Consider the following 144,179-nt stretch of genomic DNA (forward strand, 5'->3'; position numbering starts at 1 on the left):
GTTTGAAGGACAGCAGACTAGAGGGGAAGGGCATAGGTGGGACCAAAGAAGGTCCAGTTCACTTTAGGAAAAGAGTAGCTTTCATTTGCTGAGCCATGCCCCCCATTAGATTGCAAGAGCTTCAGAGCAGGGAATGAGTCAATCTATATTTTCTATAAGGTGCTGAAGTCCATTGTGCTATGCATTAAAAAAAAAGTAGTAAACAACAATAAAAATGATGATAGAATGATAACCTTGCAAGAGAACAGAAGGCAGCTCTGCCACTCAAGTATTGGAAAATTTGAGTGGGTGACATGCTAGTGTAACCCTTCTGCCCATCAGAGTTGGCAGCAACAAGGGCTGGGTTCAATATCTAGGGGATCCATTCCAATAACACAATGCAAACCGGCTCGAGCCCCCACCCAGTGACCTGGGACAAATATATACCACCCCCGCTGGGCGCCTCCAAGAGGCAATACTTCCCCTCTCGCAAGTACATAGTCTGAGGTAGCAAAAAGCCTTTTAATAACAGAGAGAAATAATGTGGCATTATGTTGGGAAAACACCACCAACAGGATTCATAACACAACCCATGAGCAAAAAAAACCCACCCCAAGCAAATTGGGGCATGCCCTTTTCCCTTTGGTTCTTGAGTCCAGCCACCCCAAATCACCCAATGACCCAAAAGTCCAGTGACCCAAAAGTCTCTGCCCCTGGTCAGGGCAGCCCCAGAGTTTGAAAGTTTATCTGCGGAGCTTTACCTCCAACCTGGGTGGAGATGGGACGGGGTAAGAGGCACCTTATATGATCTGAAGCTGACCGCCCCACAGCTCCATAGGCCTTTGCTCCGCCAGCCACCCCACGAACTCCTTTGCTCAGCTCCACTCCGCGGCCCACAAGTAGCTCCCGCCATCCCACGAACTGCTCCACCAGCCTGTCCACAAGTCACTCCAGCTGTCCCACAAACTGCTCCACACTATATCTTCAGGCTCCCCCACTACTTAACACAACACTCAGTGATTTTAGCTCTTAGTCAGTTCAGCTCTTTGGTGAATTCAGCTTGTAGTAGGGGAGCCTCAGTGCTGGTACACTGTTAGCCCAAAGGGAGCTCAGCTCCTGTAACTAGACTTCTAATGAAATCAAAATTAGCTCTGATATTCTACAGTGGAGAGAGGAGGAAGTGCAATTAGCATGCAAGGCCCCCACACCACCAAATATTAATACTTATCCCCAGCCTCTCTCAATTCAGAGTTTTGGAACCCATGACCCTTGCCTAGCGAGTGCCACTTAGTTGATGGTGAGTCCCTCCATCATAACAAAAGGCCAAGTACAGTTCCAAGCACAGTTCCCATAATCAGGGTAGTAACAATTTATTCTTTCTGCCCCAATAACAGAGACACTGGGGATCCCACAGCAGCCAAAGTGACCATTTGGGCAGCTATGGCTTCATTCTAGGCGGGGTAGGTGTGCCTATGCAAATGAGATTGGCCCCTGAAGTTCTTTTCCACAACTTGCCACACCTCACCACCAGATGTCAGGGTGGAGCTCATCCTGACACTGCTTACATCAGCAACAAATCTGCATTTGCAATGGGGTAGATGAAAGCCCTAGATCACTGCTGGAAGTGCTGCTTCTCTCCTTTGCACTTACAGTGCTCGGCTCCAGGGCAGTGCAAGAATTCCAAGGGACTTTACAGTATGAAGAAGTTCACTAATCCCTGTCCAGGAGCTGGGGGATGAGAACTCCACTATGAGTGGCTTTGTCGTTGATAGGGACAGGGAAGCAACTGCAACAGAGGAAGGAGGGAACAAATTGCTCCTTTCCTTGGTGTCTGTGGGACCTTAGCATTTGAGTAGGACTCTGTCAGTTTTTCTCCTTTGGCTGGTGTAGTGTGATCCCTTCCTCATCTGGGTCACACCCAGCCAGTGGGTACCTGCTTGCAGCCTACCTTATGATCATGCCCACCAGCTAAGAAGCACTGTACCATCCAGTAGGTCTTTTCCATCTCTAATTTTTGCAACTCTTTTACAATGTAATATTTGAAGCTTCTAAGGCTATGCAGTGATAATTTCCATAGAATTATAAACTTGTAAATTAGTTCAGCCACAGACATAACTGATCCCCTCTATATTTGTACATTTTGACTGTTTTTCAATATGAAAATCATGTAGCTATTTCAGTTTATGATTTTAGCTGAACATATTGGCTCCACCATCTTCAAAATTCCAAATTCTGGAGTGTAACCAAGATCTTTCTGCTCTGGAATTCAAAGCATGGCTAAATTAAATTTCCTTTACATATGAATTAGGATCAAGAGCAAATAGACACTAGCACAAGCCACAGTGAGCATAAAAATCTTCCCTGTTGGAACATCCACTGGGCTTGTAATAAAAAAGTTTATGGTTAATCTTCAATATTTCACTGTCTGACCAATCATTGCATATCCTCAACTCTTCAGGAGAAATCATCCATATTAAACTGAAGGTTGCTCATTTTTGGAAATTATTGCCCATTACAAGTAAACTATTTTTTAAAAAATCAGTATTTACTAAACAGGTATAACTATATAAGCAAAAGTTAACACCTTGCCCCAGAATTTATTTAGGCATTCAAAGAATAGTCTTTAAAAAAAAAAAAACAGACACAGATCTGAATTTTCTATAAAATATGCTTAAGCCAGGCTATTGTTCAGCATAGTAACTGAAGGCATACTCCCCTCTAGTGGTTTGAACTGGTCCTTTAAATATATTGGTAGAAAAAGATTTTTGCCCCCCCAAAGATTAGAATGTGTTTTCTACCATAATACCCACAGTGAAAGATTAAACCATAGTTGCAGGAATGCATCCATACCACATGAGAAGAATTAGCAAACACGAAAATGATGTGTGTGTGTGTATATATATGTGTGTGTGTGGAGATATATATATATATATATAATGCTAGAGAGACCAAATAATTCAAAGGCAATTTAGAAAATAAAAATCAGGAGTGATGAAGTTTGGTAAATAAAATACTGAGACCTTCATTTACAGCAATGCCTTTCAAACTGTGATTGACTGAGCACTTCCTGCTCACAGTGCTCATTCTCATTTTCAGTTGCTAAAATATTTTAAACTAAAAGTACTTCACTAATATCAGAGTTTGAAGTAAGCAATTATAGCAGTTGTCACAGGAATGTTATTCAATGACTAATGGAAGGGGAAGTGATCTATGAAGGGCGAGTGTGGGACATAGGTGCTGGAACTAAGGATGCTGTGGGTGCTGCAATATTCAGGTTATTCCCAATCCCTGGCTTGAAGCGACTTCCATCATACACAGGATTTACAGTTTGGTTCAATGGCTCTCAGCACCCCCACTATACAAATTGGTCCAGCACTCCTGGTGTGGGATGATTCATGAGACACACTCTCCTTTAAAATATGATTTACTCTGTCAGAATTTTGGTAACACCTTGTGACAGATATGGCAATTTCCTGGAATATACTTGAAAAAACCTTATTGAATTGGGTTTAAGTATCTTGGGAGCCAACCCTATTAAATGCAAAGGGTATATATTGTTGTGAACATAGATGGTATGGAACCTCTCTGCGGGGGAGACGGGATATGAACCTAGGCAAGCAGTATCCTCTCAGGACCACGGCAGTGAGGAGTATCAGCTGCATCAAAGATTGAAGTACCACTCTCCCAAACAGGGCCGGCTCTAGGTTTTTTGCTATCTCAAGCTCAGGTGGGGCTGGGGCTCACAGGCGGCGCTGGAAGCGGAGTTAGTGATGTCATCTCCTCCCAGCCCTTGCAGGGGCTTTACCCCCTTCCCCGCCTGGCTGCGCAGATGAGGGGTGGCACAAGGCAGTGCAGCGGCCAGTGCGCAGATGTGGAGGCACAGCCCCGGCTCCCCGGCAGGACTCGCCCTCTTCTCCCCAGGTGGCAGCTGGGCCCTGGCAGCTCAGCATCCCGGGGCTGGGACCTCCCCTTCCTGCTGTGGCCAGGGCCCCATGGCACCCTCGCCCCGTCTAAGTGGCGTAGCTCCGAGAGCGCAACTGTCTGGAGAAAAAAAAAAGGCTGGCTGGAATGATGCCACCCCCGGAAATGTGCCGTCCCAAGCACGTGCTTGCTTTGCTGGGGCCTAGAGCTGGCCCTGCTCCCAAATTTGGCATCTGAGCTAGCAGCTAAGTCCAGCACATAGTGCTTTAAAAATATAAAAGTGTATTGCGCCGCCTAGCAGCCTCGTAAATTTCAGATATTGGAACATTTTGGAAACTGGCTGAGGATGTTGCCTGGGCTTTGGTGGAGTGAGCCTTAATAGACAAGTTGGAGAAGTACACTCGCCAGCTGGTAGCACAGTCAGATACAATGCATTGTCCATTTTGATCGTCTTTCTGATGAAATAGCCTGGGTCTTGGAGAGGCCAGCTATCCACCCAAATAAGTATGGGAACAGCGTGAAAGATCTGGCCCTGTAGATGTAATATCAAAGAGCTCTGGAGATGCAGAGTGCTTAGCTTCTTCTCCCTTTGTGAAGAATATGGTTCGGGGAAGAACCCAGGTAAATGTAATTGATTAACTTAAGTAGAAGTTGGAAACCACTTTGGGAATGAATTTTGCATGAGGTCTTAGTACCACTTTGTCCTTACGAAACTTATGGACTTGAACATGAGTGCCTGCTCACTCTCCTGGCTGAGGCAATGACCACCAAAAACACCATTTTGAGGGTGAGATGGTGGATGGAGTGAGCCAAGAGAGGCTCTAAAGGGCACTCCATCACAGCTTCAGAAGGACGATATTGAGGTCCCATGCTGGAGCAGTTTCTCTGACAGGTAGATAAGTGTGCGTTAGGCCTTTAAGAAACTTGAAAACTGGTGGATGAGAGCAGTGGCGCTGGAACACTTTATAGCAGGGGTCCTGAAAGCCAGCTAACGAAACTATAAACCATGTGTGTTGAAGACAATGTGAAAAAGCGGGTTTCAGAGTAACAGCCGTGTTGGTCTGTATTCGCAAAAGGAAAAGGAGGACTGGTGGCACCTTAGAGACTAACCCATTTATTTGAGCATAAGCTTTCGTGAGCTCATCCGATGAAGTGAGCTGTAGCCCACGAAAGCTCATGCTCAAATAAATGGGTTAGTCTCTAAGGTGCCACCAGTCCTCCTTTTCTTTTAATGTGAAAAAGCACAATTCCTGCTCACACCACACGGGGGCAGCACAGCTCCTCAATTCTGAAGAAGCGTGAACTAATGCTAGCTTCCTTCTGACAGCACCTGCAAACTTTTCACAGTGCAACCTGGAGGTGCTGCAGCACTTGCTGCTCCCCTAGTTTCCATGCCTATGGATGAGAGAAGATTGAGAGCAACTGCACTGGTGGATGGTGTGCTCGTATTGCTGCTAAGTGGACTTTGAGCAACAGGAAAGGCCAGAGCCGTTTAACTGCAGCAAGAATTGGGGATCTTTTGTACCTGCACCAGATCTAGGTGGTGTTAAGCAGCCCTTATCAAGAATCTTTTCAACTTGGTGGAGTAAGTTGTTGGGTTGTTTTGTTTTTTCTTTTGCCCCCCCGGAGGTTTTCTTGCTTTGTAATAGGATTTCTTGACCAGAGCAGTCCTTCTCCATGGTGCTTCAGCAGCCAACATCAATTGTAGGGACTGTAGGGCTGGGTGGAAAACCTGGCCCTGATCCAGAAAAAATAAGTCTGGCTGGCCTGGAAGCTAGATCAGTGACTATGTGGACATCTGCAAAAGGTCTGTCAGCCAGAACTGTATTGGCCAGTAGGGAACTGTGAGGATGAGTGTGGCCTGGTTTTGGCAGTCACCCTGGGGATTAGTAGCACTGGTTGGAAGGCCTATAGGAGGCCTTAATTCCACTGTAGGCATCTGGCAATGATCCAAGTCTCATGCCACCTCCAGAACTGAAATTTGTACTGGTTCTTGGTGGGAAATAGGCCTATCCATGGCATCCCCCACAGACTTGGTGATGGACCTCAGCAGTGACCATTCATGATTCCTGAGAAGACAGTCTGTCACCAGGTCATTGCAGTCTTCTGGGGGGTGCAGCTATTGGGGTTATGACATCTGGCACCATTTCCACAGCTTGACTGCTTCTCTGCAGCAGGGGGAAGAGCATGCTTGTTTATGTAGGAAGTGGTGCATGGTTCCATGTTCTCCGAAGGAATTTTTGCAGGCAAATTTGGAGAAACCTTCTCAGGGATGAAGACAAAGGTTTAACTCTTGATTTTTCACCCTAGTTGTTCATTAGCAATACTAACTGCTGTCTTGAAAAGGTGAGGCTTGCTTTGGTATCTGTAGTGGGATCCTCACTGACACATACTCAAAGAAACTGTTTTGGCAGATCAAGAAGATCTGTATTTCTGAACTGTTAGGTCTAAGTTGGGCAACCAAGTTTCAATACACCTTGTTTGCTCATTTTTTAGAGTATGTGTGTGTGTGGAGAAATGGAGAAGTCTGGCAGACTTCACTACTGACTTAATAACTCACATTGGTTTTTATTCTTGCTGCTCACATCTGCTGGAGAGAATATATTGACAATCAAGTGAAGAGCCGATGTAAGGATTTGGTTTAGTATAAAAACAGTTACCTACCTTTCTGTAACTCTTGCTCTTTGAGATGTGATACACATGTCCATTCCACTGTAGGGGTGTGTGCACCTCATGCACAGTTGTTGGAGAACTTTTTCCTTCCCGGTACCTGAACAGTGATTGTAGGACAACCCACCCAAAATTGGCATTGTCCATGGACTGACAGGAAATGTATAATGAGATGCAAAAATGTAGACTGATGACCAAGTAACTACTTTACAAATATCTGTGATCAGCATTTGTGCCAAGAAAGCCACCAAATTTGTCTGTGCTTTAGTGGCATGCATCAATACTCTATCTGGCAGGGCTATATTACCCAACTGGTAGCATAAATGAATGCACAAAGAGATCCAGGATGAGATTCTCTGAGTGGAAACTATTTGGCCCTTAGCCCTATTTGCAGCTGAATGCACAAAGAGATCCAGGATGAGATTCTCTGAGTGGAAACTATTTGGCCCTTAGCCCTATTTGCAGCTGCATGGAAGATCTAAAGGACTTAGTATACTCCAGGTAGAAAGCTACAGCTCACCTCATATCCAGTGAATTAAATGTTTCTTGCACCTAGGGTTTTGAGGAGAGCATCAGAAAAGAGAGTGCCTGGTTAACATGCAAATTAGAAACTACCTTCATGAGGCTGGACATACAGTTTTCCATAAGGAAAAAGTTTATAGGGAGGCTCAAATTAGGGCTCACAACTTGCCCATGCTTCTAGCTGAGGTAATGGCAACTAAAAATGCTACCTTCATAAAGAGGTGGAGCAAAAAAAAAACCAAGTTGCAAGGGGTTCAAATGGCTGTCCCATTAACTTTGGTAGGACCAAATTCAGATCTCAAGGAGGGATAGGACTTGCACACGTGGGTACAATCTGATCAAGCCCTTTAGGAATCTGGTAACAATGGGGCTGGAGAAAAGGGATCTACTATCCACCAAGGTATGGAAGGCTGAGATAGCTGCCACATGTACTCTTACAGAGCTAATCTCTGATGTTTTAGGTATAGAAGTTAGTCCTGGGGGGATTGCTCTAGGGATACACCCATATGCCAGGACCAATGGAGAAGCACATCCATTTGGCCAGGAAAGTGCTCCAAGTTGAAAGTTTTCTACTATTCAGAAGCATATCCTGGACATCCTTAGAACAGGATCTCTCAATTGGGTGGGGGAGGCAGAACCCAGGAATGGTGGTACCAGATCATTGGAGGCTTGCCCTTTGATTACATCAAGCATGGGATGTTATGGTACCATGAGTTTCTGACACAGAGGTAAGCACTGCAGGCATCAGTACCAATTGTAGACCACCTTTCACCACTGTGTATAGTAGCACCAAGAGGCTAAGCAGGTCCCTCTAAGCAGGGTGGTTGGGGGTAGAATTGACTGACAACTCTGCTGCAGAGATCTTTCAGGGAATGCCTTTGATGATCTTGGACTTAGGCTCAGGTTTTGGCAATCCCTTCTTCTTAGCTGAAGAGTGCTCCTGCAAAAGACTCTCTCCCAAATGTCTGTCTCTGCTTCTACTCTGTTTGGCACAGACACCCCTGAACATGGAACTGAGTCTGAGGAGGGCCGAAGCCTTTTCTTTCATACAGGTAAACGGGACCGAGAAACTGCAGACATTTCTGGTGTGCTCTGTACCATGGGGGTCGAAGTGTTGCCTGCATGAGCAAATATTTGAGCCTAGCCACTCTTTCTTTGAGCAGGGTTTAATTCCCTTACAAATATGACATTTGTCACTTATTCAGGATTCTCCCAAACATTTCAAAAAGGATGGATGTGGGTCACTGACCGCATAGGTTTAGCGCAAGTGCGGCAGGACTTAAAAGCCGGTGAGTGTGGTATGATTCCAGTACTGATCCCAGTATCCAAAGATGAAAACTAGTCCAAAAAGACCTAAAACTAAAATCTATTGCTAAAGCTAACTTAAACTTAACTAACTACTTCCTAACAATAAGAGGGTTTAGAGACAAAGGCTTGAGAGAAGCTTATGACAAGTCTGAAATTGCTCCAACAACTGTCATTGGAAGTAAGAAGGAAATGAGGAGAGGCAGGGGCATCTTGGCCCTCTTATACCAGCATACTGTGGTGTGTGACAGAGTGCTCGAGTCACTCTGATAGGTATCACTGAGGGAAAAAGTTCTCTGACAACTGTGCACTAGGCGCGTCTGCATCTTCAGTGAAATGGACATATGCAGGCACCCAAAGAAACAGCAGGATTCCCATGGATAAGCCATCTCCTAAGAGGAGAACGAGCCACTCCCCACCCTCTCAATGAGCTTAGACATGAGCACTTGGCACAGATCATGTTTGCTTCCCAGCTTGAACCTGAAGTAGTTCCTGTAAGACACAGACAATGAGTTGTAGAAGCAAGCAACTCAAAGATGAAGAGTTCTGAAGCAATCCTGATGGTTGAAAGAAGGTATTATGGTACCTACCTGGAGACACCAAATGGACTCTGATCCTTTGTATCAGGTGAGTCTTGGAAGACCTAGAATAAGGCAAGGATCCAGGGAGGATAAAGAAATAGCAGGAATAAGTCTCCTTTTTAAGGTCTTTGCTGTATCAAGATGGGCACCCAAGGTTAGTGGACGCTGACAATTTTGGCCTTAACGTCTCTGTGCCTCAGTTCCTCAACTGTAAAATGGGGATATCACTACCACCCCCCCACCTCACAGAGAAGATAAATTCATTAATGTTTGTAAAACACTCAGATGGGGAATACATTATAGGAATACTCATGAGTAAGACTGCAAGTTTGTCACAGAAGTCACTGATTCCGTGACTTTCTGGGACCTCCATGACTTCTGCAGCAGCAGTTGTGGCTCAGGCAGTCCCTGGGACAGCCACACTGGCTGCTGCGGGAAAGTCTCTGGCCACTGTGCCCCCCCTCCCCCAAGCAGCAGCAGAAGTTTAGGTGAGGGGTGGGGGGCAGTGGGTTGGGGCACAGGAGAGGGTGAGGGCCCTGGGCAGCACTTAGTTTGGAGCGGGCTCCCCAGAAGTGGTGACATCCCTCAGCTCCTAGGCAGAGGCGTAGCCAGAGGACTCTGAATGCTGCCTCCACCTGCAGGCACCACCCCCACAGCTCCCATTGGCCTCAGTTCCAGACCAATGGGAGCTGCAGAGACAGCTCTTGGGGCTGAGGCAGTGCACAGAGCTGCCTGGCCATCCCTCTCCCTAGGAGCAGAGGGAGGGGGATGTCGCTGCTTCCAGGGAGGTGCAGAGTGGGGGTCCCAGGCCTTGCACCACCGCCCACCCCCAGGATCCATGGCATGTCCCAGGCCTCACCCATACCCCAAGATTTAGTCAGGAGGTAGATAGTACAAGACAGGTCACAGGCCGTGAAATTTGTTTACTGCCCATGAGCTGTCTATGACTTTTACTAAAAATACCCATGACTAAAACATAGCCTTACTCATGAGAAAATTAATAATTCCGCATTCAGTGCAGAATTTGGATGGTGTGCATTACATAACTCCTAGGGCCAAACACTGAATGATGAGGATAAAAGGGAATACTGAATGGTTACCCTTTCAGTGAGCACTGTCCACCCTAGTAAATGAAGCTGGGGTACATGGGAAAAATAGTCTTTAATTACATGGCCACATATTCTCACAGTGCATACACACAAGGGGGCTGACTTAAGGTTGCACGAACAACTTTAAAATCTGGTATTTCCTAAATTGTGAGTGCTTGAGTTTGCAATCTTAACACATTTTGGCAAATGTTCAGCTTTGTGGTGCAGTAAAGTGCCAACTAGTGAGGTGGTATTGAAAATTCTTTTAAATGCTACAAAACATTGTAGATGGTTTCTTCTGTAACCTTGAATATTTAATATGTACAATGTTCTGAAAGTATTCTATTTGAAATTCACAGGTTATCAGCATATCTATTAATTTTATGACATTACAAGCTTTCGCTGTATGTTAAACCTCTGTTATGAATGCAAAAATAACAATTCATTATTAAAACAGCAAAGTTAAAATTAATAATTTTAATGCATACTGCATCTTTAATTATGGAAGTACTGGATGTTCTTGCAGATCCATAGTTAAGATTGAGTTGAATTCTGCACCTAAAGCAGGGATTCAATCTTTGTTATGTATGAAGAATGCAGTGAATCTTCCTTTTGTACTCAGAATAAATGCAATTTTGAGGAACTCTCTGAAATTTACAAGTAAATCAATTAGCTTGAGTTAAAATTGATGCTTTAAGAAGTTGAGCACCCTGTCTCAGACCCATTTTTGTCCTGAATGATTTTAATAACCAAATAACACATACTTTTCAAACTTTTCCATAAAGTTATAATTTACTGACATCTAGTAGATTGGCCACTCCTGAAGAACTTTGTTAATTAACATTCTTTTTTTGCCATTCTTCATAATGGTAAATTTCTCTCATCAGAAATTAACAAATGTTGTTTTCTCAGAGAACTTCACAAAGAACTGCATTCTTTCAAAATGGTTGCCATCTTCTATGGTTCCCAATGGGAACGAGACTAAAGGCTCCCTTAGCAAAAATAGCTACCTCCTTCCCTTGGCAACAATGAGAGTGAAGCCCAGGTGTGTTAGGGAGAATGATAGCCCCTAGCTGTTTAGAGACCTTAGAACATTCAGCTCCAGTAGTATCTTCTGTATGGCTTTCAGAATTTTCAGCAGTGATGTCTTTGATCAGTGAATAGGTACATCAGAAAATTTGTTACTTGATGACTTAATATCTATGACCACCAACCTACGTTCTCTTCCTAGGAATAGGATCCAAAGATGGCTAAACTTTGTCTAACAACCTTTTGCTTCATTATCTCTTCCAATGGCCACCTCAAATGTTTGTAATGCTGTATAAATAACTTATCAAATTTGATCATCAGTGAAAATTCAACTTTAACTTTACTTTTACTGATAAACTTCTAATGACCACCCACAACAAAATTGCTATTAGTCGATTACATCACTTTTTCTGGGTGGTATGAGCTAGATGTCTGGACTCAGGAAGTGAACTGGTAACATTTTTAATTCTCTGTAAGTGGCAGAGTCCTGTGGCACCTTGTAGACTAACAGATGTATTGGAGCATAAGCTTTCATGGGTGAATACCCACTTCGTTGGATGCATGCATGCAGATCCAGACTAACATGGCTACCCCTCTGATTTTTAATTCTGTTTCTTAACTTGGGAAGTAGCAAAATGCTTTCAGTTTGATTTTTTCCATTACAATGAGGAATATGAAGTGTAGCCTATAAACATCTTCGTGATCTTAAGACTAATGCCTAGACCTTCACAAAGGCAAATTTCACTTTGGAGGTGAAAACAATCTCAAACTATAATAGCTTTGTAATTGGTCAATTCAGAGAAAAGAGAAATGAAGATTTCCTATCCATCTGCTTTCATCTTCTTGCCCCTGAATCCAGGACATGTCTAAAGGCTTCCCAAGAGTGAAACCTATAATCCATTATATCCAACATATCATCCAATATATAAAGTTTCCTCTTTGAACAAAAAGGATGACATACTTGGAATTGAAGACTACACAAGAGCTGATTGGATAGATTGGGATTTCACACATCAACAATTTGACTGAACACAGAGTAGAGGAGGGGCTACAGAGTACTTATTCAAATTCTTGTCGCCCGCAGATGCTGGTGTACACCTGATCAGAGATCTTGCTTCCACTATTAACTAGAGATCGTCTTGATAGAATGTGCTCAAGAGAAATAATATGGTTTTAGAGGAAAGTTTCAGGCTCTCTTTTGCTTCATTGAAATTGTTAGTGGAACAGTCTATTCCCAATCAATTTCCCTCTCTAAAAGGTTTATGATTGACTGGATCCTTACCCTTCAGATTCAGTAACTTGAAAATTGCCTGGGCTGAGTGAGCCCTCAAGACCTCTTGAGGATACACGTAAGTCTCCTATCTTGTTTACTTAGAGTCCCAAGGATAAAAGGGACACAGACCAAGGAGCCCCAAAGAGAATGCCCTCCTCCTTCCAGACATCTTAAATATACTCTTCTAAAATGGACATTTAGGTCAGACCCTGCATCACCAAATTTAATAGGAATTTTGTTCATGTCAGTTGGGCAGGATCACCCCCAAGATTAAAGTTGAAATGAAAGTTCTTCAAGATTGCAGATCTTTTAACGCCTGATCCCTTTTCCTGCTTCTCTATCCTGGGAAGAAAGACAGGCCACACAGTCACTAAATCTAAATTTTTACAAAGAGGGGGTGAAAAAATTAACCACTAAAAATTTCTTGCTCAGATAAACAATTTCCTGACTATGATGATACCAGAACTGAAGAGAACAAGATACACAAATCTACAGGGGGATCCATGTGGGCCAATTCTTGAACTTTCATTTCAACTTTAATCTTTTCAGACAAAGTTTTATTTTATACAATTAGAGATAAGAATGAGAAATCAGACTGATATATAATCTGACATTAGTCTGAAATTTAGGGATGATAAATTCCATGTCACACAATTACCAAACCAGACCTAACTGTTCTGAGGTATTTTATATTACAATTTTATTTTCATTCTATAAAACAAATTATTTAGGGAAAAAGCTTATTTTTCTAGATTTATTCTGTTCCAACAAAGCCAGCTGACAGATTGTGGGTTAAAAATAGAGCAGCTATTTTTTTTTATTTGTTTCAAATGTGAAGTTACATTTCTTTTATTTTTATTTATTTTTATATATATATATATATATATATATAATATAGAGCCAAGATCTTAACTTATTCACTTTGTGTCTAAGTATATTGGATTTTTGTATATACTCATTTTTGTCTGCTAAAATACTAACTGTCATCTTCAGGAAAAAGTTTGGGAAAAAATTCTGCTTGCATACCCTTTTTTCTGTCATTTGTCTTCCACATTTTATTAGGGACATCTGTATAAACATCCAGGATCTTTGAATTTTCTTAAATTGCATCTGCTTATTATCCTTCTGGACTCAACCTCTATTTGTGACATCACAAATAATTACTGTTCAGATGATGATCATAATGTGTAAAACAAAAAAAAAATCCACAAAGACAAATTGTAGGCAGGGATCACAGAACATGAACTAACTAAACAAAAGAGATGCTGACTTAAAAACATATGTCGTAAAAAAACCACCATGGAAAATAAAGACAAATATTATCTAAGCACCCTAAAAATATAATTAGAAGTATTCCATCAAGTCATTGGATTTTTAACCTTATTAAATTATTCCTCCTGACATACATTTTTAAAGTATGATTTTGCTACAATATTCTTAAATTTGATATAATCACTAAAATTAGTATACATTTAAGGGTAGAACATTTTAATAATTAACTTATAAGGAAGGCAACACCATCGGAAAACAGCATCAGAAAACTACAAGAGCCCATATATCCTTTAGTTAAATTTAATTTGTCAGATAGAAGTTATCTATTTACAAGCAGTGTGCATTGTAACAATTTCTATTAATAAAGTCACTCAAATCTTCTAAAATATTAACTGGCTGCATAGCACATTTGACATTATTGCCTATACTGAAGAGGGAAAACAAAATGATTTACAATAAATTTTGGCTGATATGGATTCTGAAGGGTTCATGTGTTGAACTCTCCTTTTAAAACAAATCACCTAAATTTTTTTTCAGAGCCTAATTTAGTTGTATATTTCTCACCATTTCATTACAACAATCACAACACAGACATTTTAATAGAAAAAACAAAACACGTATCGCACACAGTATCAAAAAAACAAAACAAAAAACAGGAGCACTAAATGGAATAAAGTGTTTCCTTTCCCCAGTTTTACATTCTGAACAGTGATTCCATGAAGATATTTTATTCAAAAACGTAATACACTGATTTTGTTCCACACTTGTGACAAGAAGGCCTGAGTTGGTGGGGAAAGGAACAGTCAAAAAAAGCCTGAGAGGGGGAAAAAGCTCATTTAATTAATTTACAATAATTTACAGCTCTTTTTTGTAAAAAGGCATTACAATTGATCACAAACAGGAGAAATCCTGGCTATTTTACAGTTCTCGGTACAGAATTTAAATATTCAAGCTTGTGATGAAAAGCGGCAAGGTGGTCGCAGTGTACAATGTAAACAAGTAGCTTTGGAAAGTGAACAAGGTCTTTGAGAGTTCTTTACTAAGAAAAATAAAACAAAATAAAACCCAAACGCCTCATTCTTTCCTGATACACGATCACAGGTCAGTGTGTAAGAGTTCATTTACAAACATAATTTAAACTGTATTCAGCCTAAAAGCACTTTGACATGAAGAGTATATAGTAAGATCCAGTCTGAATGGGGCAGTGTTGAGGTCCCTGTAAAAGTAAACATCTTCCATTTCTTAAAAAAAGTGCCACAACATTTGCAGCACAGTGCAGCATAAACTTTAAATACAAAAATATTTTTTTCTTCTGTTGGGATAATAGACCTTGCATCCTGGAAAGAAGTAACAATACTGCTACTGATAGAATATCCAGTCCATGTCTTTCAAGTCATGTAAGGCAATTACTGTGTTAGTTTACTGTATATGGCTAAAAGAAGGTCCAGAAAATGTTAGTCTTTGTTATGTTTTCCGGCTACTCCATGTATGTTCAGGTGTACTTTTGTGATCTGCTGAGTGTTCAAAGGGAGATCTGTGTCCTAAGGGAGACCTTGAGCCATAAGGAGACCTCTGATCTAGTGGTGACCTTGGACCACTACTGGAAGCTCTATGGTCCATCTGCCAGTCTGAGTGGTATCTATAGTCCCTGGAAGATTTATGATGGCTGTAGTCTGAACTGGATCGGTGATCTGAGTGTATCCGGTGGTCTGAATGGGAACGGTGATCTGAATGAGACCGACTGTCTTTTAAATTTCCTTCCAGGCTTGACCTGTGATCTCTACTCCTGTGGTCATCCAGCTTTCTATGTTTACTATCACTGTAGTATCTGAAAGATAAGATAAATTGTTATTTTGGTAACAGTAATAAAACCAAAGGTTAAAATGGTGGCAACCTAGCAGAATTACTTTAAGAGCACATTCTTTTAAATTCTGCACTATACACAAAAATGAAGCTTTGGTGCTCAGAAACTTGGCTATTCTTGTGTTTGTCAAAGGGAGCATGGATATAAAAAACACAGATGAGATATATACTTTGTCAAATTCAATTAGAAAAAATGAAAGTGTTATAAAATTAAGAGATTCCAAAGAGCCTGGTAACCATGTTTCGTTCCATGCTCTCATGCCCCATCATCACTGACGGCTTATTTGTCCAGTGTTACTGAAATACGTCTACCTCTTACGATATCAGAATATCAATTTTTTCCTCCCATCCAACACAATTTCCTTCATTTTGATTACCTATTACTTCCTGTCTTATGTTGTCATCTTCTGCTTTTTTTTTAGGGTCAGAATATTCACTTATCAGAACTTTCTATTCCTTGAACTGACCTCAAATCTTACCTTTATTGCTATTTATGATAAGTTTATAGTAGAACATAATGTGCTAGGTATTTGTCCAAAAGAAAAGACGACAAAGTCTTTGAAGAAAGGAGCTCACAATCTAAGACAGAGAGGTATGGGGAAGTAGTACAGAGGGAAAGGATTTGTATATGTAGATGCACAGGGGGATGGAGGTATCCAGTTTACTGGTTTGATCCTGAAATAACTAGTTTCAAAATGCTGCATCTTGGCAAAATAAGGTCAGTCTCTCTCTCTCACTCACACACACACACACACACACACACACACACACACAGTCTTCAAGAGGGATTTAAATGCACAGAGGGTAGATGGTCCTGTAGATGAACTCAGGAGAGGCATTACATTATTGGGTAAGTGTGGAAGAAAGCACATTTTAATTATAGCACAGTATTCTAATCAACTGAATTTGAGTTTCACTAAGTTTCTGAAATCTTTGTATGTGAAAACATGTTGGATAAGTATCTACAATGACCTAACAAACTGGCAACTTGTTTTTGGTATGAACCACCTACTTAACTGAAATACAATTAAAAAAATCCCCAGAAACAATACCACCAACAACAAAACAAAACATCCCTCCCCCAGATTTCTATGGATTAACAATAAAACTCACCTGCTGTCCTGTTTGTAGTGATCCCAATCCCTGTGATCTTTTCCATTGCTGAAGGCAGAATAGGGCCTTTTCCTAGAGTCGCTTTTTTTGTAAGCATCTCCCTGATGTCTGTCTTTGTGATGATCGTGGTATTGTGACAAATGTCTGTCAGAGGAATAACTGTCCCTGCTACTGTCATCATGGTTTGTATTCTCTTTCAGTCTTTCCACATCTGCTTAATAAAATAGATAGCTATGACGAATATGCATTTCTGGTAATTTCATAAACTACAAAACTTCTAGTTGAAAAGTATGAAAGGATTATTGTACAGGACAACACTTCAACTTCTTAGATTTAACTGTGTGAGAGAAATACAATGATTTCTAACAGAAGCTGACAATGGGAGCAAAAATGTGTGAACTGAGAGAAGTGGGGGGTGAATAGGCAGAAACAAGGGTAGAAACGCAGGGTGGAATTTAGAGGTATAGAGATTATGTAGGATTTAGAATGAATTGATGAAAAGTTCAATTTGATTAATTAAAGCACAGGAACCCAAAAAAGTGTTTCAATGAGAGGTCAGTGTGGGTAATGTTGCCTTTACCAGCGGAATGTTGAACAGTAGTAGGGGGAGCAGAGAAAGTTATAGTATTCAAGGTGAGAAATGTCCAAGGCATGGACAAAAGTTTTAGTTGTGCAACTAATGAAACAATGGCATTTTAGTGTAATTCAGAGGAAGTAGTACCATGGCTTCCTGATTGGATGTATATAAGAAAGAGGAAACACAAGAGTCAAATATTGTATTGTGGATGCAAGCTCATGAGAGTGGGAGGATAATGTCACTGTCAATGACAAAAGGCACATATTGCATCCTACACCATAGACTGCTGGTCCCTGCTTTAAATGAAGACCTTAGAATCCATGATAGTGATTACAACAGCAGCAAGAAAACAAAACAAAGAAAAAAACCCCGCTGAAACTAGTCATCAAGTGTTTCTCTCTCTTAACATAATTAAACACAAAAGTGTATTTTCAAACATGTTCTACTAAAAAGGATTGCCAAATAGCAAATTATTGTTAAAAACACTAGCTGCAGTTGGATTTGTGCTTGACTTAGTTTCATCAACAAAAGTATGTATGCTGGGGCTCACTAAGTAAATCTATCCCTCTGTAGGGACAAGTTCACTTAGTGCTAGGAGGAGTTTTAGAAGGTTTCAGAGTTATTGAAGTTTATTTCATTTCAAATACCCTACTCAAAAACATTTCAACACACCACCACGCAGAACATCTTACCTGGATTTCTAATCACATGTGTGTTCACATTGCTGCTGATGTTCTGATCATTGTGTTGCTAAAAGAAATAAATACAACATTGCTAAACATGGCGTTGCTAAATCTCAAAATTACAAATAGTAAGTGCTAAAACATTCCATCTGATCAAAAAGGTGACATTATTAAGACACAAAAATATATCCTCTAAATCAGACATTTTCATTTGTACAAGGTAAATTCAGAGTCCATTAACACTTTATCCTTAAGTTTTAATACTTTTAAAAAAATCTTTTCAGAACGTCTCTAAATATAAAACAATATATTACCTGAGATTCCTGGCGTTTTTTGATTGCGTGTTTATATAGTTTGTGCAGCTTTCTGGCATCAAATTCTGTAAACTTTGACACAAAAATCCACAAATTTCTAGAGAAAGGAAAATTAAAAAAAAAAAAGACAGGTTAGCCTTCCTGCGTGCACTGGTTTTCCTTTATGCTACTTTGTATACAATGGGCCTGATTCACCATTGTGATATTTCAGTGCCACACTGGTGTAACTACATTGAAGTCAATGGAGTTGTACTGCAGTGGTGAATCAGCTCCCATCACATGAGAAGGTAGCATATCTAGCAATACAAGAAATAATTTTGCATAATTCTCGGAAGATATAAAGCACTAATGTACTTAAAGCTACACATGTATTATTAATTCCTCTCTTTTTCTTTACTGCTGTGTAATGTTTATAATAATTAATTTATAATGCAGATATGACCATGAAGATGTAACTGACATCAGTGAAAACTCTGCTAATGAAGGGTAGGATGGACCTGCCTTTACAATAGGAGTTGAGTACTCAATTCTCTTAAGAGAAACAACATGGGTGAGGTAATATCTTTTGATGGATCAATTGTTAGTGTTGGACAAACTTCTGAGTGTTGATCTCTTCTTCAAGGTCAAAAAGCCCCCTCTTTTTTGAAAATCCCCTCTAAAATGGAAACTCAATGGTGTAACTTCCAAGATTTTTCCCCCCAGTGCAAGACTTTTGTGCTACATGCCTAATTTCCTGAAAATAGCAGAGGCAGATAGGATGCATCCATATGATTCCAAGGGTTGGTCATGTATCATCTATTGCCTTGAAACCAGATGAATTTTCACAAATGAGTAATCACAAAGATACTAGTGGAAATGAATCCTAATTCATTTTCTGGAAGTTTGTCCAGACTGGGAGAGGGAACAATTGGTGGGAGGTCCCAGGTGGGGAACAAAGTCCTTGAAATTTCAGGCCCCTATTGATTCAAGAGAGAGTGGGAAAGAGAAATTTCCCTGGTGCTGTCCCCAATTTAACTTTAAAAGCCAGGATTGCAGTATAGAATGTGGACGCTTGAAGTGCCACTTTGATTTTCACGGTTGAAAGAGAAATTTGAAAGAGAGGGTGGAAGTGGCAAGGATAAGCCTGGAACTACTCGGAACTACCTAACACTATTTGGAAGGAAGTAATGAGGTGCAGCCCAAGTTCTTGGGTTGTGGAGAGGCCATTATATTTACTCACACAGTGGCTGTGCAAACTCTGGCTTCTTTTTCGCCATACATAGGGCACTGAGAGACAAACTACACCAATATCCGATTGGACAAACAGCATGCTAAAGACAATTATTCCCTACAGTTCTCAGAGATTCCATGTATGACCAATTATACAAGTGTAATTAAACACAGCTATTGTATATACTTAAATAAAGCTCTTAGGCCAAAGTAGTAATAATAAATCATTTGCCAGGAAAGAGCAAAGTTTAAGTGTACTGAAGAAGTAGTAAACTAAGCACTGAAGATGTGTTTTGAAACCCTATGAGAACATCAATGAATGCTTTGTGGTTTGTTTTCAGCACAACATCAGCAAACTTCACAAGTACAATGTCTTCTCCAGAACTGAGAGTTCGAAACTGACAGAAATCACTCTAGTTCAGTGGTTCCCAAACTTTAACAGCCTGCGAACCCCTTTCACTAAATTGTGAAATCTCATGAACCCCCTCCTAAAAAAGAATATTTCCAGGGATTTAAGTTTAAATTTCCTCTGCACTCCGTGGGGCTCCCACTGCTGGACCCCATTGACTGCCCTGCAACTGGGTCCCACCTGCTACCTCCAATGCCCGGGGTCCTCTGGCCGCCATTAGTGAAATTTTTCTGGTGAACCCCCTGTAACATTCTGCAAACCCCAGTTTGGGAACCACTGCTTTAGTTAATAGAAACAGTGATCGATTTTTCACTTTCATTCATGAAAAATGTAGGATTACTTACTTCCTCCACTGCTTAATTTGTTCCGGATTTGTGTACTCTTTTAGACATTCAGTGATGTGATCCCCAATTTTGATCAGACACTGTCTAGTATGCTCCAGCTGTTCCCTTTCCGAAAGACCTTTTTCTGGTCTATCCAGCTGTTTCAGCGCTGCTTTGACAGGCCTCATTCTTTCTTTGCACTGTAAAGTGGAAAAAGGAATATAAGTCAGGAAGGAGTGGGGGGAAAAAAGCTAAATTCTACAACATGACCCACCTTACTACTGTGATATTTACACAGGCAAAGACAGTGCTACTCTAAGCCAAATGAATCATCAAGCCTCTGGCTCACAGCTCCTAAAATTCTTTTACACTACAGGTTTCCTTTGGAAAAGTAATAATTTAACCCGCTGCGATATTAGCTCCTATATGAAAACATTAGATTGTATTTAAGATTTAAGAAAATACTAATTTACATGGTAAGATTTTCTTAGAAATAGGATATTAGAAACAGATACGATGACTCTAGGTATTATAATTCTAATGTCTTTTTTTTTTTTTTCTGACCTTTCAGCACAAATACACAATACAAGACCTGTGTTACTTTCAAGAAACTTGTATACAAATTCAGTGTCAACCATAAATGACAGTATTCAATAAATTTAGAATACATGAATCCTAAAACAATTGGAGCCTAGAGGCCAAGTGACATTCCACTGGGGAGAGAATCTGCATTCCTTTCCTTCTCTTGTTTGGGAGTGGGTTCCCTACCCTTCAGAAAAATCTCTGCAGCTCTCTCTCAGACAATCTTGCCAGTGGATTGATTCCTCTGAATGAAGCCAAGACTACCAAGGAGATGCTGGTATGGACAGACAGATGAAACTCAGTTCAAGTTTTCCTTGCATGGGGAAGAGTGGAAGAGGCTGGCTCTCCTTGTCTCATATCCAGCCCTCCCAAACACCCATTTCTTCATGAACCAGTGGAAAAAAGGGGCTATTAGGCTCTGCTTGTACCTATCTTGATTCTCTAAGTGAAAAGAGAGAAGGGGGTAGAAGAGGACAGACTGAACTGTAATATCTTATAGTGGAAGTGATGCTTTCAGTAGGTGAATAGGAGAAATTGTCAAAAGCAGGGCCTGATTGGACTTTGTAGATAAGCTCCTGCCTGGTTCACTGATATTAGAAGGTCTTCTGGAGAGACTGCAGCAAAAGTGCTATGATTTCCATCACAACTTTGTCTCTTTCATCAACCTGTTCAGTGTCTTGAGCACTAAAAGCACCTGGACCACTCTCTTATTGTTTTCTTATTATGATGAATATGGGGAAGAGTATATTTTTTAAAAAACTCACACGGCCAGAGCATTCAACAAATACTCTTTATTCAGCCATTTGTAAGCACTGAGAGAATAACAGGATAATAAGCAATAGCCAGCATAGATTTGTCAAGAACAACATTGTGCTGAACCACAATAAGTCCCTTTTTTGACAGGGTTACTGGCCTAGTGAATGGAGGGGAAGCTCATACATGATAAATCTTGTTTTTATAAGGTTTTTGACATATTCCCATATGATATTCCCATAAGATAACTAGGGCAATGTGGTCTACATGAAATTGCTATTAAATTCTGATTGAAAGACTGTACTCAAAGAGTAGTTATCAATGGTTCACTGTCCATCTGGGAGGATGTATTTAGTGGGGCCCCACAAAGATCAGTCCTGGGCTCGTATTACTAATATTTTCATTAATAATTTAGATAACAGAGTTGAGGGTATGCTTATAATATTTGTGGATGACATCAGGCTAGGAAGAATTACATGTACTTTGGAGGACAAGATTAGAATTCAAAACGACCTTGACAAATTGGAGAAATGGTCTGAAATCAACAAGATGAAATTCAATAAAGAGAAGCGTGAAGTACAGTAGATTTCGCTTATCAGCAACCTCTCTGTGGCCAGCAAAAAGTTGCCATTATCTGGCAGTTGCCAATAAGCAGAAGGCAGGTTTACAAGGCTGCAGCTGGAGAAGGAAGTGCTGGGATGTTGCTTCCCTAGCTACAAATCTTCTTGTGGCCAGGGCAGCCAGTGGGAAGAAGGGACTGAAGCCCAGATTCCGGGGCTTTCTATATGAAACGGGGGGTGCTGAGGGATCACAGAGCTGTACACCACCTTTCCCTACACTCTCCAGTGACTGGGGCTCACCATTTCCGAGTGATTTCTTCCCTGCATGCAGTCACCGACAAGGCAGAGCCAGGAGAGTCAGGGAGTGGTCTGACATCCAAGCTACAGCCCTCTCCACATTAGTGCCCTGCCCACAGCCTCCCCTCCGAGCCCACAGCCTTGACCTCATGCAGGTCCCCATGCACAAGTAGGTTTGTGGGGCTGCAGTCCCAAAAAGAAGCACTGAGACATGCTGAGCACTGGTCAAAGGCAGCTTTGTGGGGCTACAGCTGATGCCTCTCTTCCAAAAAATGTTGTTAACCTGTTAATAAGCTGTGTGCTGATGCAAACATCTGAAGCCCCATAATATTAAAGGCAGTGAGAAGGGATTGGTTCCTGGCAACATGTTGCTATTAACTGGAAGTTGTTAATATCCAGGTTGCTATTAAGTGGAATCTCCTGGATTCAATGTACAAGGAAAAAAAAACAAACAAATGCATAAATACACAGTGGGAAATAACTGTCAAGGTGGTAGCACTGTTGAAAAGGATCTGGGGGATTATAATTGATCACAAATTGAGTATGAGCCAACTACATGAAAAAAGCTAATATTCTGGTGTGTATTAATAGAAGGATCATATTTAAGACACAAGCGGTAATTACCCCACACCACTTAGTGTGGTGTCCAGAACACCTGTGCTAAGAAAGATATGACCAAATTAAGGAGAGCAACAAAAATGACAGAAGGTTTAGAAAAACTTACCTGTCAGAAAAGATTGAAAAAACTGGGCATGTTTAGTCTTGAGGAAAAAAAGACCCAAGGGGGGAGTTGATTTTCTTGTTACCTATCTCTCTTATGGTTCTCAACTTTGAGTTAAACCAATCTGGATTCCTTTAGATTCAGTGGGCCCAATTCAACAGGAATGTAAAATTGGTTAGTAAATTGGGTATGGATGTTAGTCAATCAAAGTCTGCACAGGTACAATATATACAGTGAGAGCAAAAAAAAAAAAGATGTAAATCATCTCTGTATCTGACATGTTGTGCTACACCCAGACGGAAAATTCAATTGAGGGAGTCTAGGCAGTCTGAGAACTCCATGTTGCCTAAGGTAATCTGTCACAACCTTCCGCATTAACATTTTCTATTAAGGTAAGATGAGAAACCGAGTGACAGTCAGCATGATAGTCAGTGTTAAGAAATGCTTCTTGAGCATGAACCTGACTGCTGGTTTGAATGAACATGGCATATTGTGTCTCAGTATGCATGTTTTATGGCCAAACAATGGCCCCAGTATATGCATCCCTCTTGAACACAGACAGGCCCATCTTATAGATTGCAGGCCACAGCTCCCTCAGCATAGGCACAACCTCAATGATCAAGACAAGACGAAACAAAAGATGAAATATTACATTCGTACATTCCTCTCACAGACCAACAACAAGGATCCTCACACAGACCTACAACAATCCAAACTAATTCTAACCTATCTTGTCTGTGAAGCACACAGATCTCAGGATTTCACATTTTTAAATGTTATATGTTGTTGGGCATATGCATATCAAATGACCTGTGAAGAGATCAGAGCATTATTTAGGCACCATGATATCACTGGGTGATCATTGTCATAATGTTTTCATAGGACCTCACTAAAAAGGAGAGTGCATATTCAATATGTAACTCAGAAGTGCAAGCACACATCTGAAAAAGAAGCTATTGGGCTTGTGCATAAATTTTGTAATGTTTGTCTGCATGAAGACAGAACTGAACCTTTTATATATATCTCGCCCACACTTTTGGTGCGCTATTCTGAGACCTCACTGACAATGGATCAAGTGCCACAATGGCTAGGCACATTGACATTAACTGAGCACATGGAAGCAATTTTAATTCAGAACGTCATACTTTCTGTGTTAAAAATCAGCATTAAGATAGCAATAAGGAACTTACTACACTGAATGTCTTCTGATCCAGTTCTTCAGATTCTTCAGATATAGGAACTGGGTCACTAATTGCAGTAATATGGACTGGAGTATCTGCTGATGTAGCTTTCTTGGTTTTGTCTTTGTTGTCAGATTTGACTTCATTTATCTATAAATAAAATATTAAAATAGATCTGAAAAGGGAATTGCAGTTTAGGTCTACAATTACACTATCTTACTACACATATTTACCATTCACATATATTTAATTTTTTCTTTCGTTTTTTTGCCTAGGGATGTGGAAAGAGAGGGGGAAAAGGAGTGTGAAAGTTTCTTATCCCACTTGCACTTTCAGCCAGCGAAACTAGGTGGCAGTAACAATAACAGAGCACTACAGTGATCTGAAATGCCTTTCTACCTCAAAATCAACCTGTGCCTTTTTTTTAAAAAAATTGTATTTTATAATATACTGAAGTCTAATTACCTTCTCTTCCTTTGCTTCTTTTTCTTTCTGTGTGGACTCCTTTACTTTGCTTTCTCTCTTTTCTTTCATATCTTTTTCCTTTAATTCTTTCTTATCCTCTTTTTCTTTTTTCTCCCTTTTCAGTTCCCTCTTATTTTCCTTTTCTTTTATTTCTCTCTTTTCTTCTACCTCCTTCTTTATACCAATATCTGGTTCAGATTTTTCATCATTTTCTTTTTCTGCTTTTATTTTTTTATTTGGATGTTTCACTGAAGCGATCTCATCCTGCAATATTTAAGTATAGGCATCACATTGAAAACTCAATTCCTAGCTTTAAAAATTTTACAGTAGTCAGATTAAAAATAATACCATTCTTCCTCTAAGTGTGATTTAATATCTATAAAGTGCAGCTAAATCACACAGTGATAATGTAAAAACCAATTACAATTCTGAAGTTTAATAGGCATGTGCCAGAGAACGTTGAATTGGTCAATGCCAACTTTATGGGAACACAAGGGTATCACATTCTAAAAGTTTTATTGAGAAGGAAATAGAAAAGTCAGTTGGGCAGTCTCGTGGATCCTTTGCTTGGAATGGAGGTGAAGAAGCTTATCTGGGGAGTGGACTGAAGATTCATTATTTAGCTTTAGGATTCCATTGCTCCTCCCAGAAAATAATTTAGCAGGTTAAGCTTCTGAGGCTACGCAATAGCATGACTGTAGTCTAAAATATCAAGGCTGATTGGAGGAGGAGAAAAACAAGCTTTACACATGGTCTTAGTGGTTGTTTATAATCAAAAGGGAATACATACAGGAATTCTTAACTAAAATTAAGTATTGATCCTTATAGTAAAGAAAACCAAGATGATTTACATCCGGTTCCGTTTTTGTTGTTGTATTTGTATGTATTCCTGATCTACACAAGAGAGTTGTACTGGTTTAACAAATTCTTTTTTTAAAACCAGTTTAGTTTAATTTATAGAAACCCGACGTGGATGCTCTTATTTCAGTTTAAAGGTGGCTTATTTTAGTTTAGTTTAAAACAATTCCTAATCTACTGAAGTTAAACGAAAATAAGCCTGACTCAAACCAAAATGACTTGCACCAGTTTATCCCATAAATGCACCAGTTTATCTCAATATTGGTTTAAAAATCACATCTTTAAACATGTGCAAAAAGGCCTTAGACCTTAAATACATTTTATCTTTTTTTATTGCTTTTCATGATACATTAAAAACAAATGGTAGCAAGGAAGCCTGGAGGTAGGGAAGGTATGTGTGAGAGAAGTTACTTAATCTTGCTGTGCCTTGCTTTTTCCAACCAATAAATGGAGAAAGCATTACTCAATATCATTTGAACATTTGACTGAAAATGATTCAAGTGCTAAAACTGGCTGTCTTTGAGGATTTGGTTCAGGCACCGACAAATAACTGTTAAAAAAAAGGTTTCAGAGTAACAGCCGTGTTAGTCTGTATTCGCAAAAAGAAAAGGAGTACTTGTGGCACCTTAGAGACTAACCAATTTATTTGAGCATGAGCTTTCGTGAGCTACAGCTCACTTCACTTCACTTCGTGGAAACCACAGCATGCATCTGATGAAGTGAGCTGTAGCTCACGAAAGCTCATGCTCAAATAAATTGGTTAGTCTCTAAGGTGCCACAAGTACTCCTTTTCTTTTTGTTAAAAAAAAGTTCCACCTGAAGAATCAGTACAGCTAGTAACGATGCCCTAGGCACAAAGCAGTACAGCTTTATCTATAGCTCCAATGCTGGATTAGTATTTCTAGCAAATTTGAAGTCATGGGTGGGAAACCTATGAAATCACAATGTCATTTTCCAGACTATAATCACACTATTATGTAAGAATTCAGAATCCCACACTTTATTATGTAAGAACTTAGAATACTGCCATAGCTGCAGTTTTCTTTATAATTAGGGCCCTACCAAATTCACGGTCAGTTTCATAGTCATAGGGTTTTAAAAATTGTAAATTTCATGATTTCAGCTATTTAAATCTGGTATTTCACAGTGTTGTAATTGTAGGGGCCCTGACCCGAAAAGGAAAAGGGGGGGGGGCAGGGACTACAAAGTTATTGTAGGGAGGGCTGCGGTACTGCTACCCTTACTTCTGTGCTGCTGGTGGCAGCGCTGCCCTCAGAGCTGGGCAGCTGGAGAGCGGCGGCTTCTGGCCAGGAGCCTAGCTCTGAAGGCAGAGCTGCTACCAGCAGCAGCGCAGAAGTAAGGATGGCCTGGTATGGCATTGCCACCCTTACTTCTCCACTACTGCCTGCAGAGCTGGGCCCTCAGTCAGCAGCTGCCGCTCTCTGACCACCCAGCTCTGAATACAGCAGCGCAGAAGTAAGAGTGGCTTGGTAAGGTATTGCCACCCTTCCTTCTGCACTGCTGTTGGCAGGGCGCTGCCTTCAGAACTGGACGCCCGGCCATCAGCTGCTGCTCTCTGGCCACCCAGCTCTGAAGGCAGCGCAGAAGTAATGGTGGCAATACTGCAACCCACCTGAAACTCACTTTTGGGTCAGGACCCCCAATTTGAGAAACGCTGGTCTCCCCTGTGAAATCTGTATAGTTTAGGGTAAAAGCATACAAAAGACCAGATTTCACAAGGGGAGACCAGATTTCATGGTCCATAATGCGTTTATCATGGACGTGAATTTGGTAGGACCCTATTTATTATTAAACTAAAAGGGATTAATCCTCCTCCATAATGTTTAACTAACATAAGATTAACAAGAGTTATCACAGAAAATATGAACAACTCAAAGGTTAAACATGCTTTGCTAGGAGAATGCCATTCTAACTATTTTGTGTAAAAGCAATATTTAAGTGAGATGGAACAAAATGAACTAACAGACAACATTTCAAAAATACCCACCTTGTTATCCTCCTCTTCCTCTTCATCAGATTTTTCTGAGAGCAGTGGAGAAGAATCACTTTTTATCTCCTCTTTAACTTTTGCAAGTTTTACCACTTTATTCTTCTTAGCTCTTGTCTTCCTCCTCTTTGAGTTTCCCTGAATACAAAAACATCATCTTAGTTCTGTCAACTGAAATGCCTCATTGCCATGAGCCATTCAGAAAGATTTATTTCTATATTAGATAGAAGTTGATTTTATTAAATGGTATTGAGATATACAAGTTACCTCGTTAGACCAGAAATAGGAAAGGGATCCAGCCTGACAATAAAGAGCACATACAAACTAAAGACAAAAACCCTACGTAATCTGATTTTATAAATCATTATTTGAGCTAGCCAGACACACTCTGATTAAATGGTCATCAGTGTGACGAACAACTGGCGAGAGCAAGGGTGAGGATCTGCTAACAAGCAGATTACTACTTTATCATATTGTTAAAGATCTGAAATTTCACTTACCGCACCAGAAAGTCTTTGTGCTTCCTTCCTTGCAAGATCTTTATTGAGTAATTTAATGAGGTAGTCTGCTCGGGTCTGCAACTGCTTGGCCTGGGGTTTCTTATCTGGATCATCTGGTAGAATCTGAGAGGAGAATAAAAAACATCAAGTATGAATAACAGTATTTCCAATTTGGAAGATGCCAGAGTGGAAAAGCTGCAGCAGGCTGGAATAGCAGAAATACAGAGGAGAAGAGCACTGGAGGTGGCAAAAAGCCGCATGATTCTGGATCCACTCTGACGCTACACTGTAAATGTGCTAGTGTGCCTGAAGGAGTGGAAAACATCTTGAAACCCACCCTCAACTTTTTGCTCCTTCCCACTATGTACTGTGACAGGGTCAGGCCAGATGGCTACAGGAGACTGATAGAAGGCAGATATATTAGCCCGAGGTTAAGCAGGTCCCTTTTCCCTGGGTAAGGTAACAGGGGAAGGTTCCAGAACAATCAGGAACTTTCTGGAAACAATTAAGGCAGACAGGCTGATTAGAACACCTGCAGCCAATCAAGAAGCTGCCAGAATCAAATAAGACAGGCAGGCTAATCAGGGCACCTGGGTTTAAAAAGGCGCTCACTTCAGTTTGTGGTGTTGTGTCTGAGGAGTTGGGAGCAAGAGGCACTAGGAGCTGAGAGTGAGAAGGTGTACTGCTGGAGGACTGAGGAGTACAAGCATTATCAGACACCAGGAGGAAGGTCCTATGGTGAGGATAAGGAAGGTGTTGGGAGGAGGCCATGGGGAAGTAGCCCACGGAGTTGTAGCTGTCACACAGCTGTTCCAGGAGGCACTCCAGACAGGGCATTCCACAGGGCCCTGGGCTGGAACCCGGAGTAGAGAGCAGGCCCGGGTTCCACCCAAACCTCCCAACTCCTGATCAGACACAGGAGGAGTTCACCTGGACTGTGGGTTCACAAAAACGGCCAAACCGAGGGCAGCTGTGAATCTCTGAGGCGAGCAAATCCGCCAATAAGCGAAAGACCCACCAAGATAGAGGAGGAGCTTTGTCACAGTACACTAATTCGAGAGCCTCAAAAGCAATTCAATGACACAAGAGTTACCAGCCCTGGTTTTGCGTTTCTGCTCTCGTAACACATAATTCAGCTAGGAGAAGCTAGGCTCCTGCACCACATGGACATCAATGGATGGAACTTCCACCTCAAATAGCATACTTGCTTCTAGTGAGTGGGGGAAATGAGTCAGGTGAGCAAACAGGGATAGGGAGCAAAAAACAAGAGTAAAAATGAATGCAAATAGCCAAAAAAGAGAGGGGATGAGAGGTAATAGGAGAGGAGAGTGCTAATGGACTGAAAAAGAAAGATAAACATTGTACCAGGACATGGCACAATGGGGTAAAGATGGCCATGACATCTACCAGTCAACCACAAGAAGGGTTCCAATAAAGCAGAGTTGACGTATACTTTTTGTGAGATTTCAAATTACCATAAAATAAACAGTTTCAATGGCTCTTCCTTACCAACTAAGCAAAATGAATTTAAAATATGCTCACCAGCTGGATGACAGGACATACCTTGTGTGTCAAGCTGAGGTCAGGATCCATTTTTATCATTTCCCAACTACCATACCCATATTCATAGATGCCTATTAAAAGATTGGAGTCATCCTCTTTGCCCCAATCTATATCAAAATGAGCTGCCTTAGTGTGACATGGAATGGCATATCTAGAGGAAAGAAATCAGAAAGACACATATTTTTATTTCTGAAAACTAAAGAGGTTGGAGAAGACTTGCTGAGAAGGTAACTCAGATGTATTTTCTAAGGTTTTCAAAAACATTTCACAACAATTTCGTTTAATTAAATTAATGCTGTGATCTTTGCGCTAAACAGGCCAAGATTACTAAAGAGGCATGATAAGGCCCGTGTCTGGGACCATCATTCCTGAAGTCATGTTACTCATTACAGTCTCAGCACTCATTTTAAAAAGTTTCTAACTCAACATAGCTGCGAATAAAAGCTTGAAAATGTAACTTAAGTGTAGCCAATGCAGTGTCTACAGACAGTCTAAAACTATAGCTATAAGAGTTGTGAATCTCAGTGAGTTAACACAAAAGCCACACACTTTGGGAGGCCCGGCCATTACCATCAGAGCAGAAGCGTCAGCATATGGCTAGAGATAAGTGCCCATCTCAGCCATCCAACTAGATACATTCCAGTAACCAGGGTAAGTACTGCCATACCCCATGCTTCTTCAGTGATGGGAGAGGGAGGAGGGAAAGAGAGGGGCCCCCTGTTGTCACTCCTGGAAGGGAAAAGAAGGGAACTCTCCACCACCATTTTAAATAGAGGAGAAGGAACCACAGGGGAGCTCCCCTCAGGTCCTGGTATGCCTAAGATCCAGATTGCTTTAATTGGGCCTGGGTGCTAAAAATGTTTGCATAGGTCAGTATATAAAGGCATTTAATGTAATAAGTTAACAGAAAATAGCTTATTTTTCATATTAAAAACAATTACTACTACTCACTGTTTTCTTTCTTCTGGATCTGAAGGAATAGACTTGTGCAATGGTGCCAACTCTTCCTCATGAGAGATGACTAGCTTTGCATTCACTTGTACTCCTGATATTCGGAATGTTGGGCCTTTAACTTTTCCAAGTCTGCCCCCTTGAATTAAGAACCATAACAATGTAAAATATATTGTACATAAAATGGATAAATGTTAAGTGTATTTTATCAACTGGCAAGTTTAAAGAAAAAATAAGCCAGATTCTGATCTTATATGTCCACCATGCAGCGGTGCACCTTAACATTTTATTCATCTACTCAAATTAATTTTGGTTAAAACAAAACTCCAGTCAACCCCCAGAATCTCAAGTATTGTCAATTACTGATACCCAGATTTAATTTAAACTTTTGAATAAAGTGAAAATGAACTGTCTACCCTTATAATTCACCCAGAAAAAAACCTTACACACACTGGTATTGATTTCACAATCCACCTATTTGATGTTTTTAGTGTATCTGCAATAGTTAGAATCAGATTAATAACTCTGATATCATACTTAACAACTTAACAAAACTTATTCTTGATAAGTCCTTTTTATTCCATTTTGTTTTGCTCAAACATACTGTACCTGCTCTTTCTTGTCCAGAGGAATTGTCCTTTAAAGCCTTAATGCATCCATTGTGTACCAGTTCCCCCAAGCGCCTAAGGTCTGTCTCAGATTTATCAACTAATTCAGCATCTCTAGCTATAGCATCTAGCCTGTAATAAAACACAAGTTCTTCTTACACCTCTGAAGTTTTGACACTTTGTGAAGGACTCCTTCAAAATACGAAACTAAAGAGGTAATGTCAGTCCTCATTCATCCTACGCATGCACATCTGATATGTTGTGTGAAGTTCTAATCCATATAGTTTAGAAATGCTATAGAAAAACTAGAGAAACTGTAAAAATGTCAGTAAAAGTGATCTAAAGACCAGAAAACAAGACAAACAGGAAAAATAAGGGAGCTAATTTTACTTATACAGTATTGGAGTGTGTACATGGTGGGTGTTTGAGACAGACACACCCCCACTGACAATTGTTGGTAACATGACCCCACAGTTTATAGAAAGAAAGACAGAAAGAAAGACAAATTGCTCACATAACGCAGAGTAACACAGTTTAAGAAGAAAAAGGAGTACTGACATTAGAAAAACATACTTAACAGTAACACTAACTGGGCAACTGGGGCCTGACCATTGTGAGTCTTTTCACACACTTCAATAGGCATTGAACAGGCTTTATGATAGCTTACAAAATGAGGTGGATGAATAGCCATCACTGAAGATGACTTAACACTGTGCTAGTTAAGACAGAACTCTGAAGGACATAATGAAGAGTCCTGCAAAATGCAAAGGGTCAGATTAAATGACTTGAGGTGTCCTTTTGGCATTCAGTATATATATATATAAAAGAAGAAAAATAAAGAATATGAAGATAATTTAATACTATTATTAAGGTAACAGACTAGCACAGTGTTCTCTTTTCAAGATATGGACTCTTGGTATATTGTTTTGATGTTTAATCTTATAAAATTCCAAATTGTTACGTAACTATAATCAAATAGGTTTACCTTTCCAGAGGGCCACCAAATTTCTTGTAACTCTTGATAAACCTAATAACAGAAAATAATTGCACTGTTTAAGTGTAAGATTAACTAATCACAGTTTAAAAACTACAGTGAATAATATGCTTATTGCAATATAAAAACCAAGTGATATGGATAATGCTAAAAAGAAAAATCACTAGGATAGTTTAATGAATCAAGATAATCCACATTTAAACCAAGTGCTTCATTAAGTTTACTAGATAATATAAATAAAACAATAGAAGCTACAATTTATTTCAGAAATTACTTTATTAGTTTCACAAGACAACAGATATTCAAAGCAACTAGATGAGTTTAGTCGTAAGATCAAATGTGGATTTACAGTAAATAGTGAATTCAGAGATATTATCTCTTGTTTAGTTAAGAAGGGGTAATGATTCAAGACAGATTATTTCAATTAGGATTTAAGATACATGGCAGAAAGGAGAAGGAATATTATTGCAATTAAAAGAATCACATGTGGATGGTAGGTTATTAAGAAATATGAAACATCTGGGATAAAGAAGGGAAACAAAGCAGCTCAATTTCCTTTTCGCACATGATCAGAATCCGAGTTACTACTGTAGTCACAAAAGCACCCTTGAAAAAAAAGCAGCAATCCATTAACGTCACTAGATGAAATGGAGAGAGAATGAGGATCTTAAAGTTATTTTTATAACCCAAAATATTCAAGTGTTACAATCGTTTTAATGGAGATAAATTTAAATACTTAAATTATAGAAACAAATCAGCATTTTGAAAAGGTAAGATTAAAGAAAGTAATTATTATTCTCCCTCATGCCAAACATTGTTTCCCGAACCAACTATCTGAAGTGATCATGTCATGTAGTTTACATCAAAAGATCACTTAGCTTAAGTGATTTCTTATGGTTTTAAAAACTTAAAGCATCATGTCACAGGAATTCAATTACAAATGGTGAGAAATTCAAAACAAAACCCACTCAACTTCTTGTAGGTCTCCCTGCAAAGAAGTGCAGGCTCTTTCTCCACCTCTGGTTTATAAATAACTATGAAAAAGAAAATATTTAGCCTACTCATACATCTTTTATAAAAATTTCTCACCATTGTAACAACTGGTTTTTGAAAGTGCAGTATCGGGGGAATGCAGGGATTAGGAGCTGTACATACTATGAAACAAGTCAATCAGGCATCACACTCAACTTTAGTATACCATATTAAAATGGGATCTCACTGTGTACGTATTAAAAGTCCATTATGTCAGCACCATATAAGTACTTAAAGGAAAATACCCAAATGCCTAGAATAAAAATTCTTAATCCAAATTCAGTTAAAATTGACTTTGTTCCATAGTTTTAAACTATAATCTGATGAAATTTCATTTCACAGCTATAACAAAGCATTTCTCCCCCCACATCTTACCGCCTAATCTCTGCATCACTAAATCCTTTAATATTCTCTCGTGGAATAGTGCGTGGTCTTCCTCGTTTTTTGGGTCGTTTTCTTTCAGAGATAGAATCACTATCAGAACCAGAGTATCTTCTGTTCCTACTACGCCTCCCTTCACTTCCATTGAAGCTGATCTGGAATTTTGAAAAGGAGTAAGTCACAAAGTTATGTAACCAAAATTCATAATAAAATGTTTCTCAGTTTATCTAAAATACACTGTAATTAATAAAAGAAAAAGGGGAATGAGAAGGGAAGAAAAGTTTGTAATAACCCAAAGATACCTGTTTTGCACAGTTTCGCATTCTTGGAAGCATATAAATTTCTTCAAGCTCCTTCTGTCTTTCCTCCTCTTCTAATCTTCGCCTGTGGAGCTCTGGAATGATTTCTTCCCAGTTCCTTGAATTTCGTTCAGGCTCCAACCCAATGTCATCTTCATCCATATTGGAAAAATTGGCCACCTGGTAAAGCAGAACACATTTAAGAGCCAATAAGAGTATAGGAATCTACCTCTACACCATCACAAACTATAATATTAGGAAAATAGGTTCATATATTTATGATAGCACATGCTTACTTTTATATTTACAACTCACTCCAATTATGCCTATGTATAATGTATACGTTATGTACTCTTTTTTCACATGTGCATGCATGACACACAACACCTTGCCTTGTAGTGACACTGGGTGGTGGGTAAGAAAAAAATATGGAGTACAAACATTAAAATGCCTTAATCATAGTTAGGACTACGACTTTGACATGGAGGTCAAGGAATCCATGACTTCCAGAGACCTCTGTGACTTGAGCCTCCAGGGCCTAGGAGCTGTAGGGTCCCCACCAGCCCTGGCGGCTGGGAACTGCGGGGCCTGAGCTTCCAGCCACAGAGGGCGGCAAGGGTGCCCCGCAGCTCCCAGCTGCTGCTGGGTTGCTCTGCAGCTCTCTGCTGCTGCGAGCCCCTCCCACAGCTCCTGATCACTGTGGGCAGCGGGGGTAGCCATAGCCAGCCCCAGAGCTCCAAGCCAGAGCCACACAGGAGGTGGGGGTGCCCTAAGCTTGGAGCCACAACTGGTGTGAGGACCTTGCATCTCCGAGACAGGCCCCACTGGGTGGCGTGGGGAACTTGCAGCTCCCCATTTTGTTATGCATATTTTTAGTAAAAGTCACTGATTGGACAGGTCATGGCAATTAAGAAAAATTCATGGAAGCCTGTGACCTATCCATGACTTTTACTAAAAATATGCATGACAAAAATCTTAGCCTTAATCATAGTCATTTGGTCATTTCATGGTATCACTACAAGGTTAAGGTTGTTTTGGTGCCCTAATTGTACATTTCTTATCTTAATATATTTGAACTTTGTTTAAGTGTAACTTTGACTCTGTATTTTTTAGCCTTCTAAGGCTTGATTTGGGGATAATTACAAAATCTCTGTAATGTTTCATACCCTTAAACTACAGATATATTCTCTCAAGCCTATATCCATTTTGATGGAGCTTTTTCCTCAGGAATTATTTTGATACACTGCCAAAATTTTCCTCAGGAATGCAACCAAGACTGGCAAATGGTTATTTTAACCATTTATAATTCAGTTAAACCCAAGTGGAATTTCACGGGACAAAGACAAGATACTTCTCTAGCCCAAGAGCTTTCTCCATGCCAAACTTCAAAGGCCTGCTGCAAGCAATGAAGGTGTTATAGCTTCTCCAGACAAACCACCACAAGAAGCTTTTAAAAATGAACGTATTAAGCAACCTAAATTTGAGGCTGCGACCAGCTCCCACTAGTATGAAAGAGCTTAGACCTGAACACTACCCCGACACCCTTTTAAAATAATGTTAGATGTATATGACAGTCTTGACATGAATAATTTATAGATATCACAGTAAAGTTGCAACTGAACCGACAGCAGGTGAATTACTTGATGTCTTACTAATCAGGCAAAATTATTCAAGTTTAAGGTTTTTTTAAAACCTCATGTTGGAGACAACCACCTTGTGCATGTGAAAAGAGATTTGTGAAAAATAGTTTAATGAATTTCCTTAATTTAATACGGTTGTTACATATGAATAAAGATAAGATGGATATTTCAGGTATTTCTGTAAATTAACAAATATTGTAAAGGAAACTGCCGCTAACAGAAATAAATGAGAGAGCAGTACCTTAAACTGGGAAAGCAACTCGTCTCCTACAGTTAATGGTCCTGGCTCATTTTCCCGTGTTTCAGCCCTCTTCAAGATTTCATCTATATCCATTTCCTGAAAAAATAACATTTCTTGTTACCATTAAAAGACTGAAAACAAGATTAGATTGATGTGTCCAACATATGTAGAAAGTTAGCCCTTTTTACCTGTGGCTCCTGCTCTTCTCCTTCAGGTTCCTTAAAAAGTTCCTCAGCACCAAACTTTAAAATTGCCGACAACTCTTCCTTATTAAAAGGAGTAGAGCTGAAAATACAGAAAACTAAATTTCACTGTCAACTACTTACAGAAAACACCTTAACTTTAGATTAGTATGACAAATTCTTCATCATGATTCAAGCAAGTTTTCTTCTCAGTGCATTGTTAGAAAAAGTTGCATCTAACATGCACTATGAAAAAAAGTTTTTGAAGGTAGCAAAAGTAATTTTGAATCAGAATTAAGAATTCTTTAAATTTTACATATACAAGTTCACTAGATACTTCCTCACTCAACATCTAAAAAAGTAACATTATTTTAATTAGATGTCAATAATATTAAAAAAATATCACCCTTTCTGGATTGTGTATCAATATACCTTGAAGGAGCGGAACCTGTGTGGAGTACAGTCTTCCCTGTAGTGTCCATTCTCTGAATTACTAAATGATCTAACACCATCTTCTTCTTGGCTCTTTCAAGAATATCTTCCTCTACTGATCCCTTTGTGACTAGCCGATAAATATTAACCTATGTACAAAAACATAAAAACTTGACAAACATTTGGAAGTTACACATTAAAACTACATTTAAATTAATCTAACACTAACAAAAAACTTATGCAAAAAGGGGAAGAAAAAATAAAGATGTCAAATCTTTGTTTTCAATGTCCTGATTGTTGTTGATCTGTGTTTCCAGATTTAAATTCAGTTTAGAGACTAAGTCAGCTCTTTCACTCAAGTCTCTCCATAAGCAGTTTCATAACTAGTATAATTCCAGAACTTTTAATTAAACTCCAGTGATGAAGCACATAGATTCAGTTATCTTCTAGAATGACATCCATGCACAATTTATGCTTAAATCATACTACACTTGTGGCAGACCCACAGCTTCCCCCATACTACTTGCAGCTGTCATCTGGTATTCATTGCCATGAAGGAGCAAGTTCCAGCTGTTCAATGAACAAGTCCTATTTTAGTCAATATAAGGCTTAGTTAAGCACTAGCAAAGCAGAAATTTCACATTATATTTGATGTAGGGAGCACAGCAGTATGAATGTACTATTACAAATTTACTAGTGTGACAATGTTGTAGCCAAGTCCGTCCCAAGATACGAGAGAAACAAGGAAAGCTCATCTCTCCATCAACAGAAGTTGATCTAAAAAAAAAAGATATTACCTCACCCACCTTGTCTCTCTAATTGTTCTAATGTGTATTTTACAAAATGAAAATTCTTTAGCAAGTAACATCGTTATTGTTATTAAAGTCAGCATCCTACTTACACAGATTTTATATGTATTATACACAAAAATATACAAACACATTATACTGAGACACCTTAGAGACTAACAAATTTATCTGAGCATAAGCTTTCGTGAGCTACAGCTCACTTCATCGGATGCATCACGGAAGCTTATGCTCAAATAAATTTGTTAGTCTCTAAGGTGCCACAAGTACTCCTTTTCTTTTTGTAGATACAGACTAACACGGCTGCTACTCTGAAACCTGTCATTATACTGAGAGTTATTTATGAACCCAATATTTATTGCTCTAAAAAGATATGCAGACTTTGGCCTCCAATCCTGCAACTGATAGAACCCCATTGCAGGTTTAGGTCTTACAGCTGAAATACATACCTGTTTCTTTTGGCCAATCCTATGAGCTCTAGCCTGTGCCTGCAGATCATTCTGTGGGTTCCAGTCAGAATCAAATATAACTACGGTGTCAGCAGATGCCAAGTTTATACCTAGCCCTCCAGCTCTCGTAGACAGTAAAAAGCAGAAATCCTGAAAGTAGGAAAAAAGAAAGAAATGCATCATAAACACAATATCAAAATCCAGCCAAAAATCAATCTGAACTTAAATGAATTTAGATTGTGTAAGCTCTTCGGGGCAGAACCATCTTTTAGATTGTGTATTTGTACAATGCCTGGTACAGTAGGATCTCAGGTCCATAACTGGAGCTTGTTCCTGCTGCTACCACAATATAATTAATTGACTAATAAGAACTGACATCAAGTGTATTTTTTTTTAGCAAATGTTAAAGTAGATTTTCATGCTGATCGAAGTCCCAAGGATGTGGGGACTCCCTGCTGCAAAAGGTAAAGCTGAACCTATCTTGCTAAATTTAGATGACTCATCTTTTGGTGCAAGTTATCTCCTAATGTTGGATGACAAAAGGAGCCAGAATTCTAGAAGGTAGACACCAACAGAAAGAATAAGTGAAAGTTAAACTATGAAGCGGAGTATTTGTGACCATTTGGATAAAATTAGTTGTAGGTCTCATTTAAACCTAAATAATATGATCATGGGCACTTTATGTATACACAAACGGATGTGAAACAGTAGAAAATTCATAATCCAAATTGTTTTTAACAAATGAATTTTTAACTACATGCCTAGAAATCAAATTAGAATATTGCAATGGACTTTTCTGGACAAAATGTTAGTTCCTTTGTGAGGTGAGGGGAAACAGCTTCCCAAGTACAGACATTGAATTATGATGTACACAGCAAAATCCAATACAGGAAATAAGCTCTATTCAATGTAAGAAAAATCCTATTTTTATAAGAATCATTTTATAGTGTTTTGTTACATAACAAAAGGATAATCCAACTAATATCATTCAGATCTAATCTAAAAATATATACTTTTCTTAAGGTTGAAGAAGGTATTTTACATAAGTAATCAGGATCATACTTTATGTTAAAAGAAGATGCATAGTCTTGTTGCAAAAGCACAGAAATAGAAGTCATACCCCCCACACATGTGAGGTTTAACTCTTTATGTTTGTTAAGTGTTCTGAAATATTTGGATGGAAGGTGCTGGAGAAGTGTGAGGCATTAGGATATGGCCAAAACACTCTAGTGAACTTGTTTTGTCAATGTTTTCAATAATAAGTTCTACCTAGGAGATTTATTGACAGTTGTAAACATTCCAGATAGATAAGGATGACATTTCAATTTTAATACTAAATTTCCTTGGTTTTAAGCCCTGAAATCTTGGCTTTTACTGTAATGGTTTTTATCATAATTATTAATAGCAAGAAGCAAAATATAAATAATTGAAAAAGACATAGCAAATTCCATAACTGAAAATACACAGTAGCCTACCTCTGATCCTTCTGCATTAAAATGATCCAGTGCTTGCTTCCTCAATTCCCCTTTTATTGAGCCATCTAGTCTCTAAAAAGATTGAACGCTCCAATTAAAATACAAGTCTATATAAAGGTTAGTCCTTACAATGTACACTAATTACAGTAAATTTGAATTCTGAATTGACAAAAGTACAGCCATAAAAAAATACAGTAACTTGAAATCTCACCCCCCACCTCAAGTTCCCCCTAAACCCAGCCAGGCAGTTTCAAAATAAGTTTTAGGCTATATTACTAGTCTTAGTCTTCTGTTCATAAGTTCAGTCTTCAAGAAGGGTATACAACACTGCTGATTAATTTTTCTTAAGAAAAAACTGTACAGATCATTTGGCAAGTCATTTTCTGCTAAATAAAGGTGACATTAAGACATTAAATGCTAAAAGAGAATGTAGACTCTTTAGACCAGTACAAGAACAAGAATAAACTCTTACCTGAAAGGGGAATTGACGATACTTCAAATATTCTGCTAGGATGTCCAGCATCCTCACCATCTGAGAGAAAATAAGAACTCTGTTGCCACGCTCCCTTAGGCGAATCAGTAGCTTGTCAAGAAGGATTAGTTTCCCGCTGCTACGGATTAAATGCTGCAGGAATAATAAAAATCTTTACTAATTTATGTGGATTCATTTTGTAATATTCTGTGATCAGAAGAGTACATTTTTTTAATTATATTGTAGTCAGTGTACTGTGTGCATGAATCAAAAGTTGAATCATTAATGAACAAAATAATCAGGATATTATATTCAATTCTACCCCAGTATAACAGAAGAACAGTATGAATTTAGCTTGCCTAAAGCAGGCAAATGTGTGCAGTGAGAGCCATGGTTGTTAGGCAGTTGATGAGAGCTTTCACATCATACATATACTTGTAACTTCTTGATACTTTAAACATTTAATCTAAAATGACTCCTCATTCCCAAAAATATAATTTGCTGGGCTGTCCTAGTCAGTAGCAGCAGTCAGAAGAATGTTCATGCTATTTTAATAGAAAACTTCACCGGAACTTCCAACTAAGGAACTCATTCACCTCGGTATGCTACACATAAGGCCCCTTTAATTTTTTTTAAAAAAACAAACTGATTTTTACCAAAAAATCCCCATGTTTTACAAAGGCTATTCTTTTTTTAAAAACAATTTTCACCTGAATTTTGGACCGCTCAAGTGCATGAAAATATTGATTATGTTAAGAAAACCCAATATTACACGTTAGGTAGATGTGTGTATGTTAATATTAACTTAAGTGTAAATGTGAGGTTGTCTGTAAGGCAGCATAGTGTCAGATACACATATATACACACAAATGGGGTGTGTGTGTACATATGTCAATGCTTGAGTCCTAAAGAAAAGTAGTGCTGGAATTCTCTGGACTTGTCTCCTCACTAAGGAAGGAGAGATGCAGCGCTGATAATCTGATCCATCCTGACCTCGGGGATACAAAGATTCCTCTCTTTTCAGGAAGAAGCATGTACAGTAATATAGTATTATGCAGCTAAATACACTTAATTAAACAAACAACCACAGCATTAACCTTTTTTTCCTTTCAATACTGTTATTTTTCTCTATTTGTTGCTTTTTTCTTGCCTTCCCATCCACCAATATTAAGCCCACTATTTATCCAGAAAACTGGGAAAGCAACATTTGGCACCAATTTTTGCCAGTTTTTAATTTTTTGTAATAAATACTGATATTTTTCCTGGGAGATTTTAAACAAAACAAAAACCAAAAACAAAAGATCTTGACTATACAGAGTTACCTTTGTAACTAAATACAGTTGCTATACAAATATGTTACTACCCTAGGTGATGTTCAGGTAGTAGGGAGGTTATCTGGATATTTTATACCAGGAACATCACTATGGTATCTGAGTGCCTTAAAGGTAAAACTGAAGTAAAACAATGTAATGCCTTAAAAGTGAAACAATATCATTGGGAAACTGGAAACAATATAAAAGTGAGTGGCTTAAAAGTAAAACAATATAATATTTTTCCTCTTACACTTTCTCTTTCCCCTCTCTCCTCACATCCAATCCTTTCCTTCCCTCTACAAAAAATTTTTAAAAATTGCACTATAATTAGTTGGATTTGTTTAATTTTTAGTTTTCTAGCCTGAAGGAATGTTGGGTATTGCAGAGTTCCTGCAAAAAGTGTGTTGTCCCCTAGGTACAGCAGCACATTGAGTTAACCACCATTCTCTTCTGTACATAGTAAACATGCATTCATTAGAAATTAATATTTATATAGTGCAATAGGTGCATGGCACTTTACACATTGGTATGATTAACTAAGGTCTTAATCCTGTAAGAATTTACATACATGCTTAACTGTAAGCATGTGAGCAGCTTCACTGAAATCAATGGGACTACTCAGCTGCAAACACTTAAGCATAAGTACAAGTGTTTGTATCATCAGGGCACAAGAAATATCCTAAGGTAAAATTAAGATGGAAATTACACATCATTTACAGTTTTTCACTAATGCTAACTCATTATCTTATTAAACTGGAGCAGGGAAGCTATCACTTTGAATATGCATCTATTAAAATGATGAATGAAGAAGTATTTCTGACAAATATGGCCCATGATTTATGTATGATTTACACTCAAAATGCCTAATTTTAAGATAACTATCTTTCAGCCTTCTTAAGAACTACTTTAAAATGCAGATTGGGTTGAAATCATGGGCTGTCACTGCAAAATTCAGTACTTCTGCAAAAAATATTTAAAATGAGAAAAGATCCAATGAATAATTTTTCCTCTCTGATCTTCAGAAACATACAAAAAAGGCCCACACTTCTGTCACTACAGTACACCCTTACTATAACGCCCTTCACAATAGCAAACCTTGGGCTATAGCGAACCGGGTCCATGGATCCCACCTCAAGCCCCAGGGCTGCTTTGTGGGACTGAGAACTCCTCTGGCTCTGGGACTGCAAACATGGGGGTGACAGCTCCTCCGGCCCCGGGGCTGCGGCAGAAAATTCCTCCGGACTCATGGCAGAGTGCTCCTGAGGTCCTGCAGCCGGTGGAGCTATCTGTCTCAGAGACAGCCTGTCAGCTCCGCTGTGCAGCTTGAGGTGTCGGCCACAACCCTCATCTGCACGGTAGGACACTTTCCCTTTAATGAACCCCTGGCTAGAACAACCAAATGGCTTGGATCCGCAGGGGTTCGTTATAGCAAGAGTGTACTGTATTAATTGTTTAGAATGCTATATTTGTCATCAGTTATTCTATAGTCTACTTGGCTACAAATTCACATAGGTTTATACTTATACAGCATTAGAGAGCAATCATTACAGAGGCATCTTGGCCTTTTAATTTGTTCTATTTCAGATTGATTTAAAATCTGTCAAGTTTTGCTTTGGTTCAAAATACAGTCCGAAATTCTCAACCCAGTAGACTACTTCCTTTTTAATTTAATCAAATCAGCTCTATTTTTTATTCAGAAATAAAGGATGGATCACACTAGTAACTACGACACAAAATCTATTCAATACATATCTATAATACAGAATGCACATCAGAAGTTCAGGTCTTCACTTTACACAGTATACTTCAATAAGACAGTTGATAAATGCTGTATAAACCACTTGCATGCATATTTCAGAAATAAAACTAAGAGAATAATTTCATTAAAAAAAAAGTGTTTTTTACCTGTAAGGCCTCTTGTTTATTATAGAATTCATTATCATCTGGTGGTTTAATGAGGTAGCAATGGTTACAACACTTCTTGAGTTCCATCATGATGTTCAAAAAGCCTGAGGTACTGCCCTTTGAACCTTTACTCAGGGCTTTGTAATTCCTGGTTAAAATCCACCTATGATATAGAATATGTAGTGTAATTCTTAACCAGATTTTTTTTGGGGGGTGGAGAGAAGGAGCAAAGAGGAGACGAAAGGTGGCAGGCAGCTATTAAAATATGCAGTAACTGCAGGAAAAGAATGAAGCTCCAAACATAAAACTCACAAGTATCCCATATAAGACAAGCTGATTGAAAGGAATTAAATTAATATGAATTACACTAAAACAAATCTTAAAAGCAGAGAGCATATACTAAAGGTGAAATCCAGGATCCATTCAAGTCAATGACAAAAATCACATAGGCTTGAATTAGGCCAGGATTTTACCGAAGCAATTTTTACAAGTCTTTATTACAAGCTGAAAAATATCTGTTTAGCAATTAGCATCATGCAAAGACTCAATAAAATATGACAATCACACTTATATAGGAGGTGGATGTGTTTGTTTTTTTGTTGTTTTTTTTTTGGCTATTTCAAGGTAGCCCACTTACTTGTAATATTGCTTCTGCAATGCACTCATCTCCATTCTCAAAATCTGTTCAACCTTGGCAGGTAGAGATTTTTCTACATCTTTCTTAACCCTCCGTAACAGAAATGGCTCAAGTTCTCTGTGAAGACTTGCATAGCCAAATTCTCTCCCTTTGCCATGCTCCTCTTCAAAATCTTCCCAGGAAGAAAACCTTAAGGTAATATAAAAAATTTTAGTGGTATCAAGTTTTTCTATTCCTCTGCAGAGTTTGAAAAATGAAGCATTGATGCACTGTAGATGACCTGAAAGGAATGTGGACTAGAAAGTCAATATATGGAGAAAAGAAAATGACTAGCCATTAACCAAACTAAGAGCAGATTGGAGCAAAATTCAGATCATCATTCATGTGTGGCGCATGCCTCTCATTTGGGGAGGCTAGCCCGAGGGCTGAAAGCTACCCTGAAGAAGCGGAGTGCAGATGCCCAAGGCATCCATGCTCTGAAAGGCAGGGGTCGGCAGCTGCACCTCAGGGGAGGCTTAGCCTCCCCTGGCCTATTATACCCACCACCTATGATATCCACCAATAAAAAGATGTCAACTTTTCAACATTTGTTTTAATCCTGAATTAGGATGAAAAATTGAAATTTCAAAAATTTTTGTGGAAAGGGAATTCTGATCAGAAAACACAAACATTTCTTTTTGACATATTTGATCAAGAAATGAAACATTTTGATATTCCGGAAACTAAAATGTTTCATTTTGGTTTATTGAACTGACCGAAAATGCTTCATTTTGAGTTAGTTCAATAAATAAACTACATTTGCTCATAGTGGCACACTGCCTCATAGGAACTGTCATATGAGAGCCTGGTGCTCCTAGCTTCCCCTATGGGTCAGGTTCCCTGGCCCACACTATATTTCCTGTACTTCATCCAGTCACATTTCTCCCATAATGCACCATGTAGCTCAGAGGCAAATCCACACTGCATTATGGGAGACGTAAATCCTCTGAGCAGCCCAGCCCATAGTTAAGAATGGGGGTCAGAACTACAACTCCTATTAAGCAATGCACTAAAAGGGAAATGCAGTTTCGTTTGGGTTCAGATCAGTTCAACAAAACATTGATTAATCCAATTTGGGTTAAGATGACCAAAAATGAAATATTTCATTTAGATTTTTCCAAAAGAAAATCAAAATTTTTCAGCAAAACTGAATTTTTCACGGAAGAAAAGTCTGAGTTTGCAGAAACTGCATTTTCCAGGAGAAAACCATTTCAATGAAAAACTCCCAACCAGCTCTGAGAGAAATGCAAATATATTAACAGCACAGTGAAAACCAAATTACTGTTCATTTTTTCATTACTGTTCATTGCATTTTTATGTAAACGTAGTTTTGGGGGCGGGTTTTAGCTAATGATTTTCAATAGCGTTTAGTTTAGTGCAATGGGCCATACAGCATCACTGGTTCTGAATCAATATGGACTTCTTTATAGGAACCAATGACATTGTATTTCCCATTGTATTTTATGGGCAAAAATATGTGACAGAGAGGCATTTGCTATGCAAACATAAATGACATTAACTGATAACCTTATTAGCTGTCTCAAAGACAATGATTGAAAGGATGTTGAGAATTAACTGTACAGAGACTATCCTCCAAAACAAGGTGAGGCATACTGTCAGGGTTGTAACCCATATAAAGGCATTTAGTTTTCAGTACCAATCCATTTATTTTAATGGTTTTCTAAAGCAGAAAAGTTTTAAACTATTTGTCAGATGTGGCATGAAAAATAAGTGCATCTGCTACATGTTTAAATATTATATGATATTTTAAAGTATTTTTCACTGTGAAATTTTCTGTTTAAGAATACTATAACTATGTTAACAAGAGTATGAAAGATCTTATTTACTTTTCTGGCATGATGAAGTGCAGCAAAGACCAGAGCTCTTTGAGGGAGTTTTGCAGAGGAGTTCCAGTGATAAGAAGACGATGGTTTGACTTAAAGTCTATTAGTGTCTTGTATAGAAGGGAATCATCATTTTTTAAACGATGAGCTTCGTCCACTCCTATAAATGCCCAATTTAGACCACCAAGGAAAGACTTAAAAAAAGAAAAGAAAATTATGTAAAAGAAGCATTTGATAGTTAGAATCATGAAGGCCATATACTATTATTTTTCTACAATAAATAAATAAATTAAATAAAATTCAAACCTTAAAAAACTGACTACTAGTTCTGCCAGTCCCTTTTCACACGCCAAACACGAAGCAGAGTAACCAGTAACTGGATATAATGTTCGTTAACAAACCTTTAAATTAATGTTATATGGACACCAGTGTGTTTTAATATTGAACTATGTCTTTTAAGTTGGCTGGGATCAACTGCAGAAAGAGTTCTTCATTGTTAAAATATTATAGTTAGCTGAAGTGTGAGCTATACCAACAAAAACTCAGGCCTCAACACTTCATTAGCTTCCATTAGCTTTCCTTTGGATCCACTAGCTCAGACCTTCAATTAGCTTTCCTCTGGTTCTGAAAGAATTCACAGGACTGCTACCTATCACACATGAGGCAGTACAAAGTACATTACAAAAAGAAATAACTATGGTCCTTCTTCCCAGAATATATAAAACAGAAATGAGGGGAGAGAACACAGCACTTGCTGCTAGAAATAGGGAGAATAAGAAGAGAAAAAACTGTCAGTCAACCACAAAATAATTGTGGCATGATGCTCTGACATGCTTTTGTGATGTTTCTATTGATAATTAAGGTATAAAACAGTTTTTTTGTTTAAAGCTCAACTCTGAAGTTCTAAGTGCTCTGAAGTCCACAAGGTTAACTGGAGTGCCTTCAAACTGATATATGAAAACACTGCATTACTGTTCATCATCATCATCACACATTGACCAAACATGGCACCATATACTGTAATTCAATTGCAGGATCTGTGGTTCCCTGATGTCACTCCTCAAGGTTCAATATCAAAATTGAAAGAGCAGCAGCAGCAGCATAAGTAGCTGGAGAAACAAATCAATGTCTCTCAGAAATTTGAAGAACAACAATCTAAACTGCTATAGAAAATCTATCATATTTATAAAACAAAGTGTGCACATTTCCAGGAGCCAAAATAAATGTAATGGCAAGTACAACTCTATATGTTGTGGTACAGAATAAATGATGATCTCTATTAATGGAAAATAAAAATAATTCAAAATTATGACTTACCTTATCCTTTAGCAAAATTTCATAAGTTGTCAAAAGAATATTAAATTTTAACCGTTTGGTCTGTGGATGCATCCATTCGTGAGTTCTTATCTACAAAGAAAGATTGTAAATTTGTGAGAAATTTAAGATAGAAAGTTGGGATGGTCATTTTCAACCTGATTAACTTTAAATGCTACAGAAGTATGAATGTTAAATAATATACAATAATCTGACTTTTTTTTTCTATTTTGTGCTTGTTTAACATAATCACTAACAGGAAAGAATCAGACTTACAAGTAGGGTAATATATATTTGATAAACACTCAAAAGTAACTTGCTAGATATAGGGGCAATGTCATAAAGTGATCAAAGAAAACCAGGAAGGTAATATGCTCCTCTAAAATGAGAAGGCGCATTTGAAGGAGGAAGGTGAAGAAAGAGTTACTCAACTATTTTCCATTTTGAAGTATATGCCACCTTGGTCTACAAAAACATTTGAGATACATTAGCAATTTATTCCAAAATAATAACCTAGACAAGCTTTAATATCATTTCTGACCATCAAATGATTTTATTTCTCAAATAAACATTCAGTAATCAACTCATAAAATCTGTTCACTGAAATGATACAAATCTATTGTAGTATTTTAAATTAATTTTAAAAGTTATTGTATGTTCATGGTGCATCATTAATCTGTGTCCTAAAGCAAGTTTGTAGCTAAACAATACTTGGCTACTTCATTGTTACTTTAGTAAAATAAGAACTGTTTAAAGCCTCCTTAACTGCAAAGGAGAAAAAGTAACAGGTGATACATGGACCGTGCTTCCTTATAGAATATTCCATGAATTTTTGGGAAGCTAACATGAAAAATTAAAGGTTTTTGATTTTTAAACTTCCATTCTGAAAGAAATTCACAACTCAGAACATTACATCCAGAGGTTGAACTGGAAGAGAAAAAAAAAAAAAATGGTACTCTTCCAAATTCTGGCCACAAATGAAGCTCAGCAATTCTGCGGCTCTACTCACATCAGATCTTATGTAACTGTTGTGACCAGCAATGAAATAGTCAACTATGACATTTAGTTAACAATCCCTTGATGTGAATAGGGGCAGTTAGCACTTTTTAAAGTTGTTGTTTTATGCTTCTCTGCACACCCGGACAGATGTCACTGTATTACTTTATATTCTGTTCACAATTTTAAATTTTATCTTCTCAACCACAAGGGAAAGAGAAAATTTATTTTTAAATGGAAGCTTACATTTTTAAACAAGCTCCCTGAGTGTAGTAAGCAGAGACTAAGAAGGAAATAAAAGAGCATATATAAGTAATTATTTTACACCAAAATCTAAACTTTCAAATTTTCATATTAAATATTGTATTTCAGGCAAATACACGTTTTCTAATTTTTAACCAAACACACAAAAGATGAATAAGAGGCAAATGTTTGAAAGAACCCTTTTTAGCACTGTGTTTTTCATTACTGTTCAAATGTACTCACCATGTTTCTGCTATTGATGTCTCCTAAATAAACCACAGCGTTCATCTGAGGAGCCCACGTCTGAATTTCTCTTTGCCAAGATGTCAAAGTAGAAAGTGGCACTACCAGCAAGAAAGGCCCATACAACTGATGTTCATGAAACAGGTAGTTCAGAAAAGAAATAGTTTGTATTGTTTTACCCAAACCCATTTCATCTGCAAGAATACAACTGTTCCCTCTGCAAAATGAAAGAAATATAAAAAAAATTATATATCATACTGCTAATCACCAGGATAAAAATTACATTCCTTTAAGCATTTATGAACAGAAGTTCATAGATGTTTTGCAAGATTTTTCAAATGTATATCCTATGAGGAAATTTAATTAGCTCACAGATTATGAGGACTATTGCTTATAACTGTATATTCAGCAATAAAACAAAGAATGTTTTCATACTACCAATTCAGAAAAAAATGTTTACAAACTTTTTTGTAATGGTGGTTCCTTGAGATGGATTGCACATGTCCATTCCACTGCAGGTGTCGATGTGCTCCAGTGCACAGTTGTCAGAATTTTCCCCTTAGTGGCACCGATCAGGGCAGCACAAGTGCCCTCTGCTGCCTTATGCACAGGCATAAAGGACGGAGCCACCCAAAACTGCCCTCAGCTCTCTCCTACCGAAAGACTCAGATAGAGATGGGAAGGAGGGCGGATCATGGAATGGACATGTGCAACACACCTTTAAGAACACTCTGAAACCTTTAAGAACAACAGTTATGGAAAAGATAGTAACCATTTTTAGTTCGAGTGACTGCACATGTCCATTCCACTGTAGGTGACTCACAAGCAGGCTCAACTGGAGATGATTTCAGAGTCTATTTGAACAGGGACTGGAGGCCAACTCATCCAAAAAGCATACCTAGATTACTGAAGGATAGAGTAGTGAGAGGCAAATGTGTGACATGATGAACAGGTTACCACTTTGCAAATATCTAATATGGGCATATCAGCCAGAAAAGCCACAGAGGTTGCTTGGGATCTAGTCGAATGAACCAACACACTATCTGACAGCTTCACATTAGCCAACTGGTAACACAGTCGAATACAGCCAAAATCCTTGGTGTGGACATAGGAATGCCCTTCATTCTGTCCGCAAACGTAATGAATAATAGGGAGAAAGACCCGAGAGGTTTAGTCTGTCCCAGATAAAATGCTAAAGCTCTTCTATCATCCAGACAGAGCGCATAGTCTCTCCTCCCCTTTACTACTTACTATCAGTTTTCATATTAACCCAGCAATACTCTTACCCCTTTCAGAAAGAATGTCCCTACAGAAATAGTCTGTCCAAACCCTTTAAAAATCTTTCAGCCATCAGGTTGGAAAAGAAAACGGTTACCCAGAGATGGGTGAAGTGCCAAGATAGATGCTATGTGTACTCTAACTGAGCTAATCACTAATCATTGATGTTTCAGGGACTGAAAGTAGTCCAGTGTGTGCTGAATAGAAGCAAGAACAGGTGGAAACCCCTTTCAGTCTGGAACAGGAGGAAAAGCTCTTCCATTTAGCCAGGTAAGTAATTCTAGCAGATGGTTCCTACTATTCAGCAGCATATTCTGAAATTTTCTAGAGCAGGACTCCTGCCTAAGTTAAACATGAAACCTCCCTGCCGTCAGGTGAAGGGCCTGAAGACTGGGGTGGAAGAGGTCACCACAATTCTGTGAAATCAAATATGCATGGTGTGGGAGAAACAGTGGGGGACTAATTGAGAGGCTTAAGAGCTGTGAAAGCCACACAGTGGCAACCAGTGTAAAATGGGCCTCATCCTGCTTGATCTGGGCAGAAGATGGATTGGGGGTGGAGGAAAACATACAAAAGATCCTCTGACCATGACAGTAAAAAAGCATCCACTAACAAACCTGGACTATGGGCCTCTCAGGAGCAAAACTAATATATTCTGTTGTCTTTTGTTGCAAGCAGATCCACTGGGGATCTCCCAGAGCAGGAAAATTACCCTTGCTATATCTGGGCAAAGGAACAACTTGTGGTAATTGACAAACAACCTGTGCACTCTATTCTGAGCCCCCCCAGGAGGCAGGTCACCTTCAGAATTGCTGATGCAGAAGTCCCAGAGTAGGATTGCTTCCTCACAGTGTAAAGAGGACCACCTCTGCTCCCCATCATATTGGCAGTCAACACTAACACGTTCCTTCTGCTGACGTGAGGAAGGAACAACATGCAAGCTAAGTGGATATCTCAAAACTCCCTGATGTTTATGTCTAGACTGAGATCTGGGATAGACCGAAGACATTGCATCTGCAGGGGTCCCAAGTGAGCCCTTCATCCCAGGTTCGAGGCATCCATGCCTAATGTGGCACTGTATGGAATATGGGTGACCATTTATAATATTATTGATATCAATATTACAAAATCACAATGAATCTTATATAAGCATGTAAGGTTTCAGTGGAAAGGTTATGATTTGTTAAATATGATAAGCTCATTTATATGTACCGTCTCTGTTTTGTGAGTTATACATATGTGTAGTATATTTGTATCTCAAACTTGTGCTGTGTATCTGGGCGACATCCCCAGACAGATTGGCATCAGCATTATCCAGCCTGCTTGATGGCCCATCAAGGACAACCAGCAGTACAATGAACCCATTGAGAGAAGCCAGGGGCTAGCCTATGAGTCAGCAGGACATATAGGAACATGCTTATGGATAGGGGACTCTATGTACTCTTCAGTGCCCATGTGCTGTGAGCGAGCTTATGTTTGGGGCAAAGGATGTACAAGTCACACGGCAAAGGATATAAAAATGCAGCTACATCATCTCCATTTTGTCTTCAATCTTGCATCTCACCTTTGGAGTAGCTTCTCTACAAACTGAAGCTTTGAACAAAGGACTGATGGACCCATTCAAGCTTTGGATGTGTTCCAGAGGGACTTCATAAGCCAGAAAACTCACCAATTCTGCTAAAATGCTGATATATAGACTTGGAAATCATATCTATGTACCTCATTGCTTTGGCCATTTAACAACTCTCTTCTCGTTCTTTTTTTTTTTATAATAAACCTTTAGTATTAGATACTAAAGGACTGACTGGTAGATTGGTATGATCCAAACTAGTATTGCTCTGGTAATGTGGCTGGCCCTTTGGGGATCAGAAGAACATTTTATATAGTGAATAGAGTTTGAAGTAACTTCTCACTATAATGGACCTATTTGCTGATTGGGAGCCAGAGACTGGAATGCAATAAAGGGGACTGTGTGAGTTCTTTTTTTTCAGATTCTTGATAACCAGTGTGGGGAAGCAGGAGCACAGTTTGTGACTGGTTAATGAGTCTAACTACAACCACCAGTTTTGGGGGAATCTGCTCTCCTTTTTCCAGCCTGCCCTGACTTTGGCATTTTCAGTGTGGGCTACTCTTCAGGTACCTCATGTCACACCTACGGTGAAACATTGTTGAGGCAGGCCAAAGGGAACTCCCTTGCAGACATTGGTCAGATCTGTCCACCAATCTAGGGAGGATAAAATCCAATTCCGTATGTGCAGTAACATCTATGTGATGCCTCCTTGGTGAATACACCTCAGCCCATCAACCAGCCTTGAAGGAGTCTGAAACAGCCTGGCATATTGGACTACATAAACGCATGCTGCCTTGTGTGCCAGCAGCCTTGACCAGTTTCTCACCATGATGAGGAGATAAACCTTTAAGTCTAGAATGAAGTTTTGCATTGAATGAAACCTGGCCTGCAATAGTAAGGCCCTGGCCATTGTCAAATCCAGGACCACACCAATAAATTATATTTTTTCAACTGGAAATGGGACTGACTTGTCTGTGTTGATGAGCAGTCTGAGCGCATCGAAGCTGGATCAGATTATATTTATGCTGAACCACCTCACTGTGACCTGGATCAACCTCTTATACCAATCATCAAGGTAAGGAAAGACATCCCCTGACCACCAGGGAAATGCTGCTACCACCACCATACACTTTGTGAATACATGCCAGGCAGACAAGAGACCAAAGGGGAGCACTGGGAATGGATAATGGTGACTGCTGACAGTGAATCTCAGAAATTTTCAGTGGGTCTGATGGATTGTCACATGGAAGTAAATGACCTTTAAGTAGAGAGCAGCATACCAATCCCCTGGCCTCAGTGAAGGGATTATGGAGGCCAGAGTGACTGAAATTTCAATTTTTTTAGGAACTTGTTTAACTCCCTTAGATCTAAAATAACCCGGAGACCCCCTTTTGCTTCCGAAATCAGTAAGTATTGGACATAAAAACCCTTTCCCTTGAACAAAAAAGGGACCTTTTCTATAGGTTCTACAAGGAAAAGTGATTGTATCTCTTGAAGAAACACTGCCTTATGAGAGAGAGGTCCATGAAGAGGGATGGGGAAAGGGAGTCTGTGGAAATAAACTGGAGTGTATATCCACCGTGCTCAGAACCCACCAAATTGTTGTGATGTGGGTCCAAGAATGATGGAAACAGGACAGGCAGTTTGCAAAAACTGGGAAAGAAAAAAATGGCACTCTTTAAACTGGTAAACTGCTCTCGACCCACCCATCGAAACAAGCTCTCGATTTAAAGGACATTTACTTCCATGTGACAATCTTGGAGTCACCATTATCCCAGTTCCCAGTGCTCCCCTTTGGTCTCGTCTGCCTGGTATGTATTTACAAAGTGTATGGCGGTGGTAGCAGCATTTCTCTGGTGGTCAGGGGATGTCTTTCCTTACCTGGATGATTGGCAATAAGAGGTTCATCCACGTCACAGAGAGATTGTTCAGCATAAACATAATGGATGATAAGCTTCAGAGGGGTAGCCATGTTAGTCTGGATCTGTAAAAGCGGCAAAGAGTCCTGTGGCACCTTATAGACTAACAGACGTATTGGAGCATGAGCTTTCGTGGGTGAATACCCACTTCCTTGGATGCATGTAGTGGAAATTTCCAGAGGCAGGTATAAACATACAAGCAAGAATCAGGCTAGGAATAACGAGGTTAGTTCAATCAGGGAGGATGAGGCCCTCTTCTAGCAGCTGAGGTGTGAACACCAAGGGAGGAGAAACTGCTTTTTAGCTGGATAGCCATTCACAGTCTTTGTTTAATCCTGAGCTGATGGTGTCAAATTTGCAAATGAACTGAAGCTCAGCAGTTTCTCTTTGAAGTCTATAATGGATGATGCCATCTGCCTTAATAAACTGGCAGATGTAGATGGTGGCTATGGGTGTCTTTTGTGACCTCCACTTCTTCTCTTTGGCAGATCCTAGGCTCAAGGGGCAAACCCCTGAAAACACTGGGACTGGCGAGGTCAGAACACCCTCTGCTTCACTGCAAGGGTGCAAATGTGCAGGGATTTCAGGATTCCTCTCATCAGTTTTTTGTGATAGGAGGGATGGCCCTTCAAATTGGGGTCCTGGACTGTTGGTTGCACTTCTGGAGGGAGGCCAGAAGAGCATAACCAAGATGAGTGCCTCCTCGTGATGGCAGAGGCCATGGCACGACTGTAGACAGCGTTGGATTAATGCAGGAGCTTTAGGGGCTGCAGCCCAGGGCCCCGGAGTAAGGGGGATCCTGGCGCAGCAGGACTCAGGCAGACTGCCTGCATGCCATGGCCCCTCGCCACTCCCGGAAGTGGCCAGCGCTGACACATTTCTGCGGCCCCTGACAGGGGGCGCAGTGGGGAGGCAGCTCTATGTGCTGCCTATGTTGCAAGCACCATCCCCACAGCTCCCACTGGCTGGGAACCAATGGGAGCAAGCACCGCCCCCTGCACGCCAGGAACCAATGGGAGCTGTGGGGGGCAGCGCTTGCGGGGGTGGGCAGCGCATGAAGACATGCTATCTCCTCCCCCGCCAGGAGCATGCAGAGACATGGCAGCAGCCAGCTGCTTCCAGGAGCAGCATGGGGCTATGGCAGTCAGCCAGCCTGCCTGAGCCCTGCTGCGCCACCGGCCAGGAGCTGCCTACAGTAAGCGCCTCCCTGGTAAGCTGCCTATGGTAAGCGCCACCTTTAGCCCCCTCCATCACCAGCCTGGAGCTCCCTTCTGCACCCAAACTCCCTCCCAGAAAAAAAACTAATACAACAGATGTTCTAAGGTAAGAAGTAGTCTATTTTGAATTAACTTAACTATATTCTACATGTTTTAAGACTGAAATGTAACCACAGAATGGCTTTATGTTAATTGAAAGGCAAGTTTAGTATAGCGTTAATAACCTCGATGCCATAATTGTGATCATTTTGTTTTAAAATTAGGAAAAAGACTTACAGGGGCCACACAAAATCTAATAGCCCCAGGTCTGCAAGAGAGTTAATCTAGCCCTGACTGTAGAGGCTGCTGCATCCTCCTGCAGAGCTGTTCTGGCAACCAATTTGTCTTCCTTGATCAAAGTCTGTAACATCCTGTTTCGCATCATCTGGGCGCTTGTCCTGGAACTTTGGAACTGTATTTCACAGGATGAAATCGTAGTGCCCTAGAAAACTTGCCGGTTTGCAATATGAAGCTGTAATCCACCTGCAGAATAAAACTTCTTCCCAAATAAGTCCAGCTTTTTGGCCTCTTCATTTTTCGGGGTTGATGCCTGATGACCGTATCACTCTCTCTCATTGGCTGTCAACACTACAAGTGAGCCCAGAGGGCAATGACAATAGAGGTGCTTGACCCCCTGACAATGGACACAGCATCTGCTCTCCAGTCTTTTTGTAGTCAGTGACAGGGAAGCTGGGGTCTGCCAAAGAACTTTGGTAGGCTCTATAACAGCATAGGAAAGATATTCTAGCTGAGGTCGCAGATGCCAAAATGTCCAAAGAACTTTGGTAGGCTCTAAAACAGCATAGGACAGATATTCTAGCTGAGGTCGCAGATGACAAAATGAGATTTTTCCTGAATCTCCTCACGGAGAATGTCCAGGGCCACAGACATCCTCCTCACCAATTCCTGATGAGTCTTAAAATCATCAGGAGGCAGAGAGATAGGTTCTACCACAATTGCCTCATCAGGAGATAGAGGGAAAGGATGACAACAATACCAGGGACTGGTCCAGTTTCCACTGCTCTCGTGGATACTCGTGAGAGGTATCCTGAATGTGCTCAGTGCCAGGCTTAGTACCAACACTAGGATGTTTGTGGCATGGATGTTCCTGATTGCCTGTAGATGGAGCCAGCTGAGATGGATGTGGGGACACATTCGATTTGAGGAGAATCCCCATTGGTTCCAAAATGGCCCCTGGTATGGCCCCGATCCCCAAGTGTATTTGGCTCAAGGGTCGTTTCGGTAAGCTCCTAGCTGAAATTGAGGCTGAAACCAGGGAAAACAGGTGGTATTCTCTTGATGGTGAGACTGGCTAGGGACACACAGGATTTCACTGCAGAGCCTGATGAAGAAAAATACTCTTCTTGAGACCATGGTGGGCTTGTATAGTTCGGTACCGGAGAGGACGGTTCAGACCCGGGGAGATCACCTCGATTTCCCTAGACAGTACCATCTTGATTAGTACCCTGATGGCCAAATCAGTTGGATCTGCCCAGTGCAGAGGTGAAGCTGCTAATTCCAGTATCTTGGGCACCAGTGCCAGGCAAGACTTCTGAATTGCCAGTGACAGCAGCACCAAGAGGTTCAACAACGCTCTTACAGCCTCAAATGCCTCAGGAGTAGATGGTTCTGGGAAAGTACTCTCCAGTACTGGGGAGTAAGGTGATCCCAATGATGGTGCTTTGAGAGCCAGTCTCAACAGGCCCATACTGGGCTCTGGAGTCAATGAACTTCCCTGCTTAGAGTCCTTAGCACCCTCCCGAGTCCTTAGATGACCTCAACCTCTTTGCTTCCTTCCAAGATCCTGGTATCAAGTCCAATTTACAGTGCCTCTTCCTTGATAACAGCAACACCGATCTACCGCTCTGTGCTGGTAATGCCGAAAATGCACTACTGGTGCTGAGCAACGACAGTATCTGGATTGAGGTAGATGGTTGTGGTAGAGGACATAGTGCCGATTCCAGCAGCAGATTTCAGTCTAGTTGCCCTGTCCTTTTTGGAGCGGGGCTTAAAGCCCTTACAATCAGCACATCTGTCACTCAAATGAGCCTCCCCCAAGTGCTTAAGGCAGCTGGATAAGGATCACTCTTAGGTATTGCCTTACCACAGGAGTGGCAAAGCTTGAAACCCAGAGAGCACGACATATCTCCTGTACCTTGGCCGGTATCCACACAGGGTGCCAGATCCACACACAAACACAATTTAAAAAAATATATATATATTTACTTACTACTCTATTAAACTATATTAATAATACAGGATTACAACAGGTACTATTTACATGCTTGACTAGAGACTTGCAGAAGGAAAAGGAGCTCTGACAACCAACATGGGCAGCGGGAAGGAACTGAGCGGGGTCAGGGACAGCTCAGCCCTTTATGCCTGAACATGGTGCACGAGACCTCAGAGGGGAAAACTCTCTGACAGCGTGCATTGGAACACAGACACCTACAGTGGAATGGACATGTGCAATCATTCAAAGAAGAATCTTAATTACTATCATTACTGCAGTTTGAAAATCCTTCATTAATCAAATGGTAAAAAGGGACCCAAGATAAATGTTGTTCTATATAAAGCTACTAAATAGTTCCTGTGCATGAATTTTAAAAATAAACTTCCATGTGTGATATTTGAGGGTAACGTAGTTTATTTTGTATTTCACCTACAAACACCAGAGGGAAAAAGGAAAACCAAAGAAGTCTTGCCTGTACAAATCAACTACGTGCTAAACTTGTGTATTTGCAGGTGAAAGCAATCCCTCTCAAATCTTTACTGTACAATTTACTACTCCAATGACAAAATAATCCATTCTGCTAAGGTTTTATGAATTTCTACCATTTACAAGTACTAGAAAAGCATCAGACTTTCAGAACGTACTTACTTGCACCAGGAGTGAGCGAGCCAGTTTAGTCCATTTAACTGATAGTCTCTTAACTCTAAACCTTCATGGCCACCAATATATGATGGTTGCTTCTTCAGTGCAACAAACCTTGGCCTCTGTTTTAAAACCTATCAAAGTGATATTGAACATTAGCCCTACTACTGAATGTTTTAAGATTCTAAATATAATTTTACTGAAGATGCAGGAGAAAACGGAAAATAATTTAAATTATGTTTATATACATTACTATATTAACTTCTAAAAGTTAACATAATTTCACTTTTGAGTGAAAATAATCACAATGGGGACATTTGTCTGCTTAGAACTAATAAGACCACTGACTCAAGTTATATACCTTAACAGTCATTACTAAACTAAACAATTTTAATATTTCATTCTGTGATCTGAAAAACTTTATAATGTATACCATCCCTAATCCAGGAACAAAACAGCCAGCTACAAATATTTTTATTGTCTCAATTCTCAGACGTCTATGAAAATTATCTTAAATCTCACTCACCTTGCAGTCCTTAAAAGGAGTTGTCTTGGATTGATTTCTGCTAAAATACTCATCGATGCATGACTGAAATTTTTTGGCAATGAGAGCACCATCTTCCCAGCTGCACTCTGAGTAAGGGAGACCCTGCCACTTGCAATAATAATCTGGATAACCTGCTGCTGACTTCTGATTTGAATGAGCTGTAGAATACATTTGAAATACTTCATCAATAATTTTGATTTTAATGAGACATTTATTTCATTTTTGTGACACAATAAGTGACAAAGTGCTCAGAATTAAAGAACCCATGATTAACCTCCATCCTAATTTATATCCATATTATTTTAGTTTGAAAGTAAAATAATTAAGAATTCTAATAAATTTATTATCCACAAATATATAATTTGGAGAATTGGGTCTGAATTCAACAAGATGAAATTCAATAAAGACAAGTGCAAAGTACTTCACTTAGTAATTAAAAATCAAATGCACAATTGCAAGATGGGGAATAACTGGCTAGATAGTACTACTACTGACTAGGGTCTGGGGGTTTAGTGGATCACAAATTGAATATGAGTCAACAATGCAGTGCAGCAGCAAAAAAGGCTAATATTCTGGGGTGTATTAACAGGTGTGTCATATTAAGACATGGGAGGTAATTGTCCCAGTCTACTCGACACCGGTGTGGCCTCAGCTTGAGTACGGTTTCCAACTCTGGGTTCCACATTTTAGGAAAGATGGGGACAAACTGGAAAGAGTAACGAGGAGAGCAACAAAAATGATAAAAGGTTTAGAAAGTTTAGACTCATGAGGAAAGGTCAAAACAGCTGGGCATACTCAGTCTTGAGAAAAAAAGACTGAGGGGAGACCTGATAAGTGTTCGAGTATGTTACAGGCCGTTACAAAAAGAACAGCGATCAGTTGTTCTCCATGTCCATTGAAGGTCAGATAAGTAGTAATGGGCTTAATCTAACTCAAGGGAGATTTAGGTTAGATATTAGGAAAAACGCATTAACTACAAGGGTAATTAAGCTCTAGAATAGGCTTCCAAGGGGGGCTGTGGAATCTCCACCATACAGGTTCGACAAACACCTGGGATGGTCTAGGTTTACTTAGTCCTGCCGCAGCACAGGGGGCTGGACTTGATGACTTCTTGAGGTCCCTTCAAGCCCTACATTTTTAAGAATCTATAAAAATAGAAGCAATGACAGTATATTATCCTTATTGTTATTTCCAGTCTCCAATTTGTCACTTACCAATTATTCTCTCCACTATTTGATATTGTTTATGAAGATCATCTGTAAGTTCTTGCTGGCAGTTATAATATTCCACATCTTCTGGAGAAGCATTTTTCAGCCTGGAATGGAAATTATGAAAATAGTAATTACATTGTTTCATTCTAAAACTAAAACAATTTGACAGTCCAAAAGCTTTCAGTGTAAGCACCAAAGGAAAGTTAGAGGGAAAGCTTCTGTGAGAAAGGAACTAAAGGATATCTCAGTGGAGAAAAAACATCTGCTACAAAAAATTCCTTATCTGAATTAGGTGCCCTCCTGACTGGAAGCTGAGAAAAAACTACTGAGAAACTGTACTAGTGTCAGCTACACCTGATAAAAAATAATTAATATAGGTATAATACGGAATGTCCACTCCCAACAGTTAAAGTATTTTATTTTGTAGGACACTTTTTTCACTTAATGAGAACAACACTTGAAGGGGGTTAAATCTAGGGAAATCCATCTCAACCATTCCTAAAAGTAATGGACAAGAACCACCACTTTTCATATAGGACACTGAATAACCCACTGGAAACCAGCGTCAAAAGAAGGCAGTAGAAGGTAAAGATTTTCTCCAAACATTTCGTTCAGGACTTCTAACAACATTGATAAGAGAGTGCTTGTTGATCCAGACAATGGGCAGAAAAATGAGAAAGTAGAACTGGAAAGCCTAGCAAAGTGAATAGAATTAAAACTTCTAAGAAAAAGTAGTAAGTATCACTGTGGAGAATGTAATGAACAGTTCTGTTAAAGTACAATGGTCAAGAAAAGCAAATGGTAGGCCATTTGAGTAAACAGTAAGCAATGCATACTGTTTATTGTGTAAATATTTTATTTATACTATGCATATTATAAACATTTAAGAAAAATAACTTCCAAACAGCTTAGTTATTTATTAAAGGCATGATCCTGCAAGATGCCACACATCATCATTCACTCATGAGTAATGAAGTTGAGGATGCTGTACACCTTGCAGGACCTTAAAATGTCGAGGCGGTTTTAACAATAAAAAGATTATGTATTATCTTCTTGCTGAACACACACTATGGAAATATATTCTCATACGGAGATCAATCCCCTTACAATACTACATAAGCACAAATGCTGGTAAAAAAAAAATCTGTATTATGAAAGATGACTATCGATAACATTCACCATCGTTTTGTTTCCTGATCCTTTTTCTTGTAGTTGTCCAGTTTCTTCATTCCTTTAACATTCTGCTGCTTCAAGGTTTCTTCAGTCTCCCATGTGTTATGGATATGAGACCAGCCTTTCCATTTAATTAGATACTGTGTTTCTCCCGGCTCCTTCGATTTATCAAACCCTGCATTTGGATCACCGTCTGCCTCAACTGCATAGATGGTGGTTGTAGCACCAGTGGCTGAAAAGGAAATCACAAGAGAAGTTTTAATAGAGGATAAGTACCAGTGAATCACCTAACAATGAATTTGATATTAATATAATTCAATTGGTAATTTTTTATAATATGAGCATTTATCAACACATGATCAACTAGTTCTGTAGTTCTCTTCCACCTAGTGTTACTTGCGTAATTCTGCTGCAGAAGTATATGCCAGTCAATAAATAGTCTCAAAGACTTGATTTAATAATAAGACAATGTAACCAATAAAACTGAGCATCTAAATTAACTGAAGGTGAAAGGAGAGTGGATGAAAGAAGGGGTAGACAGCCACCTTACAAATATCTAAAATAAACTGATAGACGAGAACTGACAAGCTTGTCATGACATCTCATGACAGAGAACATCAATCCCAGCACTCAACGGACTTTTTTATGGAACATTAGCTGCTAAGAGGGAGCAATCATCATAACTAACCTATTGCATGCTACCAAAATTCCAGCAACACCACATGCCTAGATATTCTGATGATCCAGGAAGAGATGACAAGGTCAAATTCTGCCAATGCCCACTTGTCTACCGTGACTCTGCAGTGTACGACTACAATTCAATCATAGATGTGACTAGTTGAGATAGGAACACCCATGCTAGCGCTAATTTAGCAAACAAGGCTAAAAATTGCAGTGAAGATGTGATGATGGTGGCTTCAGCATGGGCTGTACATGTTAGCACAGGACCTGTGTACATACTTGCATTGATCACACAACCATTTGCATACAACTTGCTTTGAGAAATGCAAACCACATTGTAGTCATCCACCATCTGAATCTCCACCAATATAGCGTCAGTGAGGTCAGAAATAGGTGGCATGATAATCCTACGGCCAAAAAGTGTTATTGTTAAACAACAAACATTGACAATGGGACTCATGGATATGTTTAATATCTGAAACTACATTTAACGTTTTTGTTAGTTTGTTTTAAGTTGATGAGATTTCATGTTGTTGATGTCGTTTTAAAACCTTGGAGTAATGGGATAATGATGATGATAATGACATGGAGAAAAAATCAGGAACAGAATTTCTTATGGTGAGAGCTGTCAGACCTTGTCTACACTGGTATTTTACTCACTGAGGTGAAATTTAGACTCCACTGAAGTCAATGGAAATTCTGCCATTGGCTTCAATAGGCAAGGATTTCACCTCTAATGTAGGCATAATTTTCACCAATGCAGCAAAATTTGCACCAAGGTAAGATGGACCAATGCAGCTACACTGGTAGATGACATTCCCGAGAAGACAAAGCCCTACTTTCTGGAATACCAGAAGCAATAAAAGCTTCATCGCTTGGGATATCAAGGCCAGGTCTACACCACAAACATTTGTTGGCATAGCTACGTTGCCCAGGGTGCAATGAGGTGCAATTTGCAACCAAGATAGCTGTGCTGGCGAAAGCCACTAGGTCAGTAATACACAGTTATACAATAACACAGTTATACGATCAAAATTGCATTTATTTTGCTTGGAAATGGTGGGGCAGGAGGACTGGAATAAGCAATGCTTGCAAAAGCAGAGTGCCAGCAAAGCACTTCTAGCATAGACTTGGCCAAAACCAAGACTGTACAAAGCTCTAAAGAATACACTCTAAGATGGTCAACCTGGGGCTCTGGTGCCATGCAGCTCTTCAGAAGTTAATATGTGGCTCCTTGTATAAGCAGCGACTCCAGAGCTGGAGCTACAGGTGCTAAACTTTCCAGTGTGCCAAGGGGTGCTCACTGTTCAACCCCTGGCTCTTGACACAGGCCCTGCCCCTACTCCACCCTTCCCACCTCCTCCCCTGAGCCTTCTATGCCCTTGCTCCGCTTCCCCCACCCCAAGCCTCCTGCATGCCACGAAACAGCTGATCAGGAGATGCGGGGAGGGAGGAGAAGGTGCTGATCAATGGGGCTGCAGGTGGGCGGGAGGTGCTGAGAGCGGGGGGTGGAGCTGATGGGGGGCTGCTGACATATTACTGTGGCTCTTTGGCAATGTACACTGGTAAATTCTGGATCCTTCTCAGACTCAGGTTAGCCACCTCTTCCTTAGAGTATCACAGCTGGCTCCACAGAGAGGATAACATGCCCTAAAATTGGCCATTTTCTAATTTAGTTCTGTTATTTCCAAACACACTTGATAAGCAAAGTAGTCAGTTGTTTCTGTTAAAGTGAACTATCAGCAGTGATTAGCAATGGAACTGTATCAACATTTGTCTCTCTGATATGAATGGGGCAGTTTAAACCTCTATAAACATAGTTTCACAAAATCACAGAAATTTAGGGCTGGAAGGGACCTTGAGAAGTCATCAAGTCCATCCTCCTGTGCGGTGGCAGGACCAAGTAAACCTCGACCATCCCTGACAAGTGTTTGTCCAACCTGTTTTTAAAACCTCCAATGATGGGGGTTCCACAACCCCACTTGGAAGCCTATTCCAGGGCTTAATTACCGTGGCAGTTAGTAGGTTTTTCCTAATATCTAACCTAAATCTCCCTTGCTGCAGATTAAGCCCATTACCACTTGTCCTACTTTCAGTGGACACAGAGAACACCTGATCCTCATCCTCTTTATAACAGCCTGTAACGTATTTGAAGATTTATCAGGTCCCCCCTCAGTCTTCTTTTCTCAAGGCTAAACATGGCCACTTTTTTTTTTTTAACCTTTCCTCATAGGTCAGGTTTTCTACACCTTTTATCATTTTTGTTGTTCTCCTCTAGACTCTTCCCCATTTGCCCCCATCATTCCTAAAGTGTGGAACCCAGAACTGGAAACGGTCCATAAGCTGAGGCCTCACTAGTGCCGACTAGAGTAAGACTATTACCTCCCATGTCTTACGTAAGATACTCCTGTTAATATACTCCAGAATATTAGCTTTTTTTTTTTTTTTGCAGCTGCATCGCATTGTTGACTCATATTCAATTTGTGATCCACTAACGTCTCTAGATCACTGTCAACAACCATTTAGCCAGTTAGTCCCCATTTTGTAGTTGTGCATGTGATTTTTCTGCCCTAAGTAAAGTACTTTGCACTTGTCTTTATTGAATTTCATCTGGTTGAATTCAGACCAATTCTTCCCATTTGTCAAAGTCATTTTGAGTTATAATCCTGTCCTCCAAAGTGCTTACAACCCCTTCCAGCTTGCTGTCACCTGCAAATTTTATAAAGATAGTCTCCACTCCATTATCCAAGTCATTAATTAAAAAACATGGAAGAGTACCAGTACCAGGACTGACCTCTGCAGGACCCAACCAGACACACCCTCCCCGTTAGACAATGAACCATTGATAACTACTCTGAATATAGTCATTAAACCAGTTGTGCATCCACACTCATAGTAATTTCATCTAGATCACATTTCCCTAGTTTAAATATGAGAATGTCCTGTGGGACTGTGTCAAAAAGCCTTACCAAAAGGCTTCAGGTGGTTAGTAGACTCACTGAACCTCAATGCGTTCCAAAGCCTTCTTCACAACAACAAAAAATATGAAAAAAAGTTTGGCTTGTAGAAACTAATAAGGTGGAAGGAAGAGTGTGCTGGAAAGATTCTGGTGCACTTCAGTTCACTTCAAGCCTCAAACCTAAGCAAGACGAGGTTAATACATTCCATATTGGGGCAGAGATGGGAATGTTTTTATACGTTTTCTAAAACAGAATGAAGGAATTTAACTTCATTAAAAGAAATTTCTATAGAAGTACAACCTGGTCATCTTAGGTAAGAGACGCGTAATTAATGTACAAGTGTAGGCCCTGATTTTGTCAACACAAGTACATCTGAATATAGGTGAAACACTGAAATTAAGAAAGAGTTGATAAATTTGAGTTTTTTAATTCGAATCTAGAATCAGTTGGGAGAAAAGATGGTTTATCCATTATATTACAAAAAATTAAAGCCTCTTATTATACAATAGGCTTCAGAAAAAAATAAGTGTTTGGGTATAGAGCTAGCTGAAATTATTTATCAGTGTAAGGAAATATGGAGATGTGGACAGATCTTCCACTTACTTACAGAAGAGTTAAATATTCTAATAATGAATATGCTCCCTAAGTTTTCGCCTCTCATGGGCCAGTTTTTCCAAAATGAGGCATAAAGTTATTTACATTACTTTAATGGAAAGATGCTCCTTAGGGTTACATTCATTAACATTTTGTTTGCCATAGGGGTGGTATTAAATTCCAGCTCCAAATTATTAATATTGGGATGTTCTAGTTCAATCCTTTTATCATCAGTACAATGTGTTTTGACATCCTTTGCACAGAGAGACAAGGTGGGTGAGGTAATATCTTTTTTTGGACCAACTTCTGTTGGTGAGAGACAAGCTTTCAAGCTTGCACAGAGCTCTTCTTCAAGTCTGGGAAATGTACTGAGTGTCAAATACACTAAGTGCAAGTATGCTAAATACAAGGTGGAACAACTAAAGAGTGTATTTAGTTGTGATAGCCCGAGTATCTTTCCCAGACCTGAAGAAGAGTTCTTTGTAAACTTGAAAGCTTGTCTCTGGTCCAATAAAAGATATTACCTCACCCACCTTGTAGCTGTGTTGGTCCAGGATATTATAGAGACAACACCCCTACAAACTGTACACAGGATAGATCAGGTTATTTTAGCATATTACAGTTTATATTTTACTTATGTTTAGTTTAAATGACACATAGGTTCAGGACAAGAGTGGAATATATTTCATAAATGTAAGACTGTACCATTTGTATTACATTTAGGCCATGGAGTTTAAATCAGTTATTCCCTTTGCAGTGAAATTTTACTTTGTTTTGGAGTTGCATAGAAAATGTAAACCAGATTGAGCTGGTTTTGAATATGGTTTGGAAGAGCACTAATAATGCAAACCTTTGATCAAAAGGAAATTAATAAATAATTTAATAGACCATATAAGTATCCATTCAGATATCACCCACAGACCTTTGAAAATGAAGATAGAGAACCCATATTTGAACTTACATTTGGTATATCTTTGATTATGAAGTTTATTGTTTCTTTATATGTTTAGGCTCATCCAATTAGGAATGCTACTGTATATTTATAATTTAAATAATTTATAAAACAGCACATATTAAAATGTAAGGGGACAGGAGCAGTGGTGAATTTCTGGTGTGGATCAAGGTTATTCACTACATCAGCAGTTCTCAAACAGTGCGTCGTGACCCCATTTTAATGGGGTCATCAGAGCTGGCTTAGTCTTGCTGGGTCCCAGGGCTGAAGCCAAAGCCCACGGGCTTCAGCTCTGGGCGGCAGGCCCCAGATTACAGGCCCACTACTTGGAGCTGAAGCCCTCAGGCTTCGACTTTGGCCCCTTTGCCCAGGGTGTTGGCTGAAGCCCTCAGGCTTTGTCCCCTGTTCTCCTGCCCCACCTTGGGCAGCAGGGCTCAGGCAGGCTCAGGCTTCAGTCCCCTCCTCCTGGGGTCGTGTAATAATTTTTGTGGTCAGATGGGGGTTGCGGTTGAATGAAGTTTGAGAACTCCTGCACTACATACATGAGCTTGTGAATTCCCTTTCAAAACGGCCTATCTAGTCTGAAGAAAAAAGATTTCATGATATTATGAAATTGTATTTTCCCCAAATTCTTAATACTTCACTACCAAAGAGAAATAATTCACAATGTGTTTTAAATTTAATGTATGTTTAACATTATTTTGGGGGAACAGGACAAACATAAAAAAGTTATGCACGCCATATATTTTTTGAAATGTAAAAGTGTTTTTTTCTTTAACTGTAAGTTACAACAAAAGTTTTAAAAAGAATTTAAAACAGGATTATCAAAAGCTCATTCTGGACAGAGCCAAATTGCAATTTTAATTATGGCTGTGGGACAGGGCATAAATATTGAACTCCATATACTACCCTCATAATCAACATGAAATTCCCACTAATATCAAAGGAAAGTTTGCACAAAAAAAAAGTGTAAAATATGTATTTTACATCTTAACTAAAGTTTTAGTTATTATTTATCCATTATCTTATTGCCACATTCAGCATCACTCAGTGGGGAAGTATGCTCACCTCTATGACCATCATTCTTTCTAACCTTCCCTCTTCATCCTCTCCCTCCCCCCTCTGCTTTGTGGCCATATCAATACCAGGAAGAATGGTGTATTTTAGCACATGTTAACTAACACGTTAAAATCTTAATACAGACAGGGTAAGTTGTGGTTTTAAAATGTTAGCTGGTGGAGATCAACCCCTAGGGCTGAGACTAGGGTTTCCTTGACCAGATAACACACATTAAAAAGGACATTTTTTCTTAGACACCTGAATTTCTTTCCCTGAAGCAACTCTCAATTCCCACTTCCAATGGTTTCATTCCTACACCCTTCTCCATTTTACCCCCCAAACTACTAAGCAATTCAACAGTTAACGCAGATACATAAACCATTATCATTACACTGGGGAGCTAACATCCAAACTGTGTGCAAGCACGCATGCATGAGCAAGAATACTCCATTTGTTTACTCTGAATTCAAATTTAGGAAGTTATCTTTGCATTTATTAAGCTAGAAACTGGTTTTTAAATGAAAGTTTAGATGCTGCAGAAACTGAAACAAATACATAAAAGTTGTAAAAACTGCTCTTGGATCCACTGTAGCATTTTGAGAATATAGGTCAAAAATACCTCCTTTTCGTCCAAAACGACTATCCATAAACTTTTCTATAGTTTCAAATTCATCTTCTTCAGGTTGTGGGACATCCTCTCCACAGACTTCCAGCAAGTCATCTGAATCTGTCTTTGTTTCTTCAGCTTCTTTGTAACTAATATTGACTGTTGCCTGGCGACGAGACCCTCTTTTATCATAATCATCATCCTCATCCTCATCAGATGAATCAAGTTGCCTCTTTTTCTGTCCTGCACTCTTTTTCCCACTTTTTGGCTTAATTCTTAAAAAGAACAAGAGTTGACAAAACAAAGATGTTTTCAATACAGAAATACCCACAAATGTTCTGCCATTTCTTACAGAGTATTAATATTTCACAGTGATTGTTCAACTGTACCACACTCAATTAGATAATGTAGGGAAAAACATTCACTATGACTCACTGCTGTGATAACATCTTTTGTAACTTCAAAAAACAACTTCCACTCTTGGGATACAGAACTCTACTAATAAATAGTTACATTTGGATTTGAGCTTAAAGAGAGAGAGAGAGAGAGAGAGAGAGAGAGAGACACATTCATATTCCCATCAGAAATCTTATAACAAAGTATCTTAATTTCCAGAATTCTTACCTGCTTGGAGGTTTCCTACTTTTCACTTTATTTTTTGGCTCATAGTCAGATTCACTCTCTTCACAACTGCTTTTCTCTCTCTCCTCCTCGGATTCAGAATCTGAACCAGTCCCAGAGACAGATCCTGATCCAGACATTTGCCAGTCTTCACTGCATACATTGAAAGGCAGAAAAGTCAAGAATTAGAATATTCAGCATTACTGTGAAGTCCATATATATGAACGCCAGCAACTGGAATAATCTTGTTGACAGAAATAAATATTAAGGCAGTTAATAATTCAGTGTCATTAAAAAGACAGAAAATATTATGAAAATTCATCGATCTCTCTACTGCCATGAACATGGATATTGCATCTGGAAGCATGGAATACCATCCAATTTTTGAACCCCCCCCCCCCCCCCCCCAAGTCAGATGGCTTTTCATTAAGCAGTAAATCAGGAAGTAATATAATGACACCAGAAACACTTTTCTTCACTTTACCTCTTACAGAAACAAGAAAGATTATATTTTCAATGTTCAGTGTTCCAGTAAATGGATAATTGTTCAGGAGTTACATGAACTTTTAACGCTACAGTGTTACATGAACCTACTATAATCAGGGTTTCTTCCATGGATATTAATTCTGGGCATCCTGACAAACTGATATGTAGGTTGGCAAGTGGCTATTTGGACAAAGAGACAACAGCTATGAACATTTGTCTTTTAGGGCTCAATATTCTGTTTCAGGAAACATGGACAGAGTTCTCTGCGTATTTGGTAAGATAATTACATACAAATGTACTAGTTAAAATTAAAACAAAACAATTGTTTATATTAGATTATTAGATATATAAATTCAACAACAGTTTTTGGTTTTACATACTCTAAAATAGATTTCTGTGAATTTTTAAACGACAAAGGATAGGAAAAAAATAAATAACTTTTGTCAATCACAACCAAAAAGAACTAAACATACAAAATTACACACTAATTTTAAAAGAGAAGTTTTTTGTTTTGTTTTTAAAGAGTTCATGAAAAGTGCCAGATTGACAGTCCTAGAAATTGAAGAGGTCTATTTTCCACAGAAACTATATCACACAGGCAATGGCAGTACAAGCTTCCCTACACTGCACCTCTAACCTTCCTCAACTCTGACCAGGTGAAGGGCATGCTTTTTGGGGTGATAGGATAGTTCTAATTTCCATAAGTCATTCAATCCTTGGTTGCTGTACTGAGATCAATAAGACTGCCAATTAATGTCAAACATGATGGTCATTTTTGCCCTTGAGATTTCAAAAAGATGACAAATTGTAACAACTTTGTCACTAACTGCTTAATTCCAACTAGTGACCTGGAGATAAAATGACCTATATAGCCTATTCCCAACTATCTTGGCCATATAGATAATGTTCAGGATAGGATATTCAACAGGAAAAGTAATGTTACAACTAATACACTCCACTGTAGATTCTACAAAGCATTGCTGGAGATGCTTTTGAACAGACACGGTCAATGCAAGTGTACCTGATGCAGGGTATTTTACTAATTGGGGAATTTAAAATTCTGTTTTACATATAGGACTCAACCTGAAATATATGTTGCACCTAAACATCTATGTATTAGAAAATACCCCAACATTCTAATCAAAAGAGAGAAGTAATAAAATCAAGTCCAAAAACCAACCTGAAGTCAGAGTAGAACTGAAATACTTTTATATATTAGATGAAGTATATATAAATACTAAAATATGCAAGCAGGAAAGACATTTTTATATAGTATTCTTATATGTAAAATATCCTACTCTTTATGTTTTTTTCTCTTGGTCTCACTGGATGAGTCATCCAAAGTGTCTGCACTACTAGAGGAATCCTGCAGAGAAAGCAAAGAATATATAGAATTCATTATCAAATATTAAAAGAGCAGTGCAACTGTTAGCGATCTGGCTTCCATTCTTGAATTGGTATAAATTTATTTTTCATGTTTGATTCCCTCTCCTTCAGTACACAATGATGCACTGAATACGACTAGGGTTTCCATATTTTAGTATGATTCAAAATCTATCACAATTGTTTATGCATTCACAGTGCTCTACTAGAATATCTTTTTGAAGACTACTGTGCCTGCATGAAGCACATTTTTAAAACTGTCATAAATTAGTTAAAACGAACTTCCATCAGGAGACTGAAAATCTCCTCTGTAGTTTACAGATGAGCCCTGTACTAAATACTACCTTTGTACCTACTCAGGCCCTAGAATTGTTTAAACCGTTTTTTAAGAAAGGCAAAAATATATCTGACTCCTCACTACCTTTACTCTCCAAAAAAATGGATGGATCATATCAACTCAGACTTCCCTAAAATAATTTTCACTCAGGCGGAGAACAGTTCTGGAAAAATTTCATCCTGAAAAGAAACTTTTAGGAAGAACCATTTAGCAATAGCTGTAAGTTAAGATTTTCTAAGTGTTTACAAGGAAAATCTTAATTTACATTTCCCATAAAACTAAAACAGTTAAAAATGCAAACAACTGTGTACAAAAACAGAAGTCCAGGGTAACAGAAGAAGAAAATGGAGAAATTATGAGAGAAGATACTTCTGACCATAGTGTTTAATTATTCTTTAGAAGTGAATAGAGATGTCCACAAACTTTTTTGTTTAACAGATAACTTTCACCCTCTCAACCTCAATAGTATCCCCTTTAAACATGTGCTCGCATCCTAGATTCAAATAAAATCAACTGTTCAGACTTTAAAACCTTCTATTTTGTATTTGAATAATTCTAAAAGCACTACAACAAGAAAATGAAAGTGATTCCTTGGAAAAGACTACAAGTTTAGGCCAAGGTTTCTCAAACTTTTTTTTTTTTTTTTTTTTTTTTTTAAATAGCGTGGACCATGTTCTCACAGGGATTGGCATGGAGCTACATCTCCTCCCATTCACTACTGCATAACATACTTTCAGAAACGACAGCAATTGCTTAGATGGAAAAGTAATATTTGGAAAGTACTTTTATGCTTTTAAGTAATTTAGAAGCTGGAAACACAAATGAGAGCCAGTAATACGTGACTTGCCAGTTTGGTCAATCGATCACAATTTGACAGCATCTGGCTAAAGCTTTCTAAGAAAGGTAATTTCTTCATCACTTACTCAAATATACAAAATTAAAAATGATTCAACATTTCTCTAGAAGAGCAAAATTCTCTCCTGAGATGTGTGTACACAATGCTTATTGCCTTCAAACAGACTTTCACAGATACATATGGAGTGAGCTAGGACACCTCTATGTTTACATTTAAAGCATAGATTCAGAATAAGCTATTCACCTCTTCTGACCCACTGTTTGATGAAGCTGCTTTCTGCTGCTGCTGCTGCTGCTGCTTCCTGAGCATTGCTGATCTCTGTACAGCCAAAATACTTGGATTTGATTTCCAAAACTGAAACAGAATTCAAATAGAAGAGTCATGCAATCAAATACGGTGGAACTTTACAATGATTTAATACAGTCAAATTCCCAAACTGAAGTTTTGCTAATAAAAGTAACTATTTTCAGTTTAAAGAATGAGGAGAATGTTTCAATTTGTTACAGCACTTTAATGCAAAATGTAGCATGCTTTACAGTAAATTTAAGTAAGAACCCTTAAATTAGCACAAAAGAATACATATGCTATAGTCACTGCTAACACATTTCAATTTTAAGTTGTTATAACTCAGATAATTCCAATAAGGAATGTAGTTAATACAATTGTCAAATAATTTTGCTTCATATGGAAGCATTGCAACACTTTAAAAAATGAATGAAGAGGAAAAACTGAGTTTTAAGCAGAATTATGTTAATTAATATTCTGTTATATTTATTATACTTTCTTTCATTCAAGGGGAGTCATAATACTTACAAATATTATATATTACACACAGAAGGAACTAGAGCAAATCTGAGGTTATTTTATCCCACTGGATATGCTCAGAAGTAATTTTCTGAAGAATTTAGATTTTCTTCTGAAATTTTGCAAACTTCTTCCTCATAGAAGACTGACTACATGCAAATTTGAAGTTTTCCAGTTCAACAGTTTATCAGATAACAGCAAGCTAAAGTATACAGATATGATTTTCAAAAATGAATAGAGTTAAGAAAGGATTTAGTAGCGTAGAAGCCTAAATAAGTGGCCTGATCTTGAAAAGTGGACTATTAATCTACTACAATCAATACGAGCAGCTGGGAGCTCAGCCCTTTTGATAATCAGGCTATTTAGGTACCCTGGTAAGAATTTAGGAGCATAATTTCGGGTATCTATTTCTGAAAATCTTGGCCTTAATATTTTCCATGATATTCAAGTCATGGTATGCAGATATTTTACTCATCAATCCAAGCTCAAATCCTAACAGTTTAACAAGTCTTTCATTCCAGTTCCTATTTATAGCTTATCTAGAGTGAAAATAGCTATAGGAGATAACCACACAAAGTCGAATATCTTTCACTGGAATGTTTATTTGTGCATTTTACCTCAGCTCCACCAATTTTTGGTGGTTTTGCTTGAATTTGTTTCTTCTCTCTAGATGTGTCAGACTCTGATTCTGACTGACTGCCTGACTCTGAACCAGAGTCAGAGTCACTGCTACCTGACTGGCTGCTACTTCCATCGCTACTGCTTCCAGAACTTGAACCAGATCCAGAACCTGATGCTGAACCAGAATCGTCATCCGACTGGCTGTAATTAGAAATAAAAGAATTATGGAGCATTTTGAGTAGTAAAATAAAATCAAAGTGAAGTTAGAAATAATTTAGCTTCACCTGTAAAATTAATTGTGAAATTAGCCAAGCATGCATATAATAGCCTACTCTTAAATAACACACTACATCCATTTATAGGACTCCATGCTGTGATAACTGGGAGCACTTCACAAGTTGGGTCAATTAACAACATATCCATAGACTATGCTCCTCTGCAGCCCACAGCTTCAAAGAGAGAGGTTAAAAAGACTTTGCCAGTTGATTAAATGTCCACAGTTTTACTTTCAAAGGTGTGGGCAAAACAAACTTGCCTTGCTTATCTTTATAAACAGGGCCAAATTCAAGGTAAGAGGTATCCATCTATTCCCTATAAGAGGAAATTGTATATTGGTGAAAGCCCTACACCCAACTTCCATGAGGTTCAGCTTTGGGACAGGTAGCTTTCTTGTCCAGTGTAGGTTATACAATGAGTTCCGGATAGACACACATAGTATGATTTTCACCCTGCAGTTAATTAACAGCTGATGCACAAAGAAGAACTGAGATGGAAAGAAACGGTCAGAGATAGTCCCTCCTCTTTCCAGACAGCCAGACAACAGGAAAGGAGAAAGGGGTCTGATAAACTCATAGCTATTACCCAAACCTCGTATAAAAGTTTATGCTTCAAGCAAGGACCAGGGACAGCAGCCTGATATAGGACAGTTCATCCAGTCCAGGCAGGCAGAATGGTAATGGCACTGCATTTCACAACCATATCAATTATTTATTTGTTTGTTTTAAAGAACACCTATTTAATTTCTGTATCACCCATCACTCTCAGGTGAGAGAGAGAACAATAAATATGCTCTAAGACTGCAAAGAGGTCTTCCAGCAAAAGAAGGACAGAATAGATTGTCTTTCCTAATATTTTTGAAGTAAAAAGAAAAAGAAAAAACTTTAAAAAAACACACATATTTCAGCCCTTCTTTGTATTTCATAGAGAAACCAAAATAGGACAAGCTATCAATTTAAACAAAATCCTTTGTAGGTCACATTTCATGCCTTGTGTTGTAAATCTGGACCTGGTGATTTATACAAAGACAGCGTTATCAGGAAGGGTTATCAGGACCCTTGGATTCTATTCCTGAGGGCTCGCCTTCATAGGTAATTATATTAGCATGATTTTACTGGTATAGTTATCCAAATATAACTCCCCATGTTGACACTCTTATGCCAGTAAAATTCTCCCTTTAGAAAAAAAGAGTCTCCCACTAAACTACTGCATCACCATCAGCAAGTCACCTGCCCTCCATACATAGTTGAGATGACTAACTGTCCCCTTTTCTCTCTCTTCCTCCTTTTTAGTTACAGCACACTTCAAATAATTTATTTAATTTAAAAGAATGAATTAGTGTACATAACGTTTTGAAACAGTATTTTTATATGCACATATGGTGAACTATGTTCAAAATAAATTCAAAACAAATCTGGTTTCTCAAAACAATTTTCTCTATAACCTGTGCTAAAGTCTCAGATTCTAAAAAAACCCCATAATATTAATCTAACATAGAAGCCCCAATATTTTTTAAACAGACATCTTGATGGAAAGCATTATAGGGACAATATTGCCTTCAAAGTAGCCGACTAATTTAAAAAGAATGGTAAAAGGACTGTAAATAGGCATCTTGATAAAGAACAACAGGTAATACCAAAAAACAAACTATTACAAAAATCGATCCATCCTCTTAACAGTCTTTCAGTTACATCACACGTTAAAAAAAAAAAAAAATCACATAACTTTAAACAAACTTTCCTTTGTGCTAAAACTATTTGAACCAATGTATGCAAGTTGCAAGTTTCTCTATCAATGACTGATGAATACATAAGACTACAAAGCATGCAGTAACTATTTAAAGACTACCAGTAGCTTTATCTTAACAAACAAAAAACCAAAGCCTCTGTAAGCTAATTGGATATTTGTTAAGAGCATGTTTTCTACAATAAAATAATGTGGCTGGAGCAGTGCTTTTTTTAAAAAAAAAAAAAAAATTATGTCCTCATGGATGCCAAGACAGCATTCCAAATATGAACTGAGAGTAAATCCCCCCAATATTAGCACTAAACAACTAGCTATTAGTCAATGGGAGCTGTGAATGCTCAGCACCTCAGCGTTTAAAAATTAAACATCATGAAATTGAGGCAATCATGTAAAATGTGGCCCTTAACCTCTGCACCTTACTTTCCCCATGTCTAAAAGGGGACAATACCCATCTTTAGGGAAAAAACCCAACATTGATATCCTCAGGGTATGTCTACACTACGAAATTAGGTCGAATTTATAGAAGTCCTCTTTTTAGAAATCATTTTTATATATTCGAGTGTGTGTCTCCCCACAGAAAATGCTCTAAGTGCATTAAGTACCTTAACTCGGCAGAGTGCTTCCACAGTACCGAGGCAAGCGTCGACTTCCGGAGCGTTGCACTGTGGGTAGCTATCCCACAGTTCCCGCAGTCTCCGCTGCCCATTGGAATTCTGGGTTGAGATCCCAATGCCTGATGCGGCTAAAGCATTGTCGCGAGTGGTTCTGGGTACATATCGTCAGGCCCCCCTCCCTCCCTCCCCCCATGAAAGCAGCAGCAGACAATCGTTTCGCGCCTTTTTTCTTGAGTTACCTGTGCAGACGCCATACCACAGCAAGCATGGAGCCCGCTCAGGTAACCGTCACCGTATGTCCCCTGGGTGCTGGCAGACGTGGTACTGCATTGCTACACAGCAGCAGCAACCCATTGCCTTGTGCCAGCAGACGGTACAATAGGACTGGTAGCCGTCATCATCATGTCCGAGGTGCTCCTGGACACGTTGGCCAGGAGCGCCTAGGCAGACATGGGTGCAGGGACTACATTAGAAGTGACTTGACAGGTCATTCTCTTTAGTCCTGCAGTCAGTCCTATTGAACCATCTTATGGTGAGCAGGCAGGCGATAAGGATTGCTAGCAGTCCTATTGTACCATCTTCTGCCAGCCAGCCATGAGACGTGGATAGCTTGCAGTCCTTCTGCACCGCCTGCTGCCAGCCAAAGATGTAAAAGATAGATGGAGTGGATCAAAACAAGAAATAGACCAGATTTGTTTTGTACTCATTTGCTTTCCCCCCGTCTAGAGGACTCATTCCTCTAGGTCACACTGCAGTCACTCACAGAGAAGGTGCAGCGAGGTAAATCTAGCCATGTATCAATCAGAGGCCAGGCTAACCTCCTTGTTCCAATAAGAACAATTACTTAGGTGCACCATTTCTTATTGGAACCCTCTGTGAAGTCCTGCCTGCAATACTCCTTGATGTAAAGCCACCCCCTTTGTTGATTTTAATTCCCTGTAAGTCAACCCTGTAAGCCATGTCATCAGATGCCCCTCCCTCTGTCAGAGTGACGGCAGACAATCGTTTCGCACCTTTTTTCTGTGCGGACGCCATACCAAGGCAAGCATGGAGGCCGCTCAGCTCACGTTGGCAATTAGGAGCACATTAAACACCACACGCATTATCCAGCAGTATATGCAGCACCAGAACCTGGCAGAGCGATACCGGGCGAGGAGGCGACATTAGCGCGGTCCCGTGAGTGATCAGGACATGGACACAGATTTCTCTGAAAGCAAGGGCCCTGCCAATGCATGCATCATGGTACTAATGGGGCAGATACATGCTGTGGAACGCCGATTCTGGGCTCGGGAAACAAGCACAGACTGGTGGAACCGCATAGTGTTGCGGGTCTGGGACAATTCCCAGTGGCTGCGAAACTTTCGCATGCGTAAGGACACTTTCATGGAACATTGTGACTTGCTGTCCCCTGCCCTGAAGCGCATGAATACCAAGATGAGAGCAGCCCTCACAGTTGAGAAGCAAGTGGCGATAGCCCTGTGGAAGCTTGCAACGCCAGACAGCTACCGGTCAGTTGGGAATCAATTTGGAGTGGGCAAATCTACTGTGGGGGCTGCTGTGATGCAAGTAGCCAACGCAATCAAAGATCTGCTGATATCAAGGGTAGTGATCCTGGGAAATGTGCAGGTCATAGTGGATGGCTTTGCTGCAATGGGATTCCCCAACTGTGGTGGGGCCATAGACGGAACCCATATCCCTATCTTGGCACTGGAGCACCAAGCCGCCGAGTACATAAACTGCAAGGGGTACTTTTCAATAATGCTGAAAGCTCTGGTGAATCACAAGAGACGTTTCCCGGCCATCCCACGTTGATGTTGGTGAAAGGTACATGACGCTCGCATCTTCAGGAACTCTGGTCTGTTTCAAAAGCTGCAGGAAGGGACTTTATTCCCAAACCAGAAAATAACTGTTGGGGATGTTGAAATGCCTATAGTTATCCTTGGGGACCCAGCCTACCTCTTAATGCCATGGCTCATGAAGCCGTACACAGGCAGCCTGGACAGTAGTCAGGAGCTGTTCAACTACAGGCTGAGCAAGTGCAAAATGGTGGTAGAATGTGCATTTGGATGTTTAAAGGTGCGCTGGCGCAGTTTACTGACTCGCTTAGACCTCAGTGAAACCAATATTCCCACTGTTATTACTGCTTGCTGTGCACTCCACAATAGCTGTGAGAGTAAGGGGGAGACGTTTATGGCGGGGTGGGAGGTTGAGGCAAATTGCCTGGCTGCTGGTTACGCGCAGACAGACACCAGGGCGGTTAGAAGAGCACAGAAGGGCGCGGTACGCATCAGAGAAGCTTTGAAAACCAGTTTCATGACTGGACAGGTTATGGTGTGAAAGTTCGGTTTGTTTCTCCTTGATGAAACCCCCTGCCCCTTGGTTCACTCTACTTCCCTGTAAGCTAACCACCCTTCCCTCCTCCCTTCAATCACCACTTGCAGAGGCAATAAAGTCATTGTTGCTTCACATTCATGCATTCTTTATTCATTCATCACACAATTAGGGGGACGACTACCAAGGTAGCCCAGGAGGGGTGGTGGAGGAGGGAAGGAAAATGCCACACAGCACTTTAAAAGTTTACAACTTTAAAATTTATTGAATGCCAGCCTTCTGTTTTTTGGGCAATCCTCTGTGGTGGAGTGGCTGGTAGGCTGGAGGGCCCCCCCCCCTGCATTCTTGGGCGTCTGGGTGAGGAGGCTATGGAACTTGGGGAGGAGAGTGGTTGGTTACACAGGGGCTGTAGCGGCAGTCTGTGCTCCAGCTGCCTTTGCTGCAGCTCAACCATACACTGGAGCATATTGGTTTGATCCTCCAGCAGCCTCAGCATTGAATCCTGCCTCCTCTCATCACGCTGCCACCACATTTGAGCTTCAGCCCTGTCTTCAGTTCGCCATTTACTCTCCTCAGCCCGCCACCTCTCCTCCCAGTCATTTTGTGCTTTCCTGCACTCTGACATTATTTGCCTCCACGCATTCGTCTGTGCTGTCAGTGTGGGAGGACAGCATGAGCTCAGAGAACATTTCATCACGAGTGCGGTTTTTTTTTTTCTTTCTAATCTTCACTAGCCTCTGGGAAGGAGAAGATCCTGTGATCATTGAAACACATGCAGCTGGTGGAGAAAAAAAAAGGGACAGCGGTATTTAAAAAGACACATTTTATAAAACAACGGGTACACTCTTTCACGGTAAACCCCCTTGCTGTTAACATTACATACATAGCACATGTGCTTTCGTTACGAGGTCGCATTTTGCCTCCCCCCACCGTGTGGCTACCCCCTCAACCTTCCCCCCTCCCCGTGGCTAACAGCGGGGAACATTTCTGTTCAGCCACAGGCAAACAGCCCAGCAGGAACGGGCACCTCTGAGTGTCCCCTGAAGAAAAGCACCCTATTTCAACCAGGTGACCATGAATGATATCTCACTCTCCTGAGGATAACACAGAGAGATAAAGAACGGATGTTGTTTGAACACCAGCAAACATACACTGCAATGCTTTGTTCTACAATGATTCCTGAGTACATGCTACTGGCCTGGAGTGGTAAAGTGTCCTAACATGGAGGACGGAATAAGGCTGCCCTCCACAGAAACCTTTTGCAAAGGCTTTGGGAGTACATCCAGGAGAGCCGCGAATGCCAGGGCAAATTAATCCTTTCACATGCTTGCTTTTAAACCATGTATAGTATTTTAAAAGGTACACTCACCGGAGGTCCCTTCTCCGCCTGCCGGGTCCAAGAGGCAGCCTTGGGTGGGTTCGGGGGGAACTGGCTCCAGGTCCAGGGTGAGAAACAGTTCCTGGCTGTCGGGAAAACCGGCTTCTCCGCTTGCTTGCTGTGAGCTATCTACAACCTCATCGTCATCTTCATCGTCCCGAAAACCTGCTTCCGTGTTGCCTCCATCTCCATTGAAGGAGTCAAACAACACGGCTGGGGTAGTGGTGGCTGAACCCCCTAAAATGGCATGCAGCTCATCAGAGAAGTGGCATGTTTGTGGCTCTGACCCGGAGCGGCCATTCGCCTCTGTGGTTTTCTGGTAGGCTTACCTCAGCTCCTTAAGTTTCACGCGGCACTGCTTTGGGTCCCTGTTATGGCCTCTGTCCTTCATGCCCTGGGAGATTTTTACAAAGGTTTTGACATTTCGAAAACTGGAACGGAGTTCTGATAGCGTGGATTCCTCTCCCCATACAGCGATCAGATCCCGTACCTCCCGTTTAGTCCATGATGGAGCTCTTTTGTGATTCTGGGACTCCATCATAGTCACCTCTGCTGATGAGCTCTGCATGGTCACCTGCAGCTTGCCACGCTGGCCAAACAGGAAATGAGATTCAACAGTTCGCGGTTCTTTTCCTGTCTACCTGGCCAGTGCATCTGAGTTGAGAGTGCTGTCCAGAGCGGTCACAATGGAGCACTCTGGGATAACTCCCGGAGGCCAATACCATCAAATTGTGTCCACAGTACCCCAAATTAGACCTGGCAAGGCCGATTTCAGCACTAATCCACTTGTCGGGGTGGAGTAAGGAAATCGATTTTAAGAGCCCTTTAAGTCGAAAAAAAGGGCTTCATCGTGTGGACGAGTGCAGGTTTACATCGATTTAACACTGCTAAATTCGACCTAAAGTCCTAGTGTAGACCAGGGCTCAGATAAAAATCCCATATGACAATCTGTAACCCACTAAATCCCCTCTTTTTGTCCTATACAGAGGTGTTAACAGGCTACTCTACCTTGAATGTCCCTTAGAATATGAGCTAACTATTTATGCTAAACCATCTATTCCATCTTGCAATTAGCTGTGATTCTCAGAATACCTTTCCCAGACCTGAAGAAGAGCTCTGTGTGGCTTGTCTCTCTCGCCAACGGAGGTTGGTCCAATAAAAGATATTTTCTCACCCACCTAGTCTCTCTAATATCCCACGACAGACATGGCTAGAACAACACTGCACATGCAGTGTAAAGTATTTTTAATGTAGCTGGCTGTAGCTGTTGTAGATATTAAAGGAAGAGCCCTACTATCTACAACTGCCCCATTACGAGATATGAAGCCCAACAGTGTCATTCTCTTTCCCAGTCTCTAATCCTAGAGCAAGTCAAAAGGACAATGTTAAAAGCTACCTCTGTTCCCACCTTTGCCTAGCCCAGTGGGAGAGAAACAATGTTTCTGTTACCTAGAGAACAATGAGCTATTTCTATAAAGTGCTCATTGGGCATGTCTCCACAGCAAAAAAAAGGAGGTGGTGAGGCTCAGATCCCAAGTCACCTTAGGTTCACACTGCAGGGTTAAAAATAGCAGTGTAGATATTGGGGCTCAAGAACCTGCGGAGGGGGGAGGGTCTTAGAGCCCAAGCTCCAGCTCAAGCCCAACATTTATATTGCTATTTTTAGCGCCGTGGCATGAGCCCTGCAAGCTAAGTCAGATGACCCAGGCTCTGAGCTCATGGCCGTGGGTCTTTTCACACCCTAGCGACGTAGCTGGTTGACCTAAGTTTTAGGTGCAGACCAAGCCCCAGTGTCCTCAAGTAGGCTAGTGAAGTAGTGTGGAGAAACATGCTATTGAGCTTCTGCATCCATACCCAGGAAAGAAAACAAGGCACTGAGATTGCTCCTAAACCTCCCCCTTCCCTGATCAAGGGCTTGTAATTTCCTATATGGGAATTAATGGAGACAAAACACACAACAGAGGCAGTCCTCAGGGGTGGGTCTAAGTTTCTAATGTAAAAAAAAAAAAAAAAATTAAATGGACCAACCCTTTTTCCCCCTTTTCAGTTTACCTTTAACAGGTGGATCACTCTGCTCTAATACACTGAAGAATGGATAAATAGTTTATGCCAACATGGAGCACTGTAGTAACCCTTTAGATTGATACTACAGCCCCAACTGAGCTTTTGTTTTTTGTCCCTGAGTTCTACTGGATCACTGAAGCCTGACAAGTTCTCTTCTGATGGTAGAATATCCTTCACAGCCAGAAAGGGACAGTCAGCTTTTATCCTCAAGAACAATCTAACCCAAAGTATGGTTACTTTTGTAAACTGCTTTGATATATGAACGTATTATGAAAGTTTAAGTTTTAAAATTTACTTCGTGTGTGTAGGTGAGAGAGGGGAAGAAGGGATTTATCTTAGGAAGCATAACACTCCATCCATATTTCAATTCACAGCTTCTACCTAAAATATGACAGTAATTATTTTTCTCAAGCTCACACACTTGCTGGGAGATTAGTTCTTCCTAACCAAGCTGATGGAGAAAAGAAAGAGGAAAGAAAAGGTGGGTGGAGGAGAGAGAAGAATCCATTTGTACCACCAGAAGAAATGAGAGGAACAGAATTAAGTTGGAAAGTTTGGCAAAAGCCAGAGGGATTGGGTTTTTTTTATTTACTTTGAAAGTCTACTTCATCTACTCCTGTAAGTTTAGTTTCAGTAATGAAGAGCCAACCATTCAAAATTATTAATAAAGGTTAAAAACAAACTTCTACACATCTCCAAAGAAATAGTTTTAGCCCAGACTCCCACTCCATAGGCTTGTAGGGTCTGAAAACTGTATGTAATTTGTGTCAACAAACGTTGGTGTTCATGGGGTACCTCATTTAATTCTGAAATAACCCTTGTAGCAAAGCAGAGTTGATTAAGTTTTTCCAAGACCCAGAAAGTCATCATAAGATACAGGGGTTGTCTGGAGGAAAAAAAGTAGAGTGTTGACTGGAGGGTTTGTCTGGGGCATGCAGAGGGTGAGTGGGGGTATTGCCTGTGTGCACTGGGAAGGTTTTGGAGAATTGGGATGGTCAGACTGGAGTAAAACATCAGGGTTTTGGCATTCCTACCCTAGGTGTATGAGGACTTGGGAGGATATGCCCTACTCCATTCTCACCAGCCCCTGGCCTTCCAGTCTTCTCTTCAACCAGTACCTGCTCTTAGGCAACATGTACAAAAAAGAATTGAGGCATTGGTAAGTGAAACAGTGGTAAGTGAACCAGCACCAGCATAAGTACCAACAATGCAGTGAGTTCACATTAGTTATGCTATTTCAACTGCAGGTTCTTTGCATTTTTGCCCCACGTGCATACTAGTGTTCTGTCCACTGACGCATCTCTCCCCCTCTGGGTACCTATTCCACATTTTCCAGCACAGCACTTTGCAACAGGTGTAAGATTATACAGTATATAGTGTATGTATCTGCACTTATTTACATACTTTTGTTTTAGTTCTCACTTTTGAATGGTGCTGTCCTGCATGAGGAATTGCTCATCTGACGCTGAGGGGCAGAAGCTATGCCCTCCTAATTCACTGCAGACCATGACAAAAAGCCTAAACCTCTGCTGACCACGTTCCATGCACCCCACCTAGTTCCTCCATTGCCTTAGGTGCGAAGGCAGAGAAGAAGAAAAAAAAAGGGAAATGGGCAAATGAGAGGCTGAGATGAAGGGTGAAAAGTCAGTCTGGGACATATACATTAATGCCTCTGTTCTCTTTTTCAGAGCGTAGGGCTATGGGAGATGGTCCTAAGAGAAAGACTTGTAGTTGTAGCAGCCCCAAGTAAATAGGGAGAGGGGGAGTCGTGTGTAATTCAGACTAAATACTCATTTCATGAGGAGATAGGTTTCCAGGTGAAATTTCATGAGGAAAATATACATACAAAAAGTTACAGGTTTAAATTACAGTGTACTTCAAGCTATTTTTGTGCCCTTCATTGTTTCTCTGTAAGATGGATTTGGGAATGTATCCCTTGGAAGCCAAGTGGAGCCAACTTCAGCAGAGTTCCATCTTGGCTGCTCTCAGGTGAACACTGAATTGGGACAGTCAGACTGGGTTTGAGCAGTTTGCATGCCAATTTGTAGTCAGTCTGACAGACGTTAGAGGCAGTAGTCTGATCAAAACTGTCAGTGAAGAATGAGTAAAGGCATTCTAGGATAGCACTAACTCCCACCCAAAAAGTGGTTTTTATTTACACTTGAACATCACCGGAAACACCTGGATGTACATATGTGCTAAGTGATCCACAGTGTGATTAAAATTGAAGTTTTCCTAGTGCATGCAAGACCTATCTGCATCAACCGCCTTGACATAATATGGTTCTAGAACAGTGTTTTTTCCATCCCCAACATTCCACATCAATCTCACTGTCGACTGGCCTTAGGAAAACAGTGCATCCATTCAATTTTTGAAAGAATTTTCAATTTTTTTGCTGAGTGCTAAGACACTTAGCATTTAAGCTTTCTTAAATTAAAAAATCAATCTACCAGAAAAATGGACATGAGAAATTCATCACCCAGATTTCTAGTGCCGCAAATGAGATTTACTTCATCCTCCAAACTACTTCCCGTTCTAACAGCTTTAGTTACAGAAGAGAAAGAGGAAACTATTCCCAACTGTAAATCAGTTTGAAAAAAAAGTTTAAATACAGACAAGCTGGATTTATGGAACTAAAAGACCCCTCTCTCTCCAAGTTGTATGACAGTGCCAGAAGTGGTTTAATCTTTCTTGATGTGGAAAAGGAGAGATGTGACGTTAGAAGAGAAGTGATCAATACGTTTCAAGCAAGAATCACAAACTTTCATTTTTAACTGAACTACTACTGGTAGTGTTTCACACTATATCAAACCTGACCTTTAAAATAATTGTTTTACTGGAGAACAACTACATGACAACATGACAATTGAGTTAACATTACAATGAAACAGTACCTGGGCTCCCTAAGTGACAAAGATGTTAAGATGTAAATCCAAACTAATAGCTGCAAGCAAATGTAGTCAAATCTTAATGCCTCCTTTGCTTGAGGTTTGCCCTGCTTTAGAAGCAGGGTTACTTCCTCAATATATCATTTCCTTTTTTTTCTAACCTTCCCCACTTTCTCCAAAGGCATTTTATGCCAGCAACTCCCTTTCCCAGCTGAAGATTGATGGATACTGCTCACGGTTATCAACTCTGCCTCTTTAGTTAGGCCCAATTCTGCAACCCTCTTTCACAATGAATACTACCTGTTCATGCAAGCAGTCCTTTTGAGCTGTATGGGACTACTCACCTGAATAGGTACTGCTCATTATGAGTTAAGGTTCCAAAACTGTACTCCTCATTCTTATAGTTCAAGGGATCACTGAAAAATTTGTTCACCCAGGAGCTCAAAATGCTGTCATCACTGTTTCTAGAAATGTACATGCTTGCCCACAGAGTAAGAGACCAAGGGCTTGTTTACACTTACATTTTATAGCGCTCTAGCTTGCTAGCTCAGGGGTATGAAAAATCATCCCCCTGAGCGCAGCAAGTCTGAGTGCTTCAAAGCGCTAGTGTAGACAGGCTCCCAGCACTCTGAGCCAATCCCCTTATGGAGGTGGATTACCAGGAGCGCTGGGAGACCTTACGCGCGACACAATCGCACTTCAAAGCGCTGCCGTGACAGCGCTTTGAAGTTTCAAGTGTAGCCATGCCCCAAGTCAGGAGCGCTGGAAGACCTTACGCGCGACACAATCGCACTTCAAAGCGCTGCCGTGACAGCGCTTTGAAGTTTCAAGTGTAGCCATGCCCCAAGTCTGACACGTGGATAAATATCCTTGAATAGAACTACTGCAAATGAACATGCCTTCGTTCACCAATGCAGTTCCTCCATGTTTGCCTCTTCCCTTAATTTCTATTTGGGTTCAACTCTTCTCCTACTGTCCCAGGATCATATCTGTTTCATGCTGTTCAAAATCAGGAAATTAACTTGAACCTAAAGTTTTCATTCTGTTATTCTTGCTGGGATTGTGATCCTCTGCTCCTGCTGGAGGTGTTCTTATGTGAGGAAGGAGATGGGAAAGAAGAGGTGTGATTGGCAGTTTGTTCATTTGCTTCCTCCCCAATTCAGAGAATTCCTAGCAGCAATACAGAGGATTGTATCTTTGCTTGAGATGCTCTTAAACACAATAGCAATGTTTTCTTTCCCTGCCCCCCGTCCCCCTGATGGTATTAGCTCATCTTAAGTAATCACTCTCCTTACAGTGTGTATGATAACACCCATTTTTTCATGTTCTGTGTGTATATAAATTTCCTCACTGTATTTTCCACTGAATGCATCCGATGAAGTGAGCTGTAGCTCATGAAAGCTTATGCTCAAATAAATTGGTTAGTCTCTAAGGTGCCACAAGTACTCCTTTTCAATAGCAGTAGAGTGAAACTAAGTATATGTCAGTCCCATCTACTGAAATCAAAAAGAATCTCTATGGATAGTAATTTCATGCTCTAATAACAATATAGCAGGAGGATATATTACCGACCACCTAACCAGGATGGTGACAGTGACTGTGAAATGCTCAGGAAGATTAGAGAGGCTATTAAAATAAAAAAACTCAATAATAATGGGGGATTTCAATTATCCACATATTGATTGGGTACATGTCACCTCTGGACAGGATACAGAAATAAAGATTCTTGACACCTTAAATGACGGTTTCTTGGAGCAGTTAGTCCTGAAACCCACAAGAGGAGAGGCAATTCTTGATTTAGTCCTGAGTGGAGCACAGAATCTGATCCAAGAGGTGAATATAGCTGGACCACTTGGTAACAGTGACCATAATAGAATTAAATTTAACATCACTGTAGCAGTGAAAACACTACAGCAGTCCAACACTATAGCATTTAATTTCAGAAAGGGGGACTACACAAAAATGTGGAAGTTAGTTAAACAGAAATTAAAATGGTACAGCGCAAAAAAGTGAAATCCCTGCAAGCTGCATGGAAACTTTTTAAAGACACCATAATAGAGGCTCAACTTAAATGTATACCCCAAATTAAAAGACATAGTAAGAGAACCAAAAAAGTGACACTGTGGCTGAACAACAAAGTAAAAGAAGCAGTGAGAAGCAAAAAAGCATCCTTTAAAAAGTGGAAGTTAAATCCTAGTGAGGAAAATAGAAAGGAACATAAACTCTGGCAAATGGTAAAAATATAATTAGGAAGGCCAAAAAAGAATTTGAAGAACAGCTAGCTAAAGACTCAAAAAGTAACAGCAAAAAATGTTTTAAGTACATCAGAAACAGGAAGCCTGCTAAACCACCAGTGGGGCCACTGGACGATCACGATGCTAAAGGAGCACTCAAGCACAGTAAGGCCAATGCAGAGAAACTAAATGAATTCTATGCATCGGTCTTCACAGCTGAGGATGTTAGGGAGATTCCCAAACCTGAGCCATTCTTTGTAGGTGACAGATCTGAGGAACTGTCCCAGACTGAGGTGTCATTAGAGGAGGTTTTGGAACAAATTGATAAACTAAACAGTAATAAGTCACCAGGACCAGATAGTATTCACCCAAGAGTTCTGAGACAACTACTAACTGTAGTCTGTAACCTATCATTTAAATCACCTTCTGTACCAAATGACTGGAGAGTAATTAATGTGACACCAATTTTTAAAAAGGGTTCCAGAGGTGATCCCGGCAATTACAGGCCGGTAAGCCTGACTTCACTACTGGGCAAACTGGTTGAAACTATAGTAAAGAACAAAAATGTCAGACATATAGATGAACAAAATTTGTTGGGGAAGAGTCAACATGGTTTTTGTAAAAGGAAATCATGCCTCACCAATCTACTTGAATTCTTTGAGGGGGTCAACAAGCATGTGGACAAGGAGGATCCAGTAGATTTGTGTACTTAGATTTTCAGAAAACCTTTGACTAGGTCCCTCACCAAAGGCTCTTAAGCAAAGTAAGCTGTCATGGGATAACAGGGAAGGTCCTTTCATGGATTGGTAACTGGTTAAAAGATAGAAAACAAAGGGTAGGAATAAATGGTCAGTTTTCAGAATGGAGAGTGTAAATAGTTGTGTCCCCCAAGAGTCTGTACTGGGACCAATTCTGTTCAACATATTCATAAATGATCTGAAAAAAGTAAGGTGGGAAAATTTGCAGATGATACAAAACTACTTAAGATCGTAGTCTGCTTGCGACTGAACTAAGAGCTACAAAAGGATCTCTCAAAACTGGGTGACCGGGCAACAAAATGGCAGATGAAATTCAATGTTGTCAAATGCAAAGTAATGCACATTGGAAAACATAATCCCAACTATACATATAAAATGATGGGGTCTAAATTAGCTGTTACCACTCAAGAAAGAGATCTTGGCGTCATTGTAAATAGTTCTCTGAAAACATCCATTCAATGCAAAAAGCAAACAGAATGTTGGGAATCATAAAGAAAGGGATAGATAATAAGACAGAAAATATATTGTCTCTATATAAATTCATGGTACTCCCACATCTTGAATACTGTGTGCAGATGTGGTCGCCCCATCTCAAAAAAGATATATTGGAATTGGACATGGTTCAGAAAAGGGCAACAAAAATTATTAGAGGTATGGAACAGCAACCATATGAGAAGAGATTAATAAAACTGGGACTTTTCAGCTTGGAAAAGAGACAACTGAAAGGGGATATGATAGAGGTCTATAAAATCATGACTGGTGTGGAGAAAGTAAATAAGGAAATGTTATTTAGACAATTTCCTAACACAAGAACTGGGGTGATCAAATGAAATGAATAGGCAGCAAATTTAAAACAAACAAAAAAGTATTTTCTTCACACAATGCACAGTCATCCTGTGGAACTCCTTGCCATAGGATGTTGTGAAAGCCAAGACTATAACACGGTTCAAAAAAGAACCAGATAAATTCATGGAGGATAGGTCCATCAATGGCTATTAGCTCAGATGGACAGGAATGGTGTTTGCCAGAAGCTAAGAATGATGATTACCTGTTCTGTTCATCCCCTCGGGGGCACCTGGCATTGGCCATGGTGGAAAGACAGGATACTGGGCTAGATGGACCTTTGGTCTGACCCAGTATGGCCACTCTTATGTTTGTATGATTATGGGCAGAAAGGTAAGCATCCTACCCTGTGTGAGCTGAATTTCAGTAAAACAAGTTTAAGGTGGGGTTCATATAATACAGCGTTTTTGGTGGGTTGTTTTAAATTTTGAAATGAACAGTTGATTGTGCTCTGTTAAATTTCTGTAGCAGTGCTTCACTCTAATTTGTAAGGGGGGAATTAAACCCAAGAGAAGGAACTTTAAGTATCAGTACACTGTAGCATAAATAGAAGTGATGAGTCAGAAGTTGTATGTTTTCTCCACCCACCCTTCTATTCTTCTGTTACCATTAAATCATATATTGATTTATTCTTGTTTCTTTTTCTGCCATTTCATATTTACCTCCACATTGTTTTCTTCCTCTTACTCTGTCCTATGTTAGCCCTGGTCTACACTAGGACTTTAGGTCGAATTTAGCAGCGTTAAATCGATTTAAACCTGCACCCGTCCACACAATGAAGCCCTTTATTTCGACTTAAAGGGCTCTTAAAATCGATTTCCTTACTCCATCTCTGACAAGTGGATTAGCGCTTAAATCGACGTTGCCGGCTCGAATTTGGGGTACTGTGGACACAATTCGATGGTATTGGCCTCCGGGAGCTATCCCAGAGTGCTCCATTCTGACCACTCTGGACAGCACTCTCAACTCAGATGCACTGGCCAGGTAGACAGGAAAAGAACCGCGAACTTTTGAATCTCATTTCCTGTTTGGCCAGCGTGGCAAGCTGCAGGTGACCATGCAGAGCTCATCAGCACAGGTGACCATGATGGAGTCCCAGAATCGCAAAAGAGCTCCAGCATGGACCGAACGGGAGGTACGGGATCTGATCGCTGTTTGGGGAGAGGAATCCGTGCTATCAGAACTCCGTTCCAGTTTTCGAAATGCCAAAACCTTTGTGAAAATCTCCCAGGGCATGAAGGACAGAGGCCATAACAGGGACCCGAAGCAGTGCCGCGTGAAACTGAAGGAGCTGAGGCAAGCCTACCAGAAAACCAGAGAGGCGAACAGCCGCTCTGGGTCAGAGCCCCAAACATGCCGCTTCTATGATGAGCTGCATGCCATTTTAGGGGGTTCAGCCACCACTACCCCAGCCGTGTTGTTTGACTCCTTCAATGGAGATGGAGGCAGTACGGAAGTAGGTTTTGGGGACGAAGAAGATGATGAGGAGGAGGAGGTTGTAGATAGCTCACAGCAAGCAAGCGGAGAAACCGGTTTTCCCGACAGCCAGGAACTGTTTCTCACCCTAGACCTGGAGCCAGTACCCCCCGAACCCACCCAAGGCTGCCTCCTGGACCCAGCAGGCGGAGAAGGGACCTCTGGTGAGTGTACCTTTTAAAATGCTATACATGGTTTAAAAGCAAGCATGTGAAAGGATTACTTTGCCCTGGCATTTGCGGTTCTCCTAGATGTAGTCCTAAAGCCTTTGCAAAAGGTTTCTGGGGAGGGCAGCCTTATTTCGTCCTTCATGGTAGGACACTTTACCACTCCAGGCCAGTAACACGTACTCGGGAATCACTGTAGAACAAAGCATTGCAGTGTATGTTTGCTGGCATTCAACCAAAATCCGTTCTTTATCTCTCTGTGTTATCCTCAGGAGAGTGAGATATAATTCATGGTCACCTGGTTGAAATAGAGTGCTTTTCTTCAGGGGACACTCAGAGGAGCCCATTCCTGCTGGGCTGTTTGCCTGTGGCTAAACAGAAATGTTCCCCGCTGTTAGCCACAGGGAGGGGGGAAGGTTGAGGGGGTAGTCACGCGGTGGGAGGAGGCAAAATGCGACCTTGTAACAAAAGCACATGTCCTATGTATGCAATGTTAACAGCAAGGTTTACCCTGAAAGAGTGAAGCGACTGTTTTATAAAATGTGTCTTTTTAAATACCGCTGTCCCTTTTTTTTCTCCACCAGCTGCATGTGTTTCAATGATCACAGGATCTTCTCCTTCCCAGAGGCTAGTGAAGCTTAGAAAGAAAAAAAAACGCACTCGCGATGAAATGTTCTCCGAGCTCATGCTGTCCTCCCACACTGACAGAGCACAGACGAATGCGTGGAGGCAAATAATGTCAGAGTGCAGGAAAGCACAAAATGACCGGGCGGAGAGGTGGCGGGCTGAAGACAGGGCTGAAGCTCAAATGTGACGGCAGCGTGATGAGAGGAGGCAGGATTCAATGCTGAGGCTGCTGCAGGACCAAACCAGTATGCTCCAGTGTATGGTTGAGTTGCAGCAAATGCAGCTGGAGCACAGACTGCCACTGCTGCCCCTCTGTAACCAACTGCCCTCCTCCCCAAATTCCATAGTCTCCACACCCAGACGCCCAAGAATGCGGTGGGGGGGCCTCCGGCCAACCAGCCACTCCACCACAGAGGATTGCCCAAAAAAAAGAAGGCTGTCATTCAATAAATTTTAAAGTTGTAAACTTTTAAAGTGCTGTGCTTAAAGTGCTGTGTGGCATTTTCCTTCCCTCCTCCACCATCCCTCCTGGGCTACCTTGGTAGTCATCTCCCTATTTGTGTGATGAATGAATAACGAATGCATGACTGTGAAGCAGCAATGACTTTATTGCCTCTGCAAGCAATGATTAAAGGGAGGAGGGGAGGGTGGTTAGCTTACAGGGAAGTAGAGTGAACCAAGGGGCAGGGGGTTTCATCAAGGAGAAACAAACAGAACTTTCACACCGTAGCCTGGCCAGTCATGAAACTGGTTTTCAAAGCTTCTCTGATGCGTACCGCGCCCTCTTGTGCTCTTCTAACCGCCCTGGTGTCTGGCTGCGCGTAACCAGCAGCTAGGCGATTTGCCTCAACCTCCCACCCTGCCATAAACGTCTCCCCCTTACTCTCACAGATATTGTGGAGCACACAGCAAGCAGTAATAACAGTGGGAATATTGGTTTCGCTGAGGTCTAAGCGAGTCAGTAAACTGCGCCAGCGCGCCTTTAAACGTCCAAATGCACATTCTACCACCATTCTGCACTTGCTCAGCCTGTAGTTGAACAGCTCCTGACTACTGTCCAGGCTGCCTGTGTACGGCTTCATGAGCCATGGCATTAAGAGGTAGGCTGGGTCCCCAAGGATAACTATAGGCATTTCAACATCCCCAACAGTTATTTTCTGGTCTGGGAATAAAGTCCCTTCCTGCAGCTTTTGAAACAGACCAGAGTTCCTGAAGATGCGAGCATCATGCACCTTTCCCGGCCATCCCACGTTGATGTTGGTGAAACGTCCCTTGTGATCCACCAGAGCTTGCAGCACTATCGAAAAGTACCCCTTGCGGTTTATGTACTCGGCGGCTTGGTGCTCCGGTGCCAAGATAGGGATATGGGTTCTGTCTATAGCCCCACCACAGTTAGGGAATCCCATTGCAGCAAAGCCATCCACTATGACCTGCACATTTCCCAGGATCACTACCCTTGATATCAGCAGATCTTTGATTGCGTGGGCTACTTGCATCACAGCAGCCCCCACAGTTGATTTGCCCATTCCAAATTGATTCCCAACTGACCGGTAGCTGTCTGGCATTGCAAGCTTCCACAGGGCTATCGCCACTCGCTTCTCAACTGTGAGGGCTGCTCTCATCTTGGTATTCATGCGCTTCAGGGCAGGGGACAGCAAGTCACAAAGTTCCATGAAAGTGCCCCTACGCATGCGAAAGTTTCGCAGCCACTGGGAATCGTCCCAGACCTGCAACACTATGCGGTCCCACCAGTCTGTGCTTGTTCCCCGAGCCCAGAATCGGTGTTCCACAGCATGTATCTGCCCCATTAGCACCATGATGCATGCATTGGCAGGGCCCATGCTTTCAGAGAAATCTGTGTCCATGTCCTGATCACTCACGGGACCGCGCTGACGTCGCCTCCTCGCCCGGTATCGCGTTGCCATGTTCTGGTGCTGCATATACTGCTGGATAATGCGTGTGGTGGTTAATGTGCTCCTAATTGCCAAAGTGAGCTGAACGGCCTCCATGCTTGCCTTGGTATGGCGTCCGCACAGAAAAAAGGCGCGGAACGATTGTCTGCCGTTGCTCTGACGGAGGGAGGGGCGACTGACGACACGGCTTACAGGGTTGGCTTCAGGGAGCTAAAATCAACAAAGGGGGTGCCTGTACATCAAGGAGTATTTCAGGCAGGACTGCACGGAGGGTTCCAATAAGAAATGGTGCACCTAAGTTATCGTTGTTATTGGAACAAGGAGGTTAGCCTGGCCTCTGATTGATACATGGCTAGATTTACCTCGCTGCACCTTCTCTGTAAGTGACTGCAGTGTGATCTAGAAGAATGAGTCCCCTAGACAGGGGAGGGGGGGAAGCAAATGAGTACAAAACAAATCTGGTCTATTTCTTGTTTTGATCCACTCCATCTATCTTTTACATCTTTGGCTGGCAGCAGACGGTGCAGAAGGACTGCATGCCATCCACATCTCATGGCTGCTCGGCAGAAGATGGTACAATACGACTTCTAGCAGTCCGTATCGCCTGCCCACTCACCATATGACGGTTCAATAGGACTGACTGCAGGACTAAAGAGAATGACCTGCTCAAGTCACTCCAAATTTAGTCCCTGCGCCCATGTCTGCCCAGGCGCTCCTGATCGACCTCACAGAGGCGACCAGGAGCACCTCAGACATGACGATGACGGCTACCAGTCGTACTGTACCGTCTGCTCCCACAAGGCAAGAGGTTGCTGCTACTGTGTAGCAATGCCGTACCGCGTCTGCCAGCACCCAGGAGACATAGGGTGACGGTTACCTGAGTGGGCTCCATGCTTGCCGTGGTATGGCGTCTGCACAGGTAACTCAGGAAAAAAGGCGCGAAATGATTGTCTGCCCTTGCTTTCACGGGGGGAGGGAGGGAACGGGGGCCTGACGATATGTACCCAGAACCACCCGCGACAATGTTTTAGCCCCATCAGGCATTGGGATCTCAACCCAGAATTCCAATGGGCAGCGGAGACTGCGGGAACTGTGGGATAGCTACCCACAGTGCAACGCTCCGGAAGTCGACGCTTGCCTCGGTACTGTGGAAGCGCTCCGCCGAGTTAATGCACCTAATGCACTTAGAGCATTTTTTGTGGGGACACACACACTCGAATATATAAAACCGATTTCTAAAAAAACGACTTCTATAAATTCGACCTAATTTCGTAGTGTAGACATACCCTTACATTACCTCTTCTAAAGATCCCTTTCATTTGTTCCATCTTCCTTGTTTCCTCTTCCCTCATATTCCACTGTCTCACATCAGAGGGCCACCCATCCCATTAAGAGAAACTAAGAACCCAAAAGTATACATGGAAAGGAAGGGATATTGGAGCGTGTCCACCCACCCCAGAAGTTCTTAGTGTTCTTCACTGACACATTAAGCTACTGTAGGAAGAAGGAACTGTTAACAACAAATGTGTGGGAAGTGGACAGCCAAGCATCTGCTGTCACTAATTGTTGGACAACAGCTTAGTAACTGTACACTTTAAGTGCCTCTTCCAGTTGCCTAAAGTATGGGCTCACAGAAATTGCAATTCTTTGGAGAGCTATTATACAAACTTTTTTTTAGAAAGTGTGAGCCAAGCAAATGAACATTTTTGATACATAAAAACAATTATTCTGAAAAATTAAATTGCATCATCACTGATAAAGATATTCATTATTTATTTATTTTTAAAGAAAAACCTAAAGATGCATGCACTGCACTTTATTAAACAGAGCTCAAAACAAAAAAGTGACCAAGAGCACAGGAGACATAAGCAATGCACAAAGTAGTTTCAGGGGCACTGTGGGACTATGCAGGGAGGACAAATAGGAATGGGTCAGCTGCAAAGCCACTGTTTTCAGTCCTGATCCAAGTTAGAGGAGTGGCAAGTCTTGCTCCAAGCAAATAACTGCAACAGAGCTGACACTGCTTGTACAGACACTGGATGAGTCTTTTCCATGAAAAATAGCATGTTCTTAAACTCATGTTAATTAATACACAGTAACTCACCAGGTAAAAATCTTAGATGAGCACAGTGTATGTTGCCAGATTGAGATAAATCTTAAAGGGGAGTTAAGGGGGTTCGCACCCACCTCTCACGAGGGCCCCCTCTGGTTAGGTGTGTCTGTGTTTTCAGTAAGTAGTCCCGGCCCTGGTATGGGGCTGTATCCCCAGGGCTCAGTCTCTACAGCCAGCCAGGAGCTCCCTTAATGCTCCCCTGGTCCCTGCTAACAAACAGTCTTAGGTTTAGTCCTAGCAGCCAGACAGGAGCCTCTCACTCCCCTAGTCCCTGCCCCTACTTAGCTGTCTGTGATCCTGCTGCTTTTTCCAGCCAAGCACGCAGTCGTTTCTTCTCTGGCTTCAAGTAGCTACTAACTACTACTCTGTTCTGCAGCTCCTTTTTATATAGGGCCCTCCTGGCCTGATGGGCCATGCTAGCAACCCCTCTGATTGGTTGCTTCCTCACAACCACACTAGGCTGCTTGGAGGACCTCTCCACTGCTCCTTTCCTGGGATAGGTGTGGCAGAATCCTGAGGCCTCCAGCAGGGGGCCTTTAGGCCTAGTTCACCCCATCACAGGGAAGTTAGTGATACTTTTTGAGGGAGTCTCTCCCTCCCATCCCCACCCCCATGCAGCAGATATGTCATCAAGTGGGGCCTGGTGCACAAGTTCACAATGTATAGTTAAAAAGTTACATTTCATGTTCAATGTTGGAAAAGAACCTTTCACAACATTACACATGTATAACTGATAGTCTCAGAATCAGCATGAGAAGCAACAGTGTGGAAAACAAAACATTTCCCAGAGTGGTTTAAATTTCTTGCAAAAAAGGGGTACAAAGAAAAGCATGACAATCCAGTGAAAAGTTGGCAGATTTAACTTATTCTTTCTGTATCAATACATTTTTCAACAAACTATAATGAAAAATAAATAGTACTCACAGTTTACAATCCATTTTTTTCTTTTTTTTAAATTGCCATTTCAATGAGATTCAACTCCTTGTCACAGGGTGAGCTCGCCCTTTGAGAATCCTGGGCTCTGCCTCACTCGTGACTTAGTTTACCACTCAGTGCAATGGTCACCTGAAGGAGTATGAGACAAGAAGCCAGGTCTGCTGCGGGCAGCCTGAATTCAGATAGGAGTGAGAATCAAAAGAAGCAGCAATTGGCTGAAGAACGTAGGATCTGGGAAAAACAGGTTTTGACTTTCATGCACATTGAACTGTTATTTTAATAAACTAGAACCCCAAGAAGGAGAATGTACTTGAATGACAAGGACCGGGCTATTATTAGAGACCCCCCAGGAGGGTAAACAGAGGGAGTGGAGACACCGATAGCCAGATTAAGTAAGCCGCTACTACATTCTTGTTAAACTGAAATCTGTAGTGTGAGTATGATGGAGCCACCACTTTGACATAATTTCATAGACAAAGTTTTGTAGACATATGCAGCTTAAAAATTGAAAACTCATCTAGAAATTTTTTCATAAGAGTTTTTAAATTAGCTTATCTGTGTGAAAGTACATAATGTAAGATTTAGCATCCTGGCACAAAGGGAACAAGGCAGTAGTGTCCACTTCCATACTTCCAATGTTTTTTAAAAAATTAAAGTGTAAATTTAACTTTGATTTTCCTAACTTAAAAAAAGCAGTATCCTTAAGCCATATTCCTCTGAAGTTACCAATAAGAATGTTCAACCTTAAAAACTTTTTCCAGAATAAATATGACAGCATGAATAATTTCTGAGCATCTGTTGCTTTGCTCCTATGCAGAAACACTAACTCTGCTGATCCTCCCAATTCTGTTACCCCTCTTAACCACATATTTCAAAAATTCCACAGCACTTCCATGTAAACCAATGAAATCCCCATGTGGCTCTCTTCTTGTGCTTCCCACCTCCCCTCACTCCAACCCACTAAACTCTTCTATCTCCATGTGGCTCCTTGCCATCCATTTGCCACTCTGATCAGATTCACTGGCCTTCCGTATACAGAGACGAGCATCGGCTCCCAAGACGGCCACAAGAAGTCCATGGCCCACAATTTACACCCATTACATCAGAGGTGGGAAAACTATGGCCTGTGGGACTGTCCTGCCCAGGCCCTGGGCTCCCGGCCAGGGAGGCTAGCCCCCAGCTCCTCCCCTGCTGTCCCTTCTGCCTCGCAGCCTCAGCACGCTACGCCACCGGCACTCTGGCCCGCCACTCCTGCCAGGCAGGACCGCAGTGTGGCTGCGAGCTCCTGCTGCTCTCAGGGGCATAGTAAGGGGGTGGGGAGGAGTTGGATAAGGGACAGGGAGTCCCAGGGGACAGGGGGCGGTTGGATGAGGCGGAGGTTCAGGAGGAGCTGTCAGAGGAAGCGGGGGGTTGGATAGGGGGTGGCAGTTAGGAGCGGGGGTGTGGATAGGGGTCAGGGCAGTCAGGGAACTGGGAGCAGGAGGGTTGGATAGGAGGTGTGGTCCTGGGGGGTGGTTAGGGGCAGGGGACAAGGAGCGGTGGGGGAGAGGGGTTGGCTAGGTCGGGGGTTCTGAGGGGACAGTCGGGGCGGATAGGCTGTTTGGGGAGGCACAGCCTTCCCTACCTAGCCCTCCATAAAGTTTTGCAACCCTGATGCCCTCAGGCCAAAAAGTTTGCCCATCCCTGCGTTAGATAATGCCTACACAGGATTAGACTACCTGTATCAGAGCAAATGCAGCTGAATACATTGTGCAATAGCTAAATGAAACTCCTAAACTAGCCAGTGATGCCAGTCCTTACTGAATCCAACACAATTAAATACAATTGGAAGGGCCAGTTCTAGTTGTTTGAGATAAGCATTACCACGCATTACTAATACCTCAGAAGTGAAAAACTCACTTTGTTTTAAACTTTTGTATCTCAAATACCCAATCTGAGTTTTTCCAACCTAAAAACAAATAAAAAAAACTCTGGCATCAGATGACATATGGGTAATTTCTCATTGATTTAGTTTTATTGTAGTGAAATGTAAAAACAAAAACAAAACAACTTGTGATAGTACACTTGAAACTTAGAGGCTCTTTGAACAGAGGTACTAATTCTCACCAACACACTTTAAACACTAATGTTATATAAGCAACAGAGAAAGAGTCTCTCCCCTATGTGGAGGACTGTGGTGAAGCTCAGCAGAGTCCATGAAGCCCATAGGTTGCCGTTAGATTTATAGCATCTTCTTCCAGAGGTCTTTTAAAAATGTTAAATCTTTTGATGAAAAGGTGTCACAAACTGCTTTTACTTTCTGATTTGTGTTCGAATTCTACAGAAGGTCTTGTCCATAGTAACAGGTGTTTTGTTTCCCCCATTCCCCCCAAAACCATGTTTCCCGTTTGGGTCAGGGAAACGGATTGGCTTTAAAGTAGAATTTAAACACGGCATCTCACTTAGCAGAATTAGTTCTCTGGCTAGGAAGTGTATGTAATGTTCACATAGAGAGGGTTCGGGGACAACACTATCCAGGGTCACTTCTTGACTACTAGCGGGGAGAATGACATTTCCCTCCTCCCCATGCACTCTTCAATGCTTCACTGCCCTGTTCTACCTGAAGCACATAGTAAGAGCAGAAAAATGGAAACCAGATCACAGCAACCCTCTGTTCAACCCATTAGTGTTGATACTATCCTTATGCAATTCAGGAGTAGGTAATGCAGTAGTGACCTTCCCCAGTGGGGCTGAGCTAACTTGCTCACTAAGCTTTTCTTGACACTAACTAGCAGGCAATTGTAGCTGAGCCCCCATAAACAGCTACTACTCCCCAAAGGAAAACTTTTTCAAGAATACCTGATTCAAACAATGTTTCTTTCCTCCTTCATAGCAAAGGCCATTTGCACAAAGACAGTATTATTGTTACTGAATTTATCTGCTCATGCTTCCTTCCTACTCAGAGGAACAACAATTTGTGAGGCTACTGTTAACTGCTCTGGACACATTCCATAATCCTGTGATATTGTCTTTACATACTGGAATAAGCAGAAATAAAAAGAAGTCTCCATAACAATTATGTAACAGAACACTGGGATGACAAAAAGCAGGGTTAGATGATAGGATGTTTAGTCTTATCCAACCTACTGTTTCCACCATTGCCAGCACCAGAATTATAAGCACGAAGGCTGCTACCATAGACAAGGTTCATATGCAATATGCTTGGACTATGAACATAAAAGTTACATTTTTTTTTCAGAAGTGGTAAAATAAAGTTTTCTAACTAGCAGCTGCTATGGGTGAACAGGGATAGAAAAGCCAGATGATAAATTTAATCAGCCTCTGGATGTGGTGGAGACTGGACACAAAAGTAAGGGAGATCTGCACTCTTCATAAGCAAGATCCCTGCTTCCTTCCTTCATCCCAACTGAGGGGAATGGAAGACAGCTAGAATTCCATTACCAGGCTGCTGCTGGAACAATCTTTGAGGGCTTCACCTATGCAACAACTTCTTGCTAGTGTGTGAAATTTGAAGTCCACAACCAACGTTTCCCCCAGCCCCCTTCTCTGCTGGGAAGAAGCTGAATTCTCTCTCTGCTCCTCCCACTCCAGAGCCTTCTAATTATTGTGATAGACAGCAAAAGAGGTTATCTGATGATCTACCGTTACCCAGCCTCCTGGCTGCTACTTTACAAGCTCCATTTTAAGTCCAGTTGTCCTCAGTTACTGCTCAACTTTCTCAGCCAGCAAAAGCACTCTAGATCAAAAGTGAAACTCATCTGGAGAGGGCTCATTTTTATGTTTAATTATGATCCATGGACCAGGATATACATTGAGGTCTACATATTCCCTGCAACACACAGCAATATCACAAAGTTTGTACAGGGCTCAAGGGAAGAATATGGGAACAAAATTAATATTTTGTTCAGTGCCTTATTTGTTGTATCATCACCAAGAAGATAAAAGACCCTTTTAGATTCATCACTATTTCTGTTCTTTGTTTCTCTTACTTCCCCACCTCTTTTTAGCCCTGGTCTACATGGGGGGGGGGGGGGGGGAAATCGATCTAAGTTATGCGACTTCAGCTATGTGAATAATGTACCTAGACATACTTAGATCGACTTACCATGGTGTCTTCACCATGGTGAGTCGACTGCTGCCGCTCCCCCGTCGACTCCGCCTGCGCCTCTCACGGCAGTGGAGTACAGGAGTCGACGAGAGCATGCTCGAGGGTTGATTTATCGAGTCTAGACTAGACACGATAAATTGATCCCCACTGGATCTATCGCTGCCCGCCAATCTGGCGGGTAGCGTAGACATACCTTCGTGGTTTCTCTCCCCATTCCCTGTCTTTGAGTGCCTCCTCTGTCCTTTTCTCTGCATTTCCTTCGCTGCAGCAACTCCCAATTACCTACCCAGTGTGCTTCAGTCCTATTCCCACCACGATTCCATCCACTAAAATGATCTGTGATTAAATAGTTAATGTTGACAGTGAAGTGTCATCATGGGGCTTTAATGCTGATCTTCTAGTCAGATTAAAAGGGAACATGGGAGTTCATATCTCTGGGTTACGGGCTGAATGCAGATATCACTGCATTGGTTACATTTGGAAGCTTATCTCTGCAACAAGGAGGATTAGATACCCTTTTAAAAAAGCTTAGATTCTGGAGATTCTGAAAAGAATTACAATATAACAAAACTACATGGATGGACTACACATTTAAGAACCCTGTGTTAGATTTTACCTAGACAGTACCGGTGGAATTTACTTTAAATTCAGATTACCTTCACAACTAGGGCTCAAAACTTTTTAAAAATGAAAATGTATACTGTATCTATCATTCACAAAGGAAAGCTTCCTGCTTGCAACTTGCAAGTAGGCAGGTGGATTGTTTAAGCTCTATTCATGCATTATTAGGCTATAAGGTTAATAAATAATACATTTAAACAAGCTGTGTTTAAATGCAGAGTGAAATTTGACTCCACATTTAATAATCAAGCTAATTAAGTATATTAGAATCTCTGCCTGGTATGCACTTTTAATCAGGTTATTGGAAATACTTGTAAAGCTTATTTAATAGTAATATTTTAAATTTATGTTACCTTTTTTAAACAAGAAAACACACATACATTGCTATTCTATATACATTATGTAGCAGGTGCAGTGTTTCAGTTTGATATGAGGCATCTCTCTTCCTACATTATCTTTAATTAGGGTGACTTGTGTTTCTTTTTAAGTAGGCAATGCAATCCCATACATTTGCAAAAACATTTGAGATGTTCCAGACAAGTTAACCACAGTTTTTGAATTTTGATTTACAACATTTTGAAATTCAGGAGGCCAAGCTTTGACATTTTTTTTTCTCCTGAAAAAGTGAAAATAAGCATAGCTCTGAACTTGTGCAACATTATGGTATTAAACTGCAGCTGAAATTCCACAACCTTGCTGCTTCCAATAAAAGCAAGATAATTGTCTACTCATCAAGTAAGCCTTCAGAAACATTAGAGTGAATCATTATCAAGCACTAAAACAAAAATTTGGAACTTGTAATTTTAAAATGCATATACATTATTACTCCTAGGTATAACTGAAGTTCTCATTACACAGAGGCATGATGACATTTACTGTGTAAATACATTTTTGTATGTCTTGTCCCCTCCCATGTACAGCATGCATTATATTACTTTAAATTAAATAGAAATCTTTGAACTTCCTATAATCATACGAAGCTGTTGACACCATACCAAGAACATTTGTAGGATAACAAATTTTAATTTCTGTCCACAGTGCTTAAACACATTAACCACATTAAATTGATTAGCTAAATAGTTAATATTTACACACTGAAGCTTGAATGAGAACTAGTTAACATCCCATTGAAAAAAAGAAGTAGTTCATACCTCCTTTACAACTGTTTCAGTCTAAAGATGGTAAAAATAAAAAAAATGGAACAATTTGGCTGAATTTCTCTGCAACCAAGCAAAAAATCTTTTAGATGGAAGTTGCATTTTCTACTATAGAAATCAGAAATCCAGAGAGACCCTAAATTTACAAAATTCATAAAAATTATACACACAGTTTTCATCTTTCCTACTCCAATTTATGAAAACCAAAAAATAGCTTTTGAGGTTCCATGAGGACTGTTTTGCTTGGTTTGAAAACAAGTTCTGTATTACACTAAATACATTTCCCTATAGCAAGAGGAATGTCTTCTAAACCAGTGGTTCTCAAAGACAGTCCGCCACTTGTTCAGGGAAAGCCCCCTAGCGGGCCGGGCCAGTTTATTTACCTGCCGCGTCCACAGGTTCAGCCGATCGTGGCTCCCACTGGCTGCGGTTCACCGTTCCAGGCCAATGGGGGCTGCGGAAAGGGCAGCCAGCATATCCTTTGGCCTGCGCCGCTTCCTGCGGCCCCCATTGGCCTGGAGCAGCGAACTGTAGCCAGTGGGAGCCGCGATCGGCCGAACCTGTGGACATGGCAGGTAAACAAACCAGCCCGACCCGCCAGGGGGCTTTCCCTGAACAAGCGGCACATCGGCTTTGAGAACCACTGTTTTAAACAACTAAAAGCAATGTACGTTCTCACGCACCAAAACAAAGTTTGAGATTAGTAACTTCTAGATTACAGATTGTTAAATAATTCAAAATGCCAATGAATCAATGGCCATACTTGAGAAGACAATTTTGCTACCTGGTTATGTACTGGTTATGTCACACTGGTGAAGTTTTTGTAGCTCAGCAACTAAGGAAAACTACAGATTACGTAACAAAATCAAAGACCTACCTCCTCCTGTAGGTTAGGTTGGGCTTTTATACTGTACCCATCACCATGGTACCTGAGTGCATACGTTGCATTTCCAATATCCAAGGTTTAATTTGATATTCTGAATACATTTTTCCATCTTCATATTTATTAGCCAAGACAAAAATTGGTTTATAAACAGTAAAGGCTCTTCTCTTGGATCAACTATATTACCTAAATACTAATTTAACACACTAAAATAACTTCCTTTACTAAGGTCTACAGTTGTTATGAAACAATGCTGACAGTTAATAAATAATGCCAAGCAAGCGGGTTTTTTTCGAAATGCATATAGCGCAGGCTAAATACCAATAAACTGTATACTTATAATACAACATGCATTAAGATACCAAGCTGACGCATTATATAAGGATCGGAAGAGGACAGAATGAGACCTAAAAACTATGTTCTGCATCTATGATAAAGAGGTTCAGCTGTCCAAAATAAAGTTATAAATTCAAGCTGTCTTCAGACAAGACCATATAGCAGAGACTTGAAATGATTAATGCTTACCTTGATTCTCCACTACTGTTTCTTATGCTTTCCTCATCACTGTGCCCATTCATTGTAAATATTCAGAAGTTTAAAATATAAGTCCACTCAGTTTTTGAGATGGATATTAAAAGTTCCCTTTATAGTCTTCCTTGTACTCCACGTGTTTTACAGCTGACTTGTTTGTTCAACTGTTCACCGAAGGTATTCAAGATCCTTTCCCAAATTACCTAAAACAGAGTTAGACATATAAAAGTGTTAAGAATATGACTTGAAATACTGTATGGTTCCATATAACCTCTAAAGATGCTAAATATAACTGACCTAACAAACTAACACTTAAAAGGATCAAATATGAAATCTACTTAATTAAAAAAGTAGTTTCTGGCACTACCCACTGCAATTGCTGATAGTTTTGTAATCACACTTTCCTGTTTAAAGAACGTTTCTCTTTCCCATTGCTCTGTGAAAGGCCCACACAAAGAACAGAGTATGACTGGTTATACAAAGGAACTGTTAAACTGAAAGTCCTGTGACAAACACAAACTGAAAATAAACAAAAGTATTTTTCTAATTTATAGTAAGTGAGAAGGTACTACCAGTCAACATTTTGGGGCAGGCACTATCATTTATTGTACGTATCAACAGCTGAACAACGTGATCCAGACCTACTTGGCTTTTAAGCACTACTGCATTATAAACTTTAAACAAGTACTGGGTAAAAAGACAAGTATTTTATTTCAACTGATGGAACAATACTCAGATCACTAAAGAAATACTATAAACATACTGTAAAAGCATACAGGTTCAAGCATAACATTTTCTCTATCAACCAGCCTAACTGCCACACGTTTAAAAAGTTATGCTTGTCAAGAGTTATCCAATAACAAATCTAATTCAAGATCCCACAGCTAGAATGGTCAATATTTCACATACCACGATAATCAGGGTTGTGTGTACTGAAGTATCCAAAGCGTCCGGGGTCACTGTAAGTGTCCTACAGCAGGAGTACAAGGATAAACCTCCTAACAAATCAGCGAATGAAGAGTGCCCCGAAGGCACTGAATGGATGTGAATGAGATGAGGGTTTCATACACAGCTCGCCCGTCCGCCCCTCCACCTCCTCGTTTGGCCACAGTGATCCGACTGAGTCTGTCCTGCTCGGGTTTCCTCGGGCTACTGTTACAGGCATCATAGTCTCTCATCCAGACCAGTACACAAAGGACATGGCGGAGGGTATGAGCGACCAAGGAGCCCCAGCCACAAGCCCAACCCGACTGGGAATCAGAGACAAACAGGCCGCTCACAAGGGGCAAAGCGCGTCCGTGGGGCGGCCCGTCGCCGCAGCACTTCCAGGCGCTGTTGCGGTGGGAGCGCCCCTGTCGATTACAGACCTTGGGGTCTTGTGGTTCAACAAAGCTGCCCGCTAGGCGGCCTGGCTAGCACCCGCTGCGGCCCGGGCTCCTCGGCCCTGCCATCCCGAAGCCACTCACCGGCATCCCCATCCCAGTTATTCGGCCTTCAGCAGCTTCCAAATTTACCCGCCCGGCCCGGTGGCCGCAGTTTCCTCTCCCTACCATACACCTCCCCTGCTGTGCTGTGGGACCCCCCGGCCAAAGAGCTTCCCTGGCTGTAATCCTCCAAACGCAGCGGCCTCTTACTTTTCCCAACCACCCGCCCTCCAGGGGCGCCCAGGTCACAACCGCCCCGGTCTCCGCCCCCTCCAGGCAATGGTCGGTCTCCCTCCTCTTCCGTGGACGTTTCCCCGCTCCCGGCGCGGCCTGCACTGGCGCCGCTCTTGGCCACGGCTCCCCGGCCGACTCAGCCCCCGCACTGCACGCTCCTCACATCGCCAAGGCAGCCCGAGGGCCGCGCTCCCACCTCCCAGCCGGCTCCCTCACCAGGAGCCAGCGAGCCCAGCCCCCCGTCCCCTCCGTCCTCACAGCGAGCCCAGCTCCCTCGCGCTCATCACCCCCGCCCAGCCTGGAAGCGGTAAACAGGCCCCACTCCCGGCTTCTTCCCACTCAGCCCCCGGCCAGGCCGCCGAGCCCCCGGCAGCCGCAGTGAGTCCAGCTCCAAACCGGCGAGAAACTAACGAGCCGAGCCCAGCCCGAGCCCGGGCAGGCCGCTGCCTACCTGCGCGTGTCTCGGCCGGGCCTCCCCAGGGCCGCGCTGTCGGGACACAGCGTTATCCCACTGGAGAGGAAAGTGCTGCCTGCAGCCCGGGCTCGGGGGCTACTCCGGCCGCCGCCGCGGGGCCTGGGCCGCTTCTCCCCCGCCGGCCGCACTGGGCCCCTCGCTGACCTACGCGGCGGACTGGCCCGTGGCGCTTCGCACAATGAAGCCCGAACCGGGAGGGGGAGAGAACCAGGGTGCGCGCTGCGCCGCTGCCGCCACCGTTTAGGTCCTCCCGGCCGCCGCCATCACGCTACAGCCGCTCAGTACAGTCAAGTCTCCCCCTCCCTCGGCCCGATGGAAACCCCGGGCGTGATGTCAGCCCGGCGCCCTGGGACAGTGTGAGCAGAGGGAGGAGCTAGGCGAGGAGGGCAGGACTCAGCAGCGGGAGAGCGAGCCGCGGGAGGAAGTTGGCGGCCTGACGGGGACCAGGGACTCTGCAGGGTGGCAAGGCGGCTGAGGGCCCGGAAGAAGGGCACAGGGCAGGGTGAAGTAAGGGGGGCATTCACTGTTGGGCCTGCTACCTCCAGAGCACCAGCCGACCAGGGAAACACCGAGTGCTGCTGCCAGGAAAGGGAACCTTAAGGCTTGGCCTGTTGCAATGTATCAGGTTTAAGTCATTGTAATCTGCTCTGACTGTGAACCTCACTTATTTTAAAAATCATCGCTCAATTTTGCTTTTTACCAAGAACCTCAAAAAACAAGCTTAAAATTGTTCATATCCGTTTGTCTTCTTCCAGGTTTGCAAGTAACCTCACTAGAACAGGCAGGTGATTAGTTCCCACACCATTTCTGGGTTTATATGTGGGCTCTACCAAATTCAGGGCAGTGAAAAACGTGTCACAGACCATGCAATCTGGTTTTCTGTGAGCTTTTATCCTATGCAGACTTCATGAGGGAGACCAGCATTTCTCAAATTGGGGGTCCTGACCCAAAAGGGTGTTGCAGGGGGATCAGAAGGTTATGGGGGGGACGGACGCATTATTGCCACCCTTACTTCTGCACTGCCTTTAGAGCTGGGTGGCCAGAGAGTGGTGGCTGTTGGCCAGGCACCCAAATCTGAAGGCAATGCCCCTCCAGCAGCAGCGCAGAAGTAAGGGTGGCAATACCATACCATGCTGGGCTCAGAGTCAGAAAGCTGGGCTCCCAGCCAGCAGCCACAGCTCTCCAGCTGCCCAGCTTTCAAGGCAGTGCTGCTGCTAACAGCAGCGCAGAAGTAAGGGTAGCAGTACCGCAACTCCCCCTAGATTAGCCTTGTGACCTCCCCACAACTGCTTTATGGGTCAGGACCCCTACAATTACATGACATTTCAGATTTAAATAGCTGAAATAATGAAATTTACCGTTTTTAAATCCTATGACTGTGAAATTGACCAAAATGGACTGTGAATTTGGTAGGGTCCTATTTATATGCATTAGAATAGAGGACAATGCCATGCTCCTCTAAGGGCATGGAAGCCTACATACATGACTTCCTATATAACACAGGCCAGAGAAATTCCCCAAAATAATTCCTAGAGCAAATCTTTAAAAAAAAATCCAATTTTAATTTAACAATTGTCAGTGGGGGAAACCCACCACAATCCTTGGTAAACTATTCCAATTGTGAATTACTATCACAGTTAATGCCTTATTTCCAGTCTGAATTTGTCTAGCTTCTCTTCCCTTTCTCTGTTCAGCATCCCAGGATTGTATTAGCTCTTTTAGCCACAGCATTACATCGGAAGTTCATGTTTAGCTGATTATCCACCATGACCCCCCAATATTTTCTGGAGTCCCTGCTTGCCACGATAGAGTCCCCACATCTTGGGATAGTATACCAGTATACCTAGTGCAGACATGGCCCTTGTCTCTATTTACCTGCCATTTTGTACCCTCAACAATTGTATAGATTTATATTCTGTAATAATCCATCTTTCTGCTGTTACTTACCTGGTGGTTCTTACTTACTGGGTCAGCGCCACAGGACAATTGTGGTGACAGCTATTAAAACTTTATCACAAATGCTTAAAGGCAAGGTTTCATTCACAGTGTTGCCAGATTTTTAGTAACCAGAGGTATGAGTTCCTAACTTCTCCCTTCAAGGGTTGAGCAGGGGCAGAAGAATGTATTGTTTGCTCATCGACAGGAAGATAGCGAAAGGGAAGTATCATGAAGTGGGTACTAGAAGAGGGTTGCCGGATTATTAGAATAACTGGAATGAAGAGGTTAGACAATATTTCCCTGCTTGTTGGGCTCTACTGCTCTGGAGAGCAGAAGTGCAGCACAGCCTGAGCCAGCAGCAACTAATGCCAAAAGAACCTTTCAGACTGAATATATGGAGTCAGATATTTGTCACGTACCTGATGGCTGCTACCTCTCTGGAAGGGTAGGCGGTGGGCAACGGCAGGGAAGAAAAGGATAGGTGGCAGGAGAAGGTGGGTGATAGCTGGCTGGGTGGGAAGTGAAGGGCAGGCAGCGGGAGACAGCAGGGAAGAGAAGGATTGGGCAGGAGGAGTAGGGTAGGTGGCAGGTGATGGAAAGGTAGGGTAGGGTTGGTGGCAGGTGACTGCAGGGAAGAGTGGGTGATAGATGGTTGGGCAGGAGGGGTAGGGTAGGTGGCAGGTGATGGCAGGGAAGGGTAAGGTAGGTGGAGGCAACAGCAGGAAAGGGAAGTGGAGGGTAGGCTGCAGGCAATGGCAGGGGAGGAGAGCGTGGGTGACAGCCGGCTGGGTGGGAAGGGGAGGATAGGCAGCAGGTGGTGGCTGGAAGCTGGAAAGCCCTGCCCTGGCTGCTCCACTGCAGGGACTGGACAACTAAGCTGTCCACCATCCACGGAGGTGACAGTTGGGATCTCCAACAGCCCCTCTTTAGAACTCTAGAGCTGATCCTGGAACTGGGCGTGTCTGATTGGCTGTAGCTTATAATGAAGCTGCCACCTCAACCAAAGAGGTTTCAAAGTGGAGATAGAGACTGGGAAAGGGCAGCCACCATTCCACTCCTCACAACCTTAGAGAAACTGCAAAACCCAGTTTTTTGACCTTCCATTTCTTACAGTAATTTGCACTAACAGTATTGAAAGACAAAACAAAATTAAGAAAGCCCAGCCCCTGAAGGGAAGAGAGAAGGGATTTGTTGAAAAATTTTAAAGTGTTCAGAAAAAAAAACAACAAAAAACAAGGATTCATGGCCTTGAAAATCTGCCTTACAAGTGACTTAAGCGAAATAAATTGAACTTCTTATCAAAGAAAAGTGAGGGTAAATAACCATTGGAAGAACTTATTTAGTGATGTGATGGATACTCCATTACTTGAAGTCTTTAAATCAAGACTGGATATGGATTTTTAAAATATATGCTCTAGTTCAACCAGAAGTTATAGATTTAGTGCAGAAATTACTGGGGAAATTCTATGGCCTGTATTATGCAGGAGGTCAAATTAGATGATCATAATGGTTCTTTTTCCCTTAAAATCTATGAATATGTAATTGTACGAGTACAGTTGATAAATTTGTGAGGGTCTCAGGTGTCAAGATGATGGGTTTGCAAATGATTTTATTCTGCTCCCCTTGAAGTCCGTTGCAAAACTGCCCCAACATCAATGGTGCAATAACAAGCCTCAAATGAGTTCATTTCTATCAAACAAACATGGTCCACAGAATTATGAACACCTTGAGAAAGTGAGCAGACCTTCAGAAAACCTCTAAATAAAAGCAGAGGAAGGAAATAGAAGGTATCCACTGAAGAGAAAGCAGTTGTTACATTGTGTCTAATCCAAAGATATATCAAAAGTGCCCAAGGAAGGAAGGAAGAAAAATTCCTACCGATATCAACAACAAAAATTGGACAACCAAGACAACTTCAATTACTTAATTACAGAATACAGTTGGCTCTTTAAATAAGCATCCAAACTCTAAATGCCACCAAAGATACCAAATGGTAGTCAAACAAATCCTTCTACTTTCCCGTCTCAGTTCTAAAATCCTTTACATACTCCTAATTATCCAAAACAAAACACATTTCTGTTTGTTCCAAATCAGATTATATGTAGAAATTATATGTAGAAAAGCATTAGCTATCAATAGAAAAGATAGTTAAAATTAAATAAATTCAAAGCTGATGTTTGTTAGAGACACTGAATAAATCCCTATTGCCAAACAATATATTTTTTTAAATTCACGGTTATATCTACAATGATGATAGAGTCATATAGAGAAGATGGAAACCAGGCACTGTTCCCAAATAAAATGATTAGTTTAGAAATCCATACCATCATTAATCAGAAAAAATTACACTTTCAAACAAAATTAAAAATACAATGATTTAGTCACACATGATCTAAATTTCTTCATGTAAATTCCAATCCTGGAAAAGAACCATGTGGGTGGATCTCTACATCTGTACATAGCTGATGGAGCTGCACCTGCAAAGTTTTCTTTGAAGGATCAAAGCATTAGCCCAGAAATACTTTAAGCAAGTGTATAATTTCATGCAAGTGAGTAGTCTCACTGAATGGTTAAGGCCTTGTCTTCACTAGGAAAAAATGCTCCCCATAGTCCTTACCTTAACTTGCTAACATGTGAAAGCTACAAAGTTCCTGGTCTTTGCTGGGATTTTGACTTGTGTTACCATGTATGTTCTAACAGGACCTAAGAACATACCTTTTTTCCTAGTGCAGTTGTATGCTAAGTGTTTCCAGGATCAGGACTGTAATGAAGTTACTATTGCATACAGCATCACTCATTAGGAAAAGTGGTACTAAAACCAGGGTGAAAAAACATCCGATGAAGTGAGCTGTAGCCCATGAAAGCTTATGTTCAAATAAATTTTTAGTCACTAAGGTGCCACAAGTACTCCTTTTCTTAAAACCAGGGGCTATTTCTGCCTTTTGTTTATTAGATTGTTAGCATTTTATTGCATGTTTTGCACACACGTTGTCAATGTATTGCATAAATTAGGGGCACAGATTTGCACTTAGCACTTAAATTATTTTAAAATCTGGCTCTTGGAGTTATCATTTAAATTTAGTATCCCTTTGAGATTAAAGGTGCCAGTTCACACTTCTCAGACTATCTGCAGATGAAGGAAGATAATTTTGCATTGCTTTAAAATCAGTTCACATTTGGGAGCTTTTCTTCACAATCATAAAGGCATAAATACTTTTTTATTTTAAAAATGAAGGCTTAAAGGCTGCAGTCTTTCTTGGTGTGAGATAAATACCTAATACAAATAATAATAAGTATACCTGCCTTTGGGCCAGATGTTTAACACCATTAGTTTAGTGTTGTCCCTTTCTTTTGAAAAGTAGTGCCTCCATTTCTCTATTACGTCTCTTCTATTATTAATTATCTGTGTTATGATAATGCTTAAAAGGTCAAGTCCCATTGTGCTACGCATAATACAAACATCATAAAAAGATGGTCTCTATCACCAACAGCTTACAGTTTAAGTATAAAGTCTTGTTTACATCAGTGGTTTTCAAACTTTCTTTCTGGTGACCCAGTTGAAGAAATTTGTTGATGCCCACGACCCAACGGAGCTGAGGATGAGGGGTTTGAGGTATGGGAGGGGCTCAGGGCTGGGGCAGAGAGTTGGAGTGTGGGGGTGAGGGTTGTGAGGTGAGGTGTTCAGGGTGCGTGTGGGGGGGCTCTGGGCTGGGACAGGGGGTTGGGGTGCGGGAGCGGGTCAGGGCTCAGGGCTGGGGGGTGCCGGCTCCAGGGTGGGGCTGGGGATGAGGGGTTTGGAGTGCAGGAAGGGGCTCCAAATATGGGGGGCCCTCAAAGCTGGGGTGCAAGGTTGGGGCACGGGGTTACCTCGGGCGGCTCCCGGTCAGCGGCGCATTGGGGTGCTAAGGCAGGCTTCCTGCCTGTCCTGGCACTGCAGACCATGCTGCACCCAGGAAGTGGCCAGCAGCAGGTCTAGCTCCTTGGCAGAGGCATGCAAGCAGCTCTAGGTGTCTCTCGCCCGCAGACACCGCCCCCCTCAGGAACCATCCAATGGGAGTGCGGAGCCAGTGCTCGGGGCAGGGGCAGCACATGGAGCCCTGTGGCCCCCTTGCCTAGGAGCCGGACCTGCTGCCTCTGGGGCACAGCGTGGTGTCAAAACAGGTAGGGACTAGCCTGCCTTAACTGGTCAGCACCACCAAGGGGACCTTTAACAGCCCGGTTGGCAGTACTGACCAGCGCCACCGTGACCCAGTGCCTTACATTCCGTGACCCAGTACTGGGTTGCGACCCGCAGTTTGAAAACAACTGGTCTACATGGCCTTAAACAAGGCCTTGTCTATTTTCTCATCCCTCTTCTATTCCCCTATTGCTATTATATTCACTCTTGCATTCTATGTTTCCACCATTGTTCTCTTTTCTTTTAGATAGCCATTGGAGTGCCACAATGGTAATTTATCTAGGTGTTTATCATTGTCTGAGAGTATTCCATCTTTCTTACCTTTCTCTCTAGCCTTCATATTTACTTTTTAATCCTAGTCTTTTCAATTGCTTCCCTTCTTGCCATTCAAGCCTCTTCTGACTTCTCTTTTCCCTGGACTTCCCTTCTCATCTAGGGCCTAATTGTTCGTTGCTCAGTAATGAGGAGTGGGTCATATTACATTTTGGCCGAAGACAGGGGAAAACCTTTTCCTCTTCTGAAAATAGCTATGGGATCTATTAAAATATAAGAAATATGATCAGTCATGTACAGAGAGAGTGAATCATGTGGCACTATTTTTATCTAAAGAAAAAACACAACATATGCTGCCCTCAATATGATGCCATAAGTGTCATAGAATATCAGGGTTGGAAGGGACCTCAGGAGGTCATCTAGTCCAACCCCCTGCTCAAAGCAGGACCAATCCCCAATTTTTGCCCCAGGTCCCTAAATGGCCCCCTTAAGGATTGAACGTACAACTCTGGGATTAGCAGGCCAATGCTCAAACCACTGAGCTATCCCTCCCCCCCCGTGTGTGCCTGTATAGTTGACATAGTGTATCCATGGCCTTTTCCTGGTTTACTAACACAAGTTACTTCAATTAAAGTTGTTTTGTATCAGTGTATGTCCACTTTAACTAAACTGGTTTAATTAAATGAGTGGAAAAACTCTGTGAGGACCAGCCCTGACTTGTCCCACTATGGTTCCAGGGAGGTCAGTAATCTTGATAATGGGGCCATGTCTACAGTACAAAGTTTGGTCAACATAAATTACTTTGAAATACAACCAGCAAAGTTTCTATATTGCTTAGGCATATGAATACTTGGCTGCTTGTGTCAGCACTGTGCATACTCACCAGCAGCACTTGGGTAGCTATAAAGTGTGGTGCACCACAGGTAGGTATCCTACTGTGCTGTGCACCAAGGGGTGGCCAGGGATCCCCTCCCTCAGGCTCCCCATGGATGAGGCCACTGAAGCAGAAGTCACACACATGGTTGAGTAAGTGTCCACCATTGAGGGCAGGTGGCAGGAACAGCCACTGGAAGGGAGGGTAGAAATGATAAAGGGAAGTGTCAGGGTAAGGAAAATGGAGACTGTATGTGGGGGAGAAGGTACAAACAAACTGGAGGAGATAATGTAATAAAGCAAAGAGAGCGTGGGGCACAATGGGGGGGAGGGAAATGAGGGCATCACAAGCGCCGGTGCATGGGGCAAGTGGGGCTTGATGGGGCAGGGGAGGCAGGGAACAAACAGCAAGGGGGGGCTGGGTGGTGCAGGGAACAAACAGCAAAAGGGGAGGGGGCTGGGTTGGGAAGGTGAGTACAAAACCATGAGGTGGGGGCATGGGTAAAGCAGGTAGCACACAGCAAGGGAAGGGGGCCTGAGCCAGGCAGGGATCAAACAGTGAAGGAGGGGCTCTGGGCAGGGCAAGTAACAAAATAGCAAAGGGGGCCCTGTGTGGGGCAAGAGGGACAGGCAAATATATAGCAATGGGGGCCTAGGGCAGGGCAGTGGAGGCAGATACCAAACTGGGGTGGGGGGGGGGAGCAGCAAGCTTTGGAAGAGGGGGAACACCTGAGCTGGGGGCAGTGAACTGCAAAGGGGAGGGGGATCGTGCAAGATTGGAGGGGTTGCAATCACAGGGGGGAGGGGCTGGTGGGCAGGCCTGGACAGAAGGAGGAGAAGGCAGCCCCGCATCCAAATGTAAAGTGGGAGAAGGGAGGGGGAGGGAAAATCCAAGGGGCAGGGGGGAAGTGCATCCACATGTGCTTGTGAGAAGAGTCCCTGTTGCAGTAGTAGTCCCAGAGTAGGTTAGTGGAGGCTGGCAAGGAAGTAGGCCAGCAGCTGGTCTTCAACAGCAGGAGCAAGAGTGGATGGACTATGGGGAGGGCTCCATCCAGCTCCCCCACTCACCAGCAGCAACAGCAGCAGGGGTAGAGCAGTAGCAGCAGCAGCAATACTAGCAGCAGCCTCCTCCTCCAGCAAGTCCTCTGCACAAAGCCACAGGCAATAGTGAATGAGGCAGGGGATTGCAGGAAGAGAAAGGATGGTTGTGATGTTTTGGGGATCATCCAGTTCAGTAAGGGGTTCTGTCACCACATGCCCTGTAACTTCAGGGTGCATTGGTGCTGTGTCACTATGGTTCAGATGCTGACTCCAGTAGCCAGCCCACAAGCACAAGATCTCACCTGGCTCTCATGGACCTAGTACTCCTTGCAGGATGACACTAACAGCCCTTCCAGTCTCGAATCTTCCCAAATCCATCCTCCCTGAGTTCTTAATTATCAGACACTTGAATCATTCCTCTCTGGTTCCTCACCTTGAAGGTATAAAACCAGCCCTCCAGTCATCAGTTCACTATGGCGCACACACTCCACACAGTTTACATACGAGAGACCTGCTTGGCGTAAAAATAGAGAGTTTATTTTATAGAAAAAACACTGATTCAAAGATGAAATAATGAGGGAAAGCAAACATACACAAGTTATACTGAAAATAAACATAAAGACACACTTCAGGCTTTACACTTCCGTATTAGATAAAATCCCTTCTAATACAATATCTATTGCATTTGAACAGTTTCCCAGCATACCTCCTAGCTACAGTGTTTCACAGACAGCTTCTTGCCTGGAGGCTATCCATCAGGTTCTGGATAGATTTCATGTCAAACCCCTTCCATTTTACAAGGGTTTGCATTTTTTTTCCCTTCAGTCACTACAGACATTCAAAGTGGGGAAATTTCCAGTTATCTCAATATATTTCCATTAACTCTAATGGCCCATCACTGTCTTTTCCTGGGTTGTACAATGGATGATTACTTGAGTTCGGTTTTGTGTAAACACTTAGCTTGGGAGGTGCCTCTCCTTTTCTGATCATTCATTGCCATGCTGTGAGCTGGAGTCGAAGTTTATGAGCACAGTTCTCTATATACACAAATACATACATTCATAACCATAGCCTCCATACATATCTCATAATGATCACCTATTTTAGAACACTGCAAGCTTTCATAAAAGACCTTACTAGATATATTTTTACAGTACAATAACCAGGGGTGGCTCTACCAATTTCGCCGCCCCAAGCAGTCACCACTGAATTGCCGCCACACCTAGATGAGCAGCGGAGCTGCCGCCCAAAAGCCACCGCGGCTAGAAGAGAAGCGGAGCTGCTGCCAAATTGCTGCTGAGGGACACGGACTGCGGCCCCATTATGAATGCCGTCCAAACACCTGTTTGGAAAGCTGGTGCCTGGAGCCGGCCCTGACAATAACCTTGTATGCAATCAGTTGATTTCACTGCTTATTTTTGTGGTTTAAACCTGCTGTTCTCCCCTTGGGGTATGTGGACTCTGATTGTCACAATGGTCTCATGGTTAATGCAGTTTAATGTAGCCCTGGAAAACTGGATTATATCTCTGTCTCTGCTACAGCATTCCTATGTGATTCTGGGCAAGTTACTTAAACCAGACTTTTCACAGGGGGTTATAAAGGCCATGTTTACACTAGAAATACTCTACCAGTACAGGAATACTCATAAAGTGCAATGGCAAAGCATTCCTAGTGTAGCTGCAGCTATGCTTTGTACTGTTTTAGTAAGACCACTGACACAAGCGTAACAAGCTATGGCAGTAAAATCACAAATTTGTCAGTATGGCTGCATCTGCACTGCAGAATTCTGCCAGTAAAGCTATGTCAGTCAGGGATCACACTTCTTCACACCCCTGACTGACATAGCTATGTAGCCTTGCTGGAGCCCTGGGCATGGTGAATTGTATGAACCAAAATAGGCCTGGCCTTGGCAGAATAGTAACAAACCAGGTATTAGCTAACTCAGTAAGCACATTCCTGACCTAGAGGATGGAATAACACCCAGAGTTCTCAAGTAACTATGTAAACAAATTTCCGAAAGATGGTAGAGGGCCACACTGAACCCTTGCAAGGTAAGTATGGAATGACAGGATAATGAAAGAGGATATTTTGTTCAAATTAGGAGGTACAAGGCACAGGATAATAACAAAAAGCATATGGGGTGTAATATGTAACTTTTATCAATATATAAAACAAGACTGGAAGGATCAGCATCTTTATATTGGCCTAAGGGACAGCATAATGTTGTTGATTGAGTCGCTGCCTTGTCGCGGGCATGTTACCCCCAAAATCAGACTTCAGGAACCCCTATAATGGCCTGCCTATATTTGTAATTTAATCCTCAATTTGTCTGTTTTTGGTAGGTGAAAGGGGGTAGCCTGCCATAGAGGAATTGCCAGGGGGCTTCCCTTCAACCTGTGCAGAACTTCTTAGAATAGACTAATTCTCTGTCCAGGAGAACATGGATACAGCCTTCCACTCAAGGGATTGACACTCAGGCAGCAATTCTTCAAAAACAAAAATAACCTTTATTTTACATGAGATTTCCTAATACAGTACACCTAAACAATAATATTATGAAAACACAGCAAATCTAAAACATAATAAAAGAAATAAAACCATACATTCTTTTAACAAAGACATAAAATTCTATTAGCACAGATACACATTTAAGTACTCCTAATTACAATATCTTACAATTAGAAAATAGCTTTAAGAGGTTACATTTTATATGCGAGGACCAGTGCTGGTGCTGACAAATTCTTAAACATTAAAGGTGCTGACAAGTTCTTAAACATTAACGACAATACATATAACAACAAAACTTACATACACAATCATCCAGCTTTATAATCTCAAAAACACCCCTTCATACATTCTAGTTATTCCTTGTGACAGTCATCATGCTTACTTCTCCACAGTCTTCTGTCCCTTTTCTCTCTCTAGATCCTTCTGATCTGTCAGGACTGATGTTATTGCTGCTACTGCTTCTTTGCTTCTGCCTTTATCCTTCAATGGTTTCAGCTCTTATCTTCAGTTTCTGATGTCTCTTCTTGTAATATTCACTCACTCCAATACCTTCCACTCACATTCCAACACAGACTGACAAAATCCTATCAGTTCTCTGCCTTATATACAAATTTTGGCCTGTTCTGATTGGTTATTTTTACAATCCTGAACATTTCCACCAATCAGGTTTAAGCCGTCTATTTGTCAATCAAAACTGTATCTGATTGAAAACCTGCACCTTAGAAGCTGGACCTGACTGAGAACCTGTGTTATGCTTAACTGACCCCTTCATTCCAGTTTTGGAGTGATCCTTGTTTCCCATCAGCCTATCTGTTTGCTATTGGCCAAATCTCTCCCAGACCTCCATTTTGGATTTCTCTGACTGTGACTGCTTGCTACTGCCATCTTGTCATTGCTAGCCATAACCAACTAAAACTATATTAATTATTAAAGCTTTATAATTATAAACAACTATCAATATCTAAGCATACTCTAACGCTATGATTCACTGTCTCCACCCTCTTTTTATTATCTTAAACAAGTTTAATTTCAATCTCTCCCTCTTTCAGTTAGTGTTGGCAGCACAGCGCTCTTAGTGCTGTCTGTCTTATACAGAACAGAGTAGCCGAAAAATCTCTTGTATCAGGCATACATGTGTCAGTGTACCTGTAATCATTGAGCCAGAACACTAATACCATGTTGGCCTAATGCCTTTGCCACCGAACCAAGCCTGTGGTCTTTCCTTATGAGTAACACTGAGATCTGCTGAATCAACACACTGCACTCTGCTGGTGCGAGTTACACAGGAGCTCCCCAAACCAGCAGCACTTAGCAATAGGAACAACAAACTATAATGGCAGAAGTCCGTAGCATAGACCTGGCCTAACCATTTTTGGGTGTCCAGCTTAAGACATCTGGGGTCTGGTTTGCAGAATTCTCACTCACAACTGCAATTGTGGTCAAATTAGTGGATACTTTTGACCCTAATTTCTCTGAGCCACAGTTCCCCATGTGTAAAAGAATAATAATGTTCCACACCTCACAGGGATCTTGTGCAGATAATTTAATTAATATTTGTGAAGGACTCAAATGTTACAGTAATAAGCATCTCACAGGGATCTTGTGCAGATAACTTAATTAATATTTGTGAAGCACTCAGATGCTATAAGGATGAGCCCCTGAGGAAATTAATAATTCTGTATTCAGAGCAGGGTTTGAATGTGTGCAGTAAATAAGGCACAAAGCACATACTGAACAATGAGGATAAAATAGAATTCTGAATAAGTGCTCATTGACTGAGCACCATCCATTCTGTGCACTGAATGAAGAAGGGATCCTGTAACAAAAATAGTGTGTGAACATGAAATTAGGGACTGAATGATAATCCATACACCCAAGGAGACCAAATTAAACTGGAACAAGCAACCTTAATTATGGCATATCCTAACTTTTGAGTGCTAAACTTTGCAGCCTCAGTGTTCTTTTAAAGCAGTTTTTGGTAAGTAATTAGATATAATGCTCTATCCTAAATGCAGGGATAATATACACTGAATCACAGTCTTTCCATTTCCTAATTCTGCCACAGAAATAGAGTTTTGCAGCCCAGCAAATTCCACACTTCATCAGAGGCTATGTTCTTCTCTGCAAAATGTGTGTTTTGACATCGAGATAGCCATTTTCATATACCTTTATTGTAGGGAAGTCATAGCAAGTGAGCACAATACCAAGACCTCTTAGTGCTGTCTGTTTATACAGAACAGAGTAGCCGAAAAATCTCCTGTATCAGGCATACATGTGTCAGTGTACCTGTAATCATTGAGCCAGAGCACTAATACCATGTTAGCCTAATGCCTTTGCCACCGAACCAAGCCTGTGGTCTTTCCTTATGAGTAAGATTGAGATCTGCTGAATCAACACACTGCATTCTGCTGGTGCGAGTTACACAGGAGTTCCCCAAACCAGCAGCACTTAGCAATAGGAACAACAATGCCCTAATTGCAGCTTGAGAATAATATCCTAACCAACTGGTTACAAAGTGATCACAGACCTAAACCCCTGGGTCTTAGGACAATAATCAGTCAGGTTCTTAAAAGAAGGATTTTATTTAAAAAAAAAAAAAGGTAAAAATCACCTCTGTAAAATCAGGATGGAAAATAACTTTACAGGGTAACAAAAGATTCAAAAACACAGCAGAACTTCCTCTAGGCTTAGTTTCAAAGTTACAAAGAACAGAAATAAACCTCCCTCCAGCAAAGGAAAAATTCACAAGCAAAGCAAAAGATAATCTAACACGCCTTGCTTGGCTTTTACTTACAATTTTTGTAATATGAGAGACTTTTAGGATGGTTTATAGGAGAATGAGTTTTCTGACCTGATGCTTCTCTGCTTCCCAAGAGAACACACACAAACAAAGCCTCCCCCCACCCCCCAAGATTTGAAAGTATCTTCTTTCCCCATTGTTTCTTTTGGTGAGGTGCCAACCAGGTTATTTGAGCTTCTTAACCCCTTACAGGTAAGGAGGAATTCTAGGCTACCCTTAGCTGTATGGTTATGACACCTCACAAATATTATGCAGTGTACAGAAGGCTGCTGTAACCATAGGAATATTTTCCTCATTTAGGTCTAACCTGCCATAAAGTCAGTGCCAGCGAGCTTTTAGTCTGCCAAATGCACATTCAACTGTCATTCTGCATCTGCTCAGTCTATGGTTGAAGCATTCCTTGGTGCTGTTCAGGTTTCCTGTGTAAGGCTTCATAAGCCATGGGAGTAAGAGGTATGTTGGGTCTCCCAGGATCACTATTGCATTTCAGCATCCCCCATTGGAATCTTCTGATCTGGAAAGAAAGTCCCTGCTTGCAGCTTTCTGTACAGACCAGTGTTCCTGAAGATGCGTGCGTTATACAACTTCCCTGACCACCCCGTACTGATATCAGTGAAATGACCCCAGTGATCCACAAGTGTCTGCAATACCATAGAGATGTACCCCTTTCTATTGATGTACTCCATTGCAAGATGGTCAGGGGCCAAAATTGGGATATGTGTGCCATCTATCGCCCTGCCTCAGTTGGGGAATCCCACTGCTGCAAAGCCATCCACTATTTCATGCACTTTTCCAAGAGTCACAGTCCTTCGTAGCAGGATGTGATTAATGACCCTGCACACTTGCATAAACACAACCCCAACAGTGGACTTCCTGACTCCAAACTGCTTTGTGACTGATTGGTCGCAATCTGGAGTTGGCAGCTTCCACATAGCGACTGCCACACGCTTCTCCACTGAGAGGGCAACTCTCATCTTTGTGTCCTTGCTGAATTGAGCTCTGCACACAGTTCCAGGAAGGTGGATTTGCACATCCAGAAGTTCTGCGGCCACTGCTCATCATCCCAGACCTGCATAACAATATGATCTCCCCACTCAGTGCTTGTTTCCTGAGCCTATTACCGACAGTCCACCCTGTATAGTTGCAGGTGTTGTTTCTCTCCATGACACACAGCAGGATAGACATCACAGATTCCTGTTTAGATTTGGAGCTCATGGTACACTGCATGATCAGCTGCATTGTGTTTATAACACTGACCACAACAGTAGAGAGCAGTGCAGGATCCATCCTTTGAGACAAAGATGGCAGGCGTACAGTAAACAGAGTCCATTGAAAAATGGCATGAAACATAGTCGGAAGCCCATGGACTTTGCATCATGGGACGTTGATCCCACATCCATGATGCACTGCTATCCACTCCGCCTTCCCACACTCCTAGCTGCAGAAGGTGGCAAGTTGCACAGTGGGATAGCTACCCACAGTGCACTGCTTTCACTATCGATGCTAAAGCGTCAACTGTGGATGCACTCTGCCGACAGAAGGAGCATGTGTGAACATGCACAAGCAATGTAATTATACCATTTTTGATCATCGGCATAACTTGCATCTACTTAACTCTGTAGTGTAGACATAGCCTTAGTGATGGTTGTGACAGATTGACAGTGTCCTGTAATATCCTGAACAAGCCTTTTTGAATTAAATTAAACCTTAATGAATTAGGGTTAATACCTTAGGGATATGTTCTGTTGTAAAGGCAAATGTTTAGGTACTATTGTGAGACTGTATGGAACTTCTTTAGCAGACAACAAAAGTAATGCAAACTCTGGAAGATATGAGGAAGTTCAAGGGACTTTGTTGTGGACCAGTATGTGTGAAGTGGATTTCCTAGGCTGAAAATACTCTGGTCAGAGGGAGAGACTCATGTCCTTACCCAAAAGAGGCAACAGCGAGGGAGCTGGAAGCCTGAGAGTAGCTGCCCTTGCCGAACCCCTGAGGGAAGATACAGGTGTAGTTGCCCTAAACTGTGACAATAGTTTTACAATCTATGGCCCCAATCCTGCAAGTACTTAGGCATGGTCTACACTTAAAAATATATATATTTTTATATATAACTATAACTATTTTGGCTAGAGAATTATTATATCAGAAAAAGCCTTACTGTGGACAGTTATACTGGTATAAAGGTGATTTATACCAGTATTGTTATTTCCCTTGACTTAAGGGAATAAGCTTATACAGGGAGACACTTTTATATTGCTATAACTGTATCCACACTGGGGACTTGTATTGCTTTAATTATACTGGTAGAGCTAAAGCAGCATCTTTTACATGTAGCTGAGTCCTCACACATGTCCTTCACTTTACATTCTGTGAGCTGTGCCATTGACTTTCACAGGACTATTCACAGCATGTGAAGTTAAGCATGTGTAATGCCAGGTCTACACTTGAAAGGCTTTGCCAGTATAGCTATAGCAGTACACTATACTGACAAGTGCTCTTGTGTAGAGGTAGCTTGTACTGGCAAAGCTTAATCCCTCCCACCCCGCATTCAAAATAAGCTACACTGGTAAAAGAGTGATTTAGCCATCTTCACTAGGTGTTTTTGCCAGTGCAGCTATGTCATCACAAATCACATTTTTTCAAACAGCTGACCAATATAGCTATGCTGATGAAAGTTTGTAGTGTAGATCTGGCATAAATCTTTGCAGGACTAGGGCCTAAATAGACAAGAAAGAGGCCATGTCTATACTACAAAGTTTTGCCAGCATAACTATGCTGGTTAGTGATGTGTCCTTTTGCTGGAATAATTTATGTTGTTTGGGAAAGTGGTTTAACTGTGCACACAAAATAACTGTTTGCCACTAGAGGCAGCATCTCCACCACAGGGCTTTGTTGATATAGTAAAGCCAGAATAGCTATACCAACAAAGCCTCTGTAGTGGAGACTAGCTCAGAAAAAGGATGGTAATACAGATGGTCAAAAAATGAACAAACAAACAATTTTGTGAAAAATTTCAACATTGTTTTTGTTTCTCAGGATTCAAAATTATTTATTTTTCATTTAAAATAAATTAATGAATTCCCTTGCTTCCCCACCCCCCCGCCCATTTGTATATTTTTTCCTTTTTCCTTCAAAAGATTTTTGAAAATGACTTGGAAAAAAGAAAAACAAACAGAAATGAAAACTGTTAAACTATTTTTAAAATAGTTAAAATAGTACTAGTTTTGTGAAAAAATTCTAAAATGGACAATTTTTCATGAAAATTGTGAAGTTTGAAACAAAACAAAAATTGGGCCCCTTACTGAATGAGGGAGGCAACCTAGTGACAGAGGATGTGGAAAAAGCTAATGTACTCAATGCTTTTTTTGCCTCTGTTTTCACTAACAAGGTCAGCTCTCAGACTGCTGCGCTTGGCATCACAAAATGCGGAAGAGATGGCCAGCCCTCTGTGGAGATAGAGGCGGTTAGGGACTATTTAGAAAAGCTGGACATGCACAAGTCCATGGGGCCGGACGAGTTGCATCCGAGAGTGCTGAAGGAATTGGCGGCTGTGATTGCAGAGCCACTGGCCATTATCTTTGAAAACTCGTGGCGAACCGGGGAAGTCCCGGATGACTGGAAAAAGGCTAATGTAGTGCCAATCTTTAAAAAAGGTATAGTGAGAGAGCACTACCTTTTTACATCACTCCTGGAAATAACATCAAAGTCAGTATCAAGTATTTATCCCTGCACTATTTTTAACAAGAGCAGGGACACTGATATTTATCAATAATAACTTTCCAATTAATAGCTTTTCATAAGTTAGTGATGCAAATCCTTGATCTCGCTTAGCAAGAAGGCATGAAATGCTAAATTAAAAAGGAGTGTTCTGGGCTGAGCAATATCATGTGTGGTTAACATTATTAATTATGAATCAAAACCATAACTTCCAATATTTCTTACAGGTACATAAAATTCATAGATTATTTAAAGCTGTCCTAAATCTACTAATTTTAAAACTAAATTTACATTAAAAAACTTGCATGCAGTATATATTTCAAATATTCAAACCCTTTGTTGCTTTCCATTATTACACTACTGTGTTATATGACAAGAGAATTCACTTCCTCCCAGTTTTCTTTCTGGGTGTGTATGTAAAATAAACTAAATGTGGAATTTCAAGGCTGAAAAAAAAAAGAAAAAAGAAAAAAAGGAAGAGATAATGGATCAGGCCACATTAAGCTCAGGCTTCGGTTTCAGCCCTGGGTGGTGGGGCTTGGGACCCCAGGCTTCAGCCCTATGTGGTGGGGCTTTGGCTTTCTCACCTGGGCCACAGCAAGTCTAATGCCAGCCCTGCTTGGCAGGACTCCACCCCACCCGAAACCTGCTGGGGCCAACCTAATGGACCCCGGACCGCTGGTTGAGAGCCACTGCTTTAGAACACAGTTTGACAATGCAAAGTTAAGGGGAAGATTTTGCACTCCTCACTCACACAAAACTCCCTTTGAAATCAGTGCAAGCTGCATTGCATTTACACAAAGAATGGGAGCTCCAGTGGTAGAAGGGCTAGCGCTAGACTGGACATCAATGTTTTTACCTCAGTATCTTCTAATTCTGCTGAGAGCAGTTCCAGGCACGATGGGCTGTAAAACCACTTGCGGCTGCTCTACCTGAGTACTCTGAACCTTGCTAGTACAACAGAATGAGATCAGTGCTAGAGCAACAGTGGAAGATTTTCCCAAATCCTCAGGGTGGGATTTAGATGGGCGTAAATTGGGATTTGCAGACGCTAATAATAAAAGACAAAGAGATACTTGACACTACTCTCAGCCACTGATTTATTGGTTTGCAAGCAGACATTGTTTGAAGTGTTACATTTTTTAGGGAAATTTCAGCTATTAAATCTAAGTTAATGTTGTTTTGGTTTGGTTTACATGTAGAAATAAAGTGGTATGACTTTCAGAAGTGGTTTACATGATTATGTCCACACCATTTCACTTTAAATGTTTTTATTTGTAACTTAGTTTCCCACCCCACCCCACCCCATTCCCATTCACAAAATTCATATTTATTTCTTGTAAGTGATTTTTTGCAGTGCTAAATATGACCCAATTCAAGATATTATAAGAATGTGGAATTTTGCTAGTGGACAGTCAAGACACAATGCAATGGAAGTCCTCTGCTCTCAGTGGGCCAATATAACTTTGAAGCAGTTCCATTGGTTTCAGTTAAGTTACTGTGGATTTATTAGTGTAAGAGATGGGAATCTGTTCCTTTCTTCCTTCATTTCTATTTAAAAAAGTAGTCAGACAGCAGCAAAAACTCCTCATTTAAAAATTAATTGTAAATAAAATGAAAAGTTATGGCTAAAGAATTAGAACATATAGTATGGAACATCAAAAGAGATGTCTGCTCCTAGGTGTAACTCTTTCACAATTAACATCCAGCCTGACACAGAGCATGATATTTTAGTCCCCAGGTAGAAGTCGGCGAGAAGGTTTTACTTCCATTTTTAAAGATTTGTTTGCATTCGGGTCTCAATGGGCAGATTCCATTTTCTGGAAGTTTTATTTCTCAAGACCATTTCACTGTGTAAGATGTCTCAAGAAAGCCGTTAATGTATCAGAAAAGTGCTGATTTGAGAATTTTTTATTTCTAGATAATTGTCATGGGGTCTGTAGCCCCCATGTGGTAACCAAGGAATTAATACAGGAACTGTCACCCAATACCGATTAGCAGCCTCACAGCAGCCAGGAGAATACAAGAGCTGAGTAGCAGAGGTGTGCAGTGGCTGCTAGACAAGAAGCAGGCCAGAGACAGAAGGTCTGGCCAGCAAGCTGTTGAGAAGCTGCCCCACATTGACAACACCCCCCAAAAGGGATGACCAGAGCTACAGCCTGCAGAAGCCTACGAAGGTAAGAAGAAGCACAGGGTACAGCAGGAAAACTGTTGAGGCCTGATTCTGCCTGCCTGGGTTAAGGGACCTGAGCTGGAACCCACTGGAGTGGGTGGGCCTGGGTTCCCCTACCAACCCCTTAACAGAGACTTAAGAGCCAATGTGGGTTGCAGGACAAGGACCAGATAAACCCTACCAAACATTTGGGGAAGTCTGTACACCCCAGTAGGAGAAAAAATAGCATCCTTGCCTCCAGAATAGGAACATAGAGACTCAGACTCAGGCAGGGCTGGCTGACCCTCTACCAATCTGAGCAGACTCTGTGCAACACTCTGTCTGACAAAGGGGGGCGATCGTGCACGGGGCATCAGCCCACATAATCTATATAACAATACAGCCTGAAGGCAAAACAATTCTTGTGTTAAAGAGGGACAGTGGTAAAGGTGAAAAAATTTATGCCATTTACACAAAGGCAATTTTCTTTTCCAGTAACTTTCTGAAGATTTATATTTTGGGAGACGTTTTTGTAAGAATAACCTTTTCCCTCCTAACCCAGTTTCTGCCTGATCTTCTGTTTGTGCCAGTTGTTGCCAATTCAGTATTGTGACTTCATCAGAGTAGCAAGCAGAAGATGGACTAGGACACATACATTTGTCTACATCCACTTCTTTGATATTTGTGCAAAATTATATTGAAATTATGAAAAAAAAGATAGACGCTAAATACAATTTAGCAGCAAGATACATTTGTAAATTTTGCCCAGTATAATTGTCTCACTTTGAGCATGCATTATAAAACAGTACATATGGCCTTATGTTCATTTATTAGTAGGCCAGATAGGGTCCTGTGGACTCCTGCACACTTACTCCATAAACATTGTACTCCGATTGAACTCTGTGATTATGGCAATTACACTGCAGTGTTCTTAACACAGTCTAACTTCTTACCTGTACACACAAATACGATCATCTCACTCCAGTTCTGAAAATCATCCTGTGCTATTAGGCCCCTATAAAATAATTTCCCCAGGTCCCTTCATATCTTTGTTCCCATCTACCTCTGTATTCCCATTCAGTCCCTCACTACCATTATGGCCTCCTCACAGTCCCCAACTCCCACATCGTTGCTGTAGTGGCTAATGGTATATCCTATGCAACCAACTCATGAGCTGCTTGAAACTGGCTGTATGGCTCTCTTTCCACAATAATAACTTCCCTATACCCTTTTAAAAGGCACTTTAAAACTCACTGGCCTATGGCCAGTAAATTATCAGCACATTCCCCACGCATCCCCAACACATTATTATCTCTTCATGTCTCTCCTTTTCTATTTCCCCCAATGCATGTATGCCTTGTTGTTAGAGATTTCCATTGCTGTAACTGCTGTGCAATATCAGGTATTTGTATGAACAAGGCATGATAAAGGTAAGTTGAATTACACAGTATTTTTTTGGATTTGAGGACTGGCAAACAACTTTGTTCTGATTATGGTTTAATAGCTGATGTGCTCAGACACAGAATAACTTACTCTTTCTTCCCAGGATAGAAGTGCATCATCTGTCACTGTAAAACATGCCTTTAAATTCAGTGCATCCGTTCTTGTAAATTGCTACTCAGATTACGGATGTTGCTTTAATATTTTTAGTTTCTGTCTGTCAGTCACAATAACTATTAATAACGAACTAGAGAAATGGGAATGAGGCACACATAACATTTAATTATGCTTCAGATGCCTGGCAAGGAGTAATAACAGATTCTGGGTCCCTCTAGTGGAGAAATACTTTTGGTTCCAATTCACAACCAGGAGACACTGGAGAAAATCATTCCAAGCTATTTGATGTATTATATTGATGGAGCATAGAACTTCTGTTTACAAAGCTCAGCGCATAATTTGATGCCATAAATGCCAGTGATATGTGACCCTTTACAGAATAAAGTACCACTTAGTTCTGAATTTCCCTTATCTTAGAGATAGATCTCTAATATTTTATCTGCTGTACAGATAAGTTTCTTCTCTTCACTGTCTGAATTTTACACCACTGATTTAATTACTGAACATGTGGGAACCAATTCTGAAATAGTTCAACAGTATTCTAAAAATAGCGTGCAACGTATGTTTTGAGACTCTCCCAATTCCTCTGCTTCTCATTGTCACTTGTCTCCAGACTCTGCTGACCTCTTCTTATTGCATCAAAACAAGAAATTAACAACAACCATATTAATACAGATGCTTTTTCTTTCCTGTGGAAGGACGGAAGGCCCAGAGTTGAGGGCACTAACCTAAGAGCCCAGAAACCCAGGTTCCGTTTCCTGCTCTTCCACATACTTCCTGTATGATGGTAGGCAAGTCACTTAGGCCAGGGCTACACTAGAAAAGATATGCTGGTATAACTGTCATTTTTGTGAGAAAGTGTTTAGGCAGCTAACTCTAGGGGATGGTTCATGGTTGTGGAGGGAGGAGCTCCTCCCATCTGATACATAACTTCCTCTGAGTGAGACCTAAACCTTGGCATTTCCTGTTGGCTAATTTGGGTGGCTCCTCGCTCAGCTTGCTAGCTTTTGTGAAGTCCGTCATTCTTAGATTCCTTACTGTCCCCATGCATTGTGTAGGGAGCTTGAGCACCCAATTCAGGTCTGTGGATTGCAATTGGTGGCAGGGAGCCTAAAGCTAAAGGTTGAAATGCTGAGACTATGTCACCTTTGTGGACCTAGCCTCTAGTGTAGATACAGTTTTATACCAGCAGCAAAGTGCTATTGCTAGTATAACTTATACCATTCCTCAAGCGAAATAAGCTTGACTGATGAAAGCACCACTGCCAGTATAACTGTGTCTATATTAAGAAAATTTGCCGGTATGGAATTGTCTCATAAAAAACGAAAATCACACTCCTAACAGACATTACTATATGAGCAAAAGTTTCTAGCGTAGACCTGGTCTTAGGTTCTCTGCACCTCAGTCCCCCGGTAAACTGGAATTAGGAATAGTTCTTCCTCACAGGGGTGTTGCAATGATAAATACATTAAAAATTGTGGGACAGTTGGATACTATGGTAATGAGGCCTATACCAGGACCTAAATAGTAATTATGAACATTTTTAAAAAACCTTGGCACTTCATCTACCGACTTCAGCACATGCACGCGTGTTTCCCCATATTGTTATGTTTTGTGAATTTATTTACCAGTTATCTGAAAAGGTGTGGTTAGCCCTACAATGCACCAACAATAGTTTTAGAAGAATACAGCAACACATGCTACAGAGAATGGGAAGAAGAAAAAGAAATGCTGCCCAGCAAAGCCAGATGCTAGCAGCATGTTCCCCAACCTATTCCGGTGTGATAGCCAGAGGAGAAACATCTGCTGTTCTTTGCACAGCTGAGAAGCATAAAATCAAGGTTCAGTATGGCATGAGCAATTCAGCCTGATTAATGGCTGCTCTTAGTGGAAGGAAGGCTGATTGTGGTGACTTGTCTTAGTACTACTTAAAGCTTATTAAGATGTGGGGGGTTGGGAGGAATAAAAAAGTCAGCAATTATTGTTCTGTAGGTTGTGAAAATGGATGATTTTTGACTTATTCAAAATGGTTGTTTCTGATTCTCTTCTAACTTCCTATCCCTACTTTTGTTTTCCACTTAAAACATGAAACTTAAAACTTGTGAGGACAGGCTGAGGGAACTGGGCTTATTTAATCTGTAGAAGAGAAGAGTGAAGGGGGATTTGATTGCAACCTTCAACTACCTGAAGGGGGGTTCCAAAGAGGATGGAGCTCGGCTGTCCTCAGTGGTGGCAGATGACAGAACAAGGAGCAATGGTCTCAAGTTGCAGTGGGGAAGGTCTAGGTTGGATATGAGGAAAAACTGTTTCACTAGGAGTGTGGTGAAGCACTGGAATGGATTACCTAGGGAGGTGGTGGAAGCTCTATCCTTAGAGGTTTTTAACACTCTGCTTGACAAAGCCCTGGCAGGGATGATTTAATTGGGGTTGGTTCTGCTTCAAGCAGGGGATTGGACTAGATGACATCCTGAGATCTCTTCCAACCCTAGTCGTCTATGATTCTATGAAAAATCAAACAACTAAACTTCATTTTCAAGTTTTCTTGGAAAAAAGTGGGAAAGTTTCAAGATAACTTTTCCACAACAGTTTCTGAATTTAAAAAAGGCTATTTTCCAAACAACAAACACTTGTTTGAAAAACTTTTGGACAACTCTAATAGCAGCTCCTGCAATAAGTATTGCTCAGCACAGAGCTTAAAAACACAACAGAGCTTTAATAAACAGGTTCAAAAATGATATGAACCTAGCAGGTGTATAAATACATACTGTGAGAGGAGACAAGAAAATAAATATATTTATTTCTCCAAAACTTACTGACAACTCTAATAGCTTCTCAGAGCAGGGATTCTCCAATTGCTCATTCTCAATATTGAACTTTAGTTTTTAGTGTATTTGAGCTTCCCTGAGAACTCTTCCTATACAGAACTTTCCCTCCTTGAACACTTTGTATTGAGAGACTGTCTGCTATAAGAATTTTCTCAGGTTGTTGTTGTTAAGAAAGAGCCCATGACTCATTTTTATATTCCCACTTCTACTAGATGGATACCTGGACCTCCCAGTTGCATTTCAAAAAGACAAAGGAGAGAGAGTCCTTAGGTTCTGGAAAATCAATTCTAAGATACATATCCCCAAAGGCTCATTCCTTATGATAAGATTCTTGGGGAAATTACCAATATGCATTTTCTTTTTAAACTACTAAGTCATAGGAACTCTATCAAATCATTCTATAAGTTAATTGTTGGTTCTGTTTTTCCTAGAATCTCCTACACATAGGCTTTTTGGTACAGAGAAGTAGCTATAAGCAAGTACATTTAAACAAGGAAAGGGAAAAAGGGAAAGAATGGTGTAAATACTTGAACAGAATATGCAGCATTTGTTTGGACTGTCGGCTCTTAAAACAGGGAAGTAGCAGAATGTGAGAAGGAAGAATGACAGATTTGTCTCTTCAAGAAGGTGTCTTAATTTTCAGGAGCCATGAGGAGAGGAGAAGGTGCACTTTTCATGTAGGAGGATTTCTAGGAGTGCGGCTGCACCAGATGGGGACTGGATTGAAAGCTTTGATTATCCCTTCACTGGGACTATGGTGATGTCTTTCTTTGGCCCCCTAGTCCCTCTTCTGCCTTGGGAATCTGTGTGCATAAGTGTGTGCTAGTGAATGTGATATAGATGGTATGTATAATGTAGCTAACATTTTCTTTCTTTTGTTAAAATACTACAGCATATTTAACTTCCACCAAAACTAGGAAAATCTCTTAATAATCATAGCTGTGTAAGAGAGACTAATTGTGTAGCATGATGTAGCTCTAGATTCATTGACGTCAGAAAGAAGGATGAGGGTTTGCCAATAAAAAGAGCTCTGATGGTGTGTATAAGCCCCACACAGATTAAACAGGTTAACAGAAGAACTGAGGCCAGTGGGGATATGTCTGGGTAGACAGACCCATGCAGTTTTGCTTGAGCTAGCAAGCTAAAAATAGCAGCATGGACATTTCAGCTTTAGTGGCAGCTCAGGCTAGCTGCCCAAGCTCTAGCTGAGCTGAAACTTTGGGTCTGAGCTTGGCTGGCTAGCCTGAGTCCCCCAAGTATGCCACAATGTCTTTGCTGCTTGAGCTCTAATGCAATATGGACATACCCTGGGTGGTATCTGAAGGATTATTAGGTATAAATCCAGCGGGGTCTTCATAAAGACAGGAGCACAGGATAGTACACAGAGGGTCAGGGAGAGGGATCCAAGACAGAGACACCCAGAAGACAGAAGGTAGGATATTCCTTCTCTGTGGGAAGATTTACTGAAGGCAGACTAAAGAAGGCTACAAAGATAGAATTAATCCCTGTGGTGGGCCCTGGAAAGAGGCAACAGGAGGAGAAGTGCTCCAGAGTAGTTGGAGTTCCAGGAAAGGAAAGAAGGAGCTTGGAGCACCTAAGGAGAAGCCAGGAAAGGAGAGGAGAGGCTGGGTTAAGCCAAGCTATAGGAAGCAGCATAAGGGATTCAGAGGTAGGAGGTGGCCCAGGGAAAAAGCAGACCCACAGACCTAGCTGTCTAATAGAACCCAACACAGAGAGTGGCCCTGGGTTATCCTATCCTGAGTAGGGGGCATATAAGCTTGACATAGGGATTACTGACCCCAGCAGACTGTGACTGAAGATGGAGCCTCAAGGACAGGCTGAAGTGTAGCCCAGGAGAGGGCAGACAGATCTCTTGTGCTGGGATGTTTTGGGATTCTTAATTGTACTTTTGTTACCCAAAAAGGGGTATGGAACTAAGTTCTAAACTGGATGGAGGGTTGAGTCATGAGAAGAGTCAGACCAGCATAGGCCTGAAGCAATAGTCAGCAGGGGCCCCTATGGTGGAATGACCCTGCTACACAGCACCCAGCCAGGAGGGAGCACTTCAGCTGTGAGTCTACTCTTCTATGAGCATTTAGTTTGACTTGTTTGAATTTTTCCCTGAAGCGGTGGTTGAGACTAGAGAGAGAATGCAATTCCTATTTAGCAGTGGCCACTAAATCCTGCCTACCTTAGTTGTGGATAATGGAAACTCAAAAATGCAGTAATTTCTATTTAAATGTGAGCCTATATGAGAGTTAGATCATAAAAGTCAGTAAAAAAGGAGTTTCAAGGCGGGAGGACACTCAACTTCAGAAACGCTCAAGAGCCGGTTCTGAAATTATTTGTACTAGTCTCTGGTAATTAGACTTTTGTCTACTTTTTTATTTAGGTGTTAAATTTTAGTTAATTGATTTCCACTAGTTTGAAGCTTTTAGTTTAAAAGAAAACAAGCCAAACTATATTTCTGGCCTGTGACAAAAAGGAAAACTAGTGTTTACACAAGGGCCTGGTTCTTTTGTCCTCTTTACCAGTGGTTTTACTCCTGACTTAGTGGTGTAAGTGAGAGGAGAAATGACTCAGGATTTCCTAGGACAGAGGTTAGTAGATAGTGTGTGTCTGTCTGTCCTTATGTCCCTTTCTTTTTAATCCTGAAAACAGCATCACTCGTTTCATGACACTTGCAATTTCAAGAAGTGTAAGTACGCTGTGAACGGCTACACTGTTGGTACTTTTTAGTGGTCTTAATGTGGCCATTAACAGATGCTTGTATAATGCATTTTCTCCAAAGATCTCAAAGCAGTTGACTCTCCTAATTCCCTATTTTACTGATTCTCTGTTTTTGTAGACTTGAGTAATCACTTGCACCCATGTAAACGGTTTAATACATCATAAAATAAGATTGGTAGTATTTGTGCTCCCTTATCACAGCTGTAAATGACTACACAAAATGCAAGGCAAGGGAGAATCAAACCAAATGTATACCTGAAACATAATCTGGTCAATATTAGCAGGGCAATAATACACCATTATAACATGCACCTGAATTGATTCTCAAAAATAAATTGTGACTAGGTGCATTGGTCTGTCTTAACTAAACTAAATGTATTGTGGGTTGTCTCTTTTGGTAAAAATGACTTCCTGTTTAACAATTATATGGATGTCTGTTCAGTGGTAATAATTACATTAATTTTGGGCTTCCATTTAAAAATATGCATAGTCTTGCAAATGACTGTCTTGGAACACAAACTATCACAGTTTTGCTTTTGTATTTGGAATGTGTTGTACACATCCATAGATAAATTCACTTTTAGTACCCAGTCCCTCAACGTTAGGATGTCAGCAGTTTGGTTAATGCACAGAGCTGATTCTCTGGGGACAGCAGCATTGCATTAATCAAAGTTGTTACCTGAATAACTCAATATTTATCACTTTTCCCCTGAAATTTAGTGACCACTTTGGAAAAGAACTTGACAAGTTGAGAAGCAGTTTGAGCCGCAATAAATATACATCAGGAAATTTCAATGCAAAAGATTTTCAGTGCCAAAGAGCTAAATGAATATTTGGCAAACAAGGTACCTAGAAGAGTTAACAGAGAGAGCTTGTGAATCACACCAGAATATTCAGCTGTTGCCTTTACTTTTCAAAGCAAGTTCAGTAGCTTCTTACTGCTCTTAAGTTGAAGCTAACTTCCAATGATTAGCCTGATTTCCTCCCCTGCTCCCAACTTTACTTTGAAAATATCTGGAAATGAATGGCTAAATTCTTCACTACCATATAATCCCTCATGGTTCATCACCCTGCATGATTTATAGACAAATTTTTTTGCCAACTCCCTTCCCCCCCCCCAAAAAAACCCAACCCATGCAAAGGTCAACAAATTACAAAGTGATTATAAAATACCATTTCTCATTCAAGAGATGAATTTTCAATAATCTAATAATTTATATATATATATTATCATGAGGCAATGTTAAATTTGCGTGGTTGGCAAGCTGATACAGATAGCTACCTTTAAGGATGGTAAACCAGAATGATTACTTAAAAATGAACTAAATCTCTCTTTTCTCGTCCATTTGATATCACTTACTACTGTAAACTCAGGAGCAGCATTTGTTAGATTCTTGAGTTAAATCAATTGCAAATATTTAAATTGGATATATTTGAACAGCAAATGAAAAAAAAAAGTCAAGTATTAGAGATCCATTGAGCTAGGCAACATGCAAATGAAGTAGATACTCCTTGTTCTAGAGAGCTCAACATCAAGGGCCCAGGTCCTGCATTCAGTTCTGTATGGGCAGAATCTTGTGCCCTTGTGGAGCCCCATTGATTTCAGCTCTGCGTAAGCAGTCTACCTGCATAGATCACATTGCAGGATCGGGGGCCAACTGTCAGTCAGGCTGCAACAGATGTATGAAACGGACAAGGAGCGGAGGATGAGGTAACAAAATGAGCAAAACTTAGCATGAATGAAGAAGATTCAGCCTGCCACTTACTAAATCAATTATAGTTAAACTTACTGAGCAATTTAGAGCCTGATCCTACAAACTTTACTCCTGTTAGCAGTTCCATTAGTTTAAATGGGACAATTTGCATGAGTAAAGGCTGTATGATGGACTTATTCAATCTTATAGATGATCAGAAAGCCATTTTTGTCTCTTTGCATCCAACGAACCCCTATAATTTGAATGATTAATAAAATCTTATTGATTTAGTTTATTCTGGTTTATTGTTTGACACTTAAACAAGTATGGTGGCTTAAAACAATATTGTCAAAACTTCTACCTGTGGTTCATCTTTGGTCCATCAAGAAATAACAAGTCACTAAAATCCTCACCAAAAAGTGAGTGTTTATAAATTAAATACTTTTCCTGCGCTGTAAAATGCAAGAATCATTGTCCCTTGGCTATGGGGAGTGGGGTGGTGCTGGTGGTGGGAGGGTTTGCAAACGTTATGATATGTTGTCGTCTTCCTACAGGCTTAGGCCATTTCACTTACAAGATCCACTTCTAGGTATATGATGACTTATGTGTCACATAGGACTAGTGAGTAGATAGCATTTCCAAGTCCTAGAGTCACTATCACATTTTTCAGACTGCTGTTTAAAATGAAAAGGCATGATCATTTTCCTTTTTCAAGTTGCCTGAACAGGAATAAACTGCATCTGACAGATATAACCTTTCGGGCTTCTCCGCATTCCATTTCATGCTAGTTTGAAACTCAAAGCTATAGCGGTTCTTAAAATAACATGAAATATATTTGTGATTAATTTCTCATCCAAGAGTTCCTTTACAGAAATTATGTGTAAATAAATAAATTACAGTATGGTGTGACCTGATAAATAATCCCACAAAAGTGTATTTTTGGAGGATTAGTTTACAGCACCTGTAAATTTATTTATATATATTTATTATAATCCAACTAGAATAGTATTAAATTCAGTAGCAGTATGATTGACAACTGTTCTTCCAGAGATGCCTGATAAAAATCAGTCTTTCACATTTCTTTTTCCTCTGACTCTGAAGAAGTGTCAAACTGCAAAGTGGGGAAAAAAAGTCAGATTTGTATTAAAAAACTAATAAAAATGCAGTTGGTTACAGTAACAGTGAGGACCTCAAAGATTAATCCATTCCTAGGATTAATGTCTGACCTGAGGTGAAAAGAAAAGGAGTACTTGTGGCATCCGATGAAGTGAGCTGTAGCTCACGAAAGCTTATGCTCAAATAAATTGGTTAGTCTCTAAGGTGCCACAAGTCCTCCTTTTCTTTTTGTGGATACAGACTAACACGGCTGCTACTCTGAAACCTGACCTGAGGTGAACTCTTCCAGTCTGTCCTGAATCTCTGGGAAGCTCCTGTGTCTCAGCCATTGGAGTTTAATTACTGGGTTAGGCTTAAGTATATCAGTATAACTGTGTCTCTTACTTTTTTAAGTGAGAGGTTAATGCTTTTGCTCCTATAACTCTATGACAAATGAAACTGTGTTTTGCATATACTGCGTAAGTAGTTGGATACAGCTCTGTCTTCATGGCAAAAGAACATTGGGATGTTTAATTAGTGTAGTTGGCCATGCATACTCCTATTGCAGTTGGCTTCTGGGGTGGTCTTGCACAAGACAAAGGCAAGGTAGACACCCAGGGCACATAATTTAGGGGAACTATTGGAATAACCCCTTCCCCCATTCCACTGGAATAAACTTGGTGGTTCCCTAATAGGTCAGTCCTCCTGAAATGCTCTTCTCTGTCTGCAGAATTTCTTCTACCTACTTAGCCTTTAAAAGGGGATGCCCCTGTTTTGTTCTGTCTCTTGCACAGCAAGTTTCCTCAAGCAGTGGTGCTGGAACAGAGACCCACTTTTTGAAAGTGGATGGGTTTGGCTCATCCACGAACCTGCTCCTTCCCCTCCTCTTCCCCCTGCGGTCTCCACCCCGCATCCAGACCAGCATGGAGCCCAATTGGGGAGTTCTGGCAGTTGTGGGAGCTGCATGGACCCTCCACCTGCCCATGATGCAGGGAGCCTGGGAAGAGTCTCCAGCCTGTGTCCCCACACCCTTAGCTCCCTGCCTGGCCCAGGGCAGGTGGAGGTGCAGGGGCCGCAATTCCGCACCAGTTCCCCAGAGCTGCCCACATGGCTCTGTCCCTGACCCAGCTCCAGCTGGCAGGGGGGACAGGCCTTCAGAGCTGTAGCACGGCATGGTAAGAGTCACGTGGACAGCTGTGGGGCAAAGGGCCTGGGGTGCAGGGACACAGGCCGGGGCTGCTCTTGGGGGCCCCCGCCCAGGACAGGTGGAGGGTCTGCACTGCAGCTCCGCATGGCTCTTATATCTTATCATGGCTAGGCTGCGGCTCCAAGGCCCCGCCCCCTGGCCGGAGCCAGGTCAGGGACAGAGCTGTGTGGGCTGCTGTGGGGAGCCTGGGTCCCTCCACATGCCCTGGGCAGGGGATTTGGAGGGCGGGGACATGGGCAGGGGGCTGTTTTCAGCCCCATCCCTACCCTGGACAAGCAGGGCCAGATTAACCCATAGGCTAATAACGGTATAGCCTTAAGCCCTCCTATTTTTAGGCCCTACTGTAGGCCCTCCATTCCATATTGAAGTAACAGTTGAGCGATGGTAGCAGGTCCATTGGAAATTTTGTGTCTCATTAGATATTGCTTTGTACAAATTAATCCATCAAGATTGTGAGTTCAGTTTATGGTGATTGTGATTTTTGTGGCCTAAGTAAGTGTTTGTGGGCCCAAGCAATATTGAACTTTGTACACAGTAGGCCTACACTGGACAATAGAAACATGTCGAAGAAAGGAGGATGGCAGAAATTGAAGGAGGCCAAAGAAAGACAGCAAAGACAAGATGTAGTGCTGAAAGGTTCTCCTTCTCTCCAAATGTTTTTCCTAAGTCTGGTGGTGAGGAATTCCAGGTGAATACCAGCCCAAGTGAACCTCCTGTAACTTCTCTAGCTGCAGTCTCACCCCACTCCTCTGAAGACTTTCCTAATGATAGTAATACAAAAAATATCTTTCTCCAATGATCCAGGCGAGTGGGACATAACTTCTCAAGATCTCATTGCATATTGGACTGAGAAGGGCCCACAGAAATGCCAGAATCTAGATGCTGACTTTTCATTGACAAAGCGAGAGTACACCAGTCAGAATCGTTATCTGACCAATTCAATGTTTGAATAGGTGAAACATAACAAACAGATTGGCAAGTGAGAATGACTTATCTATTCACCTTCTAAAAAGAAACTTTATTGTTTTTATTGCCGCCTGTTTCCTGATACGAAAATATGGGGAATGTTCTGCAAAAGCTTCAGTGATTGGAAGAATACTGCATACATTACCTATGATGCAATGAGTGAGCAGCATACATGGTCAGTTAGCAGCTACCATGCCCAAAAGAAAGTTAGTGGCAGAATTGATACCCAAACGGAAATCAGTTTTTGGAAGCTCATGCTTATTGGAAGAACATTCTTAGATGTGTAGTTGAAACCATAGTTTTTCTTGCTGAGCGTGATTTGCCATTCTGTGGCTCAGATGGATCTGTTGAATTGAAACACAAAGGCAATTACCTTGATGTACTTTAATTACTAAGTCTGACCTTTTCTTAGCTCAGCAGATCAATGACCATGCAAATCATGGGAAAGGCCATACATCATATCTATCAAAGACTATTTGTGATGAATTCATTGCACTGATGCAAAAGAAGATGCTGTCAGCCATTGTAGATGAGATCAAAGGTGTGGGATATTTTTCAGTGTCCGTCAACTCAACACTGGAGGTGTCACATGTAGATCAGCTGACTGTTGTCTTGCGTTATGTGCTACACAGTGGACCAGCTGAGCATTTCATGGCCTTCATAAATGTCACCAGACACACAGGGGAGAAACTTGCCTCATACCCAATGTTTCCTCTAATTTTTGACAGGCCCTGTGCTCAAAAAATTTCTTCTGTGCAAATTTCTGACAGGCCATGTGTGCAAAAAATTTCTTCTGTGCAAATTGTTGTGCTACTGTGCAATTTTTTGTGCGTGAGGTGTTTCGCCTTGTACGTGGGGTTTAGGATCTGTGTGCGTGCGCACATGCGCACAGCTTAGAGGGAACAGTGCTCGTACCTACTTGATTTCCTCACTGAAAATGGGATTGACATCAGCCTTTGTCATGGCCAAAGCTATGAGTGGGAAATATTCAGAGATGCAGGCAAAGAGAAAAGAGTGCAATGCTTTGGTTGATTACATACCATATGCTGCACACTCACTCAACCTTGTTGGCCAGTCTACCATGGATTGTTGTGTTGAAGCAGTTTCTTTTTTTGGATTTATCCAAGAATTGTACAACTTTTTTCTCTGCATCAACCAGTCGTTGGATGATTCTTAAAGATTCACTACCAAAGGGATGCCCAGTGCCCAAATAACTATCAGGGACACGGTGGAGTGCCAACTTTGAAGCTGTGAATGCATTTGTTCTGGGATATCTCAACATCCTTGAAGTACTAGAGAGTATCAAGGATGATGAATCTCAAAAATCAGCAACAAGAAAAGTTGCAAAAGATCCTGAGTGACACAATGTGCACTCTGAAAACTGGTATTTTGTGTGAGGTCTGGAATGATATACTTCAGCCATTCAGCAGGTGCAGTCTAAGCTTGCAAAGTGCTCAAATTGACCTTCCCACTGCTGTAAACCTAATGAGTAGTCTTGGAACTGTTCTTCAACAAATGCGGGATAGTTTTGATGAACATGAAATTCAGGGAGCTTCAAGGACTGCTAACCATGACTATAAGTCAGTCAAACACTGCAGAAGAAATGCGACGATGAAACTGCCCACTTATTCAGTGACAAGAAGGCTTTCAGAGTTAATACCATCATCACAATCATTGACAAACTGAAGCGTTCATTAGAACATTGGATCGAGGCTTACGAAAATATTGACAAAACCTTTAGTGTACTGCCAAATTTTTCGCCTAACATTTCAAGTTCCAAAGCCAGTGAAGGCATCAAACGTTTGTGTCAGATGTATCCAGATGATCTCCCAGTACATTTTACTAAAGAATTTCTTCAATTTGTTGAATTCACATCACTCTCAGATATATAGAGAAAAGATGACAAAAGCAAATCTATTTGGATGTACCGTGTTATCACTGAATCCAGTGTGATAGAATGTTTCCCAAATGTTGAAACTGCCTTATGGCTGTATTTGTCACTAATGATCACTAATTGTAGTGAAGAATGTTCCTTATCTCTTCTAACAAGGGTCAAAAATATCCTCCTATCCACTATGACTCAAGAGTATCTCAGTGCTTTGTCCATCTTGAGCATTGAGAATGCAATTGTCTGGTCTTTGAATTACAATGACATCATTCATGACTTAGCCACAGCTAAAACTAGGGGAAAAAATTGTTTGAATAATTGAGTGTAGTGAGAGTCGAATAAAGTTGTTAATTTTACATAAATAATATGTAAATATGTAGATAAATGTTTGATGACTTAATAATTTTTTTAAAAATATGTAATTCATACTTAGGCCCTTCCATCCTATTAGCCTTCGGCCCCTCATAACTTAATCCGGCCCTGCGGGCAAGGGGGGCCGGGCTCCTTGGCCCCACTCTGGCTTCTGGCTTGGCTGGGGGCAGAGCCTCCAGGGAAGAGATGGGGCCTTGGGGAGAGGCGGGGCCTCAGGGGAGGATGGTAGGGCTTCGGGGTTGGGAGGGTGGGACCTCTGCCTCTCCTACTTTTGGGAAGGCTCTGATGCCCTTACCCTTGAGTCTCAAATCTATCCCCCAATTTTTTTCACTGACTTTCACAGCATCTTTTCTGAAACACTGCTTCAGCTGGTGCAAAGAATTTTGGAGTACATTTGGGAACTGAAGCTACCTGCTGCAGAAATAGGGAATGGGAGGGCTGGTGGGTAGAATGTGTGGGAATGGAGCAGACCAGAGAGCAATAAGAGTGATAAGGAGTCAAACTGTCTTTACCTAAGAAGTCATCAGTCCATCTACAGCTTATGCTTCTCTGAATTTGAGTGTAACAGATCTCTTTTCAATTTAAGCAATAGAGGTTCTCTTGGTATACAGAGTGTACAACAGCCTACAGAGTAGGTAATGAGTACAGCTACCATTACTATGACAGCCAGATTTTCAAGTGCTCAACACTCTCAAGTGGGCTAGATTTGCATAAGAGCTTAGCCCCCATTCAGGCACCTAAATAAGGGCCAAATTTTCAGAGTTGCTCAGCACCTGTAAACATAAGGCAAAATTTTTCCAAAGATCTCACTATATAGGGTGCTAACTCTTTTGAAAAGCTGGTCAAAGTGTCCCATCACTAATTAGTTTTTTTTATAATAAATCAATACTTCTAGAGGAATTCCATTTTAATTTAGCATAACTAATTCATTATAGCGTGCTGTGCTACCAGCTTTTCATTAACGAGGCATTGTTTAAATATGAAAATATTGTAAAAATTTAGTTGTGTTATATTTAATTTGAAGATTATTTCAATGCTTTTAATTTACCAGCAGGAGAGTGAGTTTGTGTGTGTATGGGGGTGGGGGGGATGTGAGAAAACCTGGATTTGTGCAGGAAATGGCCCAACTTGATTGTCATGCACATTGTGTAAAGAGTTGTCACTTTGGATGGGCTATCACCAGCAGGAGAGTGAATTTGTGTGTGGGGGGGTGGAGGGTGAGAAAACCTGGATTTGTGCTGGAAATAGCCCACCTGATGATCACTTTAGATAAGCTATTACCAGCAGGACAGTGGGGTGGGAGGAGGTATTGGTTCATATTCTCTGTGTATATATAAAGTCTGCTGCAGTTTCCACGATATGCATCTGATGAAGTGAGCTGTAGCTCACGAAAGCTTATGCTCTAATAAATTGGTTAGTCTCTAAGGTGCCACAAGTACTCCTTTTCTTTTTGCGAATACAGACTAACACGGCTGTTACTCTGAAACCTGTCATTTTAAAGATGGATTTCTTTGAGGGTGCTCAGATCTTTGGTTTTGGTTTGGGTCTGTCTTCACCTTTCAAAGGCAGCACTATTTCTTGAAACACCTGATTCAGAAACTTAGAGGATGTAGAAGAAAATGTGATTTTCTCATTAAATAAATATGTTTAGGGCAAAAACAGTGTAATGGCCACCTTGGAAATTATTTTACAGTGTTTGGAAGGAGTGAAGCAAGGAACAAGATGGGAAGGGAGATGAGGAAGGGAATTGTGGAGGAGCAATAATGTGCTGGAAGGGGCTTTCAGGACCTCTGTGTTAAAATCTGCCATTGTATTGGGCAGGAAAAAAGACTTGTTTGTCTTTCCTGATTTTGATGGCATTAATGTGGAATAATGCTAAATCAACTGTACCAGAAACTATTTATTATTAGGGCTCACAAATATACTGTTAAATATACACTTTTGTCTTTGAAATGCACAAAATAGTATCAACGGCAGTTCTCAAAGTTCAAGGGCCAGGATAACTCATCAACCATCCTCTGATCCACCAAAAGTATGTTCTTCATCCACACTCCTTGCCACAGCATAGCTCCTGTAAACAAATAGGACACATAGTGTTCCACATTTTCAATTTTTACTGATTTTTTTTCACTGATAACTCACCAGTTTTTTTTTAATAAAGGAGTTGAGTTTTTAATGATTTACATGTATTTATCAATCCACTCAATATTTTTTTCAGGTACCTTTTTTTGTAAACACTAATGCTTTATGGTTTGTGTCCTGTAGCTCTGAGATTGAAGCAATTCTGCAGTGTAAAAGACAGAACCCACGCATGGTGTGGGTTGGAAAATCAACCAATGTTAATATCACGCTATGATTGGGTCACAAGGAGATGCTGCCCACCTATTTCTTTGTGTCCATTTAGCATGGCGCTGAATTTAAACAATCTGTCCTCCACAGATAAAGATAAGGTAAACATGGGCAAAACCGCAAATCTGTGCCTGAATACCAACAAGAAAATCAGTGCTTAGAAATTTTCAAGAAAATTAAATACAAGAGTGAAGAGGATGTATTTCGCTGCCAGTACTGCAGCCAGGGCCAGCCTTAGGGAAAATGGCACCGTGGGTGAACTTGCATTTTGGTGTCCCTGATTGCCCCTGGCCACCATGGGCTCCCTTCTACCCATCACTACCATCTGGCATCCTTAAAATAAATGAATCTTGGGAGGAAAAGAAAATCTAACAACTGCTTTAACTTCCTTTCCTTTTTTTGTACCTTTAATAAAAGGTTAAAATGATTGTTTTTATGCTGTGCCTGCTATGGGATTAAGCAGGCTGAGGTCTCTATACCAAACTCTGAACTTGTTTAACACTGTTTAATATTGGTCAAAGACAGGATCATGTTAACATCTTTGACTCTTGGGGCACATTTTTATTCCATCAAAATTAATACAACACACCTTGGCAGCATTTTCAAATCAAAGTATTTTGGTTTTCAGGCATTCTGTTTTTCAAACCCCCACCCCACCAAAAAATATATTTTTTCCACAGAATGATGGCACTTCTTCCAATAAATATTTCAACTTGTTAAAAATCCAGTTTTCCATAAACAGTTTTTCTACAGCTCTAAAATGTACACAGTACAGTACAACCTGATAAAGGCTGATTAGGCAGGTGGAGAATAGTGATAATACTGACCGGCTAAGAATTATGCATATCCTATTTGTTACACTATTGCTTGTTTGTCTCATTTACCTGTTAAGTCTTCTAGGTCACAAGTTCTTTGGCACAGCACCTGATACATGGCTGTGGTCTTGAGATGCTACTGAAGTATATATGTTAGAACAGGCAAAGTATTGTAGTCAGTATTTTGATATATCCATTGTAGGAGGATGGAATCTGTAAAGTGTAATGTAAAAATGAGTTACCAAATCATGCTCACCGTAGCTGGAGGCTCTTGGTAATACACATGTAACCCCCAATGCTGCCAGGGGCATGGGCCTGTCTTCAGACCTGTGACCCTTGGAGCTGCTGCCAGTATGCAGTGCCTTCTTCTGTTCCTACCCACACACAGATCAGGCAGTAGCTTAAAGTTTGATATTATTTGCTACTTGGAGAGGTAGTAATAACTATGAAGTACTTTATACATCCATGTGTAATCTACATCTGTAAAAGTGATGAGGTGGTTCCGCCCCACGCACCCACCCATTGTTCTTCCTAACCAGGGAGTAAGTGCTTTGAGCAGGGGGTTGGACTAGATGACCTCCTGAGGTCCCTTCCAAAGCTGATATTCTATTCTATGATTCTAAGTGGCACTAGTAGGGCTGAGTAGCATCCTGCAGTATGCAAATGAATTACTTCAATATAGGGAAGTGAGCTCCATGAGAAGTATAGGACAGCACACCTGAAGGCTGTGCCTGGAGAGACGATTGATTTATACGTACTGTTGAATAGATGGGATGCATCTTCTTCTATGAACTATAGTAATGAATGAGAGAAGTGGAGATCAGAATCATGTTTGGTTTATTTATAGTAGTCAGTGACCAGAAAGAGATGTCATACCATGGTGAAGTGACAACATCACCCAGGTCAAAATAAGTTTTTCACAACCAATAGAAATCAGATCAAATGAGAAAAAAAATCTGTGTCTGTTGTAATGGAATTAGACTATTATTCATTCCATAGATAGTTATACATTTGAAACTAATGAAGTGTATTTACATGCACTAGCATGTTTTAAGTTATGTAATGAATTGTTATAGTATTTCAATTATCCACCATTCATGCCATCCCAAGTGATCAAAAATCATAAGTGAGCCCCCACAAAACTCTGAAGACTGTTTGGCTTAAAAATTATCAGATGTTCCTAAAATAATGTACTTTTCATTTGGCTTCTGGTTCTTGAGTTTTCTAGATGGACTTGGGGCACTGTGATGTGTGTTGGATTTGAACCCAACACGGGAAAGCAAGCGATTAAAAGAGTTGCTCTGGGCCCAGGGGGCTCTGCCCCATTGGACCTACACAGACTGGAGGATGGGAACAGAGGAGCTCAGTGGCAGGCAGACAGTGAAGGTGCGTTGTCCCACATTCAGAGTTTGTGGGAAGCAGTGCTTGCTGCTTGAGGTCTGGCTACAAGCGTCTGACTAAGTCTACAGAGAAGGGACCTGTGACTCTCTCTGGTTAGAAACTGATTTAGTCTTTGCTTTACCCTGTGGGAAGGGAAGGGGACTGGTAGGAAATGATCCAGGTTGGTAGCTGCATAATACCACAGGGTGCAGGACTTAGCTGCCTACCATTAGGCCTGGGCTCCCCTACCAACTCCGATACAGGGACAGCTACAGAGGCCTATCGCTGACATGGGGAACCTAGTTTGGGTGGGGGGAGATGTCTCTAAAGATAAAAGGGGTGGAGCTGTTAATCTAAACCCATGGCGGGGAGGAACCTGAGGTATGTCTACACTGCAATTAAAAACCCACAGCTGGTCTATGCCAGCTGACTTGGGCTCGCAAGGCTCAGGTTAATGGGTGTTTAATTGCAGTATAGTCACTCGGGCTGCAGACCTTGCTCTGTGATGCTCTCACCTCTCAGGGTCCTAGATCCCAGGCTCTAGCCCAAGCCCGAACATCTACACTGCAATTAAACAGTTCCTTAGCCTGAGCATGGTAAACCTGAGTCAGCTGGCATGGGCCAGCATTGGGTTTTTAATTGCAGTGAAGACATATCCCCTGAGGCCTCCTGCTTAATCCTGAAGGCTCCCTCATTGTTGGACTCTCTCTATACATACCTGGAAAAGGACAGACTTGAATATGTCACCTGTCCAGAGGGCAGAGTCACAAGAAAGACAGAGCAATAGAAAGGGGGATGTGCAGGAGGAAAACAACCTACCAGTGGTGAGTGTCCCCCTTAGTCACATTTTGAAACTTTTCTCCACAACCAAGGGGGCTAGAAGTGTGTGTGTATGTATTGGGGGGGGGGGGGGAGTTATTTTTTTTTAAGCCAAAATTCTCACCATGTCACATACCTTTAAGAAACATGAAATAAGGCAAGACTCCCAATTAAAATCACAACTGTTGGTAACTGAGTGTTCCTGAAAATAGAAAGTTTGTCCCAACTTGGTGCCAAGTTTAAAAAAAGACCTACACTCTTCTAGATCTGCCTGAGGCTTAAACAATAATCATTAATGAGCTATGCACATAGGTCCTTCACTCATGCAGAAGATGAACCCCTATGTGTGTTAATTAAGAGTTGCCAGTGTAAGAGTTGCAGGATCAAATTGCAGAAGTTACTGATTTTTATAAAAGCTACAATTAAGCAGTAATTGGGCAAGTATCTAAGCAGCAATTAACTTCTGACTCACTAGAGTAACTTCATTCTTATAATTAAGAATAATAAAAGTAAATAGACATCGTGATCAGGTGGCTCCCCCTCACTGGCAGAAAAGGGGTTAAAAGCAACCCTAGGGAGGCAGCCAATTAGAGAAGGGCTGAAGGGAACAGTCAGTCAGGGCCAAGCAGGCCCATATAAAAAAGGAGCTGCAAGGTAGAGGAGGGTAATTCTCTGCTGGGAGCCCAGGGAGGAAGGACTTTGTCTCTGGAGGGCTGAGAGAACTGCCAGCACCCTAGACAGAGCAATGCTGCTAGCAGGAGCCAGGAGAGTGAGAGACCGCTCCTGGCTGGCTGCTGGGGTTTGCAGGTGGAGGCCCTGACGCAAGGGCAAAGAGGATGCTAGGGACACGAGGAAGTGGCCAGACAATTCACTGCAGTAGCCACTAGGGGAAGTGGCTGAACAGTGGACTGCAGGTCCCCTGGAAGGGGGGAGCACAGAGTGCGGCACAGCTGGAGGGCTGTGTCGCTGAAGTGTACGCTGTGGTCCTTGAAGAGACGTGTGTCCTAGAGCAGCAGTGATGGTGGTGAGGCACCACCCAAAGAGGGCGCACTAACACGCAGAGCTAATTCCCAAGACAGCCAGCAGGAGGAACCACAGTGGTGAAGCGCATCCCTATGACAGATACTCTATAAGCTTTACAGGTATAAGGATCTGATCTCATATCTCTTTTCATATGTGAACAGATGTACCCCTGATTATTTGCTCAGGATTTTAAAGTTTCATAAGAAACAATCATTTTTTTGCAAGTGGAATTGACAGAGGGCATTTGCTGCATCAGGGCTTGCTGCATTAAGATTAT

The 144,179-nt window shown here is 41.3% G+C and overlaps 2 protein-coding genes across 7 annotated transcripts; one reads left to right on the plus strand and one right to left on the minus strand.

The window, feature by feature from the left end:
* Positions 1–14,460: 14,460 nt before the first annotated feature.
* Positions 14,461–104,046, minus strand: CHD1 (chromodomain helicase DNA binding protein 1). Of its 6 annotated transcripts, XM_073344589.1 has the most exons (39): positions 103,679–104,045; positions 102,479–102,539; positions 101,564–101,772; positions 94,258–94,441; positions 71,902–72,106; positions 70,724–70,834; positions 69,203–69,270; positions 67,422–67,571; positions 66,810–67,072; positions 59,951–60,176; positions 58,775–58,875; positions 57,540–57,718; positions 57,020–57,147; positions 48,116–48,332; positions 46,637–46,726; positions 45,323–45,513; positions 43,437–43,625; positions 42,800–42,962; positions 39,582–39,734; positions 39,110–39,181; positions 37,635–37,784; positions 36,380–36,528; positions 35,954–36,050; positions 35,766–35,861; positions 33,888–34,064; positions 33,580–33,740; positions 32,164–32,205; positions 31,180–31,310; positions 30,571–30,709; positions 29,620–29,770; positions 28,057–28,179; positions 27,557–27,694; positions 24,691–24,954; positions 24,235–24,375; positions 20,153–20,331; positions 18,191–18,287; positions 17,886–17,943; positions 16,617–16,827; positions 14,461–15,468 (listed from the first exon to the last, which is right to left on the minus strand). In XM_073344589.1, the coding sequence occupies exons 4-39, from the start codon at positions 94,269–94,271 to the stop codon at positions 15,105–15,107; spliced, it is 5,388 nt and encodes a 1,795-aa protein (XP_073200690.1). In that variant the 5' UTR covers positions 94,272–94,441; positions 101,564–101,772; positions 102,479–102,539; positions 103,679–104,045; the 3' UTR covers positions 14,461–15,104. The 6 variants fall into 6 exon arrangements, with proteins under 6 accessions (XP_073200690.1, XP_073200686.1, XP_073200688.1 ...); XM_073344585.1 differs by lacking the exon at positions 94,258–94,441; XM_073344587.1 differs by lacking the exons at positions 94,258–94,441; positions 103,679–104,045 and adding an exon at positions 103,036–103,060.
* Positions 87,875–89,513, plus strand: LOC140911476 (uncharacterized). Its single transcript, XM_073344584.1, has 2 exons — positions 87,875–88,677; positions 89,265–89,513. Exons 1-2 carry the CDS (start codon positions 88,095–88,097, stop codon positions 89,492–89,494), a joined length of 813 nt encoding a protein of 270 aa, XP_073200685.1. The 5' UTR covers positions 87,875–88,094; the 3' UTR covers positions 89,495–89,513.
* Positions 104,047–144,179: the final 40,133 nt, after the last annotated feature.

The sequence above is a fragment of the Lepidochelys kempii genome, chromosome 5 (genome assembly GCF_965140265.1).
Source record: "Lepidochelys kempii isolate rLepKem1 chromosome 5, rLepKem1.hap2, whole genome shotgun sequence".
NCBI classification, from domain to species: Eukaryota; Metazoa; Chordata; order Testudines; family Cheloniidae; genus Lepidochelys; species Lepidochelys kempii.

Excerpts from the sequence above, each read along its gene's own strand:
- LOC140911476 (XM_073344584.1), top strand. The coding sequence starts at position 88,095 with ATGCAGAGCTCATCAGCACAGGTGACCATGATGGAGTCCCAGAATCGC. Across the intron at positions 88,678-89,264 it reads AGGCGGAGAAGGGACCTCTG|CTGCATGTGTTTCAATGATC; the intron begins GTGAGTGTACCT and ends TTTCTCCACCAG.
- CHD1 (XM_073344588.1), bottom strand. The coding sequence starts at position 101,616 with ATGAATGGGCACAGTGATGAGGAAAGCATAAGAAACAGTAGTGGAGAA. Across the intron at positions 69,271-70,723 it reads CAAACAGTGGGTCAGAAGAG|GATTCCTCTAGTAGTGCAGA; the intron begins GTGAATAGCTTA and ends CTTTCTCTGCAG. Across the intron at positions 34,065-35,765 it reads AGTTGCTTTCCCAGTTTAAG|GTGGCCAATTTTTCCAATAT; the intron begins GTACTGCTCTCT and ends CTGCTTTACCAG.